The sequence below is a fragment of the Pongo pygmaeus genome, chromosome 7 (genome assembly GCF_028885625.2).
Source record: "Pongo pygmaeus isolate AG05252 chromosome 7, NHGRI_mPonPyg2-v2.0_pri, whole genome shotgun sequence".
NCBI classification, from domain to species: Eukaryota; Metazoa; Chordata; class Mammalia; order Primates; family Hominidae; genus Pongo; species Pongo pygmaeus.
The window spans coordinates 43865591-43996958 of NC_072380.2; the positions used below are offsets into that span (position 1 = coordinate 43865591).

Consider the following 131368-nt stretch of genomic DNA (forward strand, 5'->3'; position numbering starts at 1 on the left):
AGGAGATCTCTTTGGTAGAACATCACAAACCAATCCTAAAACTTGTGTGCCAAAGCAAAGAGCCAAAATAGCTAAGGCAATTTTAAAGAACAAGCATATAATAGGTACACTGTTAGATTTAAAGACTTTCCATAAAACCATAGTAATTAAGATGTGTTGTGCTGGTGTAAGCACAGGTAAATAGACCAATGGAACATAACAGGGAGTTCAGAAAAAGGCCCATGTATATAAGGTCCCTTGACTGACCACAGATAATGGCATTGGAGCAATTCAGTATCCACTTGATGAAAAAGTTAACGTTGACACTCATCTCACATTATGCATAAAAATTAATTTGAGATAGTTTAAAAACAAAATGTGAGATGTTCAACAATGAATTTTCTAGAGTTCAACTATGTGCCAAGGGGATTTCAAGGACTGCAGCAAACTCAAAGAGTGACTTGAGATATTTTACATTTGGGAAGGAAACAGAGCAATACATACCTCTGTTAGATTCCTCAAAAATTACCAGCTAAATAATTCACGCTTTCAACATCACATTGTGCCACATTGAATTCTATGCATACTTTCGTAAAGTTAGGTGTTCAGTGGTGGTTACCATAAAAATCAAGAACTGTGCAAAAATTAGTATGGAAGAGGGTACGAAAGTGCAAATGTCTAATCCAATTCCAAGATTCAAGAAGTGCAGTGCAAGCGGCACATTAAGAAGTAATTTTGGTTATTTTAGAATTAAATTAAATATTATTTTTCTATTGTATTATTTTCCAAACATCTTCTGTTTTTAAGACATAACTCTCTATTAAGTTGTTTGAGCCTAGCTGCTTAATAAGTAGAAATGTTGGTTCACATTCTGTGAGAAAGAGGGAGAGAGGACCTGTGGGCCTTTATTAAGGTTAATGGGCAATATCTCTTAGTACTTCTGTGAGGGTGTGGATTGGAGATTTTATAGAAAGCACTCATGAAGGGAGGGATTTAGTTACATGGCTGGTATGGCCCATTAGGTTTCATCATGGTCAGCAGCTGCGGGGTGTGTTGGGTTAGGGGTGAGTGAGGTATGGAACAAATGGGCTGTACCTGGAACAATCACATGGGGAGAGGAAGCTCTAAGGAGGGCAAAGGCAGCAGGGCACAATACAATTGGGTTTCTAACAACATATGAGAGGCCTAAAAGTGAATGTCAAGGCAAAAACAATCATGTCTCTCATAAGCTCCCCAAAATACATCTGTATAATATCTTAGCTGGCCTGCCATAAGTTGGTGGTATATAGAGAAGTATTTTTTATCTGGTGCAGATTACATACATATAGATCATAGCTTGATCTAGGCGGTGGTTACTTATTTTGTACATAAGCAAAAATCTATTGAGTTGACATTTTACGTACTTTTCTGTATTTATATTATACCTCAATAAGTAAATAACCAGAACTGAGTTTTAAGTAATACAATAAAACAACTTAATTCACTACAGTATTCTGTCATCTGACAAAAATAGATTAAGTACAAGGGCATTCAACCTAGCACAGTTGGTGGCAGTTATTTACAGATAAAACTCCATATTTATATCTCCCACAATGTGATATTCCTTCATATACAGGTTAATAAGTACAATAGAGTATAATACCTAAAGCATGAGTTTGGGTTCTCACTGCACTACTTATTGTTTGCATAACCCTGACAAGTTACCTACCCCCTTTATAGACTAAAATAAAAATGTCACCTACTTTACTGGATTGTTGAGAAAAATTAAAGGAGATAATTTTTGCCTAACATAGAGTAAGAACTAAATAAATCTTATATTTTATCATTATTATTATCATTACTCTTCCACAAATCTCTAGTAAATGTGACGAGGCTTTTGTCAACAATTTATGCAATATCAGTATCCATATTGTTTTCAGCATGCACACAATTTTAGTCACTCTCATTTAAATAATTTCAAAATCAGAAAACCAGATGGAAGTTGAGAAGACAAAAGGGAGGTAACGTTGAATGGATGGGGATAAATCAGAGTGAAGGTGTTTGCAACACCACCTTGAAATACAGAGAAAATGCAGATGCACAATACTCCCATTCCTTAACTCAGCACTCTGGTGTCTGTGGGCTGGAGGATCTGCCATCATCATGGTGAAAAAATAGAGCCCTATCAGAGGAGAGAATTGAAAAACAGCAATTCAGACAGACCCATGTTGTTCGTCTTCAGAGTTCAGGTTAGTCTGTATCTCTGACACCAAGATGGTACCAGACAAGAGAGGAGGAGTCATCATTGTAGAGTTATGAAATCACTATGGCAATACATATTTGAATATCTGATTAAAGAGAGTAAAGTTTTTTGCAGTGTACATAATGCCTGTTTCAAAGCCATACTAATTCTCATCATATTTTTGAAACTGTAGGGGATACTGAAAGTTTTCTCATGACTATTGGGTAATAAATACAAGTTATTCCTATTGTATTCACTAACTTCTGTGTAAAATGTTTTTGTAGCCTAATTGCTATGATATTTTATTGGTTTTCACAAACAACGAAAAATATTCATAGCTTCACTCAAGACCTTAGAGTCTTAACCCTCTTTTGTGCTCATAATGCATTAAGTTTCTCTACTGGGAATTATCCTGTGATATGTTTATTTTAGAATGTTTATCCTCAAGAAGTGGGACATGATACTTTAGCAGAACATCATTTTGAACCAATACTTGCAACCCCAAGATTTCTAAGTCCCCTTAAGAGTCTACAGACTCTTTTTAACTCTTCATTATTCATGTTGAAATAATGGGCCTAATTCTCCTTCTCTTTGACTAATCAATAAAACTTAAGTTTTTTTTTCCTAGGATGAACTGGCTTTCAATGGCCAGAATCTCTAACAGATGTATTTGTTAGCCTCAGGACACATAAGCATTTTAAAGAGATGCTTGCTTCATTGTTTAGATTTTTATGAATAGTGATGGTGAATATAATCTACTTTTACCTATGAGCAGGTTAAACTTGGCTGATTATGCTGCTCTTTCAAATTTCCACTCTGTGTTCCCATAATTCTGACCCCTTCATGTTCTATTCTTAGATATTAGGATTATATCCAGTTGGAACTGATCTCTAAGGTAAATATGGACCAATTACAGGGCAAAAGGTCTAGGAGACATTGGACACATCCCTCATGGGTCCTGAAATAATACAGGACAAAGAAACTGAGAAGACCAACTTCTCAGGCAAGAATGTGAGGAGTGTTTGACAGTGCCAGGGATGGCAAAGCTGGAACGAATACACTCCCTTTTCTGGAAGAGGAGATATGGGCCTGAAGCCCCAGATGTGACAATAGAACCACAGTGACCTGTGACTGCATCTTGACTGAACTACAGGTCTTGAATCTAATTATGATGTTAAAAAGAGGTGTTGAGCCTATGAAAGACAGGCATGTCTGGAAAAAGAAACACAGCAATATGTTAAAGCCCAGCTAAAGCCTAAAATCCACAAATGCATGTCACCCCACCTGCTGTTTGTTTCTGCCAGAGCTGTCATTCAGTGACCTAGTGTTAGAGACAAACTGCCCCAAAGAGCTTCTTGGTGCTGCCTAGCCCTCCCAACTTTTCAACTCCTCTCCAAGCCACCCCAAACCTTTTTACATTTCTAAGCCCTTATCTAGGCACCAAGGTGAAGCCAGCAGACTTTACTTATCAGACCTTGCTATGATAAACAAACCCCAAAGACAAACCATCCAGACCCCACAGGGAGAGGTCCTGGGAAGCATAAACAAACTTTACCTCTCTCCTGTAAGTTCCTTCATCTAGCTACTACCATAAACATCACAAGGTGATTTATGGCAAAGTTAACCAACAAATGACCCCAGGGTCTCTCTCCCCCATATAAACCACTCATTTTGTAACCACTCATTTTGCCTACTCTGTAATTGAGCAGCCAGCAGGTTGAATAAAGGCTTGCCTGAATTTGAGTCTCTCTCTCATCCTTTCTTTTGGCTGAACTTACACCTAGAGACAAGAAAGGGGAGCAGCAGCTTTTAAAAGAAAAGATAGGTGTTGGGGAGTAAAGGCAGGTCTGTTGCTGATAGTTCATGTTCCTTGTTGTGTTATTTCTATCCCCTTAGGTGGCACTCCATGAACTTCAACACATATCTGAGTAATGCTCTGGTTCAGCAAGCTAACAGCATGTGGATTTCTACTCTTTTCTATTTTAAACATAAATTAAGTGATATTACTTAAATATTGAGCAATATTACACATGGAAAACTATGTCCTACTAAAAATAAAAATGTATTCTCTTAGGATGTGGGTCCTATGTCTATTAAACATACTTAGCAAAACCTCTTGCTATGTCAATATCCCAGGAATGTCCTTAGGACTCACTGGTTGCCTCTGGGAAGTGAAATGGGAAGACTCAAGAATGAAGGAGCAGCAGGCAGGAGGAGACGTTCATTATGCACCTTTTGGCAATATGTGGTTATTTTCCACATGCATGTAGTACCTTGTATTGAGCCAGAGCTAGTAATCATAATACCTTACATTTGCATAATATTTTGCAGCTGTAACAATCTCTCTTGCAGCTGTATCAAATCTCTCATTTAAGACTCTGTGTGTTGCATGAGGTTGCATTACTGGCTCCATTTTACCACTGGAAAAATTGAAATCAAAGAGCTTTAGAGATTTACTATGAGGAAATATTGGTGGCCAGACTAAATGTAATATTCCAAACACTCAACCAATCTTACTTCCACTACACCCCATTACTTTCAAGAAATTAAAATCAAAGGGTTTTAGTTACTATGAGGAAATATTGGTGGCCAGACTAAATGTAATCTTTCAAATACTCAACCAATTTTATTTCCACTATGTATCATTACTTTCAAGTAAAAGAGACGGGATAAATGAGAAAATAAAACAAAATTATTTTCTTCAAAGTTAAGTGGTTAGAATCATAAGCTTTTGATTGTATTATCAAACCAACCAAGGTGATATCCTTGAGACCAATTTAAAATCTAATTTAAATTATTTGAATTATTAAACAATAAGTTGTCCTCACTTTGCATTTAATTTAACAAGCATACATAACAGCACAAGATTTAATTATCTGGGAACAATTGGGAACACATATCTTTCCTATCACTCACTGGGTCAAATCACATTTCTAAAGGGAAGTCTAATCTAAGAACTTTCCAATAAAATATCACATAATTATGTAATTTTAAAAATTTGTTTTAAAAATTATATCTCTAAGCATCATTGATTAACAGATTCTGATATTCCCTTCAGTCACTCTCATGACTAAGCAAGCAACCCTAACTCAGAAACTGCAAATATGAAGGATGACTAAAGGCATACAGGCTCTGGCTTGCATAGTGAATATGGAAAACCATGTTCCTAAGCATGAAGGAGGACCACAGGTGCACTGACCACATAAATTCATTAACCCTTGTCACATCTAGGAACCTGGTAACTGTTGCATTACTTGGACTCTGATTATCTTCCACTTCTTTCCCCAATCCTGAAATGTAACTTGTACGGCTTGTCAACAAAGTTTGAACACCACTAACAAGTTCTAGTTTCAGTCCTTGTGTTGGTGCCTTTACAGCAAACTTGAGGCAAAGTCAAGAGCTAACCACCTTTACAACTTCACGCCCCGCTAAGGGCTGCCTTGGGGAGAGAGGGAGTGAGGAGCAGAGCAAATCTTCCTGTGCAACTGAGAAGGCCACTGAGGATACGAGGACAGAGCAGGGCCGTTCTCAGGAGTATTGCACACAACTGAACTTGATTTCATCCAGCCACCTTCCACCTTTTCACCAGCTTCTCCTTTACAGTCAGCTGAGGTATCTATGGTGCTAGTGGTTCCTAATGCTGGGAACTCACTACACTTGGAAATGTTGAGGTGGGACTTTCTGTATTGCTCAATGTTTCATTCACAGCAATCAACATAGGACTTCATACTTAGGAGAAATACAAGTGCTTCTGGAATAAATAATCTTGGCTGAAATTAGTATTTGAGGTAACAATATATCTAGAAAGTATAAAAAAATACACTTGACATATTTTTGGTGGCTGAGATTATTAAAGGGGAAAATAAAAATATTTTACAATTTAATGTGTATCATAAATGCTTCATATATAATATCTGATTTTGCCCTTATCACAGATAATTTATATAATCAAAACTATCTTTCTCAATATGTCTTTCTAGACATGAGAACAAATTATTTAACACCATAATGCTGCTTTTTCCACCAAAGTGTCTGGCCTTTCCACTAAACAATACTCACTATGAATAGTATAGATAAAATTTTTCTGAAATTCACTGAAAATTATTTTCAAATACCATGGGCCTTGAATATCCCCAGCTCCAATCCCATCTCCACTTATATTTTAATTAAGTTGAGACATTTAAAACAAAATGGATGATAGAAGACAGAAGAGCAATGCCTTAAAAATTCTGAGGAAAACTGATTTCCAATCTAGATTTCTATTCCCAACCACACTATCAATAAGGCAACAAAATAAAGATCTAATTTTAAGACATGCGATCGAGGGGGGAGGAGCCAAGATGGCCGAATAGGAACAGCTCCAGTCTACAGCTCCCAGTGTGAGCGATGCAGAAGACGGGTGATTTCTGCATTTCCATCTGAGGTACCATGTTCATCTCACTAGGGAGTGCCAGACAGTGGGTGCAGGTCAGTGGGTGAGTGCACCATGCGCCAGCCGAAGCAGGGGCGAGGCATTGCCTCACTCAGGAAGTGCAAGAGGTCAGGGAGTTCCCTTTCCAGGGGTGACAGATAGCACCTGGAAAATCGGGCCACTCCCACCCGAATACTGTGCTTTTCCCAAGGGCTTAGGAAACGGTGCCCCAGGAGAGTATATCCTGCACCTGGCTCAGAGGGTCCTACGCCCACGGAGTCTCGCTGATTGCTAGCACAGCAGTCTGAGATCAAACAGCAAGTCTGCAGCGAGGCTGGGGGAGGGGCGCCCGCCATTGCCCAGGCTTGCTAGGTAAACAAAGCAGCCAGGAAGCTTGAACTGGGTGGAGCCCACCACAGCTCAAGGAGGCCTGCCTGCCTCTGTAGGCTCCACCTCTGGGGGCAGGGCAGAGACAAACAAAAAGACAGCAGTAACCTCTGCAGACTTAAATGTCCCTGTCTGACAGCTTTGAGGACAGCAGTGGTTCTCCCAGCACGCAGCTGGAGATCTGAGAACGGGCAGACTGCCTCCTCAAGTGGGTCCCTGACCCCTGACCACCGAGCAGCCTAACTGGGAGGCACCCTCCAGCAAGGGCAGACTGACACCTCACACGGCCGGCCAGGTACTCCAACAGACCTGCAGCTGAGGGTCCTGTCTGTTAGAAGGAAAACTAACAGAAAGGACATCCACACCAAAAACCCATCTGTACATCACCATCATCAAAGACCGAAAGTAGATAAAACCACAAAGATGGGGAAAAAACAGAGCAGAAAAACTGGAAACTCTAAAAAGCAGAGCACCTCTCCTCCTCCAAAGGAACGCAGTTCCTCACCAGCAATGGAACAAAGCTGGACGGAGAATGACTTTGACGAGCTGAGAGACGAAGGCTTCAGATGATCAAATTACTCTGAGCTATGGGAGGATATTCAAACCAAAGGCAAAGAAGTTGAAAACTTTGAAAAAAATTTAGAAGAATGTATAACTAGAATAACCAATACAGAGAAGTGCTTAAAGGAGCTGATGGAGCTGAAAACCAAGGCTCGAGAACTACGTGAAGAATGCAGAAGCCTCAGGAGGTGATGCAATCAAATGGAAGAAAGGGTATCAGCCCTGGAAGATGAAATGAATGAAATGAAGTGAGAAGGGAAGTTTAGAGAAAAAAGAATAAAAAGAAACGAGCAAAGCCTCCAAGAAATGTGGGACTATGTGAAAAGACCAAATCTACGTCTGATTGGTGTACCTGAAAGTGACGGGGAGAATGGAAACAAGTTGGAAAACACTCTGCAGGATATTATCCAGGAGAACTTCCCCAATCTAGCAAGGCAGGCCAACATTCAGGTTCAGGAGATACAGAGAACACCACAAAGACACTCCTCGAGAAGGGCAACTCCAAGACACATAATTGTCAGATTCACCAAAGTTGAAATGAAGGAAAAAATGTTAAGGGCAGCCAGAGAGAAAGGTCGGGTTACCATCAAAGGGAAGCCCATCAGACTAACAGCAGATCTCTGAGCAGAAACCCTACAAGCCAGAAGAGAGTGGGGGCAATATTCAACATTCTTAAAGAGAAGAATTTTCAAGCCAGAATTTCATATCCAGCCAAACTAAGCTTCATAAGTGAAGGAGAAATAAAATACTTTACAGACAAGCAAATGCTGAGAGATTTTGTCACCACCAGGCCTGCCCTAAAAGAGCTCCTGAAGGAAGCGCTAAACATGGAAAGGCACAACCGGTACCAGCCACTGCAAAATCATGCCAAAATGTAAAGACCATCGAGATTAGGAAGAGACTGCATCAACTAACAGGCAAAATAACCAGCTAACATCATAATGACAGGATCAAATTCACACATAACAATATTAACTTTAAATGTAAACGGACTAAATGCTCCAATTAAAAGACACAGACTGGCAAATTGGATAAAGACGCAAGACCCATCAGTGTGCTGTATTCAGGAAACCCATCTCACGTGCAGAGACACACATAGGCTCAAAATAAAAGGATGGAGGAAGATCTACCAAGCAAATGGAAAACAAAAAAAGGCAGGGGTTGCAATCCTGGTCTCTGATAAAACAGACTTTAAACCAACAAAGATCAAAAGAGACAAAGAAGGCCATTACATAATGGTAAAGGGATTAATTCAACAAGAAGAGCTAACTATCCTAAATATATATGCACCCAATACAGGAGCACCCAGATTCATAAAGCAAGTCCTGAGTGACCTACAAAGACACTTAGACTCCCACACATTAATAATGGGAGACTTTAACACACCACTGTCAACATTAGACAGATCAATGAGACAGAAAGTCAACAAGGATACCCAGGAATTGAACTCAACTCTGCACCAAGTGGACCTAATAGACATCTACAGAACTCTCCACCCCAAATCAACAGAATATACATTTTTTTCAGCACCACACCACACCTATTCCAAAATTGACCACATACTTGGAAATAAAGCTCTCTTCAATAAATGTAAAAGAACAGAAATTATAACAAACTATCTCTCAGATCACAGTGCAATCAAGCTAGAACTCAGGATTAAGAATCTCACTCAAAACCGCTCAACTACGTGGAAACTGAACAACCTGCTCCTGAATGACTACTGGGTACATAATGAAATGAAGGCAGAAATAAAGATGTTCTTTGAAACCAACGAGAACCAAGACACAACATACCAGAATCTCTGGGATGCATTCAAAGCAGTGTGTAGAGGGAAATTTATAGCACTAAATGCCCACAAGAGAAAGCAGGAAAGATCCAAAATTGACACCCTAACATCACAATTAAAAGAACTAGAAAAGCAAGAGCAAACACATTCAAAAGCTAGCAGAAGGCAAGAAATAACTAAAATCAGAGCAGAACTGAAGGAAATAGAGACATAAAATCCCTTCAAAAAATTAATGAATCCAGGAGCTGGTTTTTTGAAAGGATCAACAAAATTGATAGACCACTAGCAAGATTAATAAAGAAAAAAAGAGAGAAGAATCAAATAGATGCAATAAAAAATGATAAAGGGGATATCACCACTGATCCCACAGAAATACAAACTACCATCAGAGAATACTACAAACACCTCTACGCAAATAAACTAGAAAATCTAGAAGAAATGGATAAATTCCTCAACACATACACCCACCCAAGACTAAACCAGGAGGAAGTTGAATCTCTGAATAGACCAATAACAGGAGCTGAAATTGTGGAATAATCATTAGCTTACCAACCAAAAAAAGTCCAGGACCAGATGGGTTCACAGCCAAATTCCACCAGAGGTATAAGGAGGAGCTGGTACCATTCCTTCTGAAACTATTCCAATCAATAGAAAAAGAGGGAATCCTCCCTAACTCATTTTAGGAGGCCAGCACCATCCTGATACCAAAGCCTGGCAGAGACAAAAAAAAAAAGAGAGAATTTTAGACCAATATCCTTGATGAACATTGATGCAAAAATCCTCAATAAAATACTGGCAAACAGAATCCAGCAGCACATCAAAAAGCTTATCCACCATGATCAAGTGGGCTTCATCCCTGGGATGCAAGGCTGGTTCAATATATGCAAATCAATAAATGTAATCCAGCATATAAACAGAACCAAAGACAAAAACCACATGATTATCTCAATAGATGCAGAAAAGGCCTTTGACAAAATTCAACAACATTTCATGCTAAAAACTCTCAATAAATTACGTATTGATGGGATGTATCTCAAAATAATAAGAGCTATCTGTGACAAACTCACAGCCAATATCATACTGAATGGGCAAAAACTGGAAGCATTCCCTTTGAAAACTGGCACAAGACAGGGATGCCCTCTCTCACCGCTCCTATTCAACATAGTGTTGGAATTTCTGGCCAGGGCAATTAGGCAAGAGAAGGAAATCAAGGGTATTCAATTAGGAAAAGAGGAAGTCAAATTGTCCCTGTTTGCAGAGGACATGATAGTATATCTAGAAAACCCCATCGTCTCAGCCCAAAATCTCCTTAAGCTGATAAGCAACTTCAGCAAAGTCTCAGGATACAAAATCAATGTACAAAAATCACAAGCATTCTTATACATCAATAACAGACAAACAGAGAGCCAAGTCATGAGTGAACTCCCATTCACAATTGCTTCAAAGAGAATAAAATACCTAGGAATCCAACTTACAAGGGATGTGAAGGACCTCTTCAAGGAGAACTACAAACCACTGCTCAAGGAAATAAAAGAGGATACAAACAAATGGAAGAACATTCCATGCTCATGGGTAGGAAGAGTCAATATCGTGAAAATGGCCATCCCTCCCAAGGTAATTTACAGATTCAATGCCATCCCCATCAAGCTACCAATGACTTTCTTCACAGAATTGGAAAAAACTACTTGAAAGTTCATATGGAACCAAAAAAGAGCCCACATCGCCAAGTCAATCCTAAGCCAAAAGAACAAAGCTAGAGGCATCACACTACCTGACTTCAAACTATACTACAAGGCTACAGTAACCAAAACAGCATGGTACTTGTACCAAAACAGAGATATAGATCAATGGAACAGAACAGAGCCGTCAGAAATAATTCCACATATCTACAACTATCTGATCTTTGACAAACCTGACAAAAACAAGAAATGGGGAAAGGATTCCCTATTTAATAAATGGTGCTGGGAAAACTGGCTAGCCATATGTAGAAAGCTGAAACTGGATCCCTTCCTTACACCTTATACAAAAAGTAATTCAAGATGGATTAAAGACTTAAATGTTAGACCTAAAACCATAAAAACCCTAGAAGAAAACCTAGGCATTACCATTCAGGACATAGGCATGGGCAAGGACTTCATGTCTAAAACACCAAAAGCAATGGCAACAAAAGCCAAAATTGACAAATGGGATCTAATTAAACTAAAGAGCTTCTGCACAGCAAAGGAAACTACTATCAGAGTGAACAGGCAACCTACAAAATGGGAGAAAGTTTTCGCAACCTTCTCATCTGACAAAGGGCTAATATCCAGAATCTACAAAGAACTCAAACAAACTTACAAGAAAAAAACAACCCCATCAAAAAGTGGGCAAAAGGATATGAACAGACACTTCTCAAAAGAAGACATTTATGCAGCCAACAGACACATGAAAAAATGCTCATCATCACTGACCATCAGAGAAATGCAAATCAAAACCAGAATGAGATACCATCTCACACCAGTTAGAATGGCAATCATTAAAAAGTCAGGAAACAACAGGTGCTGGAGAGGATGTGGAGAAATAAGAACACTTTTACACTGTTGGTGGGACTGTAAACTAGTTCAACCATTGTGGAAGACAGTGTGGCGATTCCTCAAGCATCCAGAACTAGAAATTCCATTTGACCCAGCCATCCCATTACTGGGTATATACCCAAAGGATTATAAATCATGCTACTGTAAAGACACATGTACATGTATGTTTATTGCGGCACTATTCACAATAGGCAAGACTTGGAATGAACCCAAATGTCCAACAATGATAGACTGGATTAAGAAAATGTGGCACATATACACCATGGAATACTATGCAGCCATAAAAAAGGATGAGTTCATGTTCATGTAGGGACATGGATGAAGCTGGAAACCATCATTTTCAGCACACTATCGCAAGGACAAAAAACCGAACACCGCATGTTCTCACTCATAGGTGGGAAATTAACAATGAGAATACTTGGAGACAGGAAGGGGAACATCACACACCAGGGCCTGTTGTGGGGTGGGTGGACCAGGTAGGGATAGCATTAGGAAATATACCTAATGTAAATGACGAGTTAATGGATGCAGCACACCAACATGGCACATGTATACATAGGTAACAAATCTGCACGTTGTGCACATGTACTGTAGAACTCAAAGTAGAAAAAAAAAAAGAGCCCCTTTGATAACTCCTGAGTTTATGGTACCAAGGTTATGTAGGGTGGTGCCCCCAGATAGTCAACGAATGGGGCCACTCAGCTGAAAGATCAAGTGATTAGAGAATTAGTGGGTTTATGTTTTCAGCTCTACACAGTGACCTCTGGGAAAGGGGGAAGCAGGAGATCAAGCTTTATAAAAACACTTCAACAGCCAGCACCCTGGCTCACTCCTGTAATGACAACATTTAGGGAGGCTGAGGCAGGAGGACCTCCTGAGCCCAAGTTTGAGACCAGCCTGTGCAACATAGCAAGACCTCATCTCTAAAAAAAATACAAAAATTAGCCAGATGTGGTGGCTAATTTGTATAGGGGACTACATCCACCTGTAGTCCCAGCTGCTCAGGAGGCTAAGGTAGGAGGGTAACTTGAGCCTGGGAGGTTGAAGCTTCAATGAGTCAAGTTCACGCCACTGCACTCCAGTCTGGGTGACAGAGCGAGACACTGTCTCAGTAAAAAGCAAATTAACAACTAAAAAAAAAAGAAAAACCTCTTTAACAAGATTCAATGAGCTTCTGGGTTGCTAAACCTACAGAGGTACCACAAAGGTGGTTTGCCCAGAGAGGGCATGGAAACCTCAAGCACACCACCTGCCCCCACTCTGTCCATGTCTTGCTCTATCCATCTCTTTATCTGGCTGTTCATCTGCTTCTACTGAATACCTTTATAACAAATCGGTAAACATAAGTATTTCCCTTACCTATGTGAGCCAATATAGAAAATTAATTGAACTTAAGGAGTTAGGTTTGGGAATCTGGAATTATATCCAGTTGGTCAGGAATATGGGTGACAACCTGCTACTTGCGATTGGCCTCTGAAGTGGGGCCAGTCTTGTGGGACTGAGCCCTCGTCCTGTGTGATCTCACACCCATTTCTAGGTAGAGAGCATCAAAATTGAATTGAATTATAGGATACCCAGTTGGTGTCTGCTGGATGCTTGATGTCAGGATAAAATACCCCACACATCAATTCATAGAAGTGTACTATGTTAAGTGTAAGAGAAGAGGGGAAAACAGTTTCTTTTTCTTTTTTATAGGTACCTAAGTGAAAAGTGAAGTTTCTACAACTAATTTGAAGTGGTAAAATGTTGCATATTTAGCCGGTGGTAAGTTACATATGTATATTACAATATCTAAAGAAGCCATTAAGAAAACTAAAACAAAATAAACTAAAAAAAAAAAAAAAAGGATAGGTCAGGTACAGTGGCTCACACCTATTACCCCAGAATGTTGGGAGGCCAAGACTGGCAGATTGCTTGAGTCCAGGAATTTGAGACCAGCCTGGGCAACATGGCAAAACCCTATCTCTACAAAAATTACAAAAATTTGCCAGGTGTGGTGTCACGTGCCTCAGGCTAAGTTGGGAGGACTGCTTCAGCGAAGGAGGTCAAGGCTGCAGTGAGCTGTGATTGTGCCACTGCACTCCAGCCTGGGCAACAGAGCAATACCTTGTCTCACAAAAAAAATTCTTAAATATAAATAACCTAAATACGTTCATCAAACACAGGGATTGGAAGTGTAAATAAAAAATCATAAACCAGTCATATGTTAGTTGGAAGAAGCTAACTTCAAATTCAACATTATAGGGAGGCTGAAAGTAAAAGAATGGAAAAAAATATACCAGGCAAACATTGGTCAAAAAAGCAGGAGTGACTGTATGAACATCTGATAAAGTAGACTTCAGAGAAAAGGTAATTACTACAAAGAGAGACAATGCATAATGATCTAGCAAGGCCCAGCCTCCAAAATTATTGTTTATAAAACAATTATTCTTGTATTACTCACAATTGTCTGTGAATTTACAATTATCTCAATAAAAATAAATGGAATGAGGTGTGCAAGGGATTGCTGGATTTTACAATAAACTGTTTTGTACTGTTTTACCTTTTCTATGAACATATGTCATTTTGACTAAAAAGAAAAGATATTTTCCCTTAAGTGAGGTACTCTATGCAAAGTGCTTGACATATAGAAAGTTTTCAATAAAAGCTCTCTTTCCCTTTAGTTTGAGGAATAAGACAACCTCCAGACCAGGCACTGTGATTCATGCTGTAATCCCAGCACTTTGGGAGGCCAAGGAGGAAGAATGGCTTGAGGCCAGGAATTCAAGACCAGCCTGGGCAACATAGCAAGACCCTATTTCTACAAAAAAAATTTAAATATTAGCTAGCCACAGTGGCACACACCTGTGGTCCCAGTTACTCAGGAGGTGGAGACAGGAGGATCACTTCAGCCCAGGAGCTCAAGACTGCAGTGAGCCATGATCACACCACTGCACTCCAGCCGAGGCAACAGAGTAAGACTGTCTCAAAAAAAAAAAAAAAAAAGTCAACTGAGATGTCAATACTAAGTAGTCTAATTCTGAGATGTAGAGCCACCAGTACATCATTCAATGAGATTGCCAAGGCCTTAAACTGGAACCATGGACTACTCCTACCAAGATAACTATAAGAATTTCCTGGCTGGGCACAGTAGCTCACGCCTGTAATCCCAGCACTTTGGGAGGCCGAGATGGGTGGATCACCAGGTCAGGAGATCAAGACCATCCTGGCTAACACAGTGAAACCCCGTCTCTACTGAAAATACAAAAAATTAGCCGGGCATGGTGGCAGGCGCCTGTAGTCCCAGCTACTCGGGAGGCTGAGCCAGGAGAATGGCATGAACCCGGGAGGCGGAGCTTGCAGTGAACCGAGATTGTGCCACTGCACTCCAGCCTGGGTGACAGAGTGAGACTCCGTCTCCAAAAAAAAAAGAAAAAAAAAGGAATTTCCTGCCATCACTGAAAAACTTTAAAATAATCCCTTTTCCTATTTTTTGTTCAACAAGCTGAAACACCTAAATTCCAGGGAAATCTAGAGATAAAGGAGAAAAAGATGTACAATATCTTTGTCAGTATATAATTTCTTTAATTATCATGGTGTGTCATTATTTATTGCTTTCATTATCACCAACATTTATTGACTGCTTATATGCTCATTATATCATCCCATGCATTCTCATCATTTAGTCCTCACATCAGCCCAGCAATATAGGTATTAATCCCATTTTATAAAGAAATGACAATTCAAAAATGTAGGTATATTACCCTGTTGAGAGAGCTAGGAAGCAACGTGTCAAGATTTTCTCTCATGTACGACTAATTCCAAAACTAAAGATTCTAGCTACTGGTTCTCTATTATCTCACATGAATAAAAGTGCCTATCAACAACTCTATGAGCACTTCCCACACCTAGACACCACAAGTGAGTTTCTGACTGGGCTCTAAGTATCTGAAAATTCACCGAGATTTTTAAGTCCTACTCACTTTATCAGAGTCACTCCCTCCTAATCATGATGCCTCCTGTGCCATTCTGCGCTCTATGGCCTATTACTTCAGTGCTGCCTTTCAAGAACTAAGACCCCTGCCCTTCTAACAATCCATGGGGTTACCAATCACCAACCCATGGGGCCACTGGAAAAAGACTCCAAAATGAGAGCAGCTCCCTCCAGTTATTCTTATTACATGTCCTTGGCCACTGCTGGTGAACACTTATTTATTTATTCCCTGGTCCTCTACTCATGCACACACTCACATACACAAACCTACACAGAATTACACACATACATGTGAGTTCCATACCCACACTTCTCTTGACATCTCCACATCAGCCTCATAGCTCACGTTATCACATCTTCCCTAGAAAAAAAGAATTAACCAATGTAAAAATCAGCTAACTTCCCATCTACTGAGCTCTCCTTCTTCCCTACAGTCGCAGGTGGAAATGTTACTATTCTCTGAAACTAACCCTGCTTTGTAATGGAATCTAATCCTTCTAGGATAGTAAAAGGTCCTGACTCTCCCCATTGGCTTCTTACCTCCTACTTCAAAGAGGCAAAATGTTTTCCTTTCTTGACAAAGAAAACACTTTTCAACCTGCAGCCTTGAGTACTCTTCAAACTCATGTGTACATTGTATTTAACCAATGCCTACCATCTGCTTGCCCTAATGCAAGAAGCACCAGAAATAAAATAAGTTGTCTGGGTGCCATGGCTAGTGCCTGTAATCCCAGCACTGTGGGAGGCCAAGGAAGAGAGAACTGCTTGAGGCCAGGAGTTCAAGACTAATCTGGGCAGTATAGCAAGACCTCATCTCTACAAAAAACTTAAAAAACAAGCCAGGTGTTGTGGTGCACACCTGAAGTCTCAGCTAGTTGGGAGGCTGAGGTGGGACGATCGCTTAAATCTGAGAGGTTGAGGCCGCAGTGAGGCACATCACACCACTGCACTCCAGCTTAGGTGACAGAGTGAGACACTGTGAAAAGAAAAGGAAAGGAAAGAGGGGAAAAGAGGGGAGGGGAGGGAAGGAAAAGAGAGGAGAAGATAGGAGAGGAGAGGAAAAGAAAGAAAAAGAAAAGAAGTTTTGGTGATAAGGGGGACCCAAAGGGTTTGAGAAAGAAGGTGTCATCAGGAAGATGTAATCTTCCTTTATTTATTTCATGATCTTGCCAAGATACAGTTTTTATTTCAGTGGAAAAGTGTGAGCAGAAGGTGGGGTGGGGAGGAGCTAGAAGCTATAATTCAGTCTAAAAAGGTGAAAGGAGCTGTGAGACTGTAACAGCTGGGGAGGATCAGAAACTCTCAAAGGGCAAGCAGCTGGCCAAGCAAAGGATCATATGTGGTCATCCTTGGCTACTTCATAAGGAAAGGGTGAACACAAGGCATAAAGGGAAGAAAGAATCACAGCATTTTAAGGGATAGTGAGAGGCTAGGGCAGGAGGGGCCCATGGAGGAGAGGGGAGTGGGAAAAGTGAGCCTTTGAGGAACTGACTGCCTTAATCTCCCTGGGGCTTACATTTCACATATATTCCTAACATCAGTTAAGAGGCAACCAACTTTCCCACCTCTCACTGGCTCAACTTTCTGAGTCACCATGGGTTCCCTCCTCTTTCTCTTTCAATTGCAGTTAAATCTCACCTTCCATTTGTAGTTTACCAACTCAGTCCTTTCCATTCAATTCCTAACTCCACCACTTTAGTCAATGACCACATCACCTTTCATCTTAAGAGTCCTGAAATAAATGTGTGGCTTGTTCAAAATTGCAAAATAACTTACCGTATTGCTGAGGCTGATATCCAAGACTTTGGACTAGGGTATTTCCTCATGTTTCTTCACATCTGGAATACTTGCAAATCTCCCCTAATTCATCAGATGTTTATTAGGTATCTAGTATGTACAAGGGATATGACAGATACTCTGGGGAAAATGGGGTGAACACATAGTCCCTAATACTAAAATGTCTACACTAAAAGGGAATAAAGGTGTAGACACAAATTAACCTTATACAAGACATGAAATAGTAAGAGTTGTTTGCAGAAAACTCTGCAGAATACAGAAGAAATTCATTTACAGCTGGAATAATTTGGGAGAAGGTGGGATTTGAGGTGGGCCTTGATGGACGAATAAGATTTCAATCAGCAGACATGGGAGAACTGGCATTATTCCAAACCAGGAATCTAAGCAATTACCACCAAGGATCAAGAAAGTACAGTGACAGTACAGTGACAGCAGTAGTCTAGTTTACCTAGAAGATAAATAATGAACAAATCTGTAAATGTAAGAAGTAAGACACAGACATATTATGGAAGCTGTGAAGAACAGGCAGAGAGCCTGAACAAAAACAAGGTCTGGAGCAGACAGCCTGGATATAAATCCTAGCTTCCCTTCTTCTCTGTGTGACCTCGGGCACATTACTTAATCTCTCTGCTGAGCCTCAGTTTCCTCATCCATAAAATGAGACTAATGGTATCTACCACACAAGATTGTTAAAATAATTAAATTAGTTAATATATATGAAGAACTGAACACAGGGTAAGTCTGCAATAAATTATGATGTAGCCAATAAGAAGTAAAATGAGATATAGGCAGAGGACTAACGATATAATCAAAGTAGTGCCTAAGGGAAAGTCACCTCTGAAGATGGAATGGGAGCATGCTAGCCAGCACCACACATCAACTTTCCAACCATTAAGTACTTTGAGACTGACCTAGGGAGACAGAAACAAAAAATAAATTCCCGGGGTAAAACTACTGTTGAAGCCACCTCCAAGGTGGGCCCTGTGATTCCCCACCTCCTGGGGATCCTTTATAGTCTCCTCATACATTGTACCAGGTTGGTCCATGTAATGAATATACAGAAGATGGGATGTCACTTCTGAGATTAAGCTATAAAAGACACAGGGGCCAGTATCTTCTTGTTCTCTCTCTCTCACTCTTGGGAAAGTCAAGACCCTGTTGTGAGCTGCCCTATGGAGCTGTCAAGGAACAAGCATGTGAGTGAGCTTGGAACTGGATCCTCCAGCTCCAATCACCCTTTATTTGACTGTAGCCTTATAGGAGATCCTGACCTACAACCACATAGTTGAGCCGCTCCCAGATTCCTGACTCTCAGAAACTCTAGGATATAATAAACATTTATTATGAGCTGCTTCAGTTTTCAGCAACTTATTACACGATAGATAACTAATATAACTATTGAAAAGAAAAATTGATAGTCTTGAACAATGAAAGGATGAAGAGACCAGAAATGAAAGTCAATTTAAAAATGCTAAGATTTCTAAATCAAGAGGAACTGTTAGGGCCTGGAGGACTAAGGCTGAGATGATGATGATTTTGTGATGCACTAAGTTTAAGCTCAAAGAAAAGGTCTAATATAGATCTGAAAGTCATCTATACAGCAGTGACAGTTAACTTCAATGTATGACATTGCCCAGAGCAAGCATGGAAAATGAGAAAAAAGATAAGGTCAAAAATTAGAACATGACATGAACACAGTAAAGAGAAGAAAATAGGCAGTCGCAAGACAGGAAGACAATCAGGGTAGCAACATGAAGGATGTTCCAAAAGAAATAAAAGTAGGTGACAAATGTGGCAAATGCTGCAATGACCAAGTACACAACTTATACTGGATTTAGCAAATTTACATAATTCCTTGATTTTTTTCACACATTAATACTTCTGAAATCAGGATGTGTCTTACAATCAACAGATGTGCTTGAAATGGGTTTCTTTTATTCCCTAAAGCCGATCACATAATTGATAGTGTGGTCTGATTATTAATGGTATTCGAGAAGCGAGAAAGCATCGTAGCGATGAAGAAGTTGAAGCAATATATGTGGACTATTTTTTCAGGAAGTTTTTGAGTAAAGGGTAGAGTCAAGAAAGGAGGTCCTGTGTTTGCTTTTTAACAACTGTTTTACTATGAGACAAAAGTATTTTAAAGCAAGGAAGTTGCTAGGAACTTTAAAACGATAAAGGACACACGCCAGGACAAGCTTATTAGCAGAACAAAAATGGATGCACTCGCAGATACAGGTGCAATTAAATACCATTCACCCCACGGTTCCTAGGCACTCGCTCCCCACCTGGACCCCGAGGCAGCGCGGTGCCCACGGACTGGGCAGTCAGCCACAGAGTCCCCTCCCAGTGCAGCAGGAAGAGAGAGTTTACAGTGGACTATCTGGGGAGATGGGCAGAGCCATGGCAGGGTTCCCTGCTGTTTGGTGCAATACCAGAGTGAGAAAGAGACAAAAGCACCGCCAAGTACCCCCAAGGGGAACATATGCTCCCTCTCGCTCGGGACTCGACGCCCAGCTGCCTGCTTCATCCTTCCTGCGGCCCCACCCCTCGCCTCCTGGACCACCGCAGAGGGCCCAGCCCGCACACCTGGACCTGAGCTGGACCTGGGGGCGGCACCCCGAGGGGCCAGCTCGCTCCACGCGCGCAGACTGGACCCAACGCCGCTTCGCCCTCCAATCCCAACGCCCACCCTCTTGCCTCAGCAGCCTGGGGCACGCCCCGCGCGCCGGCCCGCTGCTCCCCCGCGACCCGAAAAATGGCGTGGCACCAGTTCAAGACCAGCCTGGGCAACAAGGTGAAACCCAGTCTCTGCTAAAATACGAAAAATTAGCCGGGCGTGGCAGCGTGCACCTGTACTCCCAGCTATTTGTGTGGCTGAGGCAGGAGAATTGCTTGAACCTGGGAGGTGGAGGTTGCAGTGACTGGAGATTGTACCACTGCACTCCAGACTGTGCGACAGAGCGAGACTCCAAAACAAAAACAAAACAAAACAAAACAAACCCTGCATGTTACTGGCATTAAAACAGACATATAGATCAGTAGAACAGAACTGAGAGCCCAGAAATAAATCCAATCATATGCGGTCAGTAATTTTTGACGAAAACACCAAGACAACACAATGGAGAAAGGATAGTCTCTTCAATAAATGGTGCATGGAAAAATGGATTCCCACAGGTGAAAGATTGAAATTGGACATATATCTTACATCATACATAAAAATCAACTTAAGTGGATAAAGACCTAAATGTAAGATCACAAACTATAAAACCCCTAAAAGATTACATGGTGAAAGCTCCTGGACATTGGCCTTGACAATGATTATTTTTCTGGATATCACACAAAAGCTGAGCCCAGAAAAGCTAAAATAAATAATAGGACTACATCAAACGAAAAGCTTCCGCACAACAAAGGACACAAAAACAAAGTGGCAGAGGATTGGGAAATAGTATTGTCAAACTATATATCTAAGGAGGGGTTTATATTTGGGCAACTTATACAACTCAATAGTAGAAAAGCAAATAACCCAATTAAAAATGGACAAAAGACCTGAATAGACATTTCTCTGAAGAAGATATAAAAATGGCCAACAGGTATGTAAACAGCTGCTTAACGTCATTAATCATCAGAGAAATTCAAATAAAAACCACGATGAGATACTGCCTCGTACCCATTAGGATGGCTATCATAAGAAAATCAAAAGATAACAAGTGTTGGTGAGGGTGTGGATAAAAGGGAACTGTTGTACACTGTTGGTAGGCATGTAGATCAATACAGCGATTATGGAAACAGTATGGAGGTTTTTAAATAAATTAAAAATGGAACTACAATATGACCCAGCAATCCCTCTCCTGGGCATCTACCCAAGGGAAATATCCCCTTGTAAAAATATCTTCACTCCCATGTTCATTGCACCATTATTCACAATAGCCAAGATATGGAAACCACTTAAGTGTCTGTCAATGGATGAATGGATAAAGAAACTGCAGTATATATATTTAAAGCTAAAATATTATTCAGCTTTAAAAAAGAATGATACCTTGCCATTTGCCACAACATGAATGAGCCTGGAGGACATTATGCTAAGTGAAATAAGCCAGACACATAAAAAAATTTCATGATCTTATATAGAATCTTTTATTTAAAAAAAGAAAATCAGGCTGGGCGCAGTGCCTCACACCTATAATCCCAGCACTTTGGGAGGCTGAGGCAGGTGGATCACGAGGTCAGGAGTTCGAGACCAGCCTGGCTAACACGGTGAAACCTCATCTCTACTAAAAATACAAAAATTAGCTGGGCATGGTGGTGGGCACCTGTAATCCCAGCTACTAGGGAGGCTGAGGCAGGAGAATTGCTTAAACTCAGGAGGTGGATGTTGCAGTGGGCCAAGATCATGCCATTGCACTCCAGCTTGGACAGCAAGAGCGAGACTCCCTCTCAAAAAAAAAAAAAAAAAAAAAAAAAATCAAATATACAGAGCTAGAAAACAAAACAGTGCTGACTTTGGATTTTGCAATGGATTCTTAGGTATGACACCAAACCAGAAGGAACAAAAGAAATGATAGGGCAAATGGATTTGATGACAATGAACCACTTTTGTGCATCCAAGAACACTATCAAGAAAGTAAAAAGACAATCTACAGAATGAGAGAAAATGTTTTAAAATCGTATATCTGATAAAGGTCTCATAGCCAGAATATATAAAGAACTCATAACAGCCTAATTTTTAAAACCCAAACGACCTAATTTTTTAAATGACAAAGGACATGAATAGACATTTCTCTGAAGATATAGCCAAGATATAGGCATGTGAAAAGATACTTAATATTATTCATACTGAGGATAATGTGAATCAAAACCCAAAAAGATACTACTTTACAATTACTTGATGGCTATTACAAAAATGACTCAGCAATTTTCATTTCCAGGTATATAGCCAAGACAATTGCAAACAGGTACTCAAACAAGTGTTTGTACACAAATATTCATATGATTGACAATAGCCAAAAGGCAGAAGCAATGCAAATGTCCATCAATGGATGAATGGATGAACAAAATGTGGTCTATACATATAGTGGAATTCACCACCAAATGAAATTAAGTACTCACACACATTATTACATGGATGAACCTTGAAAACAAAGAAGCCAGGCCTGGGCATGGTGGCTCACACCTGTAACCCCAGCACTTTGGGAACCTGAGGCAGGTGGATCACCTGAGGTCAGGAGTTCAAGTCCAGCCTGGCCAATATAGTAAAACCCCATCTCTACTAAAAATACAAAAAATAGCTGGATGTGGTAGCACGCACCTGTACTCCCAGTTACTCAGGATGCTGAGGCAGGAGAATCACTCGAACCTAGTAGGTGGAGGTTGTAGTGACCTGAGATCTCACCACTGCACTCCAGTCTAGGCAACAAAGCAAGACTCCCTCTCAAAAAAAAAAAAAAAAAAAAAAAAGAAAAGAAAAGAAAAAAACAAAGAAGACAGACATAAAAGGTCATATGAAAAATCTAGAACAAACCCATAGAGAGAGAAAACAAGTTGGTCTACGCCATTGTTGTGGGGAGGGGAGACTGCTAATGGGTACGGGGTTTTCTGACAATGTTTTAGCACTAGAGGTAGGTGGTGGATGCCTCATCTAGTGAACGTACTAAATACCACTGAATGGTACTCTCTAAAACTTTTTAAATTTGAAACAGGGTCTCACTGTCACCCAGGCTGGAGTGCAGTGGCACGATCTTGGCTCACTACAACCTCTGCCTCCTGGGTTCAAGAGATTCTTATGCCTCAGCCTCCCGAGTAGCTGGGATTACAGGCGTGCATTACCACACCCAGCTAAACTCTTTTTTCTGTTTTTATTAGAGACAGGGTTTCACCATATTGGTCAGGCTGGTCTCGAGCTCCTGACCTCAAGCGATCCATCTGCCTTGGCCTCCCAAAGTGCTGGGATTTCAGGCATGAGCCACTGCGTCTGGCCTCTAAAATTCTTAATTTTATTTTGTGTTTATTTCACCTCAATTTAAAAAGAAAAAAAAGAGAAAAGGACTCTGGGAACATCCAAACTTGCGATCCGACCTGGTACACTGGTGAAGGAGGTACAGGATATAGTAACCGGAGGCAGATTCAGTTGCTTGTCACTTGCAGAGTCCAGTTAACAAGAAAGTGGTCTGATAGAAAGAATTTTTTTTAACCAAAACTAATAATGGGGAAATGGCCATATTCCCATCTAAACCAATCACTTCAAATTTCTGGGGAGAAGGCAATGGTTTAAAAAATGGGGACTTCATATGGGAGGCATGCAGGAGTTGTACTGAGTACAAGGTCTGTGTGTCTTGTTTCTGTGGCTATGTTGGGTTGCAGTCCACCTGGAGCATGGACCGGGATCAAAATTAGTCCGTCGAACTTTTAAGAAGGCACATAATTAGATATTAGCGTACAATTAGAGAAATGTGAAAGAAGTTTGTGGTGAGAAAGGGAGGGATGTGGAGGCTATTTTAAAGCTAAGGAAAAGGCTCCTACAGTTGCTTCAAGGTTGTATCTTGAAACTGAAGAGAAAGGGAAAAAAGTTTTAAAATGCATTTTGAGATAGTTTACTGAGAATGATGATTTCCAATTTCATCCATGTCCCTACAAAGGACGTGAACTCATCATTTTTTATGGCTGCATAGTATTCCATGGTGTATATGTGCCACATTTTCTTAATCCAGTCTATCCTTGTTGGACATTTGGGTTGGTTCCAAGTCTTTGCTATTGTGAATAATGCCGCAATAAACATACGTGTGCATGTGTCTTTATAGCAGCATGATTTATAGTCCTTTGGGTATATACCCAGTAATGGGATGGCTGGGTCAAATGGAATTTCTAGTTCTAGATCCCTGAGGAATCGCCACACTGACTTCCACAAGGGTTGAACTAGTTTACAGTCCCACCAACAGTGTAAAAGTGTTCCTATTTCTCCACATCCTCTCCAGCACCTGTTGTTTCCTGACTTTTTAATGATTGCCATTCTAACTGGCGTGAGATGGTATCTCATTGTGGTTTTGATTTGCATTTCTCTGATGGCCAGTGATGGTGAGCATTTTTTCATGTGTTTTTTGGCTGCATTAATGTCTTCTTTTGAGAAGTGTCTGTTCATGTCCTTCGCCCACTTTTTGATGGGGTTGTTTAAAATCCAAACACCGCATATTCTCACTCATAGGTGGGAATTGAACAATGAGAACACATGGACACAGGAAGGGGAACATCACACTTCGGGGACTGTTGTAGGGTAGGGGGAGAGGGGAGGGATAGCATTGGGAGATATACCTAATGCTAGATGACGAGTTGGTGGGTGCAGTGCACCAGCATGGCACATGTATACATATGTAACTTACCTGCACGTTGCGCACATGTACCATAGAGCCTAAAGTATAATAATAATAACAATAATAATAATAATACTAAAAAGAAAAAATTTAAAAAAAAATGCATTTTGAAGTTAAGCCTCCTGGTTACACAAACAGGTGGGCCGGGGAATGTTACAATCCCCTTTCTCCCTCAGGGGAGAGAAGTACCTGGAGGTAAAGTGACCACCTTTCCTTTTTAAAGAAATTTGAGGCCAGGCTAGGGGGTGCACGCTTGTAATCTCACACTCTGGGAAGGTTAGGTGGGCAGATCACTTGGGACCAACATGGTGAAACCCCATCTCCACTAAAAAATACAAAAATTAGCCAGGCATGGTGGTGCGCACCTGTAATCCCAGCTACTCTGGAGGCTGAGGTGGAAGACTCACTTGAACCCAGGAGGTGGAGCTTGCTGTGAGCTGAGATCGCAACGTGGGTGACAGAGAGAGACCCTGTCTCAAAAACAACAACAACCAACCAAACAAACAAAAAACAAAGAAAGTTGAGTTTGTGCAGGCTGGAACATGGCAGGGGCTGGAAAGACCATGGACCAAGGAGAGTGCACATGAAGGGTGCCCCACCTGAGTGGCATTGAGAGAAGGCTTGGACTTGCATGGTGGCCTCTGCCTAGTGCATTGGTGAGCCACAGGGTGGGTGGTGGCTAGTGAACAGAGTGTAGACGAAGAGGAGGCTGGCCTCCTGACCAACCCAGACTCTCAGGGGCCTGCATCTACCTTGTCCCCTGGGGAAGTGTTCATTTCCTGTACCTAACTCCTGAGCTTCTGTTGGAATAATTTACCATAGTGAGAAATAAGAATAGCAACAGCTGCAGTTTATTTGTTGATTTGGCCTCATCTCATTTATTCGCACACCAGCTCCCTGGGAGACAGAATGTTCCTGTTTACATATGGGGAAACTGAGGCCCAAGTATGGTAGTAGTATAGTTAGCAGAGGGCCCAGGGCCAGTATGTGGCACAGCCTGGTTCAAATCTAGCCAAGCTGACTCAACTGCCCCTGGTGTGGCCCCTGCCTTGTCCAAGTCTGGCTCCAACATCCGATGCTTTTTTAGTTTCTTGAGGCTGTCCTCAAGTTATTAATCATAAGTAGGCAGGGAACTTGTCTGCATTTGTGATTTAGACACATTTCTCTCTGGGGAGCTTCAGCTCAGGTGGGCTGTGATTTAACGCTGACCTAGCGGGGGTCTATGCCCTTCTGAATTGCTTTCTCATAGCACCTGGGCTTTTCTGCATTTTTCTCTGCCTGGAATGAATAGGTCAATTTGCACTCTCTAGGAGAAAAATTGTAGTTAACAAATGTTAGTGAAAGTCACTGCTATAAACTTTCTCAGTTTTCCACAGTAGCTTGCACCTGAACTTGAACTTAACTGACCCATCATCATGACTGACATGGAGCCACACTGACAGGTCTTCCCTGACAGTTGCCTGACCCTGACACCCAGGCTGACCACGAAGTTGACACTGAAACATTATAATCCTCACCCTGCATAGACCTGGGGTTTACTCCAGCCTTAACCCATATCCTTAATTTACCCTTACTGAGAACCTGACCTTGACCCTGACCATCACACTGGCCCTCACCTGACCCTCACTCTATTTTTTATCCTGACACCCATCCTGAAAATTATCTGATCCTCCCCTTCAGCCTGATCCTGACTCTGACCCTGATCCTAAACCTCACCCTTGCTGTGAACCTAAACGTGACCATGACCTTGACTCTCACACTCAACTCAACCCAGAACTTGACTGTCTTTTCTTTCTTACCCTGAACCTAGCCTTGATCCTGGAACCGACTCTGATGCTGACCTTCCCTCTGGCATCCTTATTTTAAGGTGACCTTCACTTTGACCCTGACATCACACTGACTGTGACCCTATCTATGGATCTCACACTCACCCACAATCTGGACTTGACATTCACTCTGACACTGCTTGTGATGACCGCCATGACCCAGCTAGACCCTAATGCTGATCCTGATCTTGACATTGACCCCATAAAAGACCTCCCATCACTGAAACTCATCCTGAACCTGACACACACTCTGACTCTGACTCCCAACATTTTGCTCACTCTGACTTGATCATTAACCCTAACCATTACCCTGAACCTGAATCTCACTCTGATGGTGGACCTTACCCTACCTCTGACCATGACACTCACCTTGAACTTGACACTGACACCTAGTCTCACCATCACGTTGACCCACATTTGATTCTGCCCTGACCTGGTCTCTAACACTTATTTTGTCCCTGTGCCTGACACTGCCTGTGACTCCCAAGTAGATTCTCACACTTGACATGACCCTGGCCCTCACTCTTTGACCCTGATGTTCACCTGACACTAATTCTGATTCTTGCCTTTGCTCTGACCTTGAACCTCATTTCTACTTAAACTCTGACACAGAATCTGACCTTGACCATCAAACCCACCCTTACTCTGAGCATCACATTGTTTCTGACCATCATCCAGACCTCTTCTGATCCCAAACCTGCTCTTGACCTTCAGTATGACTCTGACCCCCTCCTGACACTCACATGGACCCTAAACGTAGCACTCAACATGATCCTAACCCTATTAGTTTTCTACATAACATAATTTGTTATGTAGAACATAACAAGACACCTTAACCCAAGCGGCTTAAGTGGATGCAAATTTTTAATGTTATATTATAGTTCTGTAGCTTTTGTAAGTCTGGCACAGAACTCACTGGCCTGATATTCCTTGCTGGAGGCTCTTGGGGAGAATCTATTTCATCACCTTTTAACTTTCTAGAGGCTGCTGCATTCTTTGACTTGTAGTCCTTCCCTCCATTGTCAAAGCCAGTGATGCTGCATCCCTGTGGCCTTCCTTTCCTAGTCAAATCTCCCTTTGACTGTAACTGGGAGAGGTTCTCTGCCTTTAAGGACTCATGTAATTGGACTGGCCCCACCTGGATAACCCAAGATAATGTCTCCGTAATAATATCTGACCTTGCCCTCACCCAAACTTGACCTGTACCCTCATTCTGAACCTGATCCTTACTATGATCTTCGCCCTGACCACAACTCTTGGCCTTAATGTACTCCTGACTGCCACAGATCCTAACCCTGAACCTCACTCTGCTGCAGACCCTGACAACAAACCTTACTGACTCTCCACCTGCCTCTCACATGACGCTGACTTTGACCCTCATCATGAGTCTGAACCTGACATTGACTTGCATACTGATCCTTGAGAGGTCCTTTCACCCTGCTGCTGGCTGTGACCTGAATATGCCTAACACTGAGTCTGATCATGACATAGATCCTCAGATGCCCCACCTCACACTGCTTCTTACTGTGGCATTGCTCTGACCTTAACCACACTGTGAGCTAACACTTGAACCTGGTATCGACCCTGACTCTAATACTATGCTCGCTCAGACCCTAACTCTGAACTTGGCAACCCACCCTTATGCTGACCTGGACCTGTCTGTGACCCTCATCATGACACTGGCCATGACCATCACCGTCCCCTTCATCTGACCATTAACCTAAACGTGTCTTTCACTCTGACCTGGACCTTGACCTAACCCCTCATCTTTACATTGACTACCCTAAGGCTGGCATGAAACCTTACCAAGATTCTGACTCAACTGTATCTTACCTTGACCCTGCACTGGGTTGAATAATGGCCCCCAAAAGGTATGTCCATATCTTAACCTTGATGTCTGTGAATGTGACTTGGGAATTGAGTCTTTGCAGAAGTAATTAAGAACCTTGAGATGGGATGTGTGGAGCACTGCTTAATAGTGGATTGAATGTGTACGTTTGTTTGGTAATATATGTTAAAACACAGAGAAGAAGGGGAGACTGGGTCTGAGGATATACACAGGAAGATGGCCACGTGGAGACAGAGGCAGAGATGGGAGTGATGCTCACAAGAAAAGGCACTCAAGGAGCTGCAGAAGCCTCAGAGGAAAAGAAGGATCCTCCCCTGGAACTTCCAGAGGGTGTGGCCCTGCCCACACCTGGATTTCAGACTTCTGGTCACCACAACCACGAGATAATAATTTCCATTGTCTTAACTCGTTGTGTTTGTGTTAATTTGTTACGCAACCCTAGGAAATGAATAAACACCCTGCCTCTCACCATGACAGGGTATCTGACATTTCCCATGGCCTTAGCCTGACACCCACCCTCATCCTGGCCCCATCCCTGACACGGCCACTCACCCAGAGCTGGACTTCATCCTGGCCCTCACTGTGACCCTTAGCCTGATCCTCACCATCATCCTAAACGTTCTGTGTCCCTCACCCTGAGCCTCTTCTACCCTGTGCCCTCACATTCACTTAGAGCTAGATCTTGACCACTCACTGCCCTGACAATATTGAATATAACCTTCTTCATAACTTTGACCCTGACTCTGACCTTGACCCTCATCCTGATATGAAACCTGACATGAATTCTTTCATTTATTGTCATCAGGAAGATCCCATGGCCCTGAATCATGCTTACCATTGTCCTAATCCCCAACCCTTACGCTGACCAAACCTCCCCATGACCCTGAACCTATCCTGGCCCTGACCTGGACCTTGTGCCTCATGCTGTCCCTGACCTTTTTAATGATATATGTTGAAACTGTGTTTGATAGTGTTAGGTGAGCATGTTACCCTGTATTGAGATATGTGTTAGAAACACTGCATTTAAGTAAAGTGTGGAATTGATGGACAGGAGACTTGAGGTGGGAGTGAGATGGGGTGGATGGTGGGAAGTTGCTTGGTGGGTGTGATGTGCATTACTCCAGTGATGGATGCACAGAAGGACCTGACTTCACTACAATGCAATGTAGCAATGAAGCAAAATTGCACTTGTACCCCATGAATATATACATAACAAACAAACAAAAACATTGTGTTTATATGTGTATATACTACTTTGTTAAATGATATGTCATAATATATTTAAGAGTGATGGGTAAGTGTGTTATTATGTATAGGGATATATGTTTGAAATATGATGTTTAGCAGTGTGCAGTACATGTGCTGTTATCTGTGATATATGTTGAAACACTGTTTACAGAGCCTGTTACTGAATATAATGATACATGTGAGAAACAGTTGAGTTTACACTATATGGGGCATGTAGGACTTTGTGTTTAACAGAGATAGTGTTGTGTGTTCCTGTATGTAATGATCCGTGTGTGAAACATTGTGCTAGCAGTGTGAGGTGCATGTGCTATTTTGTTTAGTGACATTTTGAAACCGCATTTAGGAGAGGTGCATTTAGGAGAGGTACCTGAGTATAGTGATATAAGGGATATATGAAATATGGGATAAGTTAGTAGCACCTACTAAATGTGCTGCTTTTTTAAAAGAGATATGTGTGTGGTGCAGGTACTGCTTTGTTTTGGGAAATGTTGGAACACTGTGCTTACGGGACTAGGTGCATGCTATCTTGATTATTGGAATATACGCAGGAAATACTGTATTTAGCAGTGTGGAGGGCATATACTACTTTCCTTAGAGATTTGTGCTGAAAAACTGTGTTTATCTTAGCTAGGTGCCTGTTTAATCGAGTAGAGTGATATGTGTGAAATGTGTGTAGAAGTGTGTTATGCATATATATGTGGTTTGGTGACGTATGTTGAAACTGTGTTTAACAGAGTTCTGTATGTGTGTTAATGAGTTTAGTGTGTGTAACGAACATTGTGTTATATGTATGGAACATTGGGTTTAACATGTGGGGTGCATGTTCTACTTGGTTTAATAATATATGTTGGAACTTGTTTAATACAGGTGGTTCATGTGATACAAAAAGTAATATTTATGAAAGAGTATGTTAACCATATTGATGCACATCCTTCACACTTTAGTGATATATGCTGAACCTATGTGTTTAGTGATATGTACTGAAACACTGCTAAGCTAGGGGTGTGTGTGTGTGTGTTTGTGTGTATGTATTTTTATGGAACAAAAAGTGTGCTTAGCAGTGTTTGCATGCTTGCTCTTTCAGTTTGTGTGCTTGTACTATTTATTTTGATTGGAAAATATTTTGAAACACAGCTAGGTGTATGCATTACTGAATGTAGTGATATGTGTGTGAAACACTGTATTAACAGTGTGTAGTGCATGTATTTGTTTTGTGATTTCTTTTTAGCTTCTTTTATTTCTAATAGACCTCAGTTTTTAGAACAGTTTTAGGTTTACAGCAAAATTGAATAAAGGTACAGAGATTTCCCATGTATCCTCTCCCCACACATGCATAGTCCCCCCATTATCAATGTCTCCACAAGAATAATACCTTTGATTGTTACAATTGATGAATCTATATTAACATACCCTTATCACCCAGAGTCCATAGTTTACATTAGGGTTCACTCTTAGTGTTATGTATTCTATTGGTTTTTACAAATGTTTAATGACATTTATCCACCATTATAGTATCATGGAGTAGTTTCAATGGTCCCAGATCCTCTGTGCTCCACCTACTCATCCCTCCCTCTTCTGTAACCACTGGCAACCACTGATCCTTATACTGTCTCTGTGGTTTTGCCTTTTTCAGAATTTCATATAGTTGGATTCATAGAGTATGCAGATCTTTTCAGATTGGATTCTTTCACTGTGTAATATGCACTTGTTTTCCCCATGTTTTTTCATGGCTTGATACCCACTTCCTTTTAGTGCTGAAAATATTCCATTGTCCGGATGAACCACAGTTTATTTATCCATTCACCCACTGAAGGACATGTTGGTTGCTTTCAAGTTTTGGCATAAGCCACTATAAACATCTGTATGCAAGTTTGCATGAACATAAGTTTCCATTCCTCTGGGTAAATACCAAAGAACACAGTTGCTGGATCACATGGTAAGAGTATATTTAATTTAGGAAGAAACTACCAAACTGTCTTCCAAAGTAGCTGCAACATTTTGCATCACCACCAGCAATGAATGAGAGATTCTGTTGCTCCACATCCTCTCCAGCATTTGTCAGTGTTCTGATTTGGGTCATTCTAATTCACACGTAGTGATATCTCATTGTTGTTTATGTTTTCTTGATGACATATCACGTGGAACATCTTTCATATACCTGTCTGCCATCTGCATATCTTCTTTGATGAGGTGTCTGTTAAGGTTTTCTGGCTAATTTTAAATGGGGTAGTTTTCCTATGGTTGAATTTTAAGACTTTGTATATTTTCAATAACAGTTCTTTAACAGCTATGTCTTTTGCAAATATTTTTTCCCAGTCTGTTGCTTGTTTTTTAATTCTCCTGATAGTGTCTTTCACAAGGCAGATGTCTCTAGTTTTAATATGACCCAGGTTAACAATTCTTCTTTCATGGGTCATGCCTTTGGAGTTCTATCTAAAAGGTCATCACCAAACACAAAGTCATCTAAGTTTTCCCCTATGTTATATTCTAGGAGTCTTATACTTCCGACTTTTACATTTAGGTCTGTCGTCCATTTTGAGTTAATTCTTGTAAAGTGAATAAGGTCTATGTCTACATTATTTTTTCTTTTGCAGGTAGATATTCAGTTGTCTTAGAACCATTTGTTGAAAAGATGAACTTTGCTCCATTGTGTTGCCTTTGCTTCCTTGTAAAAGATCAGTTGACTATATATAGGTGGATATATTTATGAGCTTGATTTCTGTTCCATTAATCTATTTGTCTGTTCTTTTGCCAGTACCACACTGTCCTGATTATTGAAGGATTATAGTAAGTCTCAGAGTCTTGTAATGTCAGTTCCCCAACTTTTTTTCTCATCAATACCTTATTGGCTATTCTGGGTCTTTTGACTCTCAGTATAAACTATAGAATCAGTTTGTTGCTATTGACAAAGTAACTTGTTAAGATTTTCATTGGGATTTTATTGAATCTATGTGGTGCAATTGTGGCTCTGCAGCCTCACCCTCCCAGGCTTAAGCGATCCAGTAGCTGGGACTGCAGATGCACTGCACCAGACCATACAAACATTTTTGTATTTGTTTGGAGACACGGGGTTTTGCCATGTTGCTCAGACTGGTCTTGAACTCCTGGGTTCAAGTGATCCGCCCACCTCAGCCTCCCAAAGTGCTGAGATTACAAGTATGAACCACCATGTCTGGCCAGTACTGTGTTTTTAATTTCAAATTTGACTTGCTCCATTGCTGGCATATATGAAAGTAGTTGAATTTTGTATATTAACCTTGTATCCTGCAACCATGCTATAAGTGCTTATTATTCCATGAGGGTTTTTGTCATTTTTTGGATGTTTTACCTAGACAACCATGTTATCTGTGAACAAAGACAGTTTTATTTTTTTTCTTCCCAATCAGTGTACTTTTTATTTCCTTTTCTTATCTTATTCCATTAGCTAGGACTGCCAGTATGTGGTTGAAAAGGAGTAGTGAGAGGGGACATCCTTGCCATGATCCTGATCTTAGTGGGAAGGTTTCTACTTTCTCATCATTAAGTACAATGTTAGCTGTAGATTTTTGTTGTTGTTGTTGTTATTCTTTATCAGGTTAAGGAAGTTCCTACTTATTCCTAGTTTCTGGGAGCTTTGATAATGAATGAGTGCTGAATTTCGTCAAATGCTATTTCTGCATCTATTGATATGATCATATTATTTTCTTTCTTTAGCTTGTTGATGTGATGGGTTATGTTAACTGATTTTCAAATGTTGAACCAGCTTTGCATAACAGGGATAAATCCCATTTGGTTGTGGTGTGTAATTCTTTTTATACATAGTTGGATTTGTTTGCTAAATTTTGCTGCAGTTTTATACCTATGTTCATGAGGGATACTAGTCTTTAGTTCTTTTTCCTTGTGAGGTCCTTTTGTCTTGGCATTAAGATGTATGAGGCTAATGCTAGCCTCATACAATGAGTTAGGAAGTATTCCCTCTACTTCTATCTTCTAAAAGATGTTGTAGAGAATTTATATAATTTCTTCTTTAAAGGTTTGATAGAATTCATCTGTGAACACATCTGGGATTGGTTCTTTCTGTGTTAGAAAGTTTAAATATTGATCTAATTTCCTTAATAGGTATAGGCCTATTTAAATTATGCATTTCTTCTTGGGCGACTTGTGGCATATTGCGTCTTTCAAGGGATTGCCCCATTTTCACTAGGTTATCAAATTAGTGGGCATAGAGATATTGATAGTATTCCGTAATTATCCTTTCAATTTCCCTGAGATCTATAGTAATGTCCCCTTCCTTCCTTCCTTCTTTCTTCCTTCCTTTTCCTTCCTTTTCCTTTCTCCCTTCCTCCCTTCCCCTCTTTCTCTCTTTCTCTCTTTCTTTCTCTCTGCTGCCCAGGCTGGAGTACAGTGTTGCGATCTCGGCTCACTGCAACCTTTACCTCCCAGGTTCCAGAGATTCTTGTGTCTCAGCCTCCCAAGTAGCTGGCATTACAGGCACACGCCACCATGCCCAGCTAATTTTTGTAATTTTAGTCGAGACGGGATCTCACCTTTTGGCCAGGCTGGTCTCAAACTCCTGACCTCAGGTGATCTGCCCACTTTGGCCTCTCAAAGTGCTGGGATTACAGGCGTGAGCCACCACATCTTGCCCCCTCTTTCTTTTCTAATACTAATAACTAGTGTCTTCTCTTTTTTTTTCTTAGCCTGACTAGAGGCTTATCAATTTATTGATCTTTTTTTCAAAGAACCAGCTCTGAGTTTGTTGATTTTCTCTATTTATTTTCTGTTTTCAATTTCATTGACTTCTGTTTAATAAGACCTTTAATTATTAATTTTTTTCTCTTATTTAATAATACTTTATGGCCCCATGTAGTGGCTCAGGCCTGTAATTCCAGCCATTTGGGAGGCCAAGGTGGCAGATGGCTTGAGTCTAGGAGTTTAAGACCAGCCTGGGCAACATGGTAAGACCCTGTCTCTTCAAAAAATAAAAAATTAGCTGGGTATGGTAGTGTGTGCCTGTATTCCTAGCTACTAAAGAGGCTGAGGTGGGAGAATCGGTTGAGCTCAGGAAGCTGAGGTTGCAGTGAGCAGTGTTCACACCACTGTACTCCAGCCTGGGCAATAGAGAAACCCTGTCTTAAGAATAATAATAATAATTTTTATAATTATTTTCTTCTTCTAAATTTGGATTTAATTTGATTTTCTTTTCCCAGTTTCCTAGGGTAAAAGCTTATACTGTTAATTTCAGATCTTTCTTCTTTTCTGATATATGCATTCAATGTTATAAATTTTCCTCTAAGCTCAGCTTTCACTGCATCCCACAAATTTTGTTGTGTTTTATTTTCATTCAGTTCAGAATATTTTCTAATTTCTCCTGAGATTTCTTTTTTGAAATCTTTCTTCTTCTTTCCTTCTTTTGTTATTTAGAACCATATTGTGTAGTCTTCAAATATTTTGAGACTTTCGGGTGGGCATGGTGGCTCCCAGCACTTTGGAAGGCCGAGGTGGGCAAATCACTTGAGGCCAGGAGTTTGAGACCAGCCTGGCCAACATGGTGAAACAGGGTGAAACCCTGTCTCTACTAAAAATACAAAAATTAGCCAGTCATGGTGGTGTGTGCCTGTAGTCCCAGCTACTCGGGATGCTGAGCCAGGAGAATCGCTTGAACTCAGGAGGTGGAGGGTGCAATGAGCCGAGATCACACCACTACACTTCAGCCTGGGCAACAGAGCGAGGCTCCATCTCAAAAAAAAATTGAGATTTTCCAGCTGTCTTTCTTTATCAATTTCTAGTTTAATTTCACTGTGGTGTGCGAGCAGATGTTATAGGATTTGTATTCTTTTAAACGTATTAAGGTATGTCTTATGACCCAGAATGTGATCTATCTTGGCAAATGTTCCATATGAGCTTGAGAAGAACTTGTGTAATTCTTCTTTGCTTGGATGAAGTAGTCTATAGATGTCAGTTATAACCACTTGGTTGATGACATTGAATTGAGTTCACCTATGTCCTTACTAATTTTCACCTATGCCTTAACTGCCTGCTATATCTTTCCATTTCTAATAGACAGGTGTTGAAGTTGAAATATCAAACTGTAATCTTGGATTCATCTATTTCTCCTTGCAGTTCTGTCAGTTTTTGCCTCATGTATTTCAACACTTTGTTGTCAGGTACATACATGTTTAGAATTGTTATTTCTTTTGGAGAACTGATCTATTTATCATTATGTAATACCCCTCTTTATCCTTGATAACTTTCCTAGCCTTGAAGTCCGTTCTGCCTGCAATTAGTATAGCTACTCTTGCTTTCCTTTGCTTGGTGTTAGCATGATATCCATTTACTTTTAATCTACATGTGTCTTTACATTTAAAGTAGGTTTTTAAAATCACTCTGACAATCTTTTAATTGGTGCATTTAAGACCACTGACATTCAATGTGATTTTTCATATAGTTAGATTAGTATCTACCATATTTATTACTATTTTTGTGTTTGTTGTCTTTGTTCTTTGTTCCTATTTTTGTCTTCTACACTTTTTCTGCCTTCTGTGGTTTTAATTGAGCATTTTATATGATTCTTTTTTTTTCTTAGCATATTCATTATACTTCTTTTTTTTACTGGCTGCTCTAGAATTTGCAATATACATTTACAACTAATCCAAGCTCACTTTCAAATAACACTATACTACTACACAGGTAGTTTATGTACCTTATAATGACAAAAAATTCTAATTTCTTCCTCCCATTCCTTGTATTATTACTGTCATTCATATCACTTACACATAAGTATATTTGATATATATTCATAAGCATAAGTAGTTGAATAACATTATTACTTTTATTACTTCTAACAAACTGTATCAATTAAGAATAAGAAAAATAAAAGTTTTTATTTTACCATCACTTATTTCTTCTCAGATGCTCCTCCCTTCTTTGTGTAGGTCTAAATTTCTGACCTATATCATTTTTCTTTTTTCTGAAGAATTTATTTTAACATTTCTTACAAGGCAGATCTACTGGCAATAAATTTCCTCAATTTTGAGAAAGCTTCAAAATGTTTCTTTTGAAGCTTGAACTCAAGCTTCAAAATGTTTCTTTTACTTCAAATGTTTCTTTTGTTTCTTGTTCTCTTTCTTTTCCTTCTATATTTTTATTACATGTAATTACAATTTTGCAATTGTCCTACAGCTCTTGTATTTTGTTTTTTGTTTGCTTTTGTTTTTTGAGACAGGGTCTCACTCTCTCATCCAGGCTGGAGTGCAATGGCATGAACATGGCTCATTGCCGTCTTAACCACTTGAACTCAAGCAATCCTTCTGCCTCAGCCTCCCAGGTAGCTGGGACTATAGCTTTGAGCCACCACACCTGCCTAATTTTAAAATTGTTTTGTAGAGATGAAGAGCATGTCCTTTGTTGCCCAGGCTGTTCTCAAACTCCTGGGCTCAAACAATTCTCTTGCCTGAGCCTCCCAAAGTGCTTCTCCAACCCACAGCCCATGGGCCACATGCAGCCCAGGATGGCTTTGAATGTGGCCCAACACAAATTTGTAAACTTTCTCAGAACATTATGAACTTTTTTGTGATTTTTTTTTTTAGCTCATCAGCTATTGTTAGTGTTAGTTTATTTTATGTGTGGCCCAAGGCAATTCTTCTTCCAGCATGGCCCAGTGAAGCCAAAATATTGGACACTCCTGGGGTGAAAAAACAAAAAACAAACAAACAAACAAAAAACAGAAAATAAGTGTAAGTGAGGATATGAAGATTTTGAAACCCTTATACACTTCGTGAGAATGTAAAATTGTATAGCCACTGTGAAAGACAATATGACTATTCCTCAAAAAATTAAACATAGAATTGCCATATGAGCCAGCAATTCTACTTTTGGGTATATACCCAAAGGAATTCAAAGCGGAATCTTTTTTTTTTTTTTTTTTTAAACAGAGTCTCACTCTGTCACCCAGGGTGGAGTGCAGTGATGCGATCTCAGCCCAATGCAATCTCTGCCTCCCAGATTCAAGCAATTCTCCTGCCTCAGCCTTCTGAGTAGCTGCCTACAACTGTGCACCATCATGCCAAGCTATTTTTTTTTTTTTTGTATTTTTAGTAGAGACGGGGTTTCGCCATGTTGGCCAGGCTGGTCTTGAACTCCTGACCTCAAATGAACTGCCCACCTCAGCCTCCCAAAGTGCTGAGATTATGGGCATGAGCCACTGTACCCCCCCAAAAAGTGGAATCTTGAAGATATATTCATACACCCATGTTCATATAGTGTTATTCCCAATAGCCAAAAGATGGAAGCCACTCAATTGTCCATCAACAGATGAGTAGATAATTAAACTGTTGTGTATACATACAAAGGAATATTATTCAACCTTAAAAAGGAAAAAAATTCTGACATATGCTATTGTAAGAATGAATTTTGAGGACATTATGCTAAGTGAAATAAGCAAGATACAAAAAGACTGTATGATTCCACTTACATGAGGTCCCTAGAGTGAGAGAGAGAGTGGGGGGAGGGAGAGAGAGAAATGTTGTTCAAAGCAGTTGCATCCCCAGCTCCTAGCACAGCATTTGGCAAACAGTAGAAGCTCAGTAAATAGATGTTGATTGACTGCTTAAATAATAAGAGTTTTTAGTACTTTCCAAACACTTTTTTTAAAAAGGGGGAGCCAAATTATTATCGTTTTAAAATATAATTACAACCAATTTTGTTGGCATTAAAATTAGAGGCATTAAGCTGAAATGGATATATACCAAAAACCAGAAATTGAGTTTGGCAAAAATGGGAATAGGAGTTTTCCAGTAATTTCAGATCAGAAATCAATTTAGAGAAACAAACCCCATACTTACATTGATTGTGTCACAGATTTAGACTTCAGTAGTGCATTGGTAAACTGTTCATATTTAGAGCTTCACTTTGAGATTTGACAGCTGTTTCTTGAAAAAAATCTCAGTACCTTGTGCAGATAAATCAGTCTTGCATGTGCCTTAGCACATACTTAAAATTTCTCCATTGTGTGTATACAAAGCACCTGCAATGTGGGTAGGACAAAATACATACTTTCATAACAAAACTATAAGGTACCTCTCAAGTATGAACAATATACACATAATACATGGTATACAGTATTTACAAAATGTAGAATATAATACAAGCTGTTTTTATGTAATTTTTGAAACCCATCTTTTGCACTTGTATGTTGCAACAAGGCAAATTTCCATTTCTGTACCAATTTTCTCAGAGTCCAGGGATATGGGAAAACTTATGTTTTACACATGCACTGAAATCTGAAATCTAAGTTTGAACTTCCAGGAGGGTTTTTAAGTGTACTGCCATCATTTCCCTGTTTTGGTTGGAATTTTCAACAGTGCTTCCCATCCAGTGACTAGGAGGCTTTGGAAGAACACTAAGAGAAGGTGGATCACTAAACTTCGCTCCAGCATAATTTTCCTTTTGGCTCACTTCAGTTAGAAATGCTGAATTCTTCAAATGCGTATTTTTAATGTTCTCAGTATTTTTAAAAGGCTTTTTTTTTCCTGCTTCTCAATTCTGTCAGATGAATCAGAATCCTGCCAAAAGTTGATTTCATTTCTTTTTGCAGAGGTGATCTTGGCTTTGGTTGTTATACGAGTGTATACCCTGAACAACCTGGCCATGGGGAAGGGCAATTTTCTCCGATTTTCCCATCTTTGATTTTAAAACGGCTTTCCTGAGCGGGGATTGGCCTGGCGCCGCGGGCTGCAGGGGAAGGTCAGGGCTAGCGCCCTCCATGTGGGTTGCCAGTGCAGGACTCCCGGCCAAGGCAGCGGTCGGACCCGGGACCTCCTGCTCTCCGCTCCCGCCAGTCGCCTGGCTGCGGCCGCGCTCCAGACTTGGCCAGTGCTGCTGGTACCGGTGGAAGCGGCTGGGCAGCTGCGCCACGGGGCCGGCCTGCACCTTCTTCTTTTTTTTTTTTTTATTATACTTTAAGTTTTAGGGTATATGTGCACAATGTGCAGGTTAGTTACATACCTATACATGTGCCATGCTGGTGTGCTGCACCCATTAACTCGTCATTTAGCATTAGGTATATCTCCTAATGCTATCCCTCCCCACTCCCCTCACCCCACAACTGTCCCCAGAGTGTGATGTTCCCCTTCCTGTGTCCATGTGTTCTCATTGTTCAATTCCCATCTATGAGTGAGAACATGCGGTGTTTGGTTTTTTGTCCTTGCAATAGTTTACTGAGAATGATGATTTCCAATTTCATCCGTGTCCCTACAAAGGACATGAACTCATCATTTTTTATGGCTGCATAGTATTCCATGGTGTATATGTGCCACATTTTCTTAATCCAGTCTATCATTGTTGGACATTTGGGTTGGTTCCAAGTCTTTGCTATTGTAAATAGTGCCGCAATAAACATATGTGTGCATGTGTCTTTATAGCAGCATGATTTATAGTCCTTTGGGTATATACCCAGTAATGGGATGGCTGGGTCAAATGGTATTTCTAGTTCTAGATCCCTGAGGAATTGCAACACTGACTTCCACAATGGTTGAACTAGTTTACAGTCCCACCAACAGTGTAAAAATGTTCCTAATTCTCCACAACCTCTCCAGCACCTGTTGTTTCCTGACTTTTTAATGATTGCCATTCTAACTGGTGTGAGATGGTATCTCATTGTGGTTTTGATCTGCATCTCTCTGATGGCCAGTGATGATGAGCATTTTTTCATGTGTCTTTTGGCTGCATAAATGTCTTCTTTTGAGAAGTGTCTGTTCATATCCTTTGCCCACTTTTTGATGGGGTTGTTTGCTTTTTTCTTGTAAATTTGTTGGAGTTCATTGTAGATTCTGGATATTAGCCCTTTGTCAGATGAGTAGGTTGTGAAAATTTTCTCCCATTTTGTAGGTTGCCTGTTCACGCTGATGGTAATTTCTTTTGCTGTGCAGAAGCTCTTTAGTTTAATCAGATCCCATTTGTCAATTTTGGCTTTTGTTGCCATTGCTTTTGGTGTTTTAGACATGAAGTCCTTGCCCATGCTTATGTCCTGAATGGTATTGCCTAGGTTTTCTTCTAGGGTTTTTATGGTTTTAGGTCTAACATTTAAGTCTTTAATCCATCTTGAATTACTTTTTGTATAAGGTGTAAGGAAGGGATCTAGTTTCAGCTTTCTACATATGGCTAGCCAGTTTTCCCAGCACCATTTATTAAATAGCGAATCCTTTCCCCATTGCTTGTTTTTCTCAGGTTTGTCAAAGATCAGATAGTTGTAGATATACGGCGTTATTTCTGAGGGCTCTGTTCTGTTCCATTGATCTATATCTCTGTTTTGGTACCAGTACCATGCTGTTTTGGTTACTGTAGCCTTGTAGTATAGTTTGAAGTCAGGTAGCGTGATGCCTCCAGCTTTGTTCTTTTGGCTTAGGATTGACTTGGCGATGTGGGCTCCTTTTTGGTTCCATATGAACTTTAAAGTAGTTTTTTCCAATTCTGTGAAGAAAGTCATTAGTAGCTTGAAGGACCTCTTCAAGAAGAACTACAAACCACTGCTCAATGAAATAAAAGAGGATAGAAACAAATGGAAGAACATTCCATGCTCATGGGTAGGAAGAATCAATATCATGAAAATGGACATACTACCTAAGGTAATTTATAGATTCAAGGCCTGCACCTTCTTTTGCCGCTTCTTTGGCGCTGCCCCAGAGGTGTCTCCCGAAGCAGTGAAGCTGCGGTTGGGCAGTGCTGCTGGAGCCCGATGCTAGGGCATCAGGCACGAGCCATCTTCCCCTAGTAAGTGAGGGAGGAAGAGAATTGGGGACACTGCCCGGGGGTCTGGGATCCGGGGTGAAGGCGGGGGAGCCGTGGTCACCATCTGGAGGGCTCCGAAGTAACCGCGGAAGGAAAAGCCAAGAGGCCAAAGGCGGCCACCCAGGACTAGCTAGCAGTAGGAAGCTTGTTGCTCAGCAACGAGGAGAAAAGGAGAAGATGAAGCCAGTGAAGATAGGGTGGTGGCCTCACCGGCTGATGCTGCTAGGAGAGCCAGAGAAAATCGCGAAACATGACTCGGGTGGTGGCGGTGCAGCAACCTCCGAACACTTTTATAGATGTATCCCTCATTATCTGGATCAATTTGGCTTTGGCTTCAGAGAGTGAAAGTTGGGGTAACAAGAAATGCAACATCATCATTTGGTTTCTGCGTTTCATAGAGTGAAACAAGTTCAGAGGATGTAACAAGCCATGCCCAAGTCCAGACATCACTCAAGTTTCCCCCACAGCCCAGTCCTCACTCCTGCTTTCCCCACTGTTGTCCCTGCACTTGAAGCAGACATTCGCCAGCCTTTATGGTCACTTTTATTACTTCTCCAGGGAATTAAAGGCAGAGCAGGAATTGAGACTGCAGCCCAGGTCTTCTGCCTCCTGCCCAGTGCCCCACTCTGCTGTGCATTCAGAAATACAGGATATTGCACCCCGACTCACCACCCAGGTGAGGCTGCAGAGGCCCATGAGGCAGAGTGACTTTTCCTAAGTCCACCACTTGCCAGTCTATGACTTTGAGCAAATCACTTCTCTCTGAAGCTCACTTTCCTCTGGCCAAATGGGGGCCCATGAGTATGCTCTGGCCTGTCCATATTCTGACTACAGTGCCACTTCTACAGCGTGAGGGTGGCTGGGCTGGTGGCAGGCATCCTTTATGCTATACAGCCCATGTTTCTAGTATCCAGGGACATCAGCCTCTACACAGAGACCCCAACCCAAATGCCAGGCACCCCAACCCAAATGCCAGGCAGTCCTGTAGGGGTGGCTGCAGTTACCTCCTCTGAGGACTTTGCAGGTTGTGACCACATCATACTTATTGGTCCCTCTGATCTTCTGATCAATGTTTTCCCTTGTTTCTCATGGCTATGATGAATTTATTCTCTCCCACGTTGCTCCCAAACCCTGCCTGGACAAGAAACAGGCATCCCATGTGTGAGTGGGTCCACAGCTCTCACTCCTCCATGGGCCCCTGCCTCTCTCTCCTCCCTACTGGTGCTGAGTGGCAGGCTGGAGCACAGCCAACATTGGAAGAGATCATGTCTAGCAGCACCGTGGTTATTACCTGAGGAAGTCAAGAGAAAAATGTGTTGCTCTCCATGTGTGTTGTAAAATTCTGAGAGTTAATGGGCCAGAAATTAAATTATAGTTCACATCCTGCATACTCTGGATACATTTGAATCTATGGTCACTGTGAATGAAGCACAACAACTTTTGGGAGACTCACTGGCATCCAGTGTTCACGGCAGCGTGGCACGTGACACAGCATCATGAGTGGGACAGACCCAGCATCAGATAAATGGAGTTAGGAGACTGCAGAGGCAAGGTGACCTGTGCTGTTTCCATACAAACAGGTTCTGAAGAGCCATGGCAGTGTGAGTAATAACAGTGTTGCTGCCTTTTCTCCCACTGGGAGATATGAAATTATCCAGGAATCATGCATCTGTCAAGAAAGACGATAACTGAAAGAGATTGTGCCATGCTCTACTAGAATCTTCATGTGCATGATAAGACATGAGGCAAATATCCAAGTATCTCTTCACTACCTTATTCCAAATTCTTCTCGATAATTCCCTCTAACTCACATGGGTGCAAAAATTGTGCAATGTGTCATTTAATGAAATTGTTTATACCAACAGGGCTCTGCACACTAGGTGGCTGTCCTGCACAGAGATGCTGAGGATGCAGTAGGAGAGTAGATATAAATGGTTATAAAATGGAAACAATGCAGGGTGAATGCTCAAGATTATACAGTCTGGCTTGATGGACAAAGGACACAGGATTCGGACTTCTCCTTGGGCATTTTCCCTAAGTTTGTCCCTAATGGTATATCATGCTGAGGAACAGGAGCCATAGGCAGGCTCCCAGCTGGGATTGTTTGCCTGCTGAAAAGCTTTCTGTTACAATTCCACTTATGGAAAACAGCTTCCATTTGTGAGAAAGTGCAACTCTGCATAATAAGTTACATTGAAATAATCAAGTATTTCTTAATAGACCTGATGAGGTTCAATTTTTACCTTAAAAATGGGGATTATAATACCATTATAATACCTTCTTTGTCTTATAGGGCAATTGTTAGACTCAGTAATATTATTATGATAATAATAATAATGATGCTGGTGATGATGTTAGTGATGGTGTCGATGCTGGGGATAGTGTTGATGCTGGTGACAGTGAAGATGCTGAGGGTGGTGATAATGCTGAGGATGGCGATGGTGTTGGTGATGGTTATAATGCTGGTGATGGTGATGATGCTGGTGATGGTGATTAGGCTGAGGATGGTGATAACACTGGGGATGGTGATGATGCTGAGAATGGTGATAATGCTGAGGACTGTGATGATGCAAAGAGTGGTGATGATACTGGGGATGGTGATGATGCTGGGGATGGTGATGATGATGGTGACAGTGATGATGCTGGGGGTGGTGATGGTGTCAGTGATGGTGATAATGCTTAGGATGGTGATGATGCTAGGGATGGTGATGATGCTGGTGATGGTGATGATGCTGTTAATGATGATGATACTGGGGATGTTGATGATGTTGGAAATGGTGATGATGTTGGTGGTGGTGATGATGTTAGTGGTGGTGATGACGCTGGGGAGGGTGATGATGTTGGTGATTGTGATGATGTTGGTGATGGTGATGATGCCAGGGATGGTGATGTTGCTGGTGATGGTGATGATGCTGGTGATGATGAGAATGCTGGTGATGGTAATGATGCTAGTGAGGATGATGGTATTGGTGATGGTGATGATGCTAGTGATGGTGGTGATGCTAGTGATGATGATGGTATTGGTGATGGTGATGATGCTGGTGATGGTTATGATGTTGTTGATAGTGACGGTGTTGCTGACAATGATGGTGTTGCTGATAGTGATGATTTTGGTGAGGATAATGTTCACAGCAACAGCGCAATGATGAAAACACCATTTATGGGGTGGCTATGCTATGATAGGGGCTGCAGTAAGCTCTTTGCAGGCATTGTCTCATTTCATCCTCACAACAGTACTAAGAAGCAGGTATTAATGTCTCACTATTTCAGATGAGGACAGTAGGCCCAGAGGATCTGAGCAGTGTGTCCAAAGTCACCTTGTAGCTGGAATGACAGCAAGTGCAAGGCAAGTAAGGTGTGTGAGAGCAACTGAGATGGAAAAGTTCTAACAGATGTGACATTGTTCTCCAGGCGAGTCATGGAAGCCACATAGGAAGCTCTGACTGCCTGCTGATCCACCTGCTGAGGCCTCACCCTGCTCAGAATGTCTTGAGAAGCAGTGATTCTTCTAGGCACAGAAAGACAGAAGCTCAGGCCCTGGATGGCTGTGGCTTCCCTCCTGGATTTACCACTTGTGATCTGGATGCCTTGGCTCCTGACCATGCAGACAGTGTAGAGCGTGGTGGCACCCAGCAGAAGCCCAGGCAGAGTTCATGAACACCCCATAAGTTCTGACCCCACAATATTATTGCTCTTGGTCAGCATGTTATATCTGTCACTGGATGGAGAGCTCTGCAAAGTTGGCAGTGGTTTATTTATTGTTGGAGTCGTCATAGCAGCTCAGTGCTATGCAGCTCAGTGCAGGCTCAGGGTAGTTCTCAGAAGAGAGAGGTGGAGTTTTATTCCCACAGGGACCCAGCTGCCCTCACCTTTTTTGTGTGATGGGGATGAAGATTTTGAAGAGGCTTCTGTGAAAAGCAGGAGGAACTTTGTCCACCTAGTAGGAGGGACCACAGGAGCCCAGGTCCTGCACTTTCCTGGAAAACATGCTACCTGGAAATTCAGCTGGCTGGCTAGTCCTCCCCTTTACACCTCAAGAAGCTGTGCCAGAGTCTCATGCCTCCTCCATGTCTCCACTGGCAACCGGTCAGTCCTTTGCCTCATGGAAACAGGGCACTAGGTGGTCTGATGGAGGGTAAGAGGTGAGACTCAGGTGCTCGAATTTTTGCTTTCAATTACTTCAGCCCCTCACTCACTGCCTCCCTTCTATTCCTTCCAGAGCTTGGAGTGCTGCGTGCAGTGGTGTCTGTGAAGACCCTGCCTGGCTGCTTCGGTCCTGTCCAGGCTCCTGCAGTGACATCCTCAGCCTGGCTTCACCCCACAGTCCCAGGAGGCCACATGGAGGGAGCAAGAAAAAAAATGGTCTGGTGGCTGCTCATACATTTCTAGTCATGCATGATCTGTAGATGGAACCTGAGAATGGCCTGGACACTGCAGGGGAGATGGGGCAGGCTATTTTGGTGAATAAATAGCCTGGAGGCTGACTCAACAGAGAACCAGGTCCAATTTCTCAATTGTGACCCTGCTGCTGGACACATTGGGGCCGCCTTAGTCCTTGGGTCCACAGACCATGCTCTCCGCAGCTCTCCACCACTCCCTGTGAGAGCAAAGCACAAACCGCGGCTAGACCCTGGCTCCTCCTGTGCTGTCCAGGACTATAGAGACAGGTTCGGTGGGTAGCCTGGAATGGCCTCAGTGCTCAGGGTCTGGTGGTCAGCCATGTCCAGGCTCTGGAAACCCTGCTTCTCGCAGGTTACCAGGGGTTGCCACTTATGCTCTGTTAAGTGACCAACTTGAAAGATGTGGCCTAGTAATGTTGTCTTGTTCCAAAAAAGAGTTCTACACTGATTCCTGATTTTACTATAAAAGGAAGGAAGAGGTAGTTTTGTCTATAATATGCTCTTTTTGGGTATCATATGAGAAACATCCATAACCACGGCTTTGCCGTTAAGATGAACAGAACATCAAAGGTTTGATGTTCACAAACAAGCTTCTCCAACAATATTCCATTTATTTCTCACAACTATACTGAGAGTTTTATAATTCTATTTTTTGTTTCTCAATTGCAGAAATTAAGAGAATGTCTGTGACTTGTCCCAGGGCTCACAGTCACAGATTGCAGAACTGGGACTTGAACCCATGTCAACTACCAGAAAATTCCTGTTTGGGCCATGCTCATATTTTCCAACCTTGTTCACTGGAGGACCTCTTCTTGCAGCACTATGGCTGAGGTCAGTGGTCACTCTGTAACCCAAGCCCACTATACCTCCCCATCAATTCACAACCCACTTTGGCCTCATTGTGCAAACTGGGGGTGTCCCTTATATTGAGTGTCAACCAAAAAGAAAATCCTAACTCCCCCAGTTGACTGAACCTACTCCCTCTGGGCCAAAGAGAACTTGAAAAACTGAATTCCTGGCCATGATGGGAAGGGAGGTTGGACATACCTCATTATACCCCCTCTCTTTTGGAGTTTAAGCACAAATGGCCAGCATTAAAATTAAAATAGAGATCATAAGACTGACAGAACAGAGGTTTTGTGGCAAAGAGTTACCAAACTCCAACCTGGTTTTGATACAGCATCATATGGCAGATGGCAGACCCTGAAGGACATAAAAATATTTTACCCTAAAATATACTTCTTTAATATATTTTGAAATGGCCAAGGAAAGCTGTCTTTTGTGGGAGAAATTTGCATCCGTAGAGAATCTCCATTCATGTAGCCAGATCTCCCTCTCTAGGCTTTTCCCAGATCTAGGAGAGATTAACTGAGAGCCTGACATCTCTAAGATCTGAAAAGAGAAATTCACCATCTATTCTTTCTGGGGGCTGCTACCTGTGAGACTTAATCTATGTAACAAGAACCTTGGCCCACAACCCCCTTGCCTTTACTCAAACATTCCTTCCTACTGACTTCAAGTCTTTAGACAAAGCTTAAGTCTTTCAACCAACTGCCAATCAGAAAAATTTTCAAATCCATCTATGCTCTACAAGCCCCCCACTTCAATTTATCTCACATTTTCAGGTTGAACCAATGGTCACTTTCTATTATTTTGATTTACAATGTTACCTACAATTCCTCTCACCCCAAAATGTATAAAGCTAAACTGTAACCCAACCGCCTTGGGTACATTTTCTCAGGATCTCTTGAGACTATACCTGGGCCATGGTCACTCACACTGGCTCAAGATAAACCTCTTTAAATTATTTTACAGAGTTTGTTTTTTCCATTAACAGGGGTGAAGATTCCATCTCCATGTGATCATTTCATTCTTTCATTTCTTTATCTCTACCCACGAAGAAGCAAAGAAAAAATGCTACATCACAATATCTGTAATTCAGTGTATATTTTAAAAGGTGATAATTTATATGAAATAAATGTTCTATAAAGCTACACATCAACATGATAAAAGTGGTGAGAGAAGTGGGCTTATTGGAAAAATTGTATTCCATTTGATTATCTAAATTTTCTTATATTTTAAGAATGAGGATGTGTATTTCTTATAGTAACCACAATATGAAATGCTCGGGGGTGGGAAATGCAATGCAAAGTAAATAAGCACATGAAAGCTTTCAGGGCCCCCACAGGCTAAATGATCCTCATGGGAGTGACAGGAAAGCCCCATTCTTCTGTGTCTATCTGTTGGCTGAGTTCCAAGTCTAAGAGCAAAATATGAAAGATGCAGGGGTGGAGGGGAGCTTAGAGAGTCAGGAAGGACCTTGACGACTGTTCTATATCTTCCTGTCTTATCTGCCCTGTCCCCAGCAAACCGAGAGAGTCATTTCTGTGCAGCACTGGCATTCCCAGGGCCACCACCTGCCCACTCGCCCTGAGCACCCCTCTGCTCAGGATGCTGAGGCCAGGCTTTCAAGGCCACATAGTCTTGGACAGGTCCAAAGAGGATGCTGTGTCCCTTCTGACAGGTGAGAAAAGGGCTTCAGAAACTTGCATGGCAAGAAAAGTCAGCTACAGTCCTGAGGCGGACAGAATGTGTCAGCAGCTCTTGCTGCACCCAGGTCCTAGAGACAGAGATCCCCACAGCTCCAGGCATCCCAGTGCAAAGAGTCCACAGAGGCCCCTGCAGAAGGAGGTGCCTGGATACCTCCCCCAGGGACTCCAACCCCTCCTGTCTTCTTTTAATTTTCTCAAGTGGACATCCCTATGTCAGTTTGAATAATCAAAGCTGGGAGAGACAGAATGAGAGCCCCTCTCCTTTGCAGCTTTTGCTTTTTGTCTTTACTTCTATTTATTTATTTTTCTAAACAGACAAGGTTACTAGGCACTGTCATGTGACTTGCAAATTTTGGGGAAGTGGGGAGTGGAGTAGGTCTTGGCTCAGACCTACTTGGGATCATCCACCCCTAGCCTCACGAAAACCCTGGCCTGGGGCTTTGGGCTGACACCCTGACATCTTAGAACTCAGTGAAACAGGAGTTTAGCAGGACTAGTTTCACTAGATACAGGTCACAGAGGCCACGCTGATTAAACAGGTAAAGAAACTGGCCAAAATTTGCCAAAACAAAGATGTCAACGGAAGTGATCCCTGGTTGTCCTCACTCCTCATTATATACTAATTATAATACATTAGCATGCTAAGAGACACTCCTACCAGCACCATGACAGTTTACAAATGCCATAGCAATACCCAGAAGCTACCCCATATAAAGTGGAAGGGGAAGGAACCCTCAGTTCTGGAAATTCCCTACCCCTGGGATTTCCTGGGAATTCCAGGAAAATTTATGAATAATCAACCCCTTATTTACCATATGACCAAGAAATAACCATAAAAATAGCCAGCTGTCAGCCCTTGAGGTTGCTCTGCCTATGGAGTAACCACGCTGTTGTTCTTTTACTTTCTTAATAAACCTGCTTTCATTTTACTCTGTCAGCTCACTTTTGAATTCCTTCCGTGTGAAGCCAAGAACTCACGTGGCTCCCCAGGCTGCATCCCAAATTTGGGATTTACCCTGTGATATTTTTTCTGGTGATCATTAAGGGATGATGGAGACCTCTCTCTGGACCAAAAATTAAGACTGATTAGCATCCTTTGAACCTGACAGATGGGACAGTCTCTTCTGTCCAGATTCAACTCTCTACCTTTCTTTCCCCTTCAATTTTGGCTGCTCTGTTCTTTCATATGTTCTTTATTTGTAAAGTTGGAGAAGTGTCCATGAGACCTATGCTGTGGCAGCCTGACTGCAGTCTCCCATTTTCTGGTGCCCTGGACAGGAGCACACTTGGCTGGCCACATCTTTTGTAACCCACCTGGTTGCCCCTTCTCTTAGACCTTCCCCTTGCAGATTGTAAAAAATCAGCTGTTTTACTTTTCTGCTTTTCATGCTGAAATGCACGTGCATGTTTATTCCATTGTTGCATTTGTAGTTTGTGTTTTGGCCATTTGGTCAGTTGTCTCTACTCTATGTGAGGCAGGGCACTTTCTTTGATTGTTTGGATTTTTTTCTTTTGTTATTTTGAGAGATCTCCCATTGTGCTGACTCTGGAATGCCAGGGTCACTTTATTCTGTGGCCCCAAATGTGTTTGGTCTCCTGCCTTCCCCACATCCCAGCCTTTCTTCTCTCCCACTCCTGCTTTTTTTTTTTTTTTTTTTTTTTTAACTCTGGCCCTAAACGTTTGTGTAGTTTGACTGCTTAACCTAACCACCTCTCATTCCATTTGTATTTCCTCTGTACCCTCAGTTCATTAATCAAAAATACTGATTATTAATTATCTCAATAGACCATCTTTATACTCTGTAACCATTAAAGTTCTTTTCTCCATAGTGGGGTGTATTGTATTTGAACGATTTATCATTCAAGAAAAATCCTTCTGTGTGAAGTGAAATTTTTTACGATAGATGAAAACTGATGAGACTATAAAAACAATTATTTTCCCTCTTTGATTTTAGAGATATGTTAAGTTTTGCAGCCTGTCTAGAAACTGACTTAAATATCATTAAACTGCCTTGCTGCTGGTCATGTAGACAGTCTCAGGTTCTGAAAGGGAGAAGGCAAAGGTGTTTGGGCTCACTGATGGCCACCCTCTGGATGCTCTGGGGTTTTTCAACATTTGGGGTGGGGACCCTCATTGGCTGATACTTGGGTACTCAGTTTTTTGGCATTTGGTACTGTTGGTCATGCCCTGGATGCTCTAGGATGTGGGCATCAGCATTTCTTTTAGGGTTGTGGATTAGACTCCCATATTAGGAGAATCTTGGTCTTGCCTTTTGTATTCTACCCTAAAGTTATCATTTCTTCTAAAGTATTTTCTTTGCATAATGTCACTTTAACACATTGGTGCAGGAGATGAGAATATGTGGGGGAAAATAACTGGGCTCTTGCTACACTGAGAAAAATTTTTGTTTTTAATAGAGATCCTTCTTAGACAATCACAGATTTTTGTTTATGTGTGTATACATGTCTAGATGTGTTTATGTGTATATACATTTATTATGTTATATATTGTGTGTATGGGGCACCAAACTGGCTTATAAATAAAAGAGCACTCATAAGATAAATAAATAACTCTAAGCATTTTTCAATTTTATGTGACTTAAGTTCACTAAAATTTAGGGTTAATAAAAATTCACATATAATTCTGTATATAAAATGTGCCAAAGAAGATATGCTCTTATTTAAAAAAAATTTGACCAATTCAAATGTCATTTAAAGTGGGGTTTAAAATGTGGATTTAGGAAGATAATATAAAGAAAGTAGAAAAAAAGAAAAAAACAGTAAGTAGGGAATAGAGATGTGAAGATATTTATAAATATGAAGATGTATTTTTGGTAAGGAAGGTAATAAAGAAAAGAAATTTTATATGAGAAAGAATCTTACATAGTACATTCTTGTCCTAAAGTGGAATAATTGATTATTTAGGAAAGAGGGAAATATAGAAAAAGTCAGAAAGTCCACACATGTCACAAATGGTCTGTGTAAGTCATGATAATGTTCATAAAAGGGAATTTATTAACAATTTTATAATTAAATTAGCCATAATTGAGGGAACGTTTACTTACAATAGGCTATCTAAATTTTAGTTCCTTATGTTTTAAAAAGTTGTTTCTTGTAAGTATTGGTCTGCTTTAAGTAAAATTGCAAGAAATATTGACTTTTACTTATAAAATATGTTTCCTTTTAAGGCTTCTCACATTTACATCTGTTCCTTTTCCCTCGAAAGTTTACATCTTTTGCAAGCTCAAAAATGACTACTCTAGATTCTTCCTGGGAAAACAACATGGTGCTCACCTCATGCTATAACTCAGTATCTAAGGCTTTGATCTTCCATGGTGGTGGCTGGGATTCAATTCCTGGCTTAGGGAATGACTTATTTTTGGTTTCATACTTGTGGGACTTTTGCCATTTATTTATTTTTTTTCCTCCCATGGTCAACTTATTGCAAGGGCATTCCCCCAAGGATGGCAGGCAACCCAAAACCAATTAGCCTGATTAATCAAGCCTGATTTCCTGACTTCAATTTCTTTTCTTTGAGCTACCTTAGGGGTGATTCTAGATATTGTAAAAATCACTCGCCGTCTCTTTGGAGGCAACTCATGTGTCCATGATTAAGTTGTAACTTTAGTTAAGGCTTGTTGGTTTCACTTGGGAAAATACCTTTGCAGGAAGAAAAAGGTTTAAAAGAAAGAGGTTTCAGCTCTTTGTCCTGCATAAAGTCTGGTATTAAGAGATTTAAAATAATTTTTTTAAAAAGAGCTCTATAGTTAAAAGTCAGCTTAATTGAAAATGAAGATCCAAGCTATATATATTTAAAAGGCTATATGCTTTTTCTATTTTTGGATCTTAGGTTTTTTGGAGAAAAAGTGGGTTCCTTTTGGTTCTTCTTCCAAGTTGACTGTAGTATTTCTCCAGTCTCTCTTCTTCTTACCCTAATGTCTGTGAGAGGACCTTATGTAATTTCTGAGAGTCTGGGACTCTTTGAGGAGGCACCACAGACCCTGTTTGGAAAAAAGCTGTTTTCCTCATGGAGATCCAGAAATTGTTAGTTGGTAGATCCTTCTCAAAATCTAAGTCTTTGATCTATTTTGCATTGTCTTGCATGACGTTTTGACTTTTGGAGGCATCACACATTACCTTATGAGAAAAACTTTTAGCCTTAGCGTATAATTGTTAGCTAGAAAATATAACTTTGAGGATGGCTAGCAGCAGTTATGAGGGTGAAATACTCTGCTCTTTGCATGTTTGGATAAGAAAAGCATGCTTTTAGCCACCTGGAAGGTATGGAAGCATTTCCAATCCCCACTGAGAGGTGAGACTCCCATGGAGGGTGGGCTAATTATTGACTGGGCTGATTGGTTTTGAGTTGCCCACCAGCCTTTGGGAAACATACTTGAAATAAAATGCACAGTAAAACATTGCACTATCTCATCCCACAGTGTTTTCTTTTTTGGGAGGACCCAGGATAAAGTATAAAAATGGGATTTTTTTTACTTTTGGAGACCTGTTTTGCCTTCCAGCTGTACCCACCTATTAGGCCCTAAAAACTGCATGATTTCTTGGCTTTGTTCCTGAAAAATCTCCAACCTAAAGCCAATAACTAATTAAAAAATGTGCATCTTTAAGAAAATCTCCACATGTAAGTATGTCTGCTTTTCCTTGCCATCTTGACTAAACTTTTACTGACTCAATTTTTTCACCAAAAATTATTTCTTTAAAAGTGTAAATTTGGGGGGGAGGAGCCAAGATGGCCAAATAGGAACAGCTCCAGTCTACAGCTCCCAGCATGAGCGACACAGAAGATGGGTGATTTCTGCATTTCCAACTGAGGTACCGGGTTCATCTCACGGCAGAGTGCCAGACAGTAGGTGCAGGACAGTGGGTGCAGGACACCGTGCATGAGCCAAAGCAGGGCAAGGCATCACCTCACCTGGGAAGTGAAAGGGATCAGGGAATTCCCTTTCCTAGTCAAAGAAAGGGGTGACAGATGGCACCTGGAAAATTGGGTCACTCCCATCCTAATACTGCACTTTTCCAATGGCCTTAAAAAATGGCACACCAGGATATTATATCCCGCACATGGCTCAGAGGGTCCTATGCCCATGGAGTCTTGCTCATTGCTAGCACAGCAGTCCAAGATCAAACTGCAAGTTGGCAGCGAGGCTGGGGGAGGGGCCCCCACCATTGCCCAGTTAGTTGTTCGATGAGGCAAACAAAGCGGCTGGAAAGCTCAAACTGGGTGGAGCCCACCACAGCTCAAGGAGGCCTGCCTGCCTCTGTAGGCTCCACCTCTGGGGGCAGGGCACAGAAAAACAAAAAGACAGCAGTAATCTCTGCAGACTTAATTGTCCCTGTCTGACAGCCTTGAAGAGAGTAGTGGTTATCCCAGCACACAGCTTGAGATCTGAGAATGGGCAGACTGCCTCCTCAAGTGGGTCCATGACCCCCTGAGTAGCCTAACTGTGACGCACTCCCCAGTATGGGTGGGGTGACACCTCAAATGGCCGGGTACTCCTCTGAGACAAAACTTCCAGAGGAACGATCAGGCAGCAGCATTTGCGATTCACCAATATACACTGTTCTGCAGCCACCACTGCAGATACTCAGGAAAACGGGGTCTGGAGTGGACCACTAGCAAACTTCAACAGACCTGCAGCTGAGGGTCCCATCTGTTAGAAGGAAAACTAACAAACAGAAAGGACACCCACACCAAAAACCCATCTGTATGTCACCATCATCAAAGACCAAAGGTAGATAAAACCACAAAGATGGGAAAAAAACAGAGCAGAAAAACTGGAAACTCTAAAAATCAGAGCTCCTCTCCTCCTCCAAAGGAACACAGCTCCTCACCAGCAATGGAACAAAGCTGGATGGAGAATGACTTTGATGAGTTGAGAGAAGAAGGCTTCAGACGATCAAACTACTCCAAGCTACAGGAGGAAATTGGAACCAATGGAAAAGAAGTTAAAAGCTTCAGAAAAAAATTAGATGAATGGAAAACTAGAATAACCAATGCAGAGAAGTCCTTAAAGGACCTGATGGAACTGAAAACCAAGGCATGAGAGCTACGTGATGAATGCAGAAGCCTCAGTAGCTGATGCAATCAACTGGAAGAAAGGGTATCAGTGATGGAAGATGAAATGAATGAAATGAAGTGAGAAGAGAAGTTTAGAGAAAAAAGAATAAAAAGAAATGAGCAAAGCCTCCAAGAAACATGGGACTATGTGAAAAGACCAAATCTATGTCTGATAGGTATACCTGAAAATGACAGGGAGAATGGAACCAGGTTGGAAAACACTCTGCAGGATGTTATCCAGGAGAACTTCCCCAATCTAGTAAGGCAGGCCAACAGTCATGTTCATGAAATACAGAGAACACCACAAAGATACTCCTCAAGAAGAGCAACTCCAAGACACATAACTGTCTGATTCACCAAAGTTGAAATGAAGGAAAAAATGTTAAGGGCAGCCAGAGAGAAAGGTCAGGTTACCCACAAAGGGAAGCCCATCAGACTAACAGCTGATCTCTCAGCAGAAACTCTACTAGCCAGAAGAGAGAGGGGAACAATATTCAACATTCTTAAAGAAAAGAATTTTCAACCCAGAATTTCATATCCAGCCAAACTAAACTTCATAAGTGAAGGAGAAATAAAATACTTCAAAGACAAGCAAATGCTGAGAGATTTTGTCACCATTAGGCCTGCCCTAAAAGAGATCCTGAAGGAAGCAGTAAACATGGGAAGGAACAACCGGTACCAGCCACTGCAAAAACATGCCAAATTGTAAAGACCATCAAGGCTAAGAAGAAACTACATCAACTAACAAGCAAAATAACCAGCTAACATCATAATGACAGGATCAAATTCACACATAACAATATTAATCTTAAACATAAATGGGCTAAATGCTCCAATTAAAAGACACAGACTGGCAAATTGGGTAAAGAGTCAAGACCCATCAGTGTGCTATATTCAGGAAACCCATCTCATGTGCAGAGACACACATAGGCTCAAAATAAAGGGATGGAGGAAGATCTACCAAGCAAATGGAAAACAAAAAAAGGAAACGGGTTGCAATCCTAGTCTCAGATAAAACAGACTTTAAACCAACAAAGATCAAAAGAGACAAAGAAGTCCATTACATAATGGTAAAGGGATCAATTCAACAAGAAGAGCTAACTTTCCTGAATATATATGCACCCAATACAGGAGCACCCAGATTCATAAAGGAAGGCCTTAGAGACCTACAAAGAGACTTAGACTCCAACACAATAATAATGGGAGACTTTAACACCCCACTGTCAACATTAGACAGATGAACGAGACAGAAAGTTAACAAGGATACCCAGGAATTGAACTCAGCTCTGCACCAAGTGGACCTAGTAGACATCTACAGAACTCTCCACCCCAAATCAACAGAATATACATTCTTTTCAGTACCACACTACACATACTCCAAAATTGACCACATAGTTGGAAGTAAAGCACTCCTCAGCAAATGTAAAAGAACAGATATTATAACAAACTGTCTCTCAGACCACAGTGTAATCAAATTAGAACTCAGGATTAAGAAACACTCAGAACCACTCAACTACATGGAAACTGAACAACCTGCTCCTGAATGACTACTGGGTACATAATAAAATGAAGGCAGAAATAAAGATGTTCTTTGAAACCAATGAGAACAAAGACACAACATACCAGAATCTCTCGGATACATTCAAAGCAGTGTGTAGAGGGAAATTTATAGCACTAAATACCCACAAAAGAAAGCAGGAAAGATCTAAGACCGACACCCTAACATCACAATTAAAAGAACTAGAGAAGCAAGAGCAAACACATTCAAAAGCTAGCAGAAGGCAAGAAATAACTAAGATCAGAGCAGAACTGAAGGAAATAGAGACACAAAAACCCTTCAAAAAATTAATGAATCCAGGAGCTGGTTTTTAGAAAAGATCAACAAAATTGATAGACCACTAGCAAGACTAATAAAGAAGAAAAGAGAGAAGAATCAAATAGATGCAATAAAAAATGATAAAGGGGATATCACCACTGATCCCACAGAAATACAAACTACCATCAGAGAATACTACAAACACCTCTATGCAAATAAACTAGAAAATCTAGAAGAAATGGATAAATTCCTCGACACATACATCCTCCCAAGACTAAACAAGGAAGAAGTTGAATCTCTGAACAGACCAATAACAGGATCTGAAATTGAGGCAATAATCAATAGATTACCACCCAAAAAAGGTCCAGGACCAGATGGATTCACAGCTGAATTCTACCAGAGGTAGAAAGAGGAGCTGGTACCTTCCTTCTGAAACTATTCCAATCAATAGAAAAAGAGGGAATCCTCACTAACTCATTTTATGAGACCAGCACCATCCTGATACCAAAGCCTGGCAGAGACACAATCAAAAAAGAGAATTTTAGACCAATATCCTTAATGAATATTGATGCAAAAATCCTCAATAACATACTGGCAAACTGAATCCAGCAACACATCAAAAAGCTTATCCACCATGATCAAGTGGGCTTCATCCCTGGGATGCAAGGCTGGTTCAACATACAAAAATCAATAAACGTAATCCAGGATATAAACAGAACCAAGGACAAAAACCACATGATTATCTCAATAGATGCAGAAAAGGCCTTTAACAAAATTCAACAACCCGTCATGCTAAAAACTCTCAATAAATTACGTATTGATGGGATGTATCTCAAAATAATAAGAGCTATCTATGACAAACCCACAGCCAATATCATACTGAATGGACAAAAACTGGAAACATTCCCTTTGAAAATGGTCACAAGACAGGAATGCCCTCTCTCGCCACTCCTATTCGACATAGTGTTGGAAGTTCTGGCCAGGGCAATCAGGCAGGAGAAGGAAATAAAGGGTATTCAATTAGGAAAAGAGGAAGTCAAATTGTCTCTGTTTGCAGATGACATGATTGTATATCTAGAAAACCCCATCATCTCAGCCCAAAATCTCCTTAAGCTGATAAGCAACTTCAGCAAAGTCTCAGGATACAAAATCAATGCACAAAAATCACAAGCATTCTTATACACCAATAACAGACAGAGAGCCAAATCATGAGTGAACTTCCATTCACAATTGCTTCAAAGAGAATAAAATACCTAGGAATCCAACTTACAAGAGGTGTGAAGGACCTCTTCCAGGAGAACTACAAACCACTGCTCAAGGAAATAAAAGAGGATACAAACAAATGGAAGAACATTCCATGCTCATGGGTAGTAAGAATCAATATAGTGAAAATGGCCATACTGCCCAAGGTAATTTATAGATTCAATGCCATCTCCATCAAGCTACCAATGACTTTCTTCACAGAATTGGAAAAAACTACTTTAAAGTTCATATGGAACCAAAAAAGAGCCCACATTGCCAAGTCAATACTAAGCCAAAATAACAAAGCTGAAGGCATCACGTTACCTGACTTCAAACTATACTACAAGGCTACAGTAACCAAAACAGCATGGTACTGGTACCAAAACAGAGATATAGACCAATGGAACAGAACAGAGCCCTCAGAAATAACGCTGTATATCTACAACTATCTGATCTTTGACAAACCTGACAAAAACAAGCAAGGGGGAAAGGATTCCCTATTTAATAAATGGTGCTGGGAAAACTGGCTAGCCATATGTAGAAAGCTGAAACTGGATCCCTTCCTTACACCTTATACAAAAAGTAATTCAAGATGGATTAAAGACTTAAATGTTAGACGTGAAACCATAAAAACCCTAAAAGAAAACCTAGGCAATACCATTCAGGATATAGGCATGGGCAAGGACTTCATGTCTAAAACACCAAAAGCAATGGCAACACAAGCCAAAATTGACAAATGGGATCTAATTAAACTCAAGAGCTTCTGCACAGCAAGAGAAATTACCATCAGAGTGAACAGGCAACCTACAAAATGGTAGAAAAGTTTTGCAACCTACTCATCTGACAAAGGGCTAATATCCAGAATCTACAATGAACTCCAACAAATTTACAAGAAAAAAACAAACAACCCCATCACAAAGTGGGCAAAGGATATGAACAGACACTTCTCAAAAGAAGACATTTATGCAGCCAAAAGACACATGAAAAAATGCTCATCATCACTGGCCATCAGAGAGATGCAAATCAAAACCACAGTGAGATACCATCTCACACCAGTTAGAATGGTGATCATTAAAAAGTCAGGAAACAACAGGTGCTGGAGTGGATGTGGAGAAATAGGAACACTTTTACACTGTTGCTGGGACTGTAAACTAGTTCAACCATCGTGGAAGTCAGTGTGGCAATTCCTCAGGGATCTAGAACTAGAAATACCATTTGACCCAGCCATCCTATTACTGGGAATATGCCCAAAGGATTATGAATCATGCTGCTATAAAGACACATGCACACATATGTTTATAGCGGTAGTATTCCCAATAGCAAAGACTTGGAACCAACCGATATGTCCAACAACGATAGACTGGATTAAGAAAATGTGGCACATATACACCATGGAATACTATGCAGCCATAAAAAATGATGAGTTCATGTACTTTGTAGGGACATGGATGAAACTGGAAACCATCATTCTCAGCAAACTATTGCAAGGACAAAAAACCAAACACCACATGTGCTCGCTCATAGGTGGGAATTGAACAGTGAGAACACATGGACACAGGAAGGGGAACATCACACACCGGGGAATGTTGTGGGGTGGGGGAGGGGGAGGGATAGCATTAGGACATATACCTAATGCTAAATGACAAGTTAATTGGTGCAGCACACCAACATGGCACATGTATACATATGTAACAAACCTGCACATTGTGCACATGTACCATAAATGTTAAAGTATAATAATAATAAAATTTAAAAAAATGTAAATTTGGAACTGCCTGGGGCTGACAATTGTTAAGGGCCAGGAAAGAGATAATTGAGGGACTGTTGGTTTACAATTATAAAGGAAAACTTAAAAACTGGCAATTAGAAAGCCTTATCCCCCTACGAGATCTACCTCTGTCTGTCTGTGAATTTATGTGTTGTGTGTGTAACGTTTCACTACTAAAATATATAAAAGAGCTATAATTAATTGGCATTAAAGAAGCACTTAAATCAAATATTTTGTTAGAAAAATTTTAAAAATGACTTTTAGTTCACATGACTCAGAAGCTTTTTAAAGAAAAGGTATTTTTTAAATTGCTGGTAAAATATAAAAATCGTTTTCACATGTGGATATTTGGACTAAGCTAGGCAGGTCAGATATTAGGTTTGCTAAATGCTTTAAGGTCAGAAACTGCCTTTATGAATTTTTTTTGAGACAAAGTTTTGCCCTTGTCACCCAGCTGGAGTGCAATGGCACAATCTCGGCTCAGTGCAACCTCCACCTCCTGGGTTCAAGCAATTCTCTTTCCTCAGCCTCCCAAGTAGCTGGGATTACAGATGTCCACCACCATGCCCAGTTAATTTTTGTATTTTTAGTAGAAAAAGGTTTTCACCATGTAGGCCAGGCTGGTCTCAAACTCCTGACCTCAGGTGATCCGTCTCACTTGGTCTCCCAAAGTGTTGGGATTACAGGCATGAACCATCATGCCTAGCCTTCTATGACTTTTGGTAATTGTTCCACTGACCTGCTTTAGAGCCATTAGATTCTAGATAAGGTCTGGGGATGTATGGAATTAGCTATGCCCCCGGCTATGCTGGAAATCATTAGGTTCTCTGCAGTTCTGTGCTGTATTCTAGGCTTTTAACTTGATATATAATTACAATTGCTCACACTAAAAAAATTAAAAATATGTGTTCTTGGTAAAAAGGCATCAGAATGAGGTTTTAAAAATAAAATCATTTTGTCTAATTTAGATGGTTTAAGAATTTTAAGTAAAAAAGTAGGTTAAACTGAAGGTTTAAGAAAGTTGTAGAAGGTTTGTGAAAAATTAACCTTGTAAAAAATTCTGTGTGTCTGCAAGTTGAGTAAAATTAAAAGGGTATTATATAGTTTTTTCATAAATTGGATATGAAAATGAAAGCACACTGATTCAGGGCCAGAATCTGAGCCCATATGTCATAATAACAGGGTTTTTTGACCATTAATCTGCTCTTTAACATAAAATTATAAAGGGCTATAAAAGGCTTATGGAAATCTTAGCATATGGCCAAACCAATTAAAATTAGATAGATTTGTTTATAAGACTTAATTTAAAATTTAAAATTAGTTTTAGCATTAATGAGGCACTAACGCAAAGGTGCAATTTGGTTTTCTCTTTTGAACAAGATTGCTGTATAATATTGAGAGATAATAAAAGTTATTTTGCCTTTTAAATGAACTACAACAAAAATAGACTGAAACAAGATAGATCCAGATAGCCTTGTCCTATCTTTATTGTACCTTGTTGCTTGGAAAGCTAAGTCTCCCCTCTATCAGTAAGTAAAGGTTTTTGCCTATTTGAAATCTTTGCATTATCATTTTGGCTAAATAAATGACTTACACTGACCTGGGATTTTATTTTATAATATCAAATGTTTTAAACCACTGATATTTGCCAAATTTTTCAAAATCTAAATCTAAATTAAGTTTTTTTGACCTGATTAACCTTTTTAGATATTAGATTTCCCAATGTCCAAAAAAGACATATTCAGCTTATTTGATCCATTAAAATTACACATGAAGCATTGTCAAATATAAAATGGTATTTAACTTTCTTTGAGTTATGTTCATATAAATATGTTTTAGTATGTGTTACAAAATTATTCAAAATTTGTGTAATTCTGATATGTCTCAGTATATATTAGCAGTAATAATTATAATTGTTATGTTAAATTTTTGTGTACCACAAAAATGACCAAATTTCCTTATCAATTGAGTCTTTAACTGTGGCTGTCCTAAGACTTTTGTCATCCACAGAAAATTGTTGTCTTGTAATACTTTTCAAAAGGTGGTTTAGAATCAGCTAAAGGACTCTGATGGGTACTGTTAATTGTGGGTCTCTGATAGCTTTAAAAAAATGTGCCATTGAGCCAGGCGTAGTGGCCCATGCCTGTATTCTCAGCACTTTGAGAGGCCAAGCCAGGCAGATGACTTGAGCTCAGGAGTTCCAGGCCAGCCTGGGCAACATAGTGAAACCCTGTCTCTACAGAAAATACAAAAATTAGCCAGGTGTGTTGGCATGTGCCTGTAGCCTCAGCTACTCAGGAGGCTGAAGTGGGAGGTTCAGTTGAGCCTGGAAGGCAGAAGTTGCAGTGAGCTGAGATCATACCACAGCACTGAAGCCTGGGCAACATGAGTGGGACCCTGTCTCCAACAAAAAAGAAAAATAAATAAATAAAATTAAATTTTAAAATGGTGCCATTGTGGCTGGGCACAGTAGCTCATGCCTGTAATCCCAGTACTTTGGGAGGCCAAGGTTGGCAGATCATGAGTTCAGGATATCGAGACCATCCTGGCTAACACGATGAAACCCCATTTCCACTAAAAATACAAAAAATTAGCCAGGTGTGGTGGCAGGCACCTGTAGTCCCAGCTACTTGGGAGGCTGAGGCAGGAGAATGGTGAGAACCCGGGAGGCAGAGCTTGCAGTGAGCCAAGATCGCGCCACTACACTCCAGCCTGGGTGACAGAGTGAGACTCCATCTCAAAAAAAAAAAAAAAAAGGCCAGGCGTGGTGGCTCATGCCTGTAATCCCAGCACTTTGGGAGGCCAAGGTGGGTGGATCATGAGATCAGGAGATCGAGACCATCCTGGCTAACACAGTGAAACCCTGTCTCTACTAAAAATACAAAGAAAAATTAGCTGGGTGTGGTCATGGGCACCTGCAGTCCCAGCTACTCGGGAGGCTGAGGCAGGATAATGGCATGAACCCAGGAGGCAGAGCTTGCAGTGAGCCAAGATCATGCCACTGCACTCCGGCCTGGGTGACAGAGTGAGACTGTGTCTCAAAAAAAAAAAACAAAGGTGTTATTGAAACAGAAATAAAATAATTTTAAGACTGTTGTAGAAAGCTAATATATTCATAAGGACTGCTGGCTCAATATTCATGCTATATACAGTTAATAGCATGGACTAAACTAATTTAAAAAATGTAATATTTTTGTGATTTTTTTTTTTGCCTTGCATGTTCCTGATTCCTTCTGTTGTTTTTCAGAGTCAAGAAAACTTTTTCTTTTGAGCTATTTACAGGTTTTAGCAATTGAATGAATTATAGTCCTGTGAGCAAAATTTGCAGCATATTTCTTTCTGTCTGCCTGATTTATCTAGAATTTGGAAACTATTTGTGAGTATTCTTAATTTATGGCAATATAGTTATTTGCATAAGTGCAATAGAAATCTGTTTTCTTTTGTATTAGAACCCAATTAGAGACACTGGTTATTTTACCAAGGCTTTGACTGGAATGGCATGCTTTTGACTATAACAGACTACTTTAACAAGTCAAGGTTGACATACATGTCCAATAAAAGCCTTTTAGAAAAAACTGGTGACATACCTTATCTATGCAGTACTTGTTCAGTGTTCCTGACCTGTGGTAAATAAAGAATGTCACTTTCTGACAGGGGAAGGAGCTTCTAGTTATCTTAGGACATTAAGAGGACAGAAATTCACCCAACTCATACCAGTACTTGCAGGTGAAATGCTTAACCTTGTTTTTACTTTAACTTGTTACTTTGAATTTTGTCCTGCTTGTCTCTTTAATCACCTAGCCTTGCTTCTCATGTAAATAAGACTCTCTCTAGCTAGGAAAGCCAGACAAACTCCAATTGACCCCTTAATTTACAAGACACTAAGGGCTCCTCACCCAACCCCCTTTCGTAAGGAGTTGGCCTAGGTAAACAGATCCTCAGCATTTCAAAGGAGCCCAATTAACTGATAAGGTACTAACACCAACAACACATGAAGATCCCAGGAATTTTCTCCAGAAGATAACAACATAAAACCTTGAGGTCATGTCCAGCATAGACCCTATATCTAATTATAATGAAAGATTTAGAACCTTGCACCTGGTACTGTTGCTCTTCTTGTAACCATTTGTCTTTTAAGTTGTTTATCACTCTGTAACCATTTTGATTTTTTTATTCTTGCATGTTTTTACTTCTGCAGAATTATTACATTTGAGTCCCCCTCCCCTTCCTAAACCTAAGTATAAAAGTTAATCAAGCCCCTTCCTTGGGGCCGAGAGAATTTTGAGCATTAGCTGTCTCTTTGGCCACTGGCTTAATAAAGGACTCTTAATTCATCTCAAAGTTTGGCATTTCCTTAACTTGCCTAGGTACAAAACAGGTACTCCCAAAGAAAGTGGCAATCATTTCACTAGGGAGTGAAGAAAATGCTCCCAAGGATGGGATTAGGTTTGCCATAAACAAGGTCATGTGACAGGAAGATGAAAATACCCACCTCCTCCTTCAGCCCTCCAGCTTTCCAGAGAAGGAAAGTTGGATTGAGGTCACAAGGGGCTGGGGGGAGCTGATTTGGGGAGGCATCAACACTCATTTCTCAGTGTCTCAGTCCAGTGTGGTCATGGGTCTATGTGAGGTCTCAGCATCTGCTTCTCTCAAGGTCTCTCTTAGGGGACAGCAGGGTGAAAACTGCCACAGGAAGGGAGGGGAAACTGATTGTATAAAGAACTTTTTCCCCTATTGGGTCTGGAGAAGCATGAAAAGACCCTGAGGACAAGAAAACCCAGCGGAGAAGCCTGAGGCTGCCTAGCCCTCATGACTGTCCCCACCATGGCCTGCATGATGCTTCTCCTTGGGGTCCTTGCTTATGGGTCAAGGGAAGGGACTCTGCATCCCTGGAGGGACCACACAAAGCAGGATCTAGGTTACCCTCATCCCTGTGACCATAACTGTGTCTCTGCTGTTGATTTTGGGGGGCGGATTTTCAGTCTCTGGTGACCCAGGAGCCATCACTCTCAGGGTCTTCTGGAGGGATGGTCACACTCACTTGTGGCCTGAGCTCTGGCTCAGTGTCTACCAGTCACTACTCCAGCTGGTACTAACAGACCCCAGGCCAGGCTCCACACATGCTCATCTGCAGCCCAAACACCCACCCTTCTGGGGTCCCTGGTCACTTCTCTAACTCCATCCTTGGGAACAATACTGCCCTCACCATCACAGGGACTCAGGTAGATGATGACTTTGATCATTACCATGTGCCATACATGGCTAGTGGCAATTCCACAAAGAAACAAACAAACAAAACATGAGGAGGTGCAACTAAAGCCTCTTTACATCCTCAGAATGGTTCAGCCCTTAGAGCAGGAGAGAAGGTGACAGAGTTGAAACACCAACACCATGAATGGGGAGCCTCCTTGCCCCAGTCTCCTGTGCAGGGGTTCACTGTCAGGTGCTTCATCCAGTCTGTCCCAGGGTGTATCCATCTCCCCAGTGTGATGCTTCCGTGAATACATACACTCACAGTGCTCCAGGAAGACTTTTCTTATTCAAAGAGAATCAACAAGCATATGCTCATTCATTAATTTGTCCATGGAGACCAATTTAGTATTTTATCACTGAAGTAAGTGCATTGCCAAGTGCCTTGTTAAAAATGCAATTATCCAACCTAGACCTACTAAATCAGAAAGTTGTGTTGGTGCCTAATAATCTGTATTTAACAAGAAGTACATGAGATTTTTGTCAGCAATAATATTTGGGAAGAAACTACTTTTATTATTATGAAACTATTACTGGGGAATCTCTGTTTAAAATGATATCAGGTAATGTTCCATGACCCCACTCTCCTAAATTCTCATTTAAAACCTCCAGAATGCTCAGAAACAGATTTAAAATCTCAAGCCATGGCCAAATTTATAACTTTATTTCTGCAGAGATGGGAGGAATTTCCAAAAACAGATGTTCTTAGGTGCCAGGTGTGGTGACTCTTCCTGTAATCCCAATACTTTGGGAGGCTGAGGCACCAGGCTTGCTTGAGGCCAGGAGTTTGAGACCAGCCTCCTCTACATAGTGAGATTCCATCACTACAAAAAGTAAATTAAAAAAAGACGCAAGTCTCTTTAGGAATTTCCAAAACCGTAAGTTTTCTTAGGGAACATTTAGTGGCTCATATGAATATTTGTGTTATTGGAGACCATCCCCTGTAGGATTGGCTCCAGAATCCCTTCTGCCTCCCACTGAGCTGACCTACCTGCTGCTCTGGTTCTTAGGATCTTTGTAGGACACAGGGCTCAGCCTTCCCCATCCTCCACCTATTATCACAGATTGTCCCACAGGATCACAGTTCCACTCTGAGCCCCTCAGAAGGTATATGTGCTTGTCCTGAACAGTGTCTCTTAACATAACACTGGCAAGATGAGGAGGACTGAGAGGTGATGGAGTCTTGGAGCCACCTGGGGATGACCACACTGCTGAGCTTTGCTGAGCCGACCTCAGGCTCTCTCCCTGCTCCCCTTCCACGAGTCTGTCTCCTGGCCACCCTGGATCCAGGAGCTGCCTCCACTGGACCTGGGTCCTGAGGTCACCTCAGAAACCCCCTCAGTGAGATAAAGGAGATGATGTGGGGGATCTAACATGTGCGAGGGCAGATTTCAAGACACTCCTTGCACAGGAAGCCCTGTGAAAAGAAACAAACCAGCCCTACCTGTGTCTGGCACCCAAGATTTTAGTCCTGTCTCCCTGATCACATGGTTGTGTTGAGATTGCAAATGTGTGGTTTATCCCAGGTCAGGGGAGAAATCCCTAACAGTTTATGAGGACAAAGAAGACAACTATCCCATGTACTTATCACACAATTAAGACACTGGCCTATTTTGTGAAGCTGAGGCAGGTGGATCACCTGAGGTCAGGAGTTCGAGACCAGCCTGGCCAACATGATGAAACACCATCTCTACTAAAAATACAAAAAATTAGCCAGGCATGGTGGTGCATGCCTGTAATCCCAGCTCCTTGGGAGGCTGAGGCAGGAGAATCTCTTGAGCTTGGGAGACAGAGGTTGCAGTGATCTGAGATTGCACCACTGCACTGCAGCCTGGGCAATGAGAGCAAATCTCGGTCTAAAAAAAAAAAAAAAAAGACACCGGCCTTTGATCTGTCAGTGCCTTGGAAGATTCTGGAAGGAGAGGGTGAAGGTTACTTAAAAGTGTTGGAGCTCAAAGATGCATATCAGTGGAGAAAACACCTCATGGCAACCCAGAAAGATAAAGGTGGGTTCAGTTGAGAGGTTGGGAAATGTGGATTTCTTAAGGTCATTTAGTTGGTCCCTTTGTCATTGCAAAAGATTCAACTTGAAATACATACATGATTTTCCTAATAAATGCTTATGAGCCTTCCCAAAAATTATATAGAAAGAAGTAAAATATACTTCTCTAATTTCTTACTGTGTATTTTCAGACTAGAGGAAATCATTACTTCTGAAAGAAAACTACTAGGATTGTTTGCATTTTAATCTGAGATCCTACATGATGGCTACAGATACAGCTATTGTGCAAGATTTTAACCTGGAATTTCTGCCAATTCAATAATAGACACAATAAAAATTGATCCAAATATTATAAAGACAGAATTCATTTATTTTAAAAGTTTTGAATGCTATGAATAGCTAACAAGAATAAAATACATTGTGCTGAAAATTAATTAGGATGAATTTTAAAATTGCCAAATTCACAACTAGTAAAATAAAATGTATTACAAAGAGTTCAAAGTCCTTATGTTTTGGTCTCAGTATACAAAAGTAAATATTAAATTTATCTATTAGAAAATAACTAGCAAATTTAGTAAATGATATAAAAGAAAATTTGAACAAATGGTAAAACATTTTCTTATCTCAGGACATCAAATAAAAAAAATTCAGGCCAGGTGCACTGGTTCATACCTGTAATCCCAACTATTTTGGGAGGCCAAGGCAGTAGGGTATATTAATCCCAGGAGTTCAACACCAGCCTGGGCAACATAGCGAGACCTTATCACTAACGAAAATTATTAAATTAAACTAAATTAAATTAAATTTAAATTTAACTAAAATTATTTAATTAAAAATAATTAAAGTTGGCAAGGCATGGTGGCCTTTGCCTGTAGTTCCTTCTACTAAGGAGGCTGAGATTGGAGGATTGCTCTAGCCTGGAAGGTCAAAGCTTCCTGTGGTGAGCTGAGATCATGCCACTGCACCACAGCATGGGCAACAGAGTGAGACCCTGTCTCAAAAAACAAAACAAAAATTCAACAGCAAGTAGACTGGTGATATAAGTGCTTTGTTATTATTTTTATCATTGTTTGTTTGTATAGGTTTTCCTCTTAGAACGTGAATGGAAGATGTCAGCAGAGGAGATAGCGCAGTGCCCTCAGATGTCAGAAGCAGGGATTTATGGTAAATGGAAAATGTCAGTTACTTGTCACCATGCATGGGTAGCTATGCCCTCCCTGTGTCAGGCTCTGTGCTATCAGTGGTGAACCCCATGTGCCCCCTTCAGGGTCCTGCATGCCATCTGTGCTACCCTTCAAACTCTCCAGGGCTGGGCATTGGTGCCTGTGTTGCTGATGAGGACTCAGCACTGTGTCCTCCCTGAGTGGGACAGAGTGTGTAGAGGGTTTTAGTATCTGCTTCCTGTCTGACCCTCCGTGGGACAAACTTTGCATCTCACCCACCAGCCCCCCGTGTCTAAAGAATAAATGTCAGTCCGCAGCTGTCTTCTCGGGTGGAACAGAAATCACCAGGAGGAGAACACACTTGTATAAACAGTTCCTCCTCTTTCAGAGCAACAAAGATAATAAAAGAGGCCTGAGTGTGCAGCCTTCACTGCAGGCAACAGAGTACTGCATCCACCGTGGCCTGGACAACTCTCTTCTTCATGCTCCTCAATTATTGCACAGGTGTGGACAGGATTTGGGTGTCCAGGGTGACCTCTTTTGCTGTGTCAGTCTGTCTGGCTCAGACTTGCAAGACACTTCACCCTGGCCCTGTGCCAGCCACCACGTGCATCTGTTTCTGCAGTTCCTGCTCCCAGCCTGTACTGACTCAGTGCCCTCCCTCACCGCATTGCCTAGAGTGTCAGCCACACCTACACCCTGAGCAGTGGCTTCAATGTTGGTGACTTTGCAATGTACTGGTTCCAACAAAGGCCAGGGAGTTCACCCAGGTTTCTCCTGAGATACTCCTCAAACTCTGGTAAGCAGCAGGGCTCTGGGGTCCCAGCTGCTTCTCTGGATCCCTAGATGCCTCAGCCAATGCAGGGATTCTGTATATCCCCAGGCTGCAGCCTGAGAACAAGGCTTACTATTATTGTTGTAGCAGCTCCCAGGCTTACACAGTGCCGCAGACCCATGGGACAGTGAGGCACTAACCTACTCTCTGCTCCCCTGGCCTGATGCAATCACCCTACTGGTGGCTCTGACCAAGTCCAGCTCAGGGGGTGACTTCTGTTGTCAGATTTTTAACTAGCAACTGATTTTCCTTGGACAAATAGATCCAACAATGTTGTATCATTTTCTTCAGTTTAACTTTTAGATCAATTCACTTCTCATTTCTTCTCACTCTGTTCCTGTTTTTCTTTGTTTTGTTTTTTTGTTTTTTGTTTTTTTTTCAGGCAGAAGTGTTTTGCTTAAAGCTAAAAATCTCTCAGTGGAGACTTTGGAGGAGGCCCAAGGAGGCTAGTTCAGGCCATGCCCAGCTCAGAGTCCAGGAGTGTCCCAGAGATGCTTCTGGTCAGAAGGCATCAATCTGAGCCTTGGATACAGCACCAGCATGCAGGAGAGAACTCTATTCTCTATATTAGTGATAAACCATCACTTGTTTTAAAAAATCTTCCTGGAGGAACGGAAAACCAGGGGGTGAGGCTGCTTTAAGAGTCACAGAAAGAAACTCTGCTGGAGGGCAGTAAGGGGAGCTGGACGCCAGTAGATCCAGTCCTTAGTGCTGCTTGTGACCTTGAGCTGCTGACCATGTGAGATTGCCAAGGTGTGGCATAAATCTAAGACATTTTAGCAGGGAAAATAAGACAGCTGTCCTCATTTCTTCATGACCCAGTGAAGGCACCAGCCTTGGCTCTGTGGGTTTCCTGGAAGATCCTGGAAATGGGGGAGTATATCATGCTCCCTGGCAGGAGTTGGGACTCAAACATGAAGATCAGTGATAAAAATAAATTAACAAAGCAAAAATAAATAAAATTAAATATTTATAATAAGTTAAGAATAATATATTACCTTTATAATAAAGATAGGATATGTCATAAGGGTGGAAACAGTGGATTTTCTTCAAGGCCTTTTTATTAACCCTTTCCCATTGCAATTTTTTCCTTATTTTTTTTAGAGTTGAGATCTCACCTCATTGCCCAGGTTGGAGAGCAGTGGGGGATGGGGTCATGGCTCACTGAAACATTGAACTCCACTGCAAAGTATTTAAATAGAAAAATATTTAATAAGCTTTTCAATAAATGCTCAAGAAACTTCTCATTAATTTCAGTAACTGTCTTCATAAAAATAAATATAACATTAATGAAATAGATGATACTTCCCTTGTGTTTTAACAACAGTGCACCTTTAACCTAGATAGGTTGCCCCACCCCTGGATCAGCCTCCTGGATCAACCCTACCCAACCAGGCCCTGCAGTCTGTCCCCTGCCTTATGACTTCATCCACACCCTTGTGGGTCACTGGAAAGAAGGTGTCCAGCAGCCTTTTTTTTTTTCTGCAATGCTGCTCAAATGGGGGAAGGAGGCATCCAGAACCACAAACCATTAAAAAAAATAAGGAATAGAAAAAAACATTAGTTCTCAAGGTGAGATGCTAGGACTTTTTCTGTGTTAATCTAAAACCATCCATGATGGCTGCTGACAGACCTGTTGAGAAAAATTTAACCTCAAATACTGTCAAATGGGCTCAATTTGTGAACTGGAGCAGGAGCAAAGGCCTGACCATTCAATGTTAACAAGGTTGCAAGTCTGGCTTTGGAGTATGTTTAAAATATTGCAAAATGACGAGGACATTGGAGGCTTGCACAGAACTGAGAATTGGTAGAAAAATATCAAATAAATATAATAAATACTCAACAGTCCAAACAACCAAAATAATTTCCTGTATTTAAGAACTAAAAGAGTTTTCTCAAGCACCCATGAGCAATTTTCTCCTGATAGATTTATGTTTATTCTCATTGTTGGGACACCTGTATGGTGAATGGGGGAATGTCTTTTAAGCCTAATGCTGGAGCCACTGCTTCAATGATTATCAATAAAGATGAGCTTGGAACTGTGCTTCTAGAACAGTAACAATGTCCTCAGATGACAAATTTTGATTACCTGAAAAATATTTTTACTGCAGAAACAGACTACCAGTACTAGGTGTGATGGCTCATGCATGTATATAATCTGAGCACTTTGGGAGGCCAAGGTGGGAGGATCACTTGATTCCAGGTGTTTGAGACCAGCCTGGGCAACACAGTGAGACCTCATCTTAACCAGATATGGTGGTGTGTGCCTGTGGTCCCAGCTACTTGGGAAGCTGAGGTGTGAGGATCAGTTGAGCTCAGGTAGTGGAGACCCTGATGAGCCAAGATCATACCACTGAACTCCAGCCTGGATGACAGAGTAAAACCCTGTCTCAAACAAACAACAACAAAACAACAACAACAACAACAACAAACAACAAAAAACAGACTATAAGTCATTTACTACATTTTTTGGTTACAGTTGAGTCAAGTTGCCTCTGGGCTCAAAGGTGACAGAGAAAGTGAGATTTACATTATCCTTCCATAGGAATCTGACCAAAAAAATAGATGTTCACTGTGTAATAAAATTAATGAACTCAACTGATTAAAATTGATACCTATGAAATTTCCATATTATACAGAATTGGTAACCAAGAGTGCTGATACATTTTTAATTTAGAGAGGCAGTCTTAAATAGAGAGTGAATTGTTTAGGATTTGAAATTTAACTGTAAAAGTGTTTTTTCCTTCACTTTACTCTTAACTTTATGGAACTGTCAGATAAAAGGCATATCATTTCACTAGGGCATATTTTCATGGTACCTAAAAATCAAGATTTTGGAATATGTTGATGACGATTGAGAATGTTGATAAATCTCTGTATTGTCCTAATTGAAATAGGTAAATAAGTTTTACATGTGCTAAGAAATCTCAAATTTAAGAACACAATAATGTTTTATGACTTTTTTCATTTCAAAATGTTAAATAATCATTTTTAAAATTATTTATAGATGAATGTTTTCATTTCACTTTGATTCTGGTTGATTTCAACAATGCTATGTGAAATATGTATATCCAGGCTGGGCATGGTGGCTCATGGCTGTAATCCCAGAACTTTGGGAGGCTGAGGCAGGTGGATCACAACGTCAGGAGTTTGAGATCAGCCTGGCCAGCATGGTGAAATCCTGTCTCTACTAAAAAAAAAAAAAAAAAAAAATTGTCAGGCATGGTGGCATGTGCCTGTAATCCCAGCTACTCAGAGGCTGAGGCAAGAGAATCCCTTGAACCCAGGAGGCAGAAGTTGCAGTAAGCTGAGATCGCCCCACTGCACTCCAGCCTGGGTGATAGAGTGAGAGTCCATCTCAAAAAAAAAAGAAAGGAAGAAATACATATATCCGAATACAATCATAATGCTGTTCCAAATATATTAATTATCTAATAGCTGTTTTAAGTCAGACAATTTTTTAAATGACTTGAATCTAATAGGTTTCTTCTGTCTTTAAAACTCTAACATAGATTCAAGGACGAAAATAATAAATTGGCATTTTATATTATGAGTTCAGTAACATTGTTAAAAAGTATGTTCATCTAATGTTAGGAGTATTGTCAGAAAGAAAATACGTTCTTCAGTAAATTTGTGAAACAATAGTTTTGGAATTGCATTACTTAGCATTCTGGTAGTTTAAAATTAGTTTATATTGTAAATATTACATACTAGGCTTGTAGAATAAAGTGTTATTGCTTTTCCTTTTTTTATTATGATAATTTATTTATTTTTGGAGGAAATTACTTTTGTTGAACTCTTGATTTACTTATGATAAGTAATCTCAGAATGTTTGCAAAAAACTCCTTTTGTTGTATAATAAAACAGTTGGTATTCTCATGCCATTTATTTAAGATCACTTTTTTTTTTACTTGCCAGAAAAAATGTTTGTTTAATTATTGACAAATATTTACTGAACATCCACTCTGTGCCAGGTACTCCTATGTCAGGTGCTGGCTATACATTGATGAAAAAAAAAGCAGACTCTCTCCTTATAGAAATTGTGTCTAATGAGCATAGAAGTAAATTCTGTGAGTGCTGCAATGGAGAGTCAAATTGAGCACTCTTAGATTTGCCAACATGTAACATGTTGTTCTTACCAATTTCTTTTTTTTAAAAATGTTATTGTACAAAGGTAATCTAGGTTTTAATGTATATTCAGAAATATCTATTTTTCTTAGTTAAGAGTATCTGCATAGACACCCATGGCAAATAATTTATAGTATGCATCAGACATAAATAATATAAAAGTAAATGAAGTGTTTTCCCAGAGCTTGATCCAGTTTCTGATTTGATATTTTAATGACATACATAAAGTATCACTTTATAAAGAAGTATTGTTCCATGCTACAGAAACTTCCCTAACAGGTTTAAAATATTAAAATACCTTCTTGAAAAAATACCAACACCAACATATGAATAGGTAACACACTGTGTAAGATTACATATAAGACATATTTTTACAGACTTTAAAAATACTTAATGTACTGGCTTTGTGCTATAACTTCTAATATTTCTGTTCTGTGGTGGTGGCTTACTTGCAAGAAATGAAAGGCGGCAGGGTGCAGGTGCAGACTGTGGTTGGGTGGGTCAACTGACCCCAGAGTACTTTGAGCTGATTTAGGCCACTTGACTTGGTCTCAGAATCACTGCCGTCATGGCCGGTCAGTGTCAGGGGATCCAGCAGCTGCTGCGAAGCCGGCCATTGAGAAGGTGTCAGCGGACTGCAGCCAAAAGAACCAGAGGGTGAAGCAGGCCAAAGCTGCAGCTCAGGCTGAAATTGAAAAGTGCTGCCTGCAGAGGGAGAAAGAATTCAAGGCTAATAACATGTTACATGTTATTACTTGGTGTACCAAAAATCATTTATAAGGAAAGATTCTTTGTCATGCAAAAAAGAAGGAAATGAGAGGCAAAAAATGTTAAAATAGCAAAAATGTTTTGATGAGAGCGTTAACATATTAATGGCAACTATATGTGAATAAAATTAAACCATCACTTAAAATATTCATTAGAATAAATAATAAAATAACCAAGTTCGTAATTAATAAAATAAAATATATTGTTGTTTTTTCATTATATTAATTTTTATTCATGTTAGAATTTCTGTCAGTGTTTGAACATTAATATTCAGAGAGTTTGTATATTTTCACCTTCCAAGGTTTAAAATGAGAACCATATTACATCACAAAAGGTAACAAATAGGTGGAGGAGCCAAGATGGCCGAATAGGAAGAGCTCGGGTCTACAGCTCCCAGCGCAAGCGATGCAGAAGACGGGTGATTTCTGCATTTCCATCTGAGGTACCGTGTTCATCTCACTAGGGAGTGCCAGACAGTGGGCGCAGGTCAGCGGGTGAGTGCACCCTGTGCCAGCCGAAGCAGGGGTGAGGCATTGCCTCACTCGGGAAGCACAAGGGGTCAGGGAGTTCCCTTTCCAAGGGTGACAGACAGCACCTGGAAAATTGGGCCACTCCCACCCGAATACTGTGCTTTTCTGACGGGCTTAGGAAATGGTGCCCCAGGAGAGTATATCCCGCAACTGGCTTAGAGGGTCCTATGCCCACGGAGTCTCACTGATTGCTAGCACAGCAGTCTGAGATCAAACAGCAAGTCGGCAGCGAGGCTGGGGGAGGGGCGCCCGCCATTGCCCGGGCGCCTGCCATTGCCCAGGCTCCCTTAGGTAAACAAAGCAGCCTGGAAGCTTGAACTGGGTGGAGCCCACCACAGCTCAAGGAGGCCTGCCTGCCTCTGTAGGCTCCACCTCTAGGGGCAGGGCACAGACAAACAAAAAGACAGCAGTAACCTCTACAGACTTAAATGTCCCTGTCTGACAGCTTTGAAGACAGCAGTGCTTCTCCCAGCACGCAGCTGGAGATCTGAGAATGGGCTGAGTGCCTCCTCAAGTGGGTCCCTGACCCCTGACCCCCAAGCAGCCTAACTGGAAGGCACCCCCCAGCAGGGGCAGACTGACACCTCACATGGCTGGCCAGGTACTCCAACAGACCTGCAGCTGAGGGTCCTGTCCATTAGAAGGAAAACTAACAGAAAGGACATCCACACCAAAAACCCATCTGTACATCACCATCACCAAAGACCAAAAGTAGATAAAACCACAAAGATGGGGAAAAAACAGAGCAGAAAAACTGGAAACTCTAAAAAGCAGAGTACCTCTCCTCCTCCAAAGGAACGCAGTTCCTCACCAGCAATGGAACAAAGCTGGATGGAGAATGACTTTGACGAGCTGAGAGAAGAAGGCTTCAGATGACCAAATTACTCCGAGCTACGGGAGGATATTCAAACCAAAGGCAAAGAAGTTGAAAGCTTTGAAAAAAATTTAGAAGAATGTATAACTAGAATAACCAATACAGAGAAGTGCTTAAAGGAGCTGATGGAGCTGAAAACCAAGCCTCGAGAACTATGTGAAGAATGCAGAAGCCTCAGGAGCTGATGCGATCAAATGGAAGAAAGGGTGTCAGCCCTGGAAGATGAAATGAATGAAATGAAGTGAGAAGGGAAGTTTAGAGAAAAAAGAATAAAAAGAAACGAGCAAAGCCTTCAAGAAATGTGGGACTATGTGAAAAGACCAAATCTACGTCTGATTGGTGTACCTGAAAGTGACAGGGAGAATGGAAACAAGTTGGAAAACACTCTGCAGGATATTAACCAGGAGAACTTCCCCAATCTAGCAAGGCAGGCCAACATTCAGATTCAGGAAATACAGAGAACGCCACGAAGATACTCCTCAAGAAGAGCAACTCCAAGACACATAATTGTCAGATTCACCAAAGTTGAAATGAAGAAAAAAATGTTAAGGGCAGCCAGAGAGAAAGGTCGGGTTACCATCAAAGGGAAGCCCATCAGACTAACAGCGGATCTCTCAGCAGAAACCCTACAAGCCAGAAGAGAGTGGGGGCCATATTCAACATTCTTAAAGAAAAGAATTTTCAACCCAGAATTTCATATCCTGCCAAACTAAACTTCATAAGTGAAGGAGAAATAAAATCCTTTACAGACAAGCAAATGCTGAGAGATTTTGTCACCACCAGGCCTGCCCTAAAAGAGCTCCTGAAGGAAGCGCTAAACATGGAAAGGCACAACCGGTAACAGCCACTGCAAAATCATACCGAAATGTAAAGACCATCGAGACTAGGAAGAGACTGCATCAACTAACGAGCAAAATAACCAGCTAACATCATAATGACAGGATCAAATTCACACATAACAATATTAACTTTAAATGTAAATGGACTAAATGCTCCAATTAAAAGACACAGACTGGCAAATTGGATAAAGAGTCAAGACCCATCAGTGTGCTGTATTCAGGAAACCCATCTCACGTGCAGAGACACACATAGGCTCAGAATAAAAGGATGGAGGACGATCTACCAAGCAAATGGAAAACAAAAAAAGGCAGGGGTTGCAATCCTAGTCTCTGATAAAACAGACTTTAAACCAACAAAGATCAAAAGAGACAAAGAAGGCCATTACATAATGGTAAAGGGATTAATTCAACAAGAAGAGCTAACTATTCTAAATATATATGCACCCAATAGAGGAGCACCCAGATTCATAAAGCAAGTGCTGAGTGACCTATAAAGAGACTTAGAGTCCTACACATTAATAATGGGAGACTTTAACACCCCACTGTCAACACTAGACAGATCAACGAGACAGAAAGTCAACAAGGATACCCAGGAATTGAACTCAGCTCTGCACCAAGCGGACCTAATAGACATCTACAGAACTCTCCACCCCAAATCAACAGAATATATATTTTTTTCAGCACCACACCACACCTATTCCAAAATTGACCATATACTTGGAAGTAAAGCTCTCCTCAATAAATATAAAAGAACAGAAATTATAACAAACTATCTCTGAGATCACAGTGCAATCAAGGTAGAACTCAGGATTAAGAATCTCACTCAAAACCGCTCAACTACGTGGAAACTGAACAACCTGCTCCTGAATGACTACTGGGTACATAACGAAATGAAGGCAGAAATAAAGATGTTCTTTGAAACCAATGAGAACCAAGACACAACATACCAGAATCTCTGGGATGCCTTCAAAGCAGTGTGTAGAGGGAAATTTATAGCACTAAATGCCCACAAGAGAAAGCAGGAAAGATCCAAAATTGACACCCTAACATCACAATTAAAAGAACTAGAAAAGCCAGAGCAAACACATTCAAAAGCTAGCAGAAGGCAAGAAATAACTAAAATCAGAGCAGAACTGAAGGAAATAGAGACACAAAAAACCCTTCAAAAAATCAATGAATCCAGGAGCTGGTTTTTTGAAAGGATCAACAAAATTGATAGACCACTAGCAAGATTAATAAAGAAAAAAAGAAGGAAGAATCAAATAGATGCAATAAAAAATGATAAAGGGGATATCACCACCGATCCCACAGAAATACAAACTACCATCAGAGAATATTACAAACACCTCTACGCAAATAAACTAGAAAATCTAGAAGAAATGGATAAATTCCTCAACACAAACACCCTCCCAAGACTAAACCAGGAAGAAGTTGAATCTCTGAATAGACCAATAACAGGAGCTGAAATTGTGGCAATAATCAATAGCTTACCAACCAAAAAAAGTCCAGGACCAGATGGGTTCACAGCCGAAATCTACCAGAGGTACAAGGAGGAGCTGGTACCATTCCTTCTGAAACTATTCCAATCAATAGAAAAAGAGGGAATCCTCCCTAACTCATTTTAGGAGGCCAGCATCATCCTGATACCAAAGCCTGGCAGAGACACAACAAAAAAAGAGAATTTTAGACCAATATCCTTGATTAACATTGATGCAAAAATCCTCAATAAAATACTGGCAAACAGAATCCAGTAGCACATCAAAAAGCTTATCCACCATGATCAAGTGGGCTTCATCCCTGGGATGCAAGGCTGGTTCAATATACGCAAATCAATAAATGTAATCCAGCATATAAACAGAACCAAAGACAAAAACCGCATGATTATCTGAATAGATGCAGAAAAGGCCTTTGACAAAATTCAACAACCCTTCATGCTAAAAACTCTCAATAAATTAGGTATTGATGGGACGTATCTCAAAATAATAAGAGCTATTTATGACAAACCCACAGCCAATATCATACTGAATGGGCAAAAATTGGAAGCATTCACTTTGAAAACTGGCACAAGACAGGGATGCCCTCTCTCACCACTTCTATTCAACATAGTGTTGGAAGTTCTGGCCAGGGCAATTAGGCAAGAGAAGGAAATAAAGGGTATTCAATTAGGAAAAGAGGAAGTCAAATTGTCCCTGTTTGCAGATGACATGATAGTATATCTAGAAAACCCCAGTGTCTCCCCCCAAAATCTCCTTAAGCTGATAAGCAACTTCAGCAAAGTCTCAGGATACAAAATCAATGTACAAAAATCACAAGAATTCTTATACATCAATAACAGACAAACAGAGAGCCAAATCATGAGTGAACTCCCATTCGCAATTGCTTCAAAGAGAATAAAATACTTAGGAATCCAACTTACAAGGGATGTGAAGGACCTCTTCAAGGAGAGCTACAAACCACTGCTCAAGGAAATAAAAGAGGATACAAACAAATGGAAGAACATTCCATGCTCATGGGTAGGAAGAATCAATATCATGAAAATGGCCATCCTTCCCAAGGTAATTTACAGATTCAATGCCATCCCCATCAAGTTACCAATGACTTTCTTCACAGAACTGGAAAAAACTACTTTAAAGTTCATATGGAACCAAAAAAGAGCCCGCATCGCCAAGTCAATCCTAAGCCAAAAGAACAAAGCTGGAGGCATCACACTACCTGACTTCAAACTATACTACAAGGCTACAGTAACCAAAACAGCATGGTACTTGTACCAAAACAGAGATATAGATCAATGGAACAGAACAGAGCCATCAGAAATAATGCCACATATCTACAACTATCTGATCTTTGACAAACCTGAGAAAAACAAGAAATGGGGAAAGGATTCCCTATTTAATAAATGGTGCTGGGAAAACTGGCTAGCCATATGTAGAAAGCTGAAACTGGATCCCTTCCTTACACCTTATACAAAAATCAATTCAAGATGGATTAAAGACTTAAATGTTAGACCTAAAACCATAAAAACCCTAGAAGAAAACCTAGGCATTACCATTCAGGACATAGGCATGGTCAAGGACTTCATGTCTAAAACACCAAAAGCAATGGTAACAAAAGCCAAAATTGACAAATGGGATCTAATTAAACTCAAGAGCTTCTGCACAGCAAAGGAAACTACCATCAGAGTGAACAGGCAACCTACAAAATGGGAGAAAATTTTCGCAACCTACTCATCTGACAAAGGGCTAATATCCAGAATCTACAATGAACTCCAACAAATTAACAAGAAAAAAACAAACAACCCCATCAAAAAGTGGGTGAAGGACATGAATAGACACTTCTCAAAAGAAGACATTTATGCAGCCAAAAAACACATGAAAAAATGCTCACCATCACTGGCCATCAGAGAAATGCAAATCAAAACCACAATGAGATACCATCTCACACCAGTTAGAATGGCAATCATTAAAAAGTCAGGAAACAACAGGTGCTGGAGAGGATGTGGAGAAATAGGAACACTTTTACACTGTTGGTGGGACTGTAAACTAGTTCAACCCTTGTGGAAGTCAGTGTGGCGATTACTCAGGGATCTAGAACTAGAAATTCCATTCGACCCAGCCATCCCATTACTGGGTATATACCCAAAGGACTATAAATCATGCTGCTATAAAGACACATGCACACGTATGTTTATTGCAGCATTATTCACAATAGCAAAGACTTGGAACCAACCCAAATGTCCAACAATGATAGACTGGATTAAGAAAATGTGGCACATATACACCATGGAATACTATGCAGCCATAAAAAATGATAAGTTCATGTCCTTTGTAGGGACATGGATGAAATTGGAAATCATCATTCTCAGTAAACTATCGCAAGAACAAAGAACCAAACACCGCATATTCTCACTCATAGGTGGGAATTGAACAATGAGAACACATGGACACAGGAAGGGGAACATCACACTTCGGGGACTGTTGTAGGGTGGGGGAGGGGGTAGGGATAGCATTGGGAGATATACCTAATGCTAGATGACGAGTTGGTGGGTGCAGCGCACCAGCATGGCACATGTATACATATGTAACTTACCTGCATGTTGCGCACATGTACAATAGAGCCTAAAGTATAATAAGAATAATAATAATAGTAATAATAAAAAAAAGAAAAAAAAAGAAAAAAAAACAAAAGGTAACAAATAAACATTTTACAATTGCATGAATATCCACTCACTCTCTCTCTCAACACTGTTAAACAATTTCTTTCCTTGCTGTAATTTACAATGAAGTGTGCCCCACTCATGTCTCAGCAAAGTTTTAGACATTATGGATTCATCACATATACATTCTTTTAAAGTATACCTCTGTTGCCGGGCACGGTGGCTCATGCCTATAATCCCAGCACTTTGGGAGGCCGAGGCAGGTGGATCATGAGGTCAGGAGTTTGAGACCAGCCTGTCCAACATGGTGAAACCCCATCTCTACTAAAAATACAAAATATAGCTGGTTGTGGTGGCACACACCTGTAATCTCATCTACTCAGGAGGCTGAGGCAGGAGAATCCCTTGAACCCAGGGGGTGGAGTTTGCAGTGAGCTGAGATTGCATCACTGCACTCCAGCCTGGGTGACAGAGTGAGACTCCATCTCAAAAAAAAAAAAAAAAAATATGGGAGCCAAGATGGCTGAATAGGAACAGCTCCAGTCTAGAGCTCCCAGTGTGAGCAATGCAGAAGACAGGTGATTTCTGCATTTCCAACTGAGGTACTGGGCTCATCTCAATGGGGAATGTCAGAAAGTGGGTGCAGGACAGTGGGTGCAGTGCACCCAGCGTGAGTTGAAGCAGGGCAAGGCATCGCCTCCCCGGGAAGTGCAAGGGATCAGGGAATTCCCTTTCCTAGTGAAAGAAAGGGGTGACAGATGGCACCTGGAAAATCAGGTCACTCCCACCCTAATACTGCGCTTTTCCAACTGTCTTAGCAAATGGCACACCAAGAGATTATATCCCGTGCCTGGCTTAGAGGGTCCTATGCCCACGGAGCCTTGCTCATTGCTAGCACAGCAGTCTGAGACCAAACTGCAAGGTGGCAGCGAGGCTGGGGGAGGGCCGCCCACCATTGCCGAGGCTTGGGTAGGTAAACAAAGTGGTCCGAGAGCTCGAACTGGGTGGAGCCCACCACAGCTCAAGGAGGCCTGCCTGCCTCTGTAGGCTCCACCTCTGGGGGCAGGGAATAGCCAAACAAAAGGCAGCAGAAACCTCTGCAGACTTAAATGTCCCTCTCTGACAGCTTTGAAGAGAGTAGTCATTCTCCCAGCATGCAGCTGAAGATCTGAGAATGGACAGACTGCCTCCTCAAGTGGGTCCCTGACCCCTGAGTAGCCTAACTGGGAGGCACCCCAAGTAGGAGCAGACTGACACCTCACACAGCCGGGTACTCCTCTGAGACAAAACTTCCAGAGGAATGATCAGGCAGCAACATTTGCTGTTCACCAATATCCGCGGTTCTGCAGCCTCTGCTGCTGATACCCAGGCAAACAGGGTCTGGAGTGGACCTCCAGCAAACTCCAACAGACCTGCAGCTGAGGGTCCTGACTGTTAGAAGGAAAACTAACAAACAGAAAGGACAGCCACACCAAAACCCCATCTGTATGTCACCTTCATCAAAGACCAAAGGTAGATAAAACCACAAAGATGGGGAAAAAACAGAGCAGAAAAACTGGAAACTCTAAAAATCAGAGTGCCTCTCCTTCTCCAAAGGAACACAGCTCCTCACCAGCAATGGAACAAAGCTGGATGGAGAATGACTTTGATGAGTTGAGAGAAGAAGGCTTCAGATGATCAAACTACTCTGAGCTAAAGGAGGAAGTTCGAACCCATGGCAAAGAAGTTAGAAATCTTGAAAAAAAATTAGACGAATGGCTAACTAGAATAACCAATGCAGAGAAGTCCTTAAAGGACCTGATGGAGCTGAAAACCAAGGCACGAGAACTATGTGATAAATGCACAAGCCTCAGTAGCCCATTCGATCAACTGGAGGAAAGAGTATCAGTGATGGAAGATCAAATGAATGAAATGAAGTGAGAAGAGAAGTTTAGAGAAAAAAGAATAAAAAGAAATGAACAAAGCCTCCAAGAAATATGGGACTATGTGAAAAGACCAAATCTACGTCTGATTGGTGTACCTGAAAGTGACGGGGAGAATGGAACCAAGTTGGAAAACACTCCGCAAGATATTATCCAGGAGAACTTCCCCAATCTAGCAAGGCAGGCCAACATTCAAATTCAGGAAATACAGAGAATGCCACAAAGATACTCCTTGAGAAGAGCAACTCCAAGACACATAATTGTCCAATTCACCAAAGTTGATATGAAGGAAGAAATGTTAAGGCAGCCAGAGAGAAAGGTCGGGTTACCCACAAAGGGAAGCCCATCAGACTAACAGTGGATCTCTTGGCCCAAACTCTACAAGCCAGAAGACAGTGGGGGCCAATATTCAACACTCTTAAAGAAAAGAATTTTCAACCCAGAATTTCATATCCTGCCAAACTAAGCTTCATAAGTGAAGGAGAAATAAAATCCTTTACAGACAAGCAAATGCTGAGAGATTTTGTCACCACCAGGCCTGCCCTACAAGAGCTCCTGAAGGAAGCAGTAAACATGGAAAGGAACAACCGGTACCAGCCACTGCAAAAACATGCCAAATTGTAAAGGCTATCGAGGCTAGGAAGAAACTGCAACAACTAATGAGCAAAATAACAAGCTAACATCATAATGGCAGGATCAAATTCACACATAACAATATTACCCTTAAACGTAAATGGGCTAAATGCTCCAATTAAAAGACACAGACTGGCAAATTGGATAAAGAGTCAAGACCCATCAGTGTGCTGTATCCAGGAAACCCATCTCACGTGCAGAGACACACATAGTCTCAAAATAAAGGGATGGAGGAATATCTACCAAGCAAATGGAAAACAAAAAAAGGAAAGGGGTTGCAATCCTAGTGTCTGATAAAACAGACTTTAAACCAACAAAGATCAAAAGAGACAAAGAAGGCCATTACATAATTGTAAAGGGATCAATTCAACAAGAAGAGCTAACTATCCTAAATATATGTGCCCCCAATACAGGAGCACCCAGATTCATAAAGCAAGTCCTTAGACACCTACAAAGAGACTTAGACTCCATCACAATAATAATGGGAGACTTTTAACACCCCACTGTCAACATTAGACAGATGAACGAGACAGAAAGTTAACAAGGATATCCAGGAATTGAACTCAGCTCTGCACCAAGCAGACCTAGTGGACATCTACAGAACTCTCCACCCCAAATCAACAGAATATGCATTCTTCTCAGCACCACACCACACTTATTCCAAAACTGACCACATAGTTGGAAGTAAAGCACTCCTCAGCAAATGTAAAAGAACAGAAATTATAAAAAACTCTCTCTCAGACCACAGTGCAATCAAACTAGAACTCAGGATTAAGAAACTCACTCAAAACTGCTCAACTACATGGAAACTCAACAACCTGCTCCTGAATGACTACCGGGTACATAACAAAATGAAGGCAGAAATAAAGATGTTCTTTGAAACCAATGAGAACAAAGACACAACATACCAGAATCTCTGGGACACATTCAAGGCAGTGTGTAGAGGGAAATTTATAGCACTAGATGGCCACAAGAGAAAGCAGGAAAGATCTAAAATTGACACCCTAACATCACAATTAAAAGAATTAGAAAAGCAAGAGCAAACACATTCAAAAGCTAGCAGAAGGCAAGAAATAACTAAGATCAGAGCAGAACTGAAAGAAATAGAGACACAAAATCCCTTCAAAAAATCAGTGAATCCAGGAGCTGGTTTTTTGAAAAGATTAACAAAATTGATAGACCACTAGCAAGACTAATAAAGAAGAAAAGAGAGAAGAATCAGATAGATGCAATAAAATATGACAAACGGGATATCACCACTGATCCCACAGAAATACAAACTACCATCAGAGAATACTATAAACACCTCTATGCAAATAAACTAGAAAATCTATAAGAAATGGATAAATTCCTCCACACATACACTCTCCTAAGACTAAACCAGGAAGAAGTTGAATAGACCAATAACAGGCTCTGAAATTGAGGCAATGATTAATAGCTTAGTAATCAAAAAATGTCCAGGACCAGATGGATTCACAGCCGAATTCTACCAGAGGTACAAGGAGGAGCTGGTACCATTCCTTCTCAAACTATTCCAATCAATAGAAAAAGAGGGAATCCTCCCTAACTCATTTTATGAGGCCAACATCATATTCATACCAAAGCCTGGTAGAGACACAACAAAAAAGAGCATTTTAGACCAATATCCCTGGTGAACATCGATGCAAAAATCCTCAATAAAATACTGGCAAACCGAATCCAGCAGTACATCAAAAACCTTATCCACCATGATCAAGTGGGCTTCGTCCCTGGGATGCAAGGCTGGTTTAACATATGCAAATCAATAAACGTAGTGCAGCATATAAACAGGACCAATGACAAAAAGCATATGATTATCTCAATAGATGCAGAAAAGGCCTTTGACAAAATTCAACAACCCTTCATACTAAAAACTCTCAATAAATTAGGTATTGATGGGATGTATCTCAAAATAATAAGAGCTATCTATGACAAACCCACAGCCAATATCATACTGATTGGGCAAAAACTGGAAGCATTCCGTTTGAAAACTGGCACAAGACAGAGATGCCCTCTCTCCACTCCTATTCAACATAGTGTTGGAAGTTCTGGCCAGGGCAATCAGGCAGGAGAAGGAAATAAAGGGCATTCAATTAGGAAAAAAGGAAGTCAAATTGTCCCTGTTTGCAGATGACATGATTGTATGTCTAGAAAACCCCATCGTCTCAGCCCAAAATCTCCTTAAGCTGATAGGCAACTTCAGCAAAGTCTCAGGACACAAAATCAAGGTACAAAAATCACAAGCATTCTTATACACCAATAACAGACAAACAGAGAGCCAAATCATGAGTGAACTCCCATTCACAATTGCTTCAAAGAGAATAAAATACTTAGGAATCCAACTTACAAGGGATGTGAAGGACCTCTTCAAGGAGAACTACAAACCAATGCTCAACAAAATAAAAGAGGATACAAAAAATGGAAGAACATTCCATGCTCATGGGTAGGAAGAATCAATATCGTGAAAATGGCCATACTGCCCAAGGTAATTTATAGATTCAATGCTATCCCTATCAAGATACCAATGACTTTCTTCACAGAATTGGAAAAAACTACTTCAAAGTTCATATGGAACCAAAAAAGAGTGCACATTGCCAAGTCAATCCTAAGCCAAAAGAACAAAGCTGGAGGCATCACGCTACCTGACTTCAAATTGTACTACAAGGCTACAGTAACTGAAACACCATGGTACTGGTACCAAAACAGAGATATAGATCAATGGAACAGAACAGAGCCCACAGAAATAATGCCACATATCTACAACCATCTGATATTTGACAAAACTGACAAAAACAAGAAATGGGGAAAGGATTCTCTATTTAATAAATGGTGCTGGGAAAGCTGGCTAGCCATATGTAGAAAGCTGAAACTGGATCCCTTCCTTATACCTTATACAAAAAGTTATTCAAGATGGATTAAAGATTTAAATGTTAGACATGAAACCATAAAAACCCTAAAAGAAAACCTAGGCAATACCATTCAGGATATAGGCATGGGCAAGGACTTCATGTCTAAAACACCAAAAGCAATGGCAACAAAAGCCAAAATTGACAAATGGGATCTAATTAAACTCAAGAGCTTCTGCACAGCAAAAGAAACCACCATCGGAGTGAACAGGCAACCTACAGAATGGGAGAAAAATTTTGCAATCTACTCACCTGACAAAGGGCTAATATGCAGAATGTACAATGAATTCCAACAAATTTACAAGAAAAAAGCAAACAACCCCATCAAAAAGTGGGCGAAGGATATGAACAGACACTTCTCAAAAGAAGACATTTATGCAGCCAAAAAACACATGAAAAAATGCTCATCATCACTGGCCATCAGAGAAATGCAAATCAAAACCACAATGAGATACCATCTCACACCAGTTAGGATGGCAATCATTAAAAAGTCAGGAAACAACAGGTGCTGGAGAGGATGTGGAGAAACAGGAACACTTTTACACTGTTGCTGGGACTGTAAACTAGTTCAAAGATTGTGGAAGTCAGTGTTGCAATTCCTCAGGGATCTAGAACTAGAAATACCCAGCCATCCCATTACTGGGTATATACCCAAAGGATTATAAATCATAGTGCTATGAAGACACATGCACACGTATGTTTATAGCTGCACTATTCACAATATCAAAGACTTGGAACCAAGTCAAATGTCCAACAGTGATAGACTGGATTAAGAAAATGTGGCACATATACACCATGGAATACTATGCAGCCATAAAAAAGGGTGAGTTCATGTCCTTTGTAGGGACATGGATGAAGCTGGATACCATCATTCTCAGCAAACTATCGCAAGGACAAAAAACCAAACACGGCATGTGCTCACTCATAGGTGGGAATTGAACAATGAAAACACATGGACACAGGAAGGAGAACATCACACACTGGGGCCTGTTGTGTGGTGGGGGGAGGGGGAAGGGATAGCATTAGGAGATATACCTAATGTTAAATGATGAGTTACTGGGTGCAGCACACCAACATGGCACATGTATACATATGTAACTAACCTGCACGTTGTGCACATGTACCCTAAGACTTAAAGTATAATAATAAAAAAAAAGAATAAAAAAAGTATATATATATAATATTCCTGCAAAAGACTTGATAACTACTATGTACCCTATAAAAATATATTTTAGTAAAATTATATGGCATATTTTTATCTTTGTAATTGAAATGACACAAACTCATTTGCACCAAAATTGGCAAAAAGACGCAGTTCGAATATTTATTTCCTTTAAACTCCTTACCCTTTAGGGTTTTAACCTACCATGAGTCCTTAATGTAAGTGTTATATACTCTGAAGTATTAAACATTAGTAAGCACTCTACACAAATAAAAATTCTGTTCAAAAGTAAAACATAGCTGTAATAATGTTTCCAATAGAAATGAAATCCCTGCATTTTTTGGTTATAAACTGGCATGACAAATACTGTAGAGGAAAATATTTTTATGATACAGGATTAAAAATATGAGAAATATTTTTTTAAATTAAAACATCCATATGAACAAACAAGACAGACAAAATAAAACTTTTAAAAGAGAGAGAGAGATAGAGATAGAGAGAGAGAGAGAGAGAAATTCTAATTACCTGCCAGCCCCCAGTTCCCCCTTTGCCAATGTAACTACTGGAGAAAGTTCTACACCATGAAGAAATCAGGGGACCATGCAGGCTTTGGTGCACCATGAGCTGGGCTTGGAAATGGAGCGAAGGCATGCCAGGAGCCAGAGGGAAGTCAACTTCAGAATTTTTCATTGTCTCTCCTCAACACAGGACATACATTTTTTTAGCAGAGCTAGGTGTTAAGTAGGCAGACAGTGTGGGTGACAGAGAGGCACCAAGACAGCTGCAGGGGGGCTGCGGGGTCACAGGCAGAGTCACACACACAGCTGGCAGCCACAAGGGACCCCAATAAGCATCTTGGAATTTTTTGGTGAGTATCAGAGTCTGCGGTCCCTACACTGTGGGTATTCCTGGGGGCCCATTGCCCTTCCATTAAAATTTCACACATAATTTAAGAGGGAATAACAGGAGCTGCCACTCATGAGCATCTCACAGTAGCTTAGGCTTCAGCCCTGCAGGGACTCTGCCCTTTCCTCTGACTTCTTGTCTGTAACAAGTCACTGGTGTTGATTTGGATGGAGAGCCAGACCCCGGGTGCTTCCCTGACATTTGCTGGTCTCTGTCTAAGAGGTTGAGGGAGCCCACAACCAGAGCAGAAGAAGAGTAGAACAGAAGCAACTTTTTAAAAATATGCCTGGTTGAGAGATCTGCCTCCACCTACATCCTTCAGTGGGGTGTATGCCATTTTCCTGCTTTTCCACATCACACTGAAAGAGCACTTTCAATGGGGAGGATGAAGACAATGATGATTCATTTAGGAAGTGTGCATTTCAACACTGACGCATTGAGGAGAATCCTTCCAGAGCTCATAACAAACAGAATGCCTGCCTCCACACCACCACAATGCATGCTCACCATTTATTTTTAAAGAAAATGCAAACAGATTCAGAAAGCCCCAATGAGCTGTTCTATTAAAGAAGAGAGGGAGTTTAAATCACAGGAACTCAAAACATCATTTCTGGATTTGTTGCGGGCCCAGGAATGACAGAACAGGTTTTTCTACCTGTAGCAGGGCCATGCTCTCCAAAAGATTTGCAATCCACACTTGAATTTGGGGGACGGGTCATGTGTGTGTTGGTCGTGAGAGGGGCATAATACTGCAAGCTTTTTAGAGTATACATACTGTCATGGCCCAGTCAAGGCTCACACTAGGCATGTTACCCAATTCTTTAACACCCACGATGATGAACAGATGTTAGCTCCACACCCTGAGGTTTCAATGTCCATCATGATGATCCGTGAGAAGGAACTTATTTCCTCTGCAGCACAAGTTGGGGTGTCTGGATGACAACCAATGATATGAAGAGATGCTGTGGACATGACACCAGTCTAGCCTTTCTGGGGCCCATTTGAAAGCATTAGGCGAATGTTTAGGGCCAGCCCTCACCAGCACAAAGCAATAAAAGATCCTTATGCTTCTTCTAGCCTGACTAGGTCAGAGCCTGATAAGGGTTGCAGACACTGAGGAGAAACAAAACAAGCAATACAAACAAATCACAGTACAGTACACTCAGAAATCACACATGTTTTCACACACACAGCCACTTAAGAACCACACACAAGTACACTTTGAGAAGCCACCGAAATTAACGTGGTTTGCTCATATCTGGTCATTAAACAAAAAATGTTATCATGCATAATATGATTGAAAGTTAACAGGAACATCTCATACTACCACAGGGTTGTGATATGCAAATTTAAAACAGAAAGCTTTACAAAATAATCCTGTTACATACGCAATATTTGCATAGAATTATACAAGTAAATTATACAATATTTAAGCAGCAGCAACATACGCTGAAATTTAAGACTAAGTGAAGCTTGGTTGTGGCACAGAGACCAATGCACAAATAGGGAGAGGCCCCACTGCAGCCTCGGGCTCTGGGGCAGGAGTGGAGAAATCCCAGATCATACTACTTTACATCCTTTCCTCCTATATTACAAATGTGTACACCTCTGAAATATTTATAGAACTTTTTTAACAAAATAATACAATCAGTTACAGTAACTATGTACTGTTTTCCTGGCGCAAGGCATCTTTTTCATAACTCCAAGAAGTTCTCTTCAAGCAGTTCTGGAAAGCTGTGGGGGCGGGTGTTTCCAATCTTTGACCTCTTTGCTTCAGATTTTAATCACCCTCAGTTGGAGCTGCTTCCCCACAGCCTCTCCTCGCACTCCATATTCTGCATCTCTATGACTTCTAGATTCGAATTCCTCCTCTCACCTCAGACCTGGAAAGGCACATGGGGACCCACGAACAATGGTTAGTCCCAGGATAGCCCTCCCGGCCCGTGCAGAGCCCGCCTTGAGGGTCCTCCTCGGGCCCAGGGACAGGCTGTCACGGAAGCGGATGCGTCACATGGTGATGGAAGACCCTTTAGGTTGCAGGCCGCAGGCGGCTCGGCTCGGGCCTAGGTTGAGAGACCTGCTGCTGCAGTGGCAGTGGCTGGGGAGTCAGACCCTGAGCCTTCCATTGCCACATTGCGCGGGTCCCGAGGACTCTGAGGGGGGGCGAGAGCCGGCACCCAGGGAGCCTGTCCTGCGCGTTCCCTGCAGTCCCAGCTTTCCCTACCAGGCCCCCGCCCCTCGCCGCGACCCCTCAGCGCAGAAAGAGCCAGCAAATTCCCGCTGTCCCGCCGGCGGCACGGGCTCCCTCAGCCCCTCCCGGGTCTAGGACACTCGCAGAACCGCCGCCGCGGGGTGCGAGGGGATCCGGCGGGGCCCAGAGCTGCCGCCGTTCCCGAGGTGGCAGCTCCCAGCGGTGGTGGCTCCCGGAGATGGAGGTTCCCGGCGGTGACAGCTCTGGGCGGCCGTGGCGGCTCCCGGAGGTGGCGGCTTCCGGGGATGGAGGCTCCTCGAAGTGGTGGCTCCTGTTTGTGGTAGCTCCCTGCGGCAGCGGCTCCTGGAGATGGAGGCTACTGGCAGTGGCTGCTCCCAGAGTTGCTGCTGGGTCCGCTGGGCTCGGGCTGCTGGGTTCGCGGAGCTGTGCCGCCTGGCCTAGCTTTCCTGTGCTGCTCCACAACCCAAGGAACCATCCCGCCCCCGAGCGGAGCTGCTCTGGCTTCTGGACCCTGCTTAATGTGTGCAGCCGGCAGAGGCTGCAGCGGCTCCGTGATTCAGCAGATGAGATGGAAGAAGAAAAAAAGAACTCTCTCCATTTGGACAAAGGGAGAAAGAAGGAGAAAGAGGGGAGGGGAAGACAGCAAGCGAAAGAGGAAAAGACTATATTGCTTGCTTATGTAATATATATATATATTTTTAGACTGAGTCTCGCTCTGTCGCCCAGGCTGGAGTGCAGTGGCGCGATCTTAGCTCACTGCAAGCTCCGCCTCCCGGGTTCACGCCATTCTCCAGCCTAAGCCTCCTGAGTAGCTGGGACTACAGGCGCCCGCCACCATGCCCAGCTAATTTTTTGTATTTTTAGTAGAGACGGGGTTTCACCTTGTTAGCTAGGATGGTCTCGATCTCCTGACCTCGTGATCCGCCTGCCTCGGCCTCCCAAAGTGCTGGGATTACAGGCGTGAGCCACCGTGCCCGGCCATTCTACTCTCATTAAAATGATAAACTTCAAAAGTATCCAAAAGAAAACAACCACAAAACTCAGCAAGTAATACAGGAGATAATTTGAACAAATGGTGAAATATTTTCTAACCTGAGGAAAGTCATAAAAATTTCAACAACGAGTAGATAGGTTCTATGGGTCTATTTTATTATTTTATTATTGTGTGTTTGTGTATGTTTTCCCTTGAGACGGTGCACAGGTGTCTGTCAGCAGAGGAGACAGCACAGGCCCCTCAGATGCCAGAAGCAGGGATTGGTAAATATGAAACACCAGTCACTGTCACCATGCAGGCGTGGCTGTGCCCTTCCTGTGTCAGGCTCTGTGCCAGCAGAGGTGCCCCGGGTGCCCTTTTAGGGTCCTGCCTGCACTCTGCACTCACTCAGCCAGCTCATCTTCTAGAACTAAGGGTCACCTCCTTCTGCACTGGAGCAAGCAGCAGCATCCTGTGGACAGTGTGGCCTGGCCCCTCAGGTCCCAGGAGAAGTCCCACACAGTGAGGCCTGCTGTTTCCCACAGTGCGCAGGGGTCTCTGTGGGAGCTCTTCTTCCAGATCTGCCATGCGGCCTCCTTTACTTCTCTGGGATCCTGTTTGAGGCTGAGGGTGAGGACTCCCACTCAGGAGGTAGAAAGAGCCCAATGCAGCCCAGACACCTGCCTCCCAGGGAAATGAGGCCCAAGCCTCTTGTCTGATCCCCCACTAGGACCCCTAGACCCACTCTTCCCTCTTGTCACAAAGACCAGAATAAGAGAAAACTTCTGCAGGCACTTCTCCCTCCTGGAGCAAGGATCTGAGACCTTCACTGAATTGGTGACTTTCTATCCCACCAATATTTATGCTTAACTATTAAGATAAATCATCTCAGCCCGGTCATTGCCAGGCAGGCAGGAAGCTCAGATGGAAAATACTCTGGTCATCCCATGTGTCTGGGCATGTGACCTTGATGTGTGTTTGTGTCCATGTCTCAGGATAAGTTTTGGGTTAGGGGAGTAGTCAGCATGTGGCCCAGTGAAAAGGTGCTGAGGTTTGTGGAGTCAAGGAGGAAACTAATGCACATTAGGGCTCTTTGTCTATACCCAAGGGAGCCTGTGAAGTCTGCAGGTTCTGAGACTATCTGCAAGTGAAGCAGGAATGTTCCCAAGGATGGACGACTGGGACAACACAAAGGAAAACACAGGAGGGAGGTGCAGACTTTAGCACAGGCTACACAGTGAAAGTACTCCTGCCCATGCCCCAGGATGCTGAAAGCGCTGTGAGTGTCATTCAGCATCCTCAGGGCTGTGTGGAAAAAGCACAAACCATCTTTGCTTTCTTGTCACCACAACAACCAGTGCAGAAGGCCTCCATGACCAAATGTGCAGGGATTTTTCCCTCCCATGAAGCAAGCCGTCAATTTTGTAGTGGACCCTACCTGGGTGTCCTCTAACTCAATTCAGTTCTGACACTATCTACATGGAGATGGGGTCAGATATTACAGTTTGAGGGCTCTTTCACCAAGTCTGTGCCCCACTTCTTATGCCAATCACAAGCCCAGGTTGCTTCACCTGTGCTTCTGACTGAGCAGCTATAAACTGAAGATCTCACAACCCCTCCTTGGCTTCAATTAGTTTGCTAGAGTGGCTCACGGAGCTCAGGAGAACACTTACTTAAATTTACTAGTTTCTTGTAAAGAATATAACCAAGGACACAGATGAAAACGTGCATAGGGCAAGCTATGGGAAGGGGCACACCACCATCCAGTAAATTTCATGTGTTCAGTCCCCCAGGAGCTCTCCCACTAACCCCACTTTGGTTTTTTACGGAGGCCTCATCATGCAAGCTTGATGGAGTAAACTGTTGACCATATGTGGTTAATTTGCAGCCCCCTCCCCTCCATGGAGGTTGGGAGACGAGGCTGAAAGTCCTAATCCTTTAATCCTGCCTTGGTCTTTCTGGTAACCAGGCCCCATCCTGAAGCTACCTAGGGGCTGCCAGCCATCAGTCATCTCATTGGCATACAAAAAGACATCACTTTGGTGGTTCTAAGTGTTTTAAGAGTTGCATGATGGGAAATGGGGCCAGAGGCCAAATACATAATTTATAATATCACAGGGATGGAAAAGAAACGGGAGATTTGGGATTTCAAGCCCATACTAGTCCTTATTATGACAGATGTGGACTCCCAACCCACAGGAGGCAGGAGGCTGAGACAACACCTATGAAAATCAAAGATGAGGGACAAGTCTCAGTTTCTTGTGACCGAAGTGATAGAACCCTGCCAGGTGCTCACTTGGATTGACAAACTAAATGAAAATATACAACCTTAAAACAGATTAACACATCTGAGTATACATCCAAAAGAATGGAAATTAGAATCTTGCAGAAATAATGACACACTCTTATTCATTGCAGCATGAATCACAATTTCAAAGACAAGGAGACAGCCTAAGGTCCACTGATTGATGAATGTTTACAGAAAATGTGTATAGATGGAACTGGGTTACTATTCAAACCCATAGATAATTAAATCTTGGCCGGGCATGGTGGCTCATGCCTGTAATCCCAGCACTTTGGGAGGCCAAGGCAGGCAGATCAGTTGAGGTCAGGAGTTCAAGACCAGCCTGGTCAAAATGATGAAACCCCATCTCTACTAAAAATACAAAAATTAGCCAGGTGTAGTGGGGCGTACCTGTAAGCCCAGCTACGAGGGAGGCTGAGGCAGGAAAATCACTTGAACCTGGGAGGTGGAGGTTGCAGTGAGCTGAGATTGTGCCACTGCACTCCAGCCTATAGCCTGGGTGACAAGAGCAAGACTGCATTTCCCGCCCCCCCCAAAAAAAGAATTAAATCTTGCCATATGCTCAACATGGATAACCCTGGAGGACATTAGGCTGAGTGAAACAAGTCAGTCACAGGAGGGGAAATGCTGCCCGGCCCCATTTGCATGAGGTCTCTAACACAGTCAGTCTATCAGCATTGGTGTGGAATGTTGGCTGCCAGGGGCAGGAGGGGAAGGAAATGGGGAGTTGCTGCTCAGGGGCTATGAAGCTTCAGTTATGTAAGATAAATACGTTCCAGAGAGGTGCTGTGCAACACTGCACTTACAGTTAACAACGCATAATGCACTTAAAATTTTATTGAGAGTAGATCTCATGTTAAGAGATTTCATGTTAAGTGTTCTTATTAAAATGAGAAAAAAACTTAAAAATAACAGGGTGGAAAAAACAGATCATGAAACCACCTACAGAAAGCTGTTGTGGCTATGTTAGTGCTACCAAGAAGTGCAGAAATCCTCAGCCCTTTGTATTGGGAAAAGGATTTCAGCCAAAAGACAAGTTAGACAAAAAAGAGGGAATTTATTGAAAGAAGATAGGGAGCAGAAAGTCTACGTAGAGGGACAGTACGCTCTCTGAAGGCTGCAGTTAATGAACGAATACTGCTTTTCCTCAATACTGGGACTGGTAAAGAAAACCCTTTCCCGTATCTGTGTTGTGAGTGGCCCATCATCCACCCTGTGGCAACATGAAGGTCTGTGCCATTTGTGAGCACACAACGCACATTTTCTTTGTATGGTGATGCCACATGCACATATGAGTCACTGCTGGTCACTGAGTGAGGCAGCATCCTTACTTTCAGTGACCTCGTTAGTAAGCTTTCCTGGGGTTTCACAATTGGTAATATGTGCATGTGTAGGTATATGGATGGATGGATGTGTATAGGGGGGTGTGTGTGTGTGTATACGTATATATGTGTATGTACATATATATATGTCTATGTCTGTGTGTGTATAACCTATATATGTAACATGTATATAACCTATATATGTAACATGTATATAACCTATATACATTACATGTATATAACCTATATACATTACATGTATATAACCTATATACGTTACATGTATATAACCTATGTATGTTACATGTATATAACCTATATATGTTACATGTATATAACCTATATGTTACATGTATATATAACATATATAAAAAATATATAACATATAAAAATATATATAGAGAGAGAGAGAGAGAGAGAGAGCACATGAGTGCTGGGAGAGGACAGAAGCCTTCACAGAGGCCTTGAAGCATGAGGAGGAGTTTGCCAGGAGATAGGGGATGAAGAACATTCTAGACAGATGGAAAAGGAGGAGCAAAGGCATGGAATGGGGACTAGTGAGCTTGGAGAGGGCAGAAGGGAAATGGCTAGAGGGGTCATGAAAAGCCTGGAATGCCACTCTCCAGAGCTTGAGTTCCTCCGTGTAGTATAGAGGATGACCTGTAGGTTTTATTTTGTAAGTCATCTTCATTTCATTGATAATTTCACAGCATGTGTTAAGAAGCATGTATTAAGAAGGATTCCAAGGTTACATCAGGGCAAAGGAGTGACAGGATCAGTTAGCAATGTCCCCTGTGACTGCAGGGGTGGGACAGGGTAGCCTGGGCATTAGAGATTTGCCACCCCTGCTGTAGGAAAGCGAGAGCCACTGAAGGATGGGAGAGGGTTGGGGTGGAGGAGAAGGGGCTCGGTATGTGTGTTGCAGAGGATCAACTGGAAGCTCTGGGAGCACGAATCCTAGGGAGGCAAGGCTAAGGCCATGTTGCCCATGAGCCAGCACTAAGTTTAAAAATATCTGAGGAACAAATGAACCGCTGAGTGTCTGCAAGGCAAAGAGTGGACATTTGCCTTGTGGAACACAAACATCAGTATATTTTATGTGCAGAAATGTGAAAAGAAAGAGACAGAGGGACCAATGGAGACACAGAGCAGACAAAAGGTGCACAAACCGGCTGTGTGTCCTTCTCAAGAGCTGCCCAGTGGGAGTCAGCCCCACCCACCTCAAAGGCACTTTAGCAGAGAAGGGGCCTGCAGCTCCTCCAGGTCTGGGATGGCTTCAGTGTGGAAGGCACTCTCCCTGCCATGGCTCCTCTAAGGGCTGGGCTTCTCACCTGTCTGCATCCCAGGGTGATACCTGGACAGCCCAGAGCCTCCTAAATGCAGGTTCTCAGGAACTGACCCATTCACCCATGCAGAGCAAGGGACCAGGACGAAAGGGCTTCTTGGGCACTCCCTAGGTACTATTGCTGTGAATAAGCGTAGGCCATTGGAACTCACTGGCATGGAAAGGGGGACAGGGCACATGGGACAGGATGCCAGCAGACGTCAGAAACAGTTCAACCAAGCAGGGCAGCACATTGCAGTCTGTAACTTAGAGATGCTGCCATGTCCAGTGGAGACAGGCCTGGGGCACTGGTTCATGAACAGCTAGCAGACACTCTCCACCAGCACCCCTACTTCTTGGCAGGGCTAGGATTACTGCAAACTTTGAGTCCCTGGGCATTAAGGGATTGGGGCCCTGACACTCAAAACAGCAAGTTGAAGCATGGGCTATCCCTGGTGAGATCTGAACCTGCAGATCCCATGGTCAGGCCAGGGGTTGCTGCCTTCCTTTGCTGGAAGCTTGGTGCCCTATGAGGGGCAATGGGAGCAACGGGACACCTGGATGGAGCAAAAACACAGTGCTCGATGTGTTGCCAGGCACACAGGCATACCCCAGGACCTCCTGCATTTGGGAGCCTATAGGACCCAGAGAGGAAATGGTGCCAGGGGATGCCCACAAGTTACTATCTGGAGTGGCAAGGGCTGCTGGGCCTTCTGAGGGCTTGCTGTGGCTGAGAATTATAAAGCATCAGCAAGCTGGCCACTGGATTCAGTTGTGGGAGTGTGAAGGTGAGTAGTGTGATCTAGGGGCCAACATGGAAGGCCTGGAGGGGTGCTGGAGTCCAGGAGACTGAGACAACATGGAGATGGGGAGAGAACCAAGGAACCAACTGCCCAGAGAGAACAGGGAAGCCAGATAATATTCTCCTTCTGGAATCTCCTCCAACTATAGATAAAAAGCAACATATCCCCACTGAAAGCCTGATTCCCTGTCACCCCCAAAGCCCTGGATTGGGGCCACAATAAAATCAAAGGGAGGGCTGGCCCCTACAGAATGTAATTCATCCCTGGATTTGAGGAGCCTGCCCAGGAGATAGGCTGGGATATGCCTTTCATTCTGCCCTAGACAGGGCTGGCTGCAGAAAGATCCTGCCAAAGGCAGAGCCTGCAGGCTTTTCTTCAGACCTCGGGCACCCCTGCTACCCACTCCATCACACTCTGCCCCAGCCTGCACTCTGGGTGTTGCTATCTGCATGGTCTGGATGGGCCAGCCAGCAGGGAAGAGGACATTCTCTCCACAGGTGCTATTACCACTTTTAAATGATACATAAAGGGGGAAGGCTAATTTCTACCTACGAGTCCCAGTGTGATCATGAAGAGACCATGTACCATGGGATGGGCCACTTTCTATTGGACCTTTCCCCTTGGGGAGTTGGGGGCAGAGCTGAAAGGAGGCTGGCATGAGGACTTCACCTTTCCACTGCCAGCAATGGACCTGTCACAGGAGAAAGGGGGACAAGAGAACCAAGAAGACAATGTCTATGAGTGTAGCAGGGTTAATTACTGTTATGAAGTAAGCTCAAAGGGTCAGCCTCACTGGCAGGGGTTTGGGGAGAGGGGAAGCCCTGAGAAAGTTTTGCTAAAGGGCTGGGGCTATGGCAAAACCAGAAGTAATCCTCTTCCATAAAGGTTGCTCTAAAGGGCCTCCCACAGCTGAAAGATCCTCCTCTCATTCTTCATGGGTCTCCAATGCTGGATACCTGCCTCCTCCATCCTGTAGAAAGCTAGATTGTTCAGCTGGCTTGAACCATTCAGGGCATAGAGACCTAGAACTCTGCCTTTCCCCCCACGAAGTGACTTGCCTCTAGGTTTCCATTGTGGATGCAAAGGGCCCAACCCACCCTGACTGTGCACTGGAGGGCATCATTCATTCTCAGCTGGGCCACTATGAGGAGGAAGCACTGCCTCAGCCTGCTAGACTTGGGGGCGGGGAGGCATAACTCAGGAACTCCCAGGGCATCAGGCCAGCGGGAACAAGGTGGAGAAGGCTGCAAGGGGGTGGGGATGGGGTTGTCTCAAGGCTCGGTCTCCAGCAGCTCCTGTGCTGGCTAGGGAGCTGGGGTGGGGCAGGTGTGGTGACCAAAATGGATAAAGGGCTGCTCGTGGTAAAGGCCTTGAAAACAAGAAAGAAAAGGGGAAATGCCACCAAACACACGGGGATTGGAACCTCCAAAACCCAAGGTTGGTGGGAATCCAGTACCATGGGGCCCCCAGAAAGCCAAGGGAACAGTGCAAGTCCCTGCGGGAGGGGAGAGGAGCCAAGGGAAGGTCTCCCATTCCCTGCAGACCAGCGTTGCTGCCAAGCAGCCTCCTGGCTGCCCAGTCTCTCCTAGGCTGCAGCTCTGCAGCCCCCTGCGGAGGTATTGGTTGCACGCACGCATGCACCCACCTGAATATTGCCTAATGGAACCAGCTGAAGGCCAACTAAATCCAGATGAGACAGAGGGAGATGAGGCCTTGCCTTTCACCTGCACCTCATTCTCAACATTTCTTGGCCAGGACAAGGCCTGCGGCTTCCAAAGTCAACCACATGGTCCATCACTGCTCAGCCACAGGCTTTCCGCCGCCAGTCTCTGACCTGGGCTGAGATCCATGGATCCTTCCCAGTGTCGCTCTGCTGCCTCCACACCCCCTCCCCAACACCTGACCATGGCCCCGTAACACTGGCCCATGACATTATTGTAGCTGCTTCTGTAATGAGGACGTGCAGGAGAAATAATTTCTGTGGTAAACACTATCAGCCTTCCTCTCCCTTTTAGCAATAATTCCAAGGTCAAAAACCAAAGATTAGGGCCATGACCTGGGCTGATGCAGACCTTGAGGTCGAATTAGCCTGCGCACTGTGACCGCAGGGAGCACCAAACCTCCTTTTCTGCTCCCACGTGGTGCGCATGCGTGTTCTCCCCACAGAAGCAGTGTGGTGTGCGTGTTGTGATGGGCAGCACGGCGTCAGCATTGTGGAGGAGAAGAAGAAGAGCTCTGGTTCCCTCAAGTTCCCTCAGGACCCTCCGGCGCCACAGCAGCTTCATTATGACTTGTGGCTGCGCCCTGGGAAGAAACGGCTCCTGTCCCTGGCTGACTGCTGAAGACAGAACTTCGGTGCCGCTTTTTCGTGGTGCGGTTTCTCCGGGGCGTTTTTTCCTTCATGGTGAGTACAGAAGCTTTCGTTTTCTAGAATGTTCTGTTTCTTACTGTTAGGTTGTCCTTTTCATCTTAATCTGGTAGTATTTTAGTATTTATTTTAAAATAGTTCTCATTCCTCGAGGGCTTTGGAGGGTGGCAGCATAGGAAGCAGTGATATTTTAGGGCGTCAGGACTCTTTCTGAGGGAAACTCCCAGGTGTAGATGGGGAGAGAGGGAAGCCCGGCCTCGGGAGGAAGGGGAAGCCAGCCCAGGCGGGTGACGGGGTTTGGCTGCGATGGGTCAAAGCTTCAGATGGAGGAAAAAGGATCCCAGCCACCACCAGGGTTTGCTGAATTTTTTATCTGAGTTCCTGCCCTCGGGACACAAGGGCCACTTTTCTCCACTCCCGGCAGCGTGTGTCCCTTCCTGTCCCTCCTGTCACAGCCACTTGATGGGGGGAGTTCATGGGGTTTGCGGTGCAGCAGCTTTTCAGTTTGCTGGAACATGTCGATTTTTGCTTTTGTTGCTTGTGATTTTGGTGCCCAGTTGTAAAAAATCATTCACAATCCATTCCATTCTCAATGAGATCTTACCCTGTTTTATTTTTTCTCTTCTCTTCTTCCCTCCTCTCTCTCTGCTGAAGGTAGTTCCCTCCTCTCCCTCCCCCCGTCCTTTCTCTCCCCCCTCCTCTCTCTCTCCCCTCTTCTCTCTCTCCCCTCCTCTCTCTCTTACCTCCTCTCTCCCGCCTTCTCTCTCTCTTTCCCCTTTCCCCTCCTCTATCTCCCCCCTCTTCTCCCTCTCTCCACTTCTCTCCCTCTCTGCCCTCCTCTCTCTCTCTCTCCCCTCCTGTCTCTTCCTTCCTCTCTCCTCCTCTCTCTCCCCCCTCCTGCCTCTCCCCCCTCCCCCCTCTTCTCTCTCCCCCCTCCTCTCTCTCCCCTCCTCTCTTTCTCTCCACTCCTCTCTTTCTCCCTTTCTCTCTCCCCTCCTCTCTTTCTCTCCACTCCCGTATCTCTCCCTCTCTCTCTCCTCCTCTCTCTCTCCCCCTCCTCTCTCTCTCCCCTCATCTCTCCCTCTCTCTCTCCACTCCTCTCTCTCTTGCCTCCTTTCTCTCTCTCCTCCTCTCTCTCCTCACTCCTCTCTCTCTCCTCCTCCTCTCTCTCCTGCTCCTCTCTGTCCCCCCTCCTCTCTCTCTCCCCTCCTCTCCCTCCTTTCTCTCTCTCCCCTCCTCTCTCTCTTCCCGCTCCTTTCTCTCTTCCCACTCCCCTCTCTCTCTCCTCCTATCTCTCCCCGCTCCCTCTCCCCTCCTTTCTTTCTCTCCACTCCTCTCTCTCCCCTCCTCTGTTTTTCCTCCTCTCTCTCTCCTCCTCTGTCTCCCACCTCATCTCTCTCCCCTCCTCTCTCTCCTCCTCTCTTTTTTCCCCTCCTCTCTCTCTCCCCTCCTCTCTCTCTCCCCTCCTGTCTCTCTCCCCTCCTCTCTCTCTCTCCCCTCCTCTCTCTCCCCTCCTCTCTCTCTCTCCCCTCCTCTCTCTCCCCTCCTCTCTCTCTCTCCCCTCCTCTCTCTCTCTCCCCTCCTCTTCTCTCTCCCCTCCTCTCTCTCTCCCCTCCTCTCTCTCTCTCCCCTCCTCTTCTCTCTCCCCTCCTCTCTCTCTCCCCTCCTCTCTCTCTCCCCTCCTCTCTCTCTCCCCTCCTCTCTCTCTCTCCCCTCCTCTCTCTCTCTCCCCTCCTCTCTCTCTCTCCCCTCCTCTCTCTCTCTCCCCTCCTCTCTCTCTCTCCCCTCCTCTCTCTCTCTCCCCTCCTCTCTCTCTCTCCCCTCCTCTCTCTCTCCCCTCCTCTCTCTCTCCCCTCCTGTCTCTCTCCCCTCCTGTCTCTCTCCCCTCCTGTCTCTCTCCCCTCCTCTCTCTCTCTCCCCTCCTCTCTCTCTCTCCCCTCCTCTCTCTCTCTCCCCTCCTCTCTCTCTCTCCCTTCCTCTCTCTCTCTCCCCTCCTCTCTCTCTCTCCCCTCCTCTCTCTCTCTCCCCTTCTCTCTCTCTCTCCCCTCCTCTCTCTCTCCTCCCCTTATCTGTCTCCCCTCCTCTCTCTCCTCTCCTCTCTCTCCACTCCCCTCTCTCTCCCTCTCTCTCTTCTTTCCCTTCTCCTCTCTCTCTCCCCTCATCTCTCCCTCTCTCTCCTCCTCTCTCTCCCCTCCTCTCTCTCTCCTCCTGTCTCTCTCCCCCTCCTCTCTCTCTCCTCCTCTCTCTCCCTCCTCTTCTCTCTCCCCCCTCCTCTTTTCCCCCTCCTCTCTCTCTCTCCTCCTCTCTCTCTCCCCTCCTCTCTCTCTCCCCTCCTCTCTCTCCCCCCTCCTCTCTCTCTCCCTCCTCCTCTCTCTCCCCCCTCTCCCTCCCCTCTTCTCTCTCTCTCCCCTCCTCTCTCTCTCCCCTCCTCTCTCTCTCTCCCCTCCTCTCTCTCTCTCCCCTCCTCTCTCTCTCTCCCCTCCTCTCTCTCTCCCCTCCTCTCTTTCTCTCCCCTCCTCTCTCTTTCCCCTCCTCTCTGTCTCCTCCCCTTCTTTCTCTCCCCTCCTGTCTCTCTCCTCCTCTCTATCTCCCCTCCTCTCTCTCCTCTCTCTCCCTCCTCCTCTCTCTCCCCCCTCCTCTTTCCCCCTCCTCTCTCTCTCCCCTCCTATCTCCCCTCCTCTCTCTCTCTCCTTCTCTCTCTCCTCTCCTCTCTCTCCCCCCCTCCTCTCTCTCTACCCCCTCCTCTCTTTCTCTCCCCTCCTCTCTCTTCTTGCTCTTTTCTCTCTTCCCGCTCTTTTCTCTCTTCCCACTCCCCTCTTTCTCCCCTCCTCTCTTTCCCCCTCCTCCCTCTCCCCTCCTTTCTTTCTCTCCACTCCTCTCTCTCCCCCCTTCTCTCTCCCTCTTCTCTGTTTCCCCTTCTCTCTCTCTGCTCCCCTTCTCTCTTTCTCCCCTTCTCTCTCTCTCCCCTCCTCTCTCTCTTGCCCTCTCTCCACCCCTCCCCCTCCTCTCCCTCCCCTCCTCTTTCTCTCCCCTCCTCTCTTTCTCTCCCCTCCTCTCTTTCTCTCCCCTCCCCTCTTTCTCTCCCCTCCTCTCTTTCTCTCCCCTCCTCTCTCTCTCCCCTCCTCTCTGTCTCCTCCCCTTCTCTCTCTCCCCTCCTGTCTCTCTCCTCCTCTCTATCTCCCCTCCTTTCTCTCCTCTCCTCTCTCTCTCCCGTCCTCTCTCTCTCCCCTCCTTTCTCTCTCCCCTCCTCTCTCTTCCTCTTCCTCCTCCTCTCTCTCTCCTCTCTTTTTCTGCCCTCCCCCTCCTCTCTCTCTCTCCCTCTCTCTCCTTTCCAACCAGTACACTTGAATTCAAGTTGTCCTAGAAGTAAGCTCACCCTGTCGTTTCTTACAGTTTATGATGGTTCATGGTTTCAGGTCTTGTGTTGAGGTTTTAAGTCCATTTTAAGTTGATTTTTGTGTTGTGTAACAGAAGGGTCCAATTTCATTCTGTTGCATATGGACATTGGTTTCCTTAAAATCATGTAATGAAGAAAATCTCCTTAGTGTGTCTTTCTGAAAAGGCACCTGGGACAGAAGAGTCACCTGCAGGCCCCACAGCCCCACCTGAGGGAGGCGTGGTGAGAAGGGGACTCGGTGTTCTGCAGCTTGCCATCACCTCTGTGTCCCACCCACGGAATCTGTGAATTAAGACTGGCTTGAAGAGGAGTGGTGTTCGTGTGTCTCCATTTTCTGCTTATATGGAAAATCTGTGGTGTGACAGCTTCAGACTCCACAGGATGAATGAAGGTGGGGGAGGGAAGAGGAGAAAAGAAAAGAGAGAAAGGGGAGAGAGACAGAGGAGAGAGGAGAGGAGAGTGATGACAAGAGACAAATGTGAGTGAGAAACAGGAAGAATGTACAAGATGATTAGAAGGCTAAAAGAAGGAGAGAGCAATCTAAGACGAGAAAAGGAGCACTACAGAAAGAAAACATTTTGAAGGAGAGAGAAGGAGGGGCAGATCGGACATGGGAAACAATGAGAGGGTGGAGAGACATTGAGAGGGTGTGAGTCACCACTGGAGGGCTGGGTTTTGTTTTTACTGGGGAAAAAAAGTGTTATTTGGTCTCAAAAGCCTTGAGTGACACCAGCAGCTCCTCCCCGCCCCACTCTCACGAACCCGCACCCAGACTGGTAAGTGCAGTCACACACACATGCACTTTCATGTGCACACACAGATACTAACATGCTCACATACTCAAGATACACATATATTCACATGCACACATGTACAGACATGCACACATGTACACACATGCAAACATTCACACCTGCACACGTGTGTTCTCACACACATACTCACATGTACAGGCACACACAGGCATACATACACTCACGTGAACACACTGACATACACACATTAACATTTTCTGTTTGCCCCTGGTGAAATTGAGTGCCAGAAAATTTTGCCCAACCATTGTGAAGTCTTCAGTAGGCAAACTGGGGGAATTTCATCACAGCCATGGTGCCAAGTTTTGAAGAGGTTTTCCCTAGTGTGGGTGTCTTAGCATGAGCTAGGTCTTCCCTGAGAGTGGCATCTGGCTCCAGCTCATGCAGCCCTCACCAAGTCCTGTTGCCCATACATCCTAGGTTTCATCTTTCAAAGCTGGCTTCTTTAGTGGGCTGCAGAACCATTGAAGTGTGGAAATAGAGATCGGAACTTTACGTATATCTATACTTTATCTCACATTTAAAAATTTCCTTTTCCTTTTATGTGTATAATAATGTCTGTATTAATGGAGTTGAGCATTTAAATGATCATTAAGTAAAAATGCAATATGGCTGCATGCTCAGAAAGATTTTGCTATTAATGCTATGTTGTCAGGAAATCTTGGAGTCACTGGGCCTGCCTTCTAGTCACTTGACTCTGCATCTTTTCTGGACAATCTTTTTGTCCATTCTCCAATTCAGTCAAGTGTGATTGTTTAACAGTTCTCACCTTTCTTCCTTCTACCCTCATGCTTAAAAACCTTTAGTAGCTTCACAATGTTTTTTAATACAGTTATGAATATAGGTGGGGTTTTTTTTGTTTTAGTTTTTTTTTTTTTGAGACAGAGTCTCTCTCTCTCTCCCAGGATGGAGTGCAATGGCGTGATCTTGGCTCACTGCAACCTTCACCTCGTGGGTTCAAGCAATTCTTTTGCCTCAGCCTCCCGAGTACTAGGATTACAGGCACATGCCACCATGCCCAGCTAATTTTTGTGTTTTTAGTAGGGACGGGGTTTCACCATGTTGGCCAGGCTGGTCTCGAACTCCTGAACTCAAGTGATCCACCCACCTCGGCCTCCCAAAGTGCTGGGGTCACAGGTGTAAGCCACCGTGCCCGGCTGAGTGTGTGTTTTTATAGTGTGTAATAATTTATTTATTTATTTATTTATTTATTTATTTTGCCTTAGCTCTTTCTACCCTGTAACTAGCAGCCTGGGCTTCTTTGAATTTCTTGGGTAAGTCTCCATCCTGCAACCTGTTTTCCCCTTGCTTGGCAAAACTTCTCTGTCCTTGTTGCCCACCTGTCTAATCTTGACACATTCCCCAGGACTCTGCTTAAGTAACATTTTCTCTGGTAAGCCTTTTATGATTCCACACACTTGCTACTTAGTCCCATAGTATCTTGTATTTTGGGTGACTACAAGAGAGTTGGGAACTTGTCTGGGTTCTCTAGATCCAACGGTCTGCTGGTAAATGCTTAACAACTGACTCTCTGAAAAACATGAAAACATGGCTGGTAGTATTTGAACACTTCTGTTTTATAAATAGCATTGTCATGGCCAGATTCAAGCTACCAAGCTGATGTCACTGAATGATGAGTTGGGATGAGATGCATGGTAGCACACCATCATATGATATTCTGACCATACAGAAGCAGTAGATGCATCATGTGCATAGATAATAAAATATAGTAAAACAATTAGAATATGATGAGTTGTAGGTATTAATATTGTTTTAATATAATTTAGTTGGAAGTTTATATTCTGCATTTTATTAATGACTTTATTTAACAATTAACTCTCAAAAAATTCCTGAAAATTTAATAACCTGGTCTCAGTCAATGTTATGAGCCACGACTAGAGCTCTCTCGTGTCAAGCACAGACAGGTCACATTTTTTTGCATTGATTGCAGACATTGGAATAAGTCAGGATGTATATCTGCTGCCATTTCTTGGAATTTGCTGTGCCTTTGAATTAGCAACTTACTCGTTTCTAACTGGGATGTTTTGCATTATACTAGCTTTCATATGAGAATAAGTATATATACAAAAGGGAAATATATACAAGTGCAAGTAGATATTCAAGGCCACTCCAGTGGTTCAGCTGATTCACTGAGGCATTAACATTGATCCGATGAAGTTTAATGAGAGGTGATTGGCTCAGATTAATGAATTATAATACATTAATCTTGATTTGTTGGGTATTCAAGGTAGAAAGGAAAATAGTGAACATGTGATTGCTTTTCATCTTCTCATTTTGCTTTTCATCTTCTCATTTACCAATCATTGAGAGGTGAATTATCAGAAAAAATACTTTAGTAGTATTTGCCTGCAGCTACTACGTTGATAGTTTTGACTGAATTAGTCAGTTAAACCTAAGTTCCTAAATTGACAAAACATTTGACTGAAAAAATTATTTGGAAGAAAATGTAGATTATTTCACAAGATTATAGTGACATATTGTATGAAAATGTAGATTAAGGGCACTCAACACATTTCTGTTAATCCAAGTAAATGTTTCTACATGGATATAAGAGTAAATGCCATCAGGGTTACAAAAGCTGGTGCAAAATTTAGACATTTTAATAGTCATGTAGGGGATTTCAAATATTATTTTCTAAACGTTAACTGTTAACAATTAGGTCCTATAAAGAAAAAGCTTTAAAATGTCCTGAAATATAGTATTTATTTTGTAAGCAGTGTTTCTAGACAAAAGGGACCTTCTAAACTTTATTTATAAAAATCAAAAGCTGATAGAGTCAGAAAGGTTTTTAAGATTGAAAGATTTTTGTTGTTGTTGTTATAGATGAGGAAACTGGAACCACATGTGAATATGAACAGCCCTGTTCTGTTTGCATCTCAGTTTTGGAATGTGTGGTTCACCATTTGAATGAAGACCTGAACAGGTAAGAGCTTGTCATTGTTCCAAATGGTGCTCAGGCATACACTCTATTCTATGCTGCCCTATCATCCTGGATGACTCTTTCCTTTTTATGTTGAATTAATACATGGTCATATTTGCAGAAAAAGCTAAGGAGGCATATTAAAAATCCATAGTAATGTAGATACATTTTGTAAAATCAAATAATATTGATCACCTATGTCTACTTAATTCAGAGCAAAGAAAGGGAATTTTTCTGTTTTTTCGCACCTTGCTTTCCATAATGAAAGTAGCATTCTGCTTTGAATCATTTCCAGTGAAATGATTTTCAATATTATTGTCTGTGACATTTTGACAATTAAAATGCATTTCTTAAGCCTGGAAATGCTGGAAATGCTGCAGTGCTTTTTCTTGTCTTCATCCTCTCTCCCCCACCATCAGTGGTCCTATCTGTGCTTGTTGCCTAGGAAACTACAACGTTGAACATTTTTTGTATGTTTGTTGGCTGCTTGTATGTCTTCTTTTGAGAAGTGTCTGTTTACATCTTTTGACCACCTTTTTTTTTTTTGAGATGGAGTCTTGCTCTGTTGCCCAGGCTGGAGTGCAGTGGCATGATCTCCGATTCTCCTGCCTCAGCCTCCTATCTGGGATTACAGGTGCCTGCCACCACGCTCGGCTAATTTTCGTATTTTTAGTAGAGATGGGGTTTCACCATGTTGTCCAGGATGGTCTTGAACTCCTGACCTCAGGTGATCCACCCGCCTCAGCCTCCCAAAGTGTTCAGATTACAGGCGTGAGTCATTGCGCCCACTTTTTGCCCACTTTTTAATGGGATTATTTGTATTTTGCATATTGATTTAAGTTCCTTATAGATGCTAGATGTTAGGCTTTTGTCAGGTGCATAGTTTGTGAATATTTTCTGCCATTCTGTAGGTTGTCTGTTTATTCAGTTGATAGTTTGTTAGGTCCCACTTGTAAATTTTTGTTTTTGTTGTAACTGCTATTGAGGACCTAGTCATAAATTATTTATTTTTAATTTGAGACAGAGTCTCACTCTGTTTCCCAGGTTGAAGTGCAGTGGTGCAGTCTTGGCTCACTGCAACTTCCGTCTCCCGGGTTCAAGCAATTCTCGTGCCTCAACCTCCCAAGTAGCTGGGATTACAGGCATGTGCCACCATGCCCAGGTAATTTTTTTGTATTTTTAGTAGAGACAGGGATTCACCATGTTAATCAGGCTGGTCTCGAACTCCTGACCTCAGGTGATCTGCCCGCCTCAGGCTCCCAAAGTGCCGGGATTACAGGCATGAGCCACTGTGCCTGGGAAAGTCATAAATTCTTAAGGCTGATGTCCTGAATGATATTTCCTAGGTTTTCTTCTAGCGTTCATATGGTTTAAGGTCTTACACTTAAATCTTTGATCCAGTGGCAAGATAGATAAAAAGCTAGATATGAAGACAAGACCCAACCATCTTCAAGAGATTCATCTCATGTGTAACAATATCCACAGACTGAAAATAAAGGGATGGAGGAATATCAACCATGTAAGAGTTGCTTCTTTTTTTTTTTTTTGAGATAGGGTCTCTGTCACCCAGGCTTGAGTGTAGTGTTATGATTATGGCTCACTGCAGCCTCAACCTCTGAGGTTCAAGTGATCCTCCCACCTCAGCATCCAAGTAGCTGGGACTACAGGCATGCGCCATCATGCCTGGCTAATTTTTTATTTTTTGTAGAGGTGGCTGGTCTTTTTTTTTTTTGCCATTTTTTTTTTTGCCATGTTGCCATGTTCTTTTTATTTTTTGCCATGTTGCCATGGCTGGTCTCCAACTCCTGAGTTCAAACAACCCACCCACTTTGGTCTCACAAAGTGCTGGGATTACAGGGATTAGTGACCACATCCAGACTGGGAGTTGCAATTCTTACATCAGATAAAACAGACTTTAAACAAATAAAATTAAGTACCACAACGAAGGGCATTATTACATAATGATAAAGGCTAACAAGAAGACTTAACTATCTTAAATACAGGTGCACCCAACATTGAAGCACCCAGATTCATAGCATAAGTTTTTCTTGGCCCACAAAATGATGTAGACAACCACATAATAATAGTGGAAGACTTCACCTGCTAAAGCAGTATGAAGAGGAAATTTATACCTCTAAATGCCTTCATCAAAATGTCAAAAAGATCTCAAATTTACTGGGCACATAAAGGAACTAGAAAACAAAAGAACCAACCAACCCAAAAGCTTGTAAGAAACACATAAATCACTAAAATCAGAAAAGAGCTTAATGAAATTGAGATGCAAAAATCCATACAAAAGATTAATAAAACCAAGAGTTGCTTCTCTGAGCAAAATAAACAATGTTGATATGCTGCTAGCTGGATTAACAAAAAAAAGATAAGATCCAAATAAGTAGAACTGGAAATGACAAAGATGGCATTACAACTGATCTTACAGAAATGCAAAGGATGCTCAGAATACTGTGGACAATTCTATATAAACAAGTTAGAAAATCTAGAGGAAATGGATATGTTCCTGGAAATATACAGTCTCCCAAGATTAAATCACGAAGAGATTGGAACCCCGGGTAGACCAATACTGAACCTTGATTGAAACAGTAATATAAAACTTACCAGTGAAAAGAAGGCCCTGGACCTGATGGATTCAAAGCCGAATTCTGAATTCAAAGCCTTTCTGAAACTACTTTCCAAAAAAGTCGAGGAGCAGAGACTTCTCCTTAATTCATTCTATGAAGCCAGCATCAGCCTGATACTAAAATCTGGCAGAGACATAACAAAGAAAAAAACTTTAGGCCAACTTCAGTTTTGAAAGCCAAAACTTCAGAACATAGAAGCAGAAATCCTCAACAAAATACTACCACACTGAATCCAGCAGCATGTCAAAAAGTTAATTCACCTTGATCAAGTAGGCTTTATTCCAGGGATGCCAGGTTGATTCAACATTTGCAATCAATAAATGTGATTCACTGATAAACAGATTAAAAGCAAAAACTGTATAATCATCTCAATAGATGCAGATAAAGCTTTTGATAAAATCTAACATGATAAAACTCTCAACAGGCTGGGCATGGTGGCTCACACTTGTAATCCCAACACTTTGTGGGACTAACATGGGAAGATCACTTGAGCTAAGAAGTTCAAGGCCAGCCTGAGCAACATAGTGAGACCCCTGTCTTTCAAAAAAAAAATAAAATAAATTAGCCAAGCCTGGTGGTGCATACCTGTAGTTCCAACTACTTGGGAGGCTGAGGCAGGAGGATTGCTTGAGCCGAGGAGATGGAGGCTGCAGTGACTGTGATCACGCCACTGTACTCCAGCCTGGGCAACAGAGTGAGATCTTGTCTCAAAATATAAAATAAAATATAAGATGTGCAGTAGATAATACAAAAAGAGGTGGGAAGTGTATCTCCAGTGGCACTCCCTGGTGCACTCGGTGGTCTTGACTCAGAACCTGGTACCTCTAAGCCCTAGGAAGGGCAGAGTGGTTCAGCATTTCCTGCCTGGGCTCCATGGAGAAATGAGGGGAGGGTTGGCTGTGGAGACTTAGGGAGCATCCTATGGATGGGAGATGGGGAGCTCTGGAGAATGATGGGATAAATGACAATCATGCCAAAATTTTGTGTTTTAATTCAGGAAAATACATGTGGATTGAGGGCATTCTGGATTTGGAGACTTGTGGTCCAGACACAAGCAGAGTGGGAGTTTGTCGCTGGTGTAGAAGGAGGATCAGGGTTAATGCAGGTCATAGAGGAGTCAGGAAACAGATGATGGGGCTTCACAGAATCAGATGTGGAGAAGAATGTGGCAGAGAGTGAGGAGGCAGGGAGATACCCTAGGCAAATGCTCAGGGTTCCTGATTCTGCCTCTGTGTGCTCCACATGGCCTTGGCTGGGAGATCCCAAAGAGCCTCTGCTGTGACAGATTTCACTGATGACTCATAGCAGTCCCGGGAGTGCTGAGATGACTAGATAAAAATGTTGAAGGATCTTCTGTCAGATATGTCTTTATTTTTTTATTATTTTTTTATACAGTGTCTCTGTCATCTAGGCTGGAGTGAAGTGATGCAATCTCAGCTGACTGCAAACTTGACCTTACTGGCTCAGGTGATCCTCCCAGCTCAGCCTCCCAAGTAGCTGGGACTACAGGTGCACACTACCATGGCCAGCTAATTTGTGTGTGTGTGTGTGTGTGTGTATGTGTGTGTGTGTGTGTGTGTGTGTGTATTTTGGTGGGTAGAGACAGAGTTTTTCCATGTTACCCAAGCTGGTCTTGAACTCCTGGACTCAGGCAATCCACCTGTCTTGGCCTCCCAAAGTGCTGGGATTACAGGCGTGAGTGCACCATTTTTTTTAAATTACAAATTATTTATATCTGTTTATAGAGTTAAAAAATTATCCCATCAAAATTCTATGCACGCATTTGTCAGGCCCTTTTCTAGTTTCTGTGGGACAATTGTGTTGATTTGAACACACACACACACACACACACACATGCACATTGAATATATTTAAGGAGATATGTGGCAGGAATGTCTCTATCCAAGGCCACTATTTGTAGGAGAGCAGCCTTTCTGGAGCATCTGAAGCCTCAGAGAGCCTGGTGCCTGTCCCTGGAGGTCCCTAAATAATTGAATGACGGCTGAGGGAGGAGAGTCATGGGCAGGTCTGAATCTCAGCTGTTCTTCAGTCTGGAGTCCTGTGTGAGCCCTCAATTTGCTGTCGCAGTGATGTGGGAGGTATCTGGTCATTCTTATTCCCTGATAAAGGCATGACTGACATTATGTACGCATGTATGTATGCCCAATACCATATATGTACAGAGAAGCTTTATTATGCATGAACTGGATTTCACATAAAAGAGTGGCAATTTTACTTAAAATTAACCCGTTAAAAAGTGCAAATATCACAGTATAGATATATGTTATCTAAAACTCCAAAAAATAGTGAAACTGGTAACAGAAGCTGCTACTCATCTTTGGATAGATACAACAGCATAATGAAACTGGTTCCCAGAAAACTATGTACCACTTGCTCCTGTGCCTTAAGGAAGAGAGGATGTTATAACGCAGGCATTATTGATGCAGTTATTCATGAATAGTTGTTCCTTATTAACAATGCTAAAATTAAGTTCACAGTTTTTTACTTTGTGGGGAGCTGAAGACTGTTGTTCTTTTGAGGGCTACCTTTCAAGGTGTTGGCATCAAATCCACTCATTCCAAAATGCACCAGAGATGGGAATTTAAGCCTTTTCACAAAGCAAACCACTGGTAATTCATAGGAAGTATCCAACATTGTTTTATAACTGATCTCCAATAACATGGCAACATCATTTATTTGAAACACAATTTTCTTGATCCCACAAAAAGTTACAGTACACAAAAACTGGTAGTTAAATAACAGTCTTGTTACAGGACAGTTATTTCCCAGGTGTATGTTACCAATTCTAATTTCAGAGCATTGGGGCCATGACCATGAGATGGAACCATCCTGTGTTGCACACTGTGACCAGCAGGAGGCGTCAAACTGCCTTTTCTACCCCTATGTGGTGCACATGGGTGTTCTACCCCCAGGCATGGTGTGGCATGTGTGGTGTCCACAGCGAGGAGAAGTAGAAGCACTCCAGGTCCCTCAGGACTCTCTGGGTGGGGCACTGCGGCAGTTTTGGGATGACTTGGGGCTGCGCCCTTGGGAAGAGGCAGCTCCTGTCCACAATGTTGACTGCTAAGGAGGGAGCTTCCGTGCAGTTTCACCTCAGCACAGCTCCTTGGGTGTTTTTTCTTCATTATGAGTATACAAGCTTTCATTTTGTGGAATGTTCTGTTATTCCTATCAGGTTCTCACTCATTTTCCTCTTTTTCTGTTAGTATTTTATTATGTATTTTACAGTAGTATTCTTTCTCCAAGGGCTTTTGAGGGTGGCAGCCTATGAGGCCGTAGTATTTTAGGGCTTTAGGACTTTTCTGAGGGAAACTCCTCCGTGTAGATTGAGAGAGAGGGAAGCTCTGTCTGTGGGAGGAAGGGGAAGCCCAGCCCAGGTTAGGCGTCAGAGCCAGGCTCTGGTTTGACTGCACTACATCCAAGCCTCAGGTGGAAGGAAAAGAATCCCAACCACCTCCAGGGTTTGCTGGTTTTTTTTTTTTTTGTTTTTTTTTTTTGAGACAGGGTCTGGCTATGTTGGCTAGGCTGGAGTGCAGTGGTGGATCTTAGCGCACTGTACCCTCCACTTCCTGGGCTCAAGGGATTCTCTAGCCTCAGCCTTGTCCCAAGTGACTGGGCCTGTGCCACCATGACTAGGAAATTTTTTTGTATTTTGTTGTAGAGATGGAGTTTTGCCATGTTACCGAGGCTAGTCTCGAACTCCTGACCTCAAAGCAGTCCTCCTGCCTTGGTTTCCCAAAGTGCTGGTGTTATAGGTGTGGACTACCACAGCCAGCCTGCTGAATTTTTTTTTTAATCTGCGTTCTCACTGTCGGGGCACAGGGACCACTTTTCTCCACCCCTTGCAGCACGTGTCCGCCCTGCCCCTCCAGTCACAGCCACCTGACCAGGGGAAGGGAGCTTCCATGCTATTTAATGCCATCTTTGCAGAAATATCTATTCAGGGTTTCTGCCCAGTTTTGGGTGGATCATTTGTTTTATTGTTGCTACCTAGTATGGTTAATGTGTTGCATATTTTCCGTGACAACCCCTTAGCAGATATGTGATTCCCTAAAACTTTTCCCAGCCTTTCTCATTAGGTTCATTGTTTACTCTGCCTTGCAAAAATTTCTCACTTTGATGGAGCTATGCATGTCTATTTTTGCTTTTGTTGCTTGGAATTTTGGTGCCCAACTAAAAACCTACTTCACAAACCATTCCATTCTCAATGAGATTGTACCCCTGTGTATTCCTTTTTTTCTTTTGTTTCTTATTTTATTTTATTTTTTACTCTTTGCGACCTGTGAGTATGGATTCAAGTTGCCCTGAAAGTAAGCTTCTTCTATCTTTTCTTGTAGGAATTTCATGGTGTTTCACGGTTTCAGGTCTTGTGTTGAGGTTTTAAATGCATTTTGATTTGATTTTTGTGCATTGTGTAACAGAAAGGTCCTATTTCGTTCTTTTGAATATGGATGTTGGTGTTCCCAAAAGCATTTAATGAAGAAAATCTGTCCCCATTGTCTCTTTCTGATCTCTGATGCTGCTTTCATTTGCTTTGGAGGTATACCCAATAGTGGAATTGCTAGATCATATGGTAGCTGTATTTTCTTTCTTTTTTTTTTTGAGACAGTGGGGGTCTCACTCTCTTGTCCAGGCTGGGGTGCAGTGGAACAGTGTTGGCTCACTGCAGCTCCACGTCCCAGGCTCAAGAAATTTTCCCACCTCAGCCTCTGAGTACCTGGGATCACAGGCATGTGTCACCGCACCTGGCTAATTTGTGTGTTTTTTGTAGATAGGAGGTGTTGCCATGTTGCCTGGGCTGGTCTTGAACTCTTGAGTTCAAGCAGTTCACCCACATTGGCCTCCTGATAATTGTATTTTCAAATTTTGAGGGAACTCCAACTCTTTACCATAATGTATATACTAATTTATCTTTCTCCAAACTGGAAAAAAGAGTTCCCTTTTCCCCAAATCCATACCAGCATTCTTCTTTTTTAGATTTTTTTGTGGCTAGGCATGGTGGCTCATACCTATAATCCAATCATTTTGGGAGGCTGATGTGGGCAAGATCCCTTGAGCCCAAGAATTCGAGACCAGCCTAGGCAAAACTTCCTCTGTACCAAAAACTAAAAAAAAAAAAAAATAGCCAAACATGGTCAGTATGTGCCTGTAGTTCCAGGTATTCAGGAGGCTGAGGTGGAAGGATCACTTGTGTCCTGGAGGTCAAGACTGCAGTGACTCATGATCCATGCCACTGCACTCCAGCCTGGATGACAGAGCATGTCTCTGTCTCAAAAAATGTTTGAAAAATGGTTTTTAGTAACATTCATTCTAGTAAGTGAAATAGCATCTGAATGTGTGTGTGTATGTGTATGTGTGTGTGTGTGAGACAGAGTCTTGCTCTGTCGCCCAGTCTGGAGTGCAGTGATGCAATCTCGGCTCACCACAACCTCAGCCTCCTGGGTTCAAGCAATTTTCATGCCTTCACCTCCAGAGTAGCTGGGATTACAGGCATGTGCCACCATGCCTGGCTAATTTTTTGTATTTTTAGTAGAGCCAGGGTTTCACCACATTGGCCAAGCTGGTCTTGAACTCCTGACTTCAAATTATCTGCCCCCTCAGCCTCCCAAAGTGTTGGGATTACAGCTGTGAGCCACTGCGCCCGACCTGAATGTGGTTTTGAAGTACATTTTTTTTCTGATGAATAGTGATGTGGAGGACCTTTTCTCTTAGCTGTTGATCAATTTTATATCATCTTTGCAGAGATGTCTATTCAGAGTCTTTGTCCAATATTAGTTTGGATATGTATTTTTATGCTACTTAGTATTGTTTTATTTCTGTGTACATGTTTGGTAACAACCAGTTATCGATAACTCATGATTCTCTGAAATTTTCTAACAATATTTTTTTTGAGACAGAGTCTCATTCTCTCACCCAGGCTGGAGCACAGTGGCATTTCATGTCACAGTAGCATGTATTTTGGATACTTACAGCTTTGCAATATAATTTTGACATCAGGAATTGTGAATCCTCCAACTTGGTTTATATTTCTCAGGATTCCTTAGATACTCAGGGCCATTTGTGGCTCCATATGAACATCAGCATTGTGTATTCACATTTCTTATATTTTTGCGTATAATGAAGTATGTAATTAGAGGGTATGCTGGGACTTTTTTTTCCTTCTGGGACATTTTGATACATGTATATTTTTAGTAATCATTAAATCAGGGTACTTAGCATATCCATACCCTCATGAAGGTATTATTTCTCTGTTGGGAGAATGTTCAAATTGTTCCCTTTTAGTGTTGTTGTTGTTGTTAACAGTCACCCAGCTGTGGTATAGAACACAAGAATGTATTTGTCCCACCTAACTGTAACTTTGTTTCCATAACCAATCCTCCCATACCCTCCTTCCACTCTTCTCAGAAGACCAGTACTGAACCTTCTACTTATCGAAGGCAAAGTTTTTTGGATTTCATGTAAGTGAGATGATTCTGTGCTTGTCTTTCTATGACTAGCTTATTTTATTTAACATATTTTCCGGGTTCCCCCATATGGCTCCAAATGAAAATGACATTATTTTCTTTTTGCTGAAGAGTGTTGTGTTGTGCACATATACTGCACTTTCTTTATCCCTTCATCTGTGGATGGCCAGGTAGATTGATTCAATATCTTGGATATTGTGAATAGTGCTTCATGAAACATGGGAAGGCAGATAACACCTTAAGGTATGGATTTCCTTTGCTTTAAATGCATACCCAGTGTGGGGATGACTAAAAGAACTAGTAGTTGTATTTTTAATTTCTTGAGGAAACCCTAGATTTTTTTCACAGTATTATATACATTAACTTACATTGCCACCAATAGCATGTAAGAGTTTCTCTTTTTGTAAGTCTACACTGGCTGCTGCCTTCTAAAAATGTTATTTCTGTTTATGGTAATATTCATTCTTGGTGAAATTTGATGGTATCTGAGTGTGATTCTGACTTACATGTTTGGAGTGATTAGCGATGTGGAGAAACTTTTGTTTTACCTGTGAATCAGTTTCATGTCGTCTTTGAAGAAGTGGCTGTGCTGGTCCCTTGCACATTTTTAGCTTGTGTATTTTTTTTTATTATTATGATTGTATCAGCTTTCTTTCTTTTCTTTTCTTTTCTTTTTTTTCCACTTTTTTTAAAAATTATTATTATACTTTAAGTTTTAGGGTACATGTGCACAATGTGCAGGTTAGTTACATATGTATACATGTGCCATGCTGGTGTGCTGCACCCATTAACTCGTCATTTAGCATTAGGTATGTCTCCTAATGCTATCCCCCCACCCTCCTCTCACCCCACAACAGTCCCCGCAGTGTGATGTTCCCCTTCCTGTGTCCATGTGTTCTCATTGTTCAATTCCCATCTATGAGTGAGAACATGCGGTGTTTGGTTTTTTGTCCTTGCGATAGTTTACTGAGAATGATGATTTCCAATTTCATCCATGTCCCTACAAAGGACATGAACTCATCATTTTTTATGGCTACATAGTATTCCATGGTGTATATGTGCCACATTTTCTTAATCCAGTCTATCATTGTTGGACATTTGGGTTGGTTCCAAGTCTTTGCTATTGTGAATAGTGCCACAATAAACATACGTGTGCATGTGTCTTTATAGCAGCATGATTTATAGTCCTTTGGGTATATACCCAGTAATAGGATGGCTGGGTCAAATGGTATTTCTAGTTCTAGATCCCTGAGGAATCGCCACACTGACTTCCACAATGGTTGAACTAGTTTACAGTCCCACCAACAGTGTAAAAGTGTTCCTATTTCTCCACATCCACTCCAGCACCTGTTGTTTCCTGACTTTTTAATGATTGTCATCCTAACTGGTGTGAGATGGTATCTCATTGTGGTTTTGATTTGCATTTCTCTGATGGCCAGTGATGATGAGCATTTTTTCATGTGTCTTTTGGCTGCATAAATGTCTTCTTTTGAGAAGTGTCTGTTCATGTCCTTTGCCCACTTTTTGATGAGGTTGGTTTGTTTTTTTCTTGTAAATTTGTTTGAGTTCATTGTAGATTCTGGATATTAGCTCTTTGTCACATGAGTAGGTTCCAAAACTTGTCTCCCATTCTGTAGGTTGCCTGTTCACTCTGATGGTAGTTTCTTTTGCTGTGCAGAAGCTCTTGAGTTTAATTAGATCCCATTTGTCAATTTTGGCTTTTGTTGCCATTGCTTTTGGTGTTTTAGACATGAAGTCCTTGCCCATGCCTATGTCCTGAATGGTAATGTCTAGGTTTTCTTCTAGGGTTTTTATGGTTTTAGGTCTAACATTTAAGTCTTTAATCCATCTTGAATTACTTTTTGTATAAGGTGTAAGGAAGGGATCCAGTTTCAGCTTTCTACATATGGCTAGCCAGTTTTCCCAGCACCATTTATTAAATAGGGAATCCTTTCTTCATTGCTTGTTTTTGTCCGGTTTGTCAAAGATCAGATAGTTGTAGATATGCGGCGTTATTTTTGAGGGCTCTGTTCTGTTCCATTGATCTATATCTCTGTTTTGGTAGCAGTACCATGCTGTTTTGGTTACTGTAGCCTTGTAGTATAGTTTGAAGTCAGGTAGCGTGATGCCTCCAGCTTTGTTCTTTTGGCTTAGGATTGACTTGGCGATGAGGGGTCTTTTTTGGTTCCATAGGGACTTTAAAGTAGTTTTTTCCAATTCTGTGAAGAAAGTCATTGGTAGCTTGATGGGGATGGCATTGAATCTATAAATTACCTTAGGCAGTATGGCCATTTTCACGATATTGATTCTTCCTACCCATGAGCATGGAATGTTCTTCCATTTCTTTGTATCCTCTTTTATTTCATTGAACAGCAATTAGTAGCTTTAGTGTTTGAGTTATGTTGGATAACAACCCCTTTCAAATTTATGATTTTCCACAATTTTCCTCCAATCATCCTTTCACCCAAGGTAGGATGCTCTTTTTGGTTCATTGTTTTCTCTCCTATGCAGAAGCTCTAAAGTGTTTGTCTCACATGTTTATATTTGCTTTCGTCAGCGGGGATTTCTGTGTTCTATCAAGGAAAAAAAAGAGATGGCAAAGTCATTGTATTGTCTGTGGGTATTTTCCTCCGAATTTTTCCTTTTTTTTTTTTAAACAAATTTCTCCTTTGCAACCTGTGTGCACAGATTGAAGTTTCCCCAAAATACACGCCGACCCTGTGTTTTTTCCTTGGAGGTTTTTGGTTTCAGGATTGGATTTGGGTGTTAAATTGATTTTGTGTTTTTGTGTATTTTGCAGCAAAAGAGAACTGTTTCAGTCTTTTGCACATGAATACCCAGTTTTCTCAACTGTTGTGCCTCTGGTGAGCTTTTGCAAAATATGTTCACTATATATAATTTGGGGTTCCTTATGTGGCTTCCTCATTTTGTTCATTCAGTTTTCTTTCTATGTGTGTGCCAGTCGCAGATTGTTTGGATCACTCTAGGTTTCCTCTTCTTAAAACATTTTTTTCAGCTCCTAATCTTGATTTCTAATACCTACTTGTATTGTGATTAAAGGGTGCACCTTGCAGGTTGGCCACATGGGTATACAGCAGGATAGCGAAGCTTGGGTTCTCAAGGAACCCCATTACCCAGGCAGTGAGCACTGTACCAATCAGATAGTTCTTCTGCCAATGTATTCTGTCTCCCTCCTTTCTCCTTCCGATAGTTCCCAGTGTCTATGGGTGTGTTCGGTGCTTAGCTTCAGTGTATAAATGAGAACAGGTGGTATTTGGTTTTATGTTCTTGCCTTAGTTCACTTAGCATAGTGGCCTCCAGGTCCATCCTTGTTGCTGCTGAGGACATGATTTTTTTTTTTTTAAGCTGTGTGGGATTTTGTGCTGTCTATATACCTCAAGTTTAAAAACCTAATCATCAACTGTTAATGGGCACATAGGTCGATTTTATTTTGTTTGCTCTTATGAATAGCACTTCTAAGAACATACCAGTGCATGTGTCATTTTGAAAGAAGGCTTTATTTTCCTTTATGTAGATACCCATTTGTGGGATTGCTCATTCAGATGGTAGTTCTGTTTTAAGTTCTTTGAGTAATCTCCAAACCACTTCTCACAGTGTGAGAGCTAGTTTTTATTCCTACCAAGAGTGTAGCAGTGTTCACTTTCCTCCGCTGCCTCACCACCATGTTAATATTTGACTTAGGACAAATGGCCATTCTGACCAGTGTAAGACGGTATTTCAGTGTGTGTCTGCGAGTTGCATTTCTCTGATGATTAGTAATGGTGAGCATTTTTTTCTTTTGTTGGCCACTTGTATGTCTTCTTTTGACAAGTGTGTGTTCATGTCCTTTGCCCATTGTTTGATTGGATTATTTGTTTTTCTGCCTCTTGATTTTTTTAAGGTCATGTTACAGTCGCTACTACACCTTGGTCAGAAGCATAGTTTGGAAACATTTTCTCCCATCCTATAGGCTATGTGTTTACTGTGCTGGTGATTTCTTTTGCTATATGGCAGTCTTTCAGTTTCTTAGGCCCAACTTTTTTATTTTATTTTTTTCTTGCCATTGCTTACAGGGAGGTTATCTAAATGCTTTACCAAAGCCTATGTTGAGAAAGGTATTTCCTAGGCTTTCTTGTAGGACTTTTATAGTTTGAGGTCTTCTACTGAAATCTTTTGTTCATCTTGAGTTAATTTTTGCATATGGTGAGAGGTAGGGCTCCAGTGTTAATCTTTTGTATGTGGCTAGCCACCTCTCCCAGCACCATTCATTGCATAGGCAGCCCTTTCTCCATTGCTGAGTTTTGAGGCTTTTCAAAGGTCAGATGGTTGTAGGTGTGCGGGGTAACTTATGGGTTCTCTATATTCTGTCTAGGTGGAGGCAGGTCCATAACTCTGTCATGAAATTTGAAATCAGGGAGTGTGGTGCATCTAACATAGTCTGGATCTTCCAGCATGACTTTGGAGTTTCAGGGCATTTTGTGGTCCCATGGGAATTTTATAATTGTTTCTTTACGTTGCTTTCAAAAAACAAAATTAGCCCATATGCAAAGGTGTACACCTGGAGGGTAGAGTGGGATATTTGGGTTCATGCATGCATCGTGCATCGTGTAGTGATGAAATCATGGTACTTAGTATCTCTTTTTGCCTTGTAGATTTATTGTGTTTTTGAGGTGAGGACAGCCAGAACCCTCCTTTCTGTCTGTGTTGAAAACTACCCTTTGATAACATTAGCCCTAGTCACCATACTGAAGAATAGAACAGCAGATTTCACTCCTCTTATGGGACATGTCACATTGTACCCATTTTCTATCCCTGCCCATGCCCCACCTTCCATTCCAACCCTGGAAAGCACTATGGTGCTTTCTAGGTCTATGTGAGATAAAGTGTCTCAGAGTCCTCATGAGTGAGGTGATGTGAGGTTTGTCTTTCTCGGCCTAATGTGTTTCATTTATGATAATGTCCTTCAGGTTCCATTGTGTTGCTGTGAATGATGAGATTTCAGTATGCATGTCTAGCTGAAGAGTATTTCATTGTGAATGGATACTGCCGTTTCTGGATCCCATCCTCTGTGCGTGAACAGGTAGGTTGATTTTTTATCTTGGCTCTTGTGACTGGTGGCACAGTCAATGTGCAAAGACAGATACTGCTTCCATATATTGGTTTCAAGTGCTTCTACTTTCAAGTGCTTCCGCTGCACACCCAGCAGTAGCAAAGCTCAATGAAATGGTAGTTGTATTTTTTGTTTTCTGTGGAACCTCCAACTGGTCTCTGTAGTGTGAATACTAATTTACTTTGTCAACAATTATGGATAAGAGAGCTCCCCATTCTGGAGATTCACACCAGCGTTTGTGGTTTCCCTTGTTTTAAAATATACAAAGGCCTTTGTAATATTCATTCCACTGAGAAGCACAGGGTATCTGAGTCTTGTTTTGATTTTCATTTTTCCCATGATTAGTGATGTTCACCACATGTTGGTAAACTTGTTTTCAATTTTATGTATTCTTTGCAGAAAAGGCTATTCAGGTTCTTTGCTAAGTTTTGGTTCAGTAATTACTTTCTCTTTTCTGGTGTTTTCTGCTAATTAGTAGTGCTAGTTACTTACACGTTTTCCGAAAATTCATCAAGAGCTGTGTTTTTCACCAAAATTCTCTTATCATCCTTTAGATGTTTTTTTTCATTCATTGTTTTAGTAGTGTTATTACTTATGCGTTTTCCAAAAAATGCCTCAATAGCTGTGTTTTCCCCAGAATTCCCTCATCCTTTAGATTTTTTTCTTTTCATTCATTGTTTTTTTTCTTTCTTGCACACAAGCCATACAATCTGATGTAGTTTCACATGTGTGAAAAGTTTTTATTCTCCCTTATGTTAGTTACTGGTGAAGTAAAAGCAATTCGCTAGCATACTAATCCATTGACAGTAAGTTTTGTTTGATGTTTGTATTCTTTTTTATCCCCCGTATTTTTTGTTTTCCTTTTTGCAATGCACGAGTGCAGATCCAAGTTAACCCAGGTATCTGCACACCAGATGCTTTCTCCTAGGAGAGTGATGGCTTCCGGTTTTGTGTGTAGGTGTTATGTCCATGTTGAGTGGATTATTGTGAATTTTGCACAGTGGGAACCCCTTTTTGTTATTTTACCTAGAGATCTCGCGTTTTCAGAATGATGTGATGGACAGGCTCTCCCTTCCTGTGGTGACGTTTGGGATTCTTTTCAAACATGTGCTCACTCCACATCAATTTGGGTTTGCCCCTTGGCATCCTCATTGTACCCTCTGGCCTGTGATACCCTGTTAATACCAATCACATATATGGTTTGAGTAGCTAAGGCTTTGTAAAGTAATTTAAAAAGGAGGTGTGTGATGCATTCTACTGATTTTGTATGTGTAGGAACTGCTTTGGGAATGCAGGACGTTTCATTGTCTCGTAGGATTTTTAGTAGTGTATTGTGATCCTATTGTGAAAACAAGAATTTTCACATGGCCTCTGTGTATAATTAGAGGGTGCAAGGGACCTTCTGACATAGGTACCACTAGTGTCATGATCAAACTGCAGAACCTAGCATCTCTGTTTCATGCTACAGGTATGATTTCTTGGTGGGGAGAGCATTCCAAATCCTCCTTGCCTACTCTGTGGAATATGATGCTAGGATATTGTTTAGCCTAGGCACCTGCTGTGCTGTAGAACACCAGAATTCCTGCCTGTCATAAAAGCATTGCTTTATAGCTGTTTCCAATCCTCCCCGCAAAGCCTCTGGTAACCACTGTTGACATGGATACCTCTGTGAGATTCACTTTGTCAGATTCCACGTTGGGGAGATCATGCAGTGTTTACGTTTGCCTTCCTCTGCCTAGCTCATTTCATTTAACTTAATTCTTCCAGGTTTCTCCATCTTGCTGGAAGTGACCCAAGGTCCAGAAGTTTGATGGCTGAAGAGTATTCTCTTGCACATATATCCCTCAGTTTCTACGTGTCTTCATCTATGTATGGGCAGATAGGTTGACTCCATACCTTGGTTATTGTCCCTAGTGCCTTATAAAACATGGGAAGGAAGGTATCTCCTTAAGGTATGGGCTTCCTCTGCTTTACAGGTATACCCAGTGTTGGGATGGCTAGATGAAGAACTGGCATTTTTACTGCTGATTCTTTCAGGAAACTCCAGATGTTTCTCCTAGTGTGTATGAGACTTTACATTCCCACCAATAGGAGATAAGAGTTCCTGTGTCTGCAAGTCTACACTGGCCCCTGCCTTCAGAAAGTTTTATTGCTCTTTCTGGTCATACTTGTCCTCCAGGGAAGTTGGACAGTATGTGAGAGTGGTTGGTATTTACATTTAGGGGATGATTACTGATGTGGAGGAACTTTTCTATTACCCGAGAGTCAATTTCAGGTCTTCTTTTCAGAAATGTCCATGCAGGTCCTCTGGACATTTTCAGCTTGTGTATAGGTTTTTATGTTTTGCCCACTTAGGACCATTAGTATGTTAGATAACATGCCTTTCCAGATCCATTATTTTTTCATAATTTTCTCCCAATCTGTAAGATACCTTCTGTTTGGGTTCACTGTTTTCTCTCCCATGCCAAAGCTGGGAAGTTAGTTGTCCTTAGCCTCACATGGTTATATTTGCTTTTGTTGGCAGTGATTTCTGTGTCATATTGATATGAGAAGGGAGATGGCGAAGCCATTGTGTGGTCTGTGGGTATTCGGTCCCTATGTTTTCCTTTTCTGTTTGCAGCTTTAGGTGTAGGGATTCAAGTTTCTCCCAAATTGATGCTCACCCTGTGCATCTTCCTTGGTGTTTTTTGGATTCAGTGTTGCACTTAACGTGTTTGGTGGATTTTGTGTTGCTGTTTGAATCTTGTGCAATGTAAGTGTTTATTTCAATCCTTTGCATGTGAATACCGGGTTTTCTCAACCGTTGTGCCTTTGGCATGCTTCCCAGGGTGGGATGGGGAGGGTGGGAAACTTGTTAACTGTTTGTAATTTTGGGTTGATTATTTGGCTCCCTCATTTTGTCCAGTCAGTTATCTTTCCAAGTTTATGCCAGTAGTGTGTGGATTAGGTTTCTATAGGTTTTGTTTTGTTTTGCTTTGTGTGTGTTTTCTTGTTTTATTTACTTTTTTTCTATTTTTAGTTCCAAACCTGGGTGTTCTAAAACAACAGCTACTTTTACTGTGATCGAGGGGTACACCTGCAGGCCAGCTATGTGGCTATAAAGCAGAATGCTGAAGCTTGGGGTCCCAATGCACTTGTCACCTGGGCGGTGGACACATTACCAGTCAGGTTGTTCTTACTCCAGGGCTTTCTGTTTCCATCCTTTTCCTGTCTGGTCATCCCCAGTGCCTGTTGATTTCATCTTTATGTTCTGGCATATTTAGTGTTTGGCTTCTGTTTGTCAGTGAGAACCTGCGGTATTTGGTTTTCTGTTCTTGCCTTAGTTCGCTCAGCATAGTGGCCTCTAGTTCCATCCATGTTGCTGCTGGGGGCATGATTTTGTTTGTGTTTGATTATCCTTGCTGGCCTTTTAGCAAAGGTATCACATTTTTTTCAAATCTCATTTACTCTTTGTGGACACCTAGGTCAGTTCCACATCTTCCTGCTTGGTAATAGCACTTCTGTGAGTGTGCAAGGGTGTGTGTCCTTCTTGTTAGAAACATTTATTTTCCTTTGGGCAGATACCCAAAGGATACCCAGGATCCCTGGGTTGGAGGGATTCTTTTATTTATGTATTTTTCTTTGTTATTGAGAAGTCTTCAAATTACTTTCTGTAGTGTGAGGCCAATTTTGCATTCCCACCAAGAGTGTACCAGAGTTTCAAACATTTGAGTGCAACAGAGTTTCATTTCCTCTGCTACCTCACCAGCATGTTCTGTTTTGACTTTGGGCTAGTGGCTGTTCTGACTGGCATGAGATGCTGCTGGTACCTCCTTGTCCTCATAAGCTGCATTTCTCTGATGATAGTTAGCTTGAGCATGCTTTCATGTCTGTTGGTCTCTATAGGTCTTCTTCTGACAGGTGTGTGTTCGTGTCCTTTGCTCATTTTTTACTGGGATTCTTCTTTTGCTTCCTGATTTATGTAAGGTCCTTGTAGATTCTAGCTACAAAAGAAAAAGCAGTCTTTTTAGTGCTTCCTATGATGAGGTACACCAGCTGTCTTCCACTGTTTAGATGGCTACATATTTGCTGGACAATAATTTTCCAGGATAGGGACAAGCCAGAGCATTCTCCACATTCATCTTCTGCTCCAGTTTCTCATGGTTATGATCAAAGCTAGACAGTGACTGATCCAGGAGGCTGAGATCTCAAGATGCCTTGTGGTCCTCTGGTTTAAGACAGGCTGGACTATCAGATGGAGGAAACAGGTGGCCCTGTCTTCTGGATTTTCACCTCCTCTGTTTCCAGGAAACTTGGTCAGTTTTGTTACTCAGACGTGATTGAGAAGAGATCCTTTTGAGTTGTTTTTATAGCACCACAGAATGTGCCAATGTGACACCCAAGAAAGCAGAAAGACCAGGGCATTGAGAATTTCAGCAGTATAGCAAGAGGCAGGCATGGTTAGTAGACAGCCACTGAATAGTGAGCTCCAAGCATCCTGTGCTTCACCCTGCAGCCTGCAAAGGGTGTGAATTTGTCCTTTCTTTTCCTGCCTGGCACACATGCATGTTGTTCTCGGGACTCGGGTGCCACCTCCAGAGTAAGGCCAATAGCTTCGTTTTGTCAGGTTCCACTGCAGGAGGTGTGCAGTGGCTTCATGATGACTTGAAGCTGGGTTCACAGACAGGAAAAAGCTCCTGTCCATGGCCCTAACAGCTGGGGGTGTGGGAAGGGGATATTCACAGTTACTCCTAGACATTCTTCTAAAATAGCACAGAACCTTTCATTTTGTGGAATGTTTGTGAAAATAAAGACCACCCAAATGAGAAAAGGAAAGCCTGTTTATTCAGAGCTTGCTACCCCGAAAACAGGCTCCACCTTGCCTCTTTCATTGATCGAGCACAAGAAGTGTTAATGGCACAGACGCTGTCATGAAAGAGACAAGAACTCTAGAGTACTGTGATTGTCCGTTTCTACCTGTGCCAGTGAGGTGAGACTGACCTGTGTTTCATCTTGGGCAGATGTGCTGTCCTCAGTAACGACTATGGTTAGTGATGGGTTTCTTACTGTTGTTACTGTTTGTATGACTCCCACCACTGGGAACACTGCCCTCATTGTTCACATCAACAATGAATCAGTAACTTAGCCAGGTAGTAGCCCTGAATAGTCAAGTGGACTCATTTTGGAGCTCATATCTGAGTTGGATTTCCCGTCTTGCCCATTATATATTTAGGGTCTGTGTATAAATGAACAATTCTCGAAGTACTCTTTCTACCAAAGTTCATGAAGTGTTAGTCTGAGGCAAATAGGACCATGTGTCCTGGCCACAAAGGAAGTATTCAGCAGGTACACATGGAAATCAGGGAGAAAAGGAGTTGTTCATGATGTAAGGTCAAAAACTAAGGCCTTGTACTAGCTAGGTTGTATAATTGAACTCTGTTAGTCTCTTCTATGTGGCAGGTATTTGGCCTATTGCCGTATGAAGTCTGGAAAATTCAAATTTGTAGTTATTGAGGGTCTTATCAATAGATGGTAAAAATGGTAAGAGAACCAATTATTCTTATTGGCAAAATGACCAATCATTGGCATTGATAGTAGTCATTATTATATAAGAAAGGGACTCTAGCAGGTCACATATATTATATAAGAAAGGGACTCTAGCAGGTCACAGATTGACTTTTTTAGGGTTAACTGTCAATGTAGGTGCAAGTGGAAATGCCATTCTCTGATGCCTGTGGTTCCATTTGATGAAGCCAGAATTGCCAGAAGTTTATCCAGCATATCTAGCAGTCAGGAGGATTGAGGACAGTGGCTACTATTTGGGATTATCTAAGAATGACGTTAGAATGAGTATATTCTGACCTAACTCTTATAATAAAGATGGAAAAAGAGTCATTCTGAATGGATGACAAAAAGGGGCCTATAGAAAATGGGAAGGATGGTTATAAGAAAGCAGGTGAAAATCAAAACAGAAATTAGATAGGAGTCTTGGTCTGACATGTTGGACAGAAGCTATGCACCATTCTCTGTCATTGCTTATTCTGAAGGTCTTGGGTCAGTTGTCTGCTTGCGCAGATCAGTTGCTCCTGGAGAATCTCTGAGAATCCTCACATTGAAGTTTTCTATTTGAGCAGCCTTCCAATTGTGTGGAATTCTGAATTTCATTTTTTAGTTGTGAAATGTGAACCCAAGGATTGACTTATTGGTTTCACTTCTGCATTTGTTGCTAACCATACCAAATACAGTCCTTTCCAACAAAACTCAAGCGGTTTGTCTCTAATGTCTTCTCCAATAGAAAAAAAATCTGTTGGTAGAACATCATTAAAAGGTTGTTTAGGATGCTATTATGGGAACGACTTTAGTCAGTTGCTAATAGGACTGGGTGTAGTACATGCATTCCTTGCAATATTTTGCCATGTCTGCAATAGAGCGGTAGGGCAGAGGCTATTATTGAAAGTGAAATTTCTAAACACATGGGCTTCCAGTAACAATTCAAAGGGGCATAACTGAGTGTTTCTGAGGGAGTGGACTATATGGCCATAAGGGCTCGTGGGGGAACCTTTGGCCAAGGGAGCTTTAATGTTTCTGAAAGTTTTGCTTATTTTATTTTTCAAGCTTTCCAGAAGATTGTGAGTTTGAAGGACAGTGTGGTTTTGGGGTAAGGAATAAGGCCTTACAGAGTCATAATGTTCCTACAAAGTATGTTCTTTGATCACTTGATATAAAAGTGGGGACATCCCAGGTTGGAACCACAAAACCAATCACATTTTTAAGAGAGCTTTTAAGGGCTGTAGCTTTTGGGCAAGGAAGTGCTTCAATCCATCTTGAAAGTACAAAGTAACTTAAAACATATTAAAATCCCAGGGAGGGTGGAATCTGAATAATTTCTGTCAGAGGTGTCCAAAGGACCCTTGAAGTTTTGGTTCCTGGCCATGTCCCACCTTCACAGTTTATCCAGGATTATATTGATGACAGGTGACAGGTGATCCCCATATCACCTCAGCTGTCTTTGTAAAGTTACTACACCAATGTTAACTTAAGATACTAACAAGTTTATCTTTCATTATGATAGTTTCCTAGAGAAGCTTCATTCATATCTATTTGAAATCATCTGGTGCTACTACAGAGTAGATTACTAGAGATTATCTAGTTAAGGGAATAACCAGATTTTTTTCCATTCTTTCAGGATCAGGCCCTAAACATTGATATTTGATAATGTCCTCTTTGAGTCCCCCCAGAGATGTATCATCTGAGGTTTTAGATAGTATCGTAACCTCCACTGAAGTCATTTGTTAGGTATAATGATTTGCTAAAGCATCTTCTTTAGCTTCCATATCATTTTTTTTTCACATGAGCCTTGCCCTTTATAATTGCCATCTCTCTATGAAGTGAGTGTATCTAAAAGTTCCTTTGCTTGTCCACTATTGATGGGAATTCCAGCAGAGTTGAGAAACCCCCTTTGTTTTCAAAGCATCCCAAAGTCATGCACTACTGTAAAAGCATCCCTGCTATCTGTGTATATGTTTGCTCCCTGGTCTTTGGCTACAGAGTAAATATATACACAGATAGCAGGGATAGTAAGTTCTGCTATCTGGCTAATTTTACCTCAGGTAAAGAATGATACTCCAAAGAGAGCTTAGATTAGCCACAGCATATCATGCTTGATAACCTCCAGTTGCAGTTTTGAGATGTCATCCACAAATTATATTGAGTCTGGGTTCTCTAGTAAATCTGGATTACTAGTCATCTCTAGTAAATCTGAGTGAGGTACAGAGAGCTCCTTAGCTGAGGTATGACAATCATGAGGCCCCTGCTTCTCCTGGTAGGGGCAGGACAGTGGCAGTGTTCAGGACATCGCAGTGGTGAATGATAATGTGAGAGGGACAGAGTCATGGGATTTCAGAAGAGGTTGATGGGCTGGGTGAAAAGGACAGTAATGATTGTGCTGCATGAGGAACCATGAGGCCAAGCAGGGAGCCTAGTATGAGGAATCATGAGGCCAAGCAGGGAGCGTAGAACTAGTTCAGAAGAAACATCAACAGGGTGACAGTGACAGCTCTTGGCGTAAGACTGGAGGATAAGCCTTTAAGTCAGTCTGTGGGCAGGCTATTGATAAGCAGTGGTTTCCATGAAGTTGAGCTAAAACCCCAAGGGCTTGTCCAGATACCTCATGCACAAATAGACAAAAGGTTGTCCATACTTAACGAATGTCTAGGGAGGGAGGCTAGTAAAAAGCCTTCTTAAGGTTATAGAAGCCTTCTTAAGGTTATAGAAGGCCTTCTCCCAAAGCAGAGGCTGTCTTACTGAGGACTTAGTTCATAAAGAGGTATTGCAATCTCAGAGAAATTGGCATGTGCCTGTGAGACCCGGTTAAACCTAGAAATCCTCCCAATGTTTTCATGGGGGTGTCTAGACTAAGTTTATGTAGCTTTTAGTCTATCAGGAGAGAGTGCTTTTCCCTCTTTAGATTAGTCATTCCTTAAATAATGAACTGTGATCTGGTAGAATTGTAATGGGAGCAAGTAAATGGAATTCTTTTTATGGGCTTCCTTGTTCCCTGAACAAAGAAAATAATCTAAGTACTATATCAGAAGAGAATCATAAGAGAAATTTAGATCATTTAAGTCTTATTGAGGGTCTGGGAAAAATAGGAGATGGCTTCAGTGATGCCCTGGGGCATGACTGTCCAGGTATAGTGCTTCCCTCCCCAGATGGAGGCAAAGAGGCACAGAGTCTTTTGATCTAGAGGCCCACTGGGAATTGCAGGCAGAGCACAGACCCACTGCAGTGAAACAAGTTACTTTAGGAGGAATTAATGACAAGGTGGTATTTGTTTTAGGTACGACCAGGACGTGTGGAATAACAGTTTTATTAATGCTGAGGTCTTGAACAAATTGATATTCTTACCCATTTGGCTCTGTTCCTGGAAAGATGGGGGTGTTACCAGGGCTAGTGCAGAGTGTGAGAAGACCTTTGAATATAAGGCTTTTAGCTTTAGTTGTGATGCCTTCCTTTGGTCTCTCTTCAAAAAATACTGGGGAAGTATAGTTAATGGTTTGGTAGGACCTGTGTGAACTTTTATAGGTTCTGTTCTAATAATTTTTCCTGTGTAAGTGGAATTGTTAGCCCATGGAGTGTTTGGTGGGATGTCAAGAGTCTTACCTGGGGTATGCCTCATAGATAATAGAAGAGAGAAAGGAATGTCAGAAGCAGACACAACCTCATTATGAATAGAGGAGACCTCTGTGACCTCAAGAAATAATCCTTTTTCTGCCAGAGGGGGGCTGCTTTCCCATCAGGCAAAATAGCCCTGAATGACAGGGACAGACCAAGGCACAAGTGCCTGTCACGTCCAGGTTTGCCCTGTATATGCTGCATCTTTCCTGGGAGGTCGCAGTGGACACCCAGGCCTGGGCCTGGCTTGCCCTGCCCTCAGAGGTGGGTAGCACACTGCCAGTGCAGGCCTCAGGGAGGAAAGGGAGAAACAGAAATGGCAAAACCAAAAATGAGATACAGGATATGCAATAGAAGCACACAAACAACAAGCACACTTACACTCATTGGGCAGGCCGTCCTCTCACCCATGGCCAGAAGCATAGGCAGCCGAGACCCAGGCAGGAGATGATGCTGCTGTTTCATGAATCAGGGCCTAGATCAAGGGCAGAACATAGAATCGAGTCGTGATGAGAAGAACTAGTCCAGGTCATAGCTAGGTATATCTGGATTCAAGAAATTATTATTTCAAGTCAAAGTACATTGATGGAATCCTTGTGATTATATAAAGAAGCAAAGTTTAGAAAATTCCACAGTGATCACCCGACATATCTATATACTTAGCTATAGAGTTTTTCTAAAACTGGAATCAGGCCAGGTATGGTGGCTTTCAGGCCTGTAATCCCAGCACTTTGGGAGCCTGAGGTGGGAGGATCACTTGAGGCCAGAAATTGGAGATCAGCCTGGGCAACATGGTGAGACCCCTGCCCCCATCTTTACCAAAAATACAAAAATTAGCTGAGCATGGTGGCACATGCCTATAGTCCCAGCTACTCTGGAGGCTGAGGTGGGAGGATCAGTTGAGCCTGAAAGGTTGAGGCTGTAGTGAGTCAAGATTGTGCCACTGCACTCCAGCCCGAGTGACACCTCATCCCCCCACCAAAAAAACCCCCGATTTTAATAACTATTCTGAAGTAGTGTAAAAAAAATCCTTATTCTTAGGAAATACACACCTAGGGGTGATTATGTCTATAATTTCTTCTCAAATTACTAGAAAAAGGTATGGAAATAGACAAAGGATACAATACAGAACAAAATGTTAGAAATTGGTGAGTCCCAGTTAAGAGAAGGAGCATTCTTGGTACTATTCTTGTAATAACATATGAAATTATATAGAAATTTTAAGTTCCTAAAACTGGTTGTAGAACTATATGCTCAGAGTGAGCATCTATTTTGTAAAATAGCAATTAAGACCAAAACTTTAATCAGATAAAATCTGATCAAATAAAAGTTGTAATATATTACAGTATTTTTGACATCAAATCATGGGAAACGGGCGATAACTTACAAGTTTCTCTCCAAGCACAGCACATTTTTGTGTATTTTTCAAGAATTCAGCTTCCTGTAATTCTTGTTTAACTTCCTCCACCTAAAGTGACACAGTTTACCAAATAATTTTAAATAATGATTAGATTTGGTTAGATTCTAAAGGCTTCCTCTTTGAAAATTATACATTTAATTTGGATATGGAATTGACTTGCCCTCTTTGTTTCTGTGAAAGAAATATACAAAAATGCCCTCTTATTAACACACAATGGATTTCTCCTGACCATTATTTCTAGTTATGCACAGTCTTCTAACTGTCTCAGCAAAATCATTCTGAATTTTTTCCATTTCTCAGGTAACAAATAGAGACCAGCTCAAGAGAGATTAAAGACTTAAATGTAAGACTTGAAACTATGAAACTACTACAAAAAACATAGGGAAAACCTCTTCAGGACATTGGTTCAGGCAAATAATTTAT

The 131368-nt window shown here is 42.0% G+C and overlaps 1 pseudogene; it reads right to left on the minus strand.

Annotated features, from left to right (window-relative positions):
* Nucleotides 1-39242: 39242 nt before the first annotated feature.
* LOC129042063 (proline-rich nuclear receptor coactivator 1-like) lies at nt 39243-88656 on the minus strand (annotated as a pseudogene).
* Nucleotides 88657-131368: the final 42712 nt, after the last annotated feature.